General features: G+C 42.5%; 2 protein-coding genes across 3 annotated transcripts; one reads left to right on the top strand and one right to left on the bottom strand.

Annotated features, from left to right (window-relative positions):
• The first annotated feature begins 12,274 nt into the window (after positions 1-12,274).
• On the top strand, positions 12,275-19,130 carry CHST7 (carbohydrate sulfotransferase 7). The gene has a single exon (XM_072849598.1). The coding sequence runs from the start codon at positions 12,492-12,494 to the stop codon at positions 13,896-13,898; it is 1,407 nt and encodes a 468-aa protein (XP_072705699.1). The 5' UTR covers positions 12,275-12,491; the 3' UTR covers positions 13,899-19,130.
• A 14,277-nt stretch (positions 19,131-33,407) lies between these two features.
• SLC9A7 (solute carrier family 9 member A7) lies at positions 33,408-112,207 on the bottom strand. 2 transcript variants are annotated; one of them, XM_072849596.1, is made up of 17 exons: positions 111,876-112,207; positions 75,308-75,507; positions 73,886-73,963; positions 73,096-73,172; positions 71,980-72,092; positions 70,508-70,613; positions 70,078-70,219; positions 65,938-66,043; positions 65,497-65,585; positions 65,265-65,378; positions 62,707-62,818; positions 61,168-61,321; positions 54,003-54,062; positions 49,006-49,069; positions 46,373-46,455; positions 42,891-42,996; positions 33,409-37,057 (listed from the first exon to the last, which is right to left on the bottom strand). In XM_072849596.1, exons 1-17 carry the CDS (start codon positions 112,135-112,137, stop codon positions 36,809-36,811), a joined length of 2,115 nt encoding a protein of 704 aa, XP_072705697.1. In that variant the 5' UTR covers positions 112,138-112,207; the 3' UTR covers positions 33,409-36,808. The 2 variants fall into 2 exon arrangements, with proteins under 2 accessions (XP_072705698.1, XP_072705697.1); XM_072849597.1 differs by lacking the exon at positions 54,003-54,062 and having other exon boundaries at positions 33,408-37,057.
• Between the last annotated feature and the right edge of the window lie 10,435 nt (positions 112,208-122,642).

Genomic DNA, 122,642 nt, shown 5'->3' with positions numbered 1-122,642 from the left:
AGGCACAGGCTTATGAGGAGAGAAAAGCTGGCCTAGGAATAGGTTTATATGTCAAATGGTTTCCTTTTGGTAAGCTTTCACGCAATTTTCCTCTATCAAGATTTCAGAAATGAGTCAGGTGACTCATGACCCAGTTTTAAACAGGAAAGTTACCCCACCTACCCCACCAAGAGCAAGGATAATCATCTGGTTTTAGGTAATACTAAGGAAAAGCAGTAGTTCTTAGTTGTATTTTTCCAATGAATTGATGTTTGAGCAGCTGGCTTTGTTGTGTAAGAGGTTTTTTTTTTCTAATCGTAATTTCTGTAGTGACTTCTACTAAAATAATGGCAACGTGTTTTTAAGACCATTCAGTGTGATAAGGCTGTGTTGAGAATTTAAAGCCCTGTTTGTATCTGTCATACTATTTTTCTGGAGGAAGACACCAGAACAACAGAGTCTGTAACATGGAGAATGGTGAGCACTTTTTCAGTTGCTTGCTTAAAAATAACTGCATTTTTAGTGACCTGCTTCAAATTAAAGTGGCCGTGAGTCTCATACCTGATTGACCTGTACATCTTGGAGGCTGGAGTGTGTAAAATTCCTTGAAAAAAGAATCGAGTGAGTCTGAGATGTTTGATATTTGAGGAAAGACTGACTTTCCAAACTCTCCAAAACAGATAACCGTGGGAAAAACCATCCTGATGTCAACAGCTAAGCCTCCCAGATGCTCTCCAGTTCCCCTCAAACCAGCAAGAAGCACTGTGCCAAAAAATGTCATTTTATGTGAGAAGCTCCTTGCCTGCAGTGCCAGGCAAGGAGCTTGTCTCATTTTCTCTCATTTCTCTCATTATTGCCAAAGGGGCATCCATCCCCGTGTTCTTTTTTTTTTAATGTTGCGACAAGGGAAGTGACAGCTTTGTGCATGCCACATGGAAGGGGCACACATCTACACACAGCCCAGCTAACGTCAGCAGCCAAAGAGACACAGCCAAAGAGACTAGCGGTAAGACCACAAAGTCTCAGCATCTTTCAGACATGTCAAATTTCCTGCGAATACACAGATCAGCTGGGCTCCTGCAATCAGTCTGCGTATGTCCAGCAAGTGTTAGTCCAACTAACCATTTTAAGTTTGTCCAGGATGCCTGGACAGGCAATGGTGTGGGCCACCAGAAATTCAAAGAGTGCAGAAGCTCAGAGTACATCATCAGGGCATCAGCCAGAGCTGCAGGGAGGTCCTGAACTGCATAGAGTGATTTTTAGAGCTGAAGGCTGTACGGTTGGGCAGAAAAAAAAAAAAGCTGTCAGTAAGGCCAATGATAGCAGACTGTAGGTGAGAAAAATTTCCCCAGATTTAACGTGATCCTAAATATTTTCTTAAAGAGAGTCTCTGAACTATTCTATGCACCTAAAATAACCTAGAGATTTGAGTCTGTCATCAGCTCTTGTTTAATTAAGGGTTGTTAAGAGTCCTGCTGAAACTATTCTGCTAATGTTTGTATTATAAAGGCTCTGTGACAGTAACGTGAGAATAACAGGAATAATCCTGTCATCAGAACAAAAACTAAAGGGAGCTCTGTAACTGGTTCTGACTTCGTGATGCAAAAAAGAATAGTTCTGCTTTTCTGTTCAGATACATTTTATGTTTATTCAGTAAAATTCTCTAGTCTAGACTTCTTGATCAAACTCAAAGTCATTTTTAGAGTTTATATAAGGAAAGGTAATCTCGGTATTAACAGAATGATTTTGGTATTGAATTTACTGTACTGAGCATAGCATAGTAAAAAAAAATAATCAAGACCCGACTTTAATTTCACTTATGCTTTAATTGGTTTTATTGCAACTTAGTATTATAATACGTAGTGTAGCTTTGGTGACATCTTTTCTTGATTTAATTTTAATGTATTTCAACCTCTAAATACAGTTTTCTACATCAGAAATGCATAATAAATCACTTTTCTGTCAACAGGTAACATGGGTAACATGAGTACACCACTCTGCCAAACTGAAACTATAGCTGTTTCATGTTGATAAGCTTATGATTCTTGCAGCCGCATCCAGAGAGTTGCCTTCCGAGGATGCTGCTTCTGGACTGATGCAGGCTGACGCAGAGAGAGATAATGTGAAGAGCAGACAGAGTTAATACGAGCAGGAGAACTGCAAGATGCAGACAGGAAATACCCTTTCTGGTTTTGTAATAGGTAATTTGTTTTAGTCTGTTGCAAAAGCTATGTTATTCAAAGACAGACTGAGAAAATGAATTATTTTTTATTCCTGAACTGCAAAATTACACATCTTAAAATGATAATAGAAAGACAGCAGTCCAGTTTGATTGGCAAATTAATTGAGATTGAAATATTAGCCATGTGCTGTTTCATTTGGTCTGGGTTTTTCCCAAACTGAAATAGATAAACCTATTTTGAATTTTAAAATCCTTTCACACTTTTAATTTCCTGTAAATACTGTTTAAGGTGTTTTGGATTACAGTGGAAGCCTGTGTATTTTTTCAGCTGAGAAGCTATCTCCTTACCTGCTGATTGCTGATGAGGGTACTGATGACTGACAAACATCCATCATTTGAAAACTTGAGACATATCGCTATAATCTATTAAACCTATCAAATTGTTTTAATTTTCTTGATTATCTTTTCATTCAATGGCAGCAGAAATTGAGACAGACAGCATTCAGCAAAGCCACACAGTTGGTGTTGATGCCAGTTTTACTTTCATCATGAGTCAATTGGAGGCATCACTAATTAAATCAGAAAAGACGTTAAACGCTTTCTATTTGAGTGCATTATTGGGCAGAAGGACTTGTGGTCAAGGCAGTAAAACTCCATCCTGCAACATGTAGGGCTGGAACTCCGATCACAGGGAGCTCTTATTTGGGCCATGCAGGGAAGGAAAACAGGTCTCCTAACACAAACACAGATAATTTTAATTACTTTAATTGTTTTCACAGGAGCCCTTTAAAGAGAAACTAAATTTTTTGAGGACTCCCACAGGATAAAGATAAATTAACCAAGTAAATAGACACAGGGCATCTTAGATCCCAGACAAAACATTTAAGCAAACTGATCTATTTGACTTCCTTGCCAAATAACCATCAGGCTTCCCCAGAGGAAGAGGGATGGCAATGAGCAATCCCGAGCAATCCCTACGCATCATCTGAACCCTTGAAGTCAGTAAAGCCAAACTACTGTGAAAAGCGGTGATTTCGATTTCCCTATGAAACCTTTTTGTCAGTACCATAAGGTGTGGTACATCAAAGCCCAAGATACTCTTGCATGGAGGCAGTTCATGCTGTAAATTAGAAAAAAAAAAAGAGTTTTATAAGAAGAGCAACAAACAGAATGGATCAAGAATGAGGGAACTGAGATTAAAGAGTTTCCCAAAGTACCAGGCATGGCTGGATTGACTGATAACCTTGATGATGCTCTGTAAGTCAGGACGCCAGGGCCCAGGACAGCTGGAAGAGGGCCATGTACTCCTGAGTGGGTCTGTGTATTCAAGAGGTGTTTCTCAGGAGATGACACAAACCAGAGCCTCAAAGAAGGTCCTTAGTGTTCATCAATTGAAAGTCTGCTATGGCTGAGTTACTCAAGAGGCGAGGTGATACCACTGCTAAGAAATGCCTTTATTTCAAGTCATTCTGTAGACTGTGAGCTTGGGTGAAACCCATTTGGAAGCCCTATCACCAAAACCAAATAGATAAATCCCAAAATAGCTGAAATGTAAAGGGGCTGTTTAGCTACCTGGTTCTGCTCAGTTTGGAAGCAGGCGTGACTCTTCACGGTGAAGAAGTTACTTGACTCAGTCCCAATACTCAAGAGGACACCCCACCCCCTTTGCAAAACAGCTGTGTGTGCATCAAGGAGACTCAGAGAAGATATACCCTTGCCATGTTTGTGTTATGCTTACTCTGGGGATATACAGACAATAACTCACTAGTATGTTTCTATTCTTTTAGCAATTATTAGTGAGTACAGGTGGGAGAGCCTGGTACTTGCAGCAGCGAGTCAGCTCAGATGTAGGTGGGTGTCCAGCACATCCCTCAAAGTGACTCTTGGCAGAAATGGAAGCCAAGGGTGCAGAAAATTGTCAGTTACAAAGTCCCGGGCCCCTAAGGTCACCCACTGTCCCTGCTCAGCCCCACCAGGCTCCCTCCACCCTCCCATGGCCCAGGACCCCATTTCAGCCCAGCCCGGAGCAATCAGTCAGGAAAGGTCCCGATCAGAGTTACCTTGCTTGAGGTAACTTATCTTCATCAGAACTCAGATGGAGGCAGCTGTGGCAACAATTTCAAATACTTAAAATATTTAAGTATTTACCAGTAGTTTTTTGTTTTACCAGTAGTCTGGCAGTGGGGTGTTTCCCAACGGCAGGCTGAAGGGGAAATCACAAAAAAAAATCCCCGAACAGTAAAACCACAAAGTATGGCAATTTGTCAAAACAAGATGTAAAATAGGGGCTTCCTTCCATTTCACCCCAGTACCAAAACAAATGTGAACAGCTCTCTGTAGCTCCTGCCTGGGCAGCTGCTTCAGCCTCAGGTGGGTCAATGCTCTTTCCTGGAGGCTGGGTGACCGGACCATCCAGCAAGAGGATAAACAAAAAAAGACCATAGGTAAGAGGACTGAGGACAGTGAAGGAAGGACAAAAGAAAAACCAAACAACAACAACAACAACAACAAAATACAGCAAAGGAAACTACAATATAAAGTTTCCTGTAAGCAGAGCAGAGGCGTAGGGAGTTCAAATACACGCTCCAACCTTGGCTGATGAACCTCATGGCCAGCAAGCTGGAGCAGCCTGATTTGACCCATTCAGTCCTACCACCAGTAATGCCTACATGCTCTTCTCCGTACAATCAAGTCCAGCAGCTAACAAATGATGCGGCAAGCCTGCCTGGACAGAGGATAACTCCAGGAGGTGCAGAGATCAGGTTTTCCCAGAACATTTCTATAGTCAGTCTGAAGGCAATAGGTGGAATGGGCAGGAATTTCTTCTGGGAGGAGAATGTGAGGAGTATTGCAGAAACTGTGCTGAGATCATCTTGCAGTTTTCAGGCTGCATTTAAATAGTTTCTGTTTGAGCTGCATGGTTGAAATAAATTTGCACAGCAGCTCTGCAATTGCATGTAACATTTTGTTGTTGTTCAGCTAGAACATTAGTTCTCTCTCATTTGTAAATCAGCCGCTATATCCTGTAATGACCTTTTACTGTGTGGTTTTCTTCTGTTCACCTGCTTGTTTAATCAGTTGGGTTTGTGGGTTTTCTCTTCATTTTTCTAATAGATATTGTAAGAGTGAAATACTGTGAGAGCAGAAGAGCAGATGATTTCCATGCTAAAGCTTTAGTAAATTTTGTGAGACAATTTTCACAGTCATATAAAACCTAAAATTGCATTCAATTGTCTACATAGCTAAAGCAGCAAAGAGCCTGACAATTAACATCTGCATACCAAAAACTGCCCCGAGTAAATTTAAGCAGTCCCCCCTTCGCAGAAAACTTGTGTCAGCATTTTGCCCTAATCACTTTTTTTTCTGCCAGGGCTCTGATACCTAATGCATCCTTTGCTTCTTACTCCCACCTAAGCTCAGTCCCAACAATGAGACATGCAGGTAGCAGACACCTGTCCTGGGACTGCAAGACAGCCGCACCCTGTCCTTGTTCTGCAGCTTTAAGAAGCAAATCTCTCTTCCCTCTGACAACCACGAACTTGATAGAGTGAGTAGGAGTAAAATATCCGTGATAGCTGATGTGCATGTCAATGCAGTTGTCTCTGTTTGTTACAGGGATTCTCAGACGTGCATGAGTCTGCACACATGTGGGCAGGCGTGGGGGTCCTACCAGGAAATCTTCCGTTGTCCTCACAAATAACACAGCTTATCGCTTCCAGTTTTTAGTATAATAAACTATATGTAGTCAAAGCTTATTTTAAACCTTAACCATGAAGATTTCCTTTTAAAACTATTGATAGCTAGCAGCTTATGATCAGCTCAGTTGGGCTCAGCTTCGGCTGGACATGCCTGTACTCACAAAGACCTCTGTTCAGGAGCCACGAAATGAAATGGTGGCACTGGAAACTTAAGCAGGGTTGTCCTGCAGAGCCTGAGGAAGTGTGGTTAGCCAGTGTGCAAGTTCTTTGTTGATAAAGGTCCCAGTCAAACCAAAATGGTTTTCATATAGTGTTTTAAGCATATGGATGCATCACTAAATAAATGGTGTGCTGCAGCTGCATAGTTATGCTGTGATCCCTTTGGCCAGGTTTTGTAAAGCTTGTAGTGAAGGCCCAAAGCAAGAGACTACCACCAATTTTTAAATCTGTTGCACTCATTTGCCAGCTGACTGCTGATGGACTGCTGATACCATTCAAGTTGGGAAACCCCAATTAACAGCATGACAAACCAAGGGAAGACTTCCTCATTCATAACCAGTAATGACAGCCAGGGAGCTAAACTGGTTCCCAGAGGTTCCATGAACCCAGGAGTTTCCCAGAATCACTACCTTTTTGCCCACTAACATTCTCCTCAAAAGTTAGATCATCTGGCACAAGCATATACAAGAATAAATTTCAAGTGAATTATACATTCTGGCATTTGTCTTTCTCCCATACAGGCACGGTAATGTCTCCTGGAAATAATTTCCATCTGAAATTCTGAATTTACAAAATGATCTTTAGAAAACTTTATGGGACAAATTTATAAAGTAGGTGCAATGATTGAGCCCTCAGCATTTTCATTTGCACATGCCAGTATGGATTTGAGCATAAGACTGAAATGAATAAAAAGGCAGATAGATTCTCGGTCCAAAAATTGTATTCTGTGCATGAAAGTGTCGCCTTATGAAGGCACGGGAGAGCTGTAAGTGTTTTGTTACAATGGCTGTTGGGGGGGGGGGGGTGGGAAAAAAAAAATCCCTGGTCAAAAATAGGTCTCAAATTTTCTAGTTCATTTCTTTGCTTGACTGAACTGTAAAAGATTTAGTTCCCCAATTGTACCGACACAATGGCTTAACTTGTTGAGTTGCGAAAGCTTGCTGTTATTCTTAATCATCATCTCTAATTCAGCAATAGTAAGTCTGTGACAATGAGAGAAAACAGACAAGGATTCACGGTTTCTACCATTAAAAATAATTATTTCCCATGCATTTTAGTGTTGAGGCACTTCTTGTACTCGAAGCTGTGAGACCCCAAACACATTACCGTTGGAATAATTTTTCTTTGGAGCTACTGTAAATTGCCAGGCAGCGGGAGGCTTGCCAGTGGTGCTGGCTATGCGTGTAGCATAAGCCAGTTTCTGGGTTGTGAGATGACTGTCTCACTGTTAATGGGATAACAGAGCACACTCTGCAGGGGAAAGGCTTAAAGACTTCAGATTGGAGTCATCCTTGGCATAACTTAGAAATACTCAGATTACATTAGCATTGAGTTGGATCGCGGAATAGATGTTTTTGTCTTTCATTGTTACCAATTTATCTGAATTTCCACTGTTATAAATAACAATAGATTTTTCTTTTGGAACTTCCTCTTGAGCCTCAACAAATTCATACACTTGCTTTGCTCTGCCTTCCACCTCCTGCCTTTTCTTGTTGCATTTCCTGGTAGCATTTTCTATCACCTTCAATGCGGGCATTATCTTCTTTTCTTAGAGGAAGTTAGAGGCGCTCACAAGATCACTGATGACATAAAAGGGACCATGATTTAAATTTATAAAAACCCCTGCTTTCAATTCTCTTTTTTTTCACCATTTCAATAGCTGGATCTCACATTCTTGGAAAAGCCACGTCTTGGAAAACCAGAGAAGCCAGCTAAGACCACAGACAATCCCCACTCTGACACTTATTAGTAATAGGTGCATCTTTAAAAATCAGAAGTGGAAATGAAATGTAGCTCTTCTCTCGGGCACAGAAGAGCTCCCCTAGCTGGGTACCCGTCAGGCTGCTGCAACCGGTTCAGGGATGCTGGACTGTGCTATCAAGCATCGCTTAGCCCAAAAGCAGGCTGCGGTGCTGGTTTTCACTTCCTCAGAACGCTTTCTCAGCTCACAGCTCTGTGCCCAGCTCTTACGGCAGGCAGCGGAGAGCAGCAGCGCACCTAACTTTACAGTTAACTTTACCAGTTCTCAGTTAGGAGTAACTGGAGAAATTTGGGAGAGAGGAGTGAGGAATATGCCTCCTCCCTTCCAACTCCACACGGTCCCCACTCTCAACCGCCAGCTCCCCTCAGTCTGGAGGGGCACTGAGGGGTCTCGTACCTTGCCGCTGCCCTTGCTCTTTTGCAGAGAACCATTGGGTGGCATGACTCGCACGGTGACTACTTGATTATATTAACCAAAACCTGAAGCTGTACACCTGCCTTCTCTCAAATCAGCCCACAAACTCAGAGGTCTGAACTTGTTCCAGTTTAACTAGCAGAAGGAATACACAGACCAAGACAGTCATGAACACCAGTTTTCCTGCCCCATCTCCTCGTCTTTCTTGCAGGTACTGAAGAGTAACCTCAGAGGTATGTGCAGAGAGCAGAAGACCACCTGCATGTGGCTTTGCATCTGAAGTCCCTTCCGCCCAGCTGCTCACCAGCCCCTGAGTTAGAAATCTCCTCTCCTTTTGTCCAACTTTCCACTTTCTTCATATCCTCTAAATGTCTACTGAGTGTCTTAAAACTTCTGTTATATTTTTGACCTTTTTCAGGCCCTCAATCTCTGTTCCGATTTGAGGGAAACTCCACTACGAAAAATCCCTTCTGCGCCAGCCACCTTGTGTGGACCAGCTTCTCCATCCTGCTATTCGCAACATGTCCCTTCTGAAATATGAGCTGCTAAGACTGGTCTCATATGTGAAACATGTGGGATGACATGTTGAAACATCTGATGACAAAGCAACTTCAAAACCAAAAATATTGTCCTAGTTTGTCAGCTTCTTGAAGCTTTTTAAGCTGCCATTAACCACGGACTTCCTTTTGGCTGAGGCCTGTGAGTGACAGTATGTGCAAGCAGAGCACTCATTAATAGCCAGGATGTTTGAGGGTGGTGCTCCCTGTGCCAAGCATATTTAATTTTATCAGCTAATCAAGCTATTTTTAATCACAAAGAGCTCTTTGAAAATGACAAGAGCATGCGAGAGCTGAAAGATGGCTAGATATAGAGGCAACTATTTCTATTTTGAAACCCCGGCTGAGAAGATAAAAATTATTCTGAGGCTGAAACACAGCATTCCTGCATTTGCTGTCTCTCTTGTCAGTAGAAGTACCGTGGGAGATGGAAGAGCAAAAATTAAGTTAGAGAGATAATACACAGGAAGCCAATGTTATGTTAGATTAAAAACAGCCAGTACTTTCAGTGACAAGCTTGGAAACTAGAAAGGAAATATTGCTATACTAAACTATGCAGAACACGTTATGCCTATATTCTTTTTTTTCCCCCTTTATAAAATAAGATAAAGCACAGAATTATCACGAAGAAATGTCAGGAGCTAGATGCCAAATGGGCAGCCTGCTTCGCAGATCAATCAAGAAGAAGAACCTGGCTGCCTCTCTCGGGTACTGAACTGTCCTGCTCTCAGAAGGAGGTGCAGAAGATCATCTGTATATGTAAATGGTGTCTTTATGGTTCATAGAAAAAGCGTAAATGGGGGAAAATCATCACCCTTATCTGTGCTGAAGAGAGAACAAATTAATACAGAATTGAAAAGCGAGAAAAGCGAAAGCTGATCTCTTCCCAGCTCTATTTGGACCAGCAATCCCCTTCCCAACGCTGAAACTGGGTACTTCACGTGACCCCTCAGGAAGGCTAGAGCTCGGTGATTTCAAGCCTAGCTCAGGCACCTGCTGGGGGGCAGAATGAATACTGGCTTTGCTGCAATCTCCCCATGCCAAAAAAGCCCTAACCCAAAACAGCCGAAGTAAACACTTACCGGCTAATCCTCTTTCAGCAGAGGAACAGATGTGAAGGTGCAGAACAAAACATTTACTGTAATTCTTTTTTTGTTTGATAATCTTTTAACAACTGACTATGTTTTTATCTTAGTAAAGATGTAGCCTGTGGTAAAGTGATTTGCGTCTTTCACTTTTTCCAGAACAGTTGCCACAGAAGTTCGTACCCTCCATTGTCTGAAAAAAAATCAGTGTAACACGTACGTAGTTTTATTTCTACCGTTTCTCACTTGTCTGGCAGGCCGTCTTACTCTGTGAGATGTTTCATTCCTCTCAAGACAGTTTTACTTCAGTTAGGTGGTTTTAAGACCTTGATTTTGATTTTAGACAAGTATGTGTCATAGAAACCAATGCAAAATTAGTTTAAGGTAACACGTATTACGCTGTGGCTCCTTTGTCAGCAATGGTGCTGATGCTACTGCCATCTCAGTATTTTGTCTTACAAAGGGGAAACCCTGGCAGCTCAGAGTTATCCATCCTCATCCGCACTTCTCAGGATCCCATCTTGGCAGATCTTCCAAAATTACTATTTTGCACGATGCCACAGAAGTCAACTACACTGGAGATACCTCTCAAAATACTAGATATGCATGTTCTTTGGATAGGGGAAGTTTTTTGGTAAGACTGTGACCTCATTTTGGCAAGTGTGTTTTTATTCTGTTGTCCTCCTTTAGTTGCTTGAGGGTCTGGATGAAATCCTGGCCTTTACAGAGTTGGAGCTGAAACTCACACTGCTGTGTCTTGCTGTTTAAAAAGCCCAAAGCCATGATGAATATAAGCAGTGAAATGTATGTTGGGGCAGAATTTCCTTTCCAATGCCATCATTTCTACATTCTTCTGCTCAGGAGTCTACAAGTCTTGTTTGGCACCATCTACTCACTCAGCACGCCATAAACTGCAGGAAGCCCAGTCTTTAACACTTACTTAACAGAGGTCAAGTAAAGTGTTAGCAGGCAGACTGCTGGCTCGCCACCTGGACAGAAGAGAAGCACGCTTTTTCTCTCGTATTGCTTTGCGCTCCTCGTGTATTTTACCCGATAAATTTGAAATAAGATTATTCTTTAATAGCTAGATATTCAGACTATGTGCAGTAGCTGCAGACTCTGTATTTATGTATCTATACTACAGCAGGAGCATTCTTAGAACCTATGTAACTAGTGGGTCATTTCTGCACCCTGTTGTATGTGATATCATTGACTAAGGTTGTGTCATGTGCCTTACCACAGGTGCATACATACCGCATAGACTATTCTGGCAGTCAAAGCATCACACACCGAGGGTGACAACTGTGTTATCCTTGCTGAGTTTCACTCTGCACACCATGCTTAAATATTAGTAGTGTTTTACAGAGGATGCCATCCATTGCCTAGAGGTTAGGACAGTCAGCAGGACAGGGACATCGCTTTCCTGCCAGGTGGATGCCTTAATCAGGAACACGGGATCGTGGTCCATCTCTTTCCATGAGTGTCTTTCAAGGTCAGGCAGAGGCTGGGCTGGAGATTTTGAGACTATACATTCGAATTTAAACACCTGAAGTCAACCTCTTGTTGACTCTCCATCCCACAGGAGATTTATTTAAGCTAATCTTAGATGTCTAAAACCACTAGAAGTCTAAGTCTGAGCTGGTAACGTTATGCTCCCACTGTAGTTTTATTAACTACAGAGAAGGGTTATCAGAAGGCTATCAGACAGCCAAGACAGGTTGAATGTCCCTCTGTGGGTGCCCGTTTCTTCCTACCAACTGCAAAGGGTGACCAGCTCAGACAGACATAAAACTTTGAGATGCATAAACTGGAGCAATGAGTCACGATCGAGATGTCCGTATCCCTTCAGCACGCACACGTAGACAAAAGCGTGGCTGAGAAATCCCGCAGCTCTCTACAGCGCCGAACTGCAGTATTTCTGAAACCCGCTGCAGATTTTAATAGCTGTCATCCACCCTAAAAATACATTTGCACCTTTTTGCGTTACTGTAGCGTGTTCTTTCTCTGGAGACCTGGTAGGTAACGGGACCAAACGCTCCTCCTCAGGTCAGCCGCAGCTGCTCGGTACCTGTCCTGGCTAACGTACCTCCTTCGCGGTGCGCCCTTTCCCGGGCGGGGGTGGCTCCCGAGGTGCCGAGCCCGCCCCTCCGGCCCTGCCCGGGGGCAGCGAGGGGGGAGGCCGGGCGGCCCGGACTCCCGCGCAGCGGGAGCAGCAGCAGCCCACGCCCCGCCGGCGGCGGCTCCTCAGGCGGCGGCGGGGGCAGGTGCAGGCGCTTCCGCGTCGCGCTGCGAGGAGGAGGAGGAGGAGGAGGAGGAGGAGGAGGAGGAGGAGGAGAAGGAGGAGAAGGAGGAGAAGGAGGAGAAGGAGGAGAAGGAGGAGAAGGAGGAGGAGAAGGAGGAGAAGGAGGCGGCGGCGGGACCGGCGGCCCCGAGCCTGGCCGGCGTGCCCGTGGGCGTGCTCCCCGGCGGGGCGGGCCGCCCGCAGCCCACACCCCCCGCCGCCGCTAACTTTGCCTCTTCGCGAAGAGCCGGCCTCCGGCAGGCAGAGGGTCGGCGGAGCCCCGGCGGTCCGGAGCCGCCCCCCCCCGCCCCGCGATGAAGGGCCGCCGGCGGTGGCGGGGCGAGCACCGCCGCTTCGCCGCGGTGCTGGTGCTGTACACGCTGCTGCTGCTCCTGCTGGTGCCCTACGCGCTGGACTACGGGGCCAGGCGGGGGCGGGAGGACGAGGAGCCGCTGCTACGGCGCTGCCCCAGCCTGGAGGAGGCGCTGAGCGAGTGGGGCTGGGAGCAGCGGCAGCCGCCGCTGGACGAGGAGGAGGAGGAGGAGGGCGCCGGCACGGCCGGGGCGGCGGGTAACGGCAGCGCGGCGGCGGGGAAGCGGCACATCTACCTGCACGCCACCTGGCGCACGGGCTCCTCCTTCCTGGGGGAGCTCTTCAACCAGCACCCCGACGTCTTCTACCTCTACGAGCCCATGTGGCACCTGTGGCAGGCCCTCTACCCGGGCGACGCGCTGAGCCTGCAGGGCGCCCTCCGCGACATGCTGCGCGCCCTCTTCCGATGCGACTTCTCCGTCCTGCGCCTCTACGCCGCCCCGCCCGGCCCCCGCGACCCGCTGGCCCCCGCCCCGCCCGCCGCCGCCAACCTCACCACGGCCGGCATCTTCGGCTGGCGGACCAACAAGGTGATCTGCTCGCCGCCGCTCTGCCCCGCCGCCCCGCGGCCCCGCCGGGAGATCGGCCTCGTCGACGGCGCCGCCTGCGAGGAGACGTGCCCGCCGCGGGCGCTGCGGGAGCTGGAGGCCGAGTGCCGCAAGTACCCGGTGGTGGTCATCAAGGACGTGCGGCTGCTGGAGCTGGGCGCCCTGCTGCCGCTGCTGCGGGAGCCCGGCCTCAACCTGCGGGTGGTGCAGCTCTTCCGCGACCCCCGCGCCGTCCACAACTCCCGCCTGAAGGCCCGGCAGGCGCTGCTGCGGGAGAGCATCCAGGTGCTGCGCAGCCGCCACCGCGCCGAGCCGCGGGGGCCGCCCCGCCAGCAGCAGCAGCAGCAGCTCCTGCTGCCGTCCGGCCTGCTGGGCGGCGGGCGGGCTCCGCAGCCGCAGCACCGCGCCGAGTTCTTCCTCGGCGGCGCCCTGGAGGTGATCTGCCAGGCCTGGCTCCGCGACCTCCTCCTGGCCCGCCGCGCCCCGGCCTGGCTGCGCCGCCGCTACACGCAGCTGCGCTACGAGGACCTGGTGCGGGAGCCCCGCGCCCAGCTGCGCCGCCTGCTGCGCTTCGCCGGGCTGCCGGTGCCGCCCGCCCTGGAGGCCTTCGTGCTCAACATGACCCGCGGCGCCGCCTACTCCTCCGACCGGCCCTTCCTCATCTCCGCCCGCGACGCGCGGGAGGCCATCCGCGCCTGGCGGGAGCGCCTCAGCCGCCAGCAGGTGCGGCAGGTGGAGGCCGCCTGCGGCGAGGCCATGAGCCTCCTCGCCTACCCCCTCAGCGGCGGCGACGCCCGGTAGCGCCCCGGCCCCGCGGCCGGCGGGGAGAGCCCGCCGCCGGCTGAGGGCCGGGACCGGCGGAGGCGGCGCGGGGCCGGGCGGGGAGCTGTGCCTGGGACGGGCCCCAGGGCGGGCGCTGGGCTCCGGCTCTGCCCTGGCGGGAGGACGGGCGCCGTCGGGCAGAGCTGAGCGCGGGAATCCACAGCTGGCATGGCGGCGGCCGCTCGCCTCACGGGCCGGTCGCTCCCGCGGAGGGCAGCCCCGGCGGGCGCAAAGCCGCCTCGCCTCAGGTACAGGCAACGCAGCAGGGTCCAGACCCCCCCTTCCCGCCGTTGCCTTCGGTGGGGTTGTGTTTCCTCTGGGACCCGCGGCCATCCCGCGCTGGGGCGTGTGGAGAGGACACCGGGGATGGTTTATTTAAGAGAAAGGTTTGGTCAGAGGTGTCCTCTGGGGACGGCATCAGTCTCGGAGCCCTTTTAACGTGAAACCACAACCACGCGCAATGCACGGGTGTTTTTCAAAAAAACTGCACCGCAACTGAAAAATCCTCCAAGTGAAGACTCTCAGCAAGGAACTGGAGGGCTCGAGAGGTGTTGCTGTGAGAGCATCGCCTTTCCTGAGCGCTGAAGCACGCTCGGCCCTGTCGTATCGCTACTGAAACACGTACAAGGGGCTTCTGTGAAGCTCACTGCAGAGGCCGGTGCAGGCCTGGACGGCCAGGAGGGTGCCTGCCATGGGGGAGGACTCGGCTCTCCTGCCGCTGGCCGGGGGCCTGCGAGGCTGGGCTCTGCCCGTACGGGTTGCTGATGCTCTGGAGAGGGGGGCACTGGCCGAGGGAAGGGGAACCGTGTCCAACTCCATCCATCGTTCAGAGCAGCAGCTAAGCGGTTGTGTGGAGGGGGTAAGCATTCATCTGCTTACGTGTTTGAAAGATGATTGTGGCAGGAATCTTTGCTTTTCTAAAGAAATATGTAAATCTTTTTAAAGTAGGATTTTTTTTTTAATATATTGATACAGTTAGGTGGCAATACTCAGATACAGGTGACTAACATGTTTCTTGGGGACACGTGTAGAGGTGACTGTAACTGGAAGGCACACACCCTGTATTTCCATTTTGTTTTCTCAACCAGATGAGAGAATCACTTTTCTTCCCTCCCTTCCGGGCTGGCACATTGTGCCGTGCACAAGGTCCTCCTGGTCACATCCCTTCCGAACAATAACATCCTCTCAGCTGACAACTCCTGGACAAAAGCAAACGTTTCCTAATGAGGCTAAGACAAATCAATCGTGAAATTCCCCAATAAAAGCTTGTATTTAAAAAAAAAAAAAAAAAGAAAAACTTAAGTTTCTTTTTGGATTTTAAAATGACATTTTCCTGTAGGCATCCTGCAACTTGTATGAGTACGGTGTGCATGTGTGTGTGTATGTGTGAGCACCTTTTTGTCTTTGTTTCTTAATTTGGGGATAGAAGGTTCAGTTGTAATTTAGGGACGCTGTATTGTAACTTCTTAGAGGCTGCTTTTGAGTCCCTTACAGCCTGGCAGCGTTTAAACGGCCCCACAAGAGTATACAGGGTTATAGGGATGTTTACGTGCAGTCCTCAAATACAAACTGAGAACATGAACTTTGAATTGAGGATAATCCAGGATCAGGAAGAAAGCTATGTTTATATACAGTGCTGGAAATAAAGGCAGTTCAAAGATGTTAGTTATCTTGGAGGAAATGTTTGAATTGCATTGTAGGTTTTCGTGCTCTGAATATTATGCTGTAAAACATGTCGGTGAGTTAGGATGAACCTTCATTTATTTTAGCTCTTTTTCTTCCTTGACCCTCCTGGCTATTGGTAGAAGCAGCAGGTTTCTTTCATTATCTGACAGGAAAATGTAGTCATAAAAATGTTTTTGAGTAAATCTATCCATTTCACGGTAGCCTGCTTCATAAAATTCTGCATCCTTTGGCTTGGGCTTGAAGTAAAAATTGTTTTGTGCTAGAACAACCTTTCATCTTATCTAAGGGATGTTTCTGTATTCTCTCACAGGCACCATGAGAGCAAAATTTGTCTCTGGGTGTTCTAGTGGTGTTTAATAATGGTATTTATATAGATGGACAATACCTGTGTTAATGCCTTGATAACCTGTGTTGGGTTACCTAATTTAGAAAGCTTTTCTGAGAATACACTCAGCCTGGCTTGTATTGGCAGGTTTGGGAAGAAAATAAGATTTTCTTGCATGCCAAAAGACGATACGGTACTTATTTTCTTACGTCGGATGGGAGATTAAAATGCAGTATATCTTGTTGATTTGTTTTTAGCAAGTTGTAGTCACAGATTTGTATGGCACGGCTGTTAAGCATTTGCTTCACCTCGACAGGGAATCTCTTCTTGCTGTTTCAGGTGGTAAATGTCTTTCATAAGAAGTTCTTAGAAATCCACACTTAGTTTCACTTACACCGGTTCATCATGATGAAGAAAGAAGTGTAGCCATCTAGCTTAACTTGATGCTTATAGCTGGAAGAAATCCACTAACTGCAAATTATTCAGTATTTTCTGAAGCAGTTTCCATGTTTGACATAGATGCATTTTGTGTATCAAGACTTACTTCTCTCAAAGGAAGTTGGTCAGTAACACAATTGCTCTTTAGTAGTGATTCAATTTTTTTCTCACCCCAAGCTGTTCTTGTAGGGTTTTTTGCATACTGTGAAAGGGCTCTGTTTAGCAAAGCATACAAAATACAGCAAGTGCAATTCCTGCGTTGCATTCAGGTTGCCGGAGTTCATTAGAAGACTCTAAAACAATCTACAGGGAATATCCAAAACTGAAAAACGAGTGAGTAGCCCAGCGGGATCTTTGAGCAGGACATACAAGAGCATCACAGACTGGATGACAGTTGGTTAATGACTAATGTTGCGACGTGCATGCTTCAGTCCCTAGAAGGCTTTCTGAAACTACCCCATCTTAAGGAGGACAACTAAGGTTCACCAAGAAATGCATCCCATTTTTCTCTTTAAGGTGTTTTGATGGTGTCAGAAAGCATCGTTTGGGATGCTTACAGCATATCCTTGCTGGCCTTGTAACCCATACCTTGAAGAAAAAAAAATGTACTGTCAAATGACATTGTTGGTACTCATCTGAAAAGACAGAAACAGGTCTGATGAGGATGACCAGCATGGAGTTTCACTGGCAGAGGTCTTTAGAAGTAAGTAGAACCTGCTAAAAGCAGGACACCCATGCTTAAACTGCATTTTGAGAGCAGCTGGACGTTTATGGCTCGGTCACCAGCTTTTTTACTGTTACTGGGCTCAACTGAGATTTTGAACTGAAGTCCCAGTTCTACTGAATGATGCAGAAAACCGAACTGTAACTGCATCTTTCAGGGCAGAGGATGGCATGATAAGCAAGGGAACAATAAACACATTTTATAGCCAAGCTGAACTTGGCAGGCTTAGAATCAGAGAGCAGGACTGAGCCATGGAGTTTTAGTAGTTCAGACTGAGATTTGGGAAAAATACCTACTTGTGCTACGTTACATATAATGAATTAACAACTTATTAACAAGTTACATTAAAAAGTCAGAGTGGGAAATGGGAACAAAACTGACAAATGCTCGCAAGACTTATTTTTATCATCTGTTTTTACTTAACTTCTGGTCATCATGTGTTTGCCTTAAAGGGGGTAGAAACTTGAATACCATAATTGTACATAAAAGGCTGTGATATTTCCACGCCACAATTGTTAATTGCTCCCTTACAACATTTTATCTGTATTTAAATTGTTGCTTTTGGTGAGACAACTGTAGGGACATACTTGTGAGAAGTGCTTAAACTCCAGGGTCAAGAAATGCTTAGCCCCTGCGTTACTTGCACTCCCTGGAACGTTACTGGTGGAGCCCTTGTAGGTACCCACGGTAGGTACTCACATACTTCAGATGCAATAGAAATAGTTTAGTAGCTCTCTCTCCCAGTTGCAGTATCCTCTGAGAAGTGTTAAACGGTGGTGAAGTTACTTATTTAACAACTTCAGTATTGCACCGGTCATTTTAGTTTCCCCTCTGCCCCATCAGTCTGTGCATCAAGAAAAGTCCTGAGTTTCTACATTAAGTTCTCAATATCGCCACTTTCAGTAAGCCCGATGATAAAAAAACAGTGCAGAATTTCTGGGTTTATTATGGTAATGCAATTAAACAACATTTCAGTGAAGAACTGAGCTCCCGAAAGACTGTGAGTGCCAGCGGGCCTGACAGCACATTCTGTTCCTTTCTTGAACACGAAGAGTTGCCACTGGGACTCTCTGGTGTCTGGAGTACGGGGACAGTAAGTACGGTGCATGCCGCTTCTCAGAATCACCCTGCGATCCATGCAGCACTGGGACTGTCTCAGATGTTATTTTGCCATTCCTGTTTAACTTGATATGGCACCTACTGCCATGGAGAAGGATATGGGAAAAACAAGATTGTCAAAGCAAATCTTGCACTACTAGAAGTTTTCAACGCCTTGCTGGCTACGTGTGCGTGAGTGAGGGGCCAGGGGCTGGATTGTCCTTCTCTTGACTGCGATTTAGAGATGAATGTTCAATCCAGACTTGTTAAGGTGGTGGTTTTCAGTGACTGAGGGACCTGTTCCTTGCTGCTGAGGCGTACCTTTGGCATTCTCAGTGCCGGGTGAACGGCTGGAAGCTGATTAACATTTTAGTACTTAGAGCGTAGCTGAGTATTGGGTCCTGGGAAATTCTTGTTTCCAGCACTGAGGCATTAAGCTCTGCTGCTGACCTACAGCACCTGCAGCGCCATTTCTTGGTGCTGGTAAATGGGAATTGGGTCTTTCCCTGGCGCTTCCAAATTTGTCACCCTGTTTCCAATTGTCCAACTTTCCCAAACTCCAACTGTATGTAGGCTGAAACTTTTCATCTTGGGCTTAAGGTTTAAGTCTCTTTGGGAAACTTCGGTCAAAACAGTGCATGTTCTTTTGAACCCAGGGTTAGGATGTGGTGGGGTTTTGCCTATGTTCAAATACTCTCGAAGATGTTTCTTTGAAATCATTTGTCACTTCAGTGCTTTGGGACAGGAACTCCAATTCGGGTAGGGGAAATGACCTCTGGGTAGAGGATGCCCGCCATGTTTTGTTTTTACCTCTGCCTTCTATTCTGATTTGGCCAAATATATTCATGTTTGTAAAAAATGGATAGCATGTGCTCAGTAAAAGTGGTTTTGGTATGTGTGTGTATCTTTATTTAATACCAAATAAAATCTGCATTGGTTTTATCTTCAGTGAGCTTGCTCAAACCTCTTTCTTTCCCATAGAAAAGCTCAGTGTGGTATAGGACATAGAGCAGTGGGAATCAAAGCCCTGTAACTATGGCTGGGGCTGAGCAGGGAGGGGTCTGCCATTCCTGCGCTCCCACCGGTGCCTTCTCCTCTAGCCCCTCTTTCCCTGTTGCTGGCAGTCCTAAGGAAGACTCCCAAATCCAGCATTCAGCTTTCCAGGGCTTAATGATGGAAAGGACTAGAGGTGAGAGGGAGAAGACATTGATGACGGATGGGGTAAACACGAGGGGACAGGGGAAAGGAGTTGCCTTTGAGTTGTAGAGAGTGGGGTTTGTTGGGCAAAGGGCTTGGATGTGAGAGGGATGAGGGACTGGGATTTGATGAGGAGGGGCAGCTGGGAGCTGTGGCTGGCTTAATTGGAAAAGGCATCTAGGAGCACGTGGGAGGGAAGGAAGGGACATGGAGAGAGCAAGCTGAGAGAAGTAGGGCCCAAGAGCTGGGCTGCCGTGAGGTGCTGGGAATTGCCCTGAGAGCATTGTTCGGAGGAGGTGGAGGGGGAGAGCTCAGGGGGATGGAGAGCAGGGTGAGGCTGAATCCGAATTGTAGAGGGAAAACGACTAGCTCTTCAAAGTCAGGTCCTCCTGCTTCTCTGTTCAAATGGCTGTGCAGGCAGCTGGCGGTGGACCAGCCCCTCCGGCAGAGTACTGGTCCACACAGCAACAGCAGCTTGCCTTCTGCTATCTCTTTCTCAGCCCGTACAAACACATTTCTCCTGCAAACCAGACTCCTCTCTTTCCCTTTGCATAAGGAATTTATTAACTGCCCCACAGCTCTCCTAGCAGCATCGGGGTGGGAGGCATGGGAAGAAGTGCTCTCCTGCAAAATTGAAGTTGTAAAGCTTAAGCTTGTAAAAATAGAGTCTTCCCCCGCCTCCCGATACTGTCAGGCTCAGCTTGTGAGTACGAGGGATGACGTGAGAGCTGTCTCATCCAGCTGCCTTTGCCTGAGGTGTGTTTGGGAGTGCCTTTGTGGTCCCTTCTGCAGTGGGCATTACCACCAGCTGCCAGAACAGAGGGGTCTGGAGGAGGTCCTTGTCCATGTCCTTGGTTCAAGTGACAGATGTTTGCACGCTGGATTTAAAAGTCCCAGTTGTAGCAGTGACTCACATGTATATCACTGACATCTATTGTTTTCAGTATGAGCTTTTTAAAAAATGCCAGGAAACCTTGTATGCACACACTGTTACAGAAACGTTCAATGTCTGTGCTGCAAAGTCAAGGACTGAAGGAAATCTGCTGCCTCCCCTTTCATGCTCCTTGACAGCCATCTATCACAGGTGGTTGGTTTTTTTTCTTCTACAGCACTTGGTCACCGCACAAGGTTAGACCCTTCTGGGGCAGGAATGGATCACGCAACACGTCTGGCACCATGAGCATTGCCTGGTCTGTGGCAGAAGTCAGAAAGCGCGCAGGAATCCGGTAGGAGACTGGAGGAGGAGAAAGGATGGGGGCAGTGTCTCATGGTTGAGGTATTCAAAAGCTCTCGGAGGAACTGGCCTCAGTCCCTGGCGCCAGACTATCTGTGAGATGTTAGACAAATAAGTTAGCTTGTCTGAAGAGGCCAAGTCCGTATCGGGCTGCCAGACGCTGAGTGACACATTTGGTATGCTGGAGTTGGCTTTGCAGAACTGCTGTAGCAGCCGTCAGCGTGTGGGTGTGCCTGGTTGGGGAGCACCGGTGGCTCACGGGGGGGACTCTGAGCCCCTGAGCGAGCTACTTGTGAAAAGGGCAAATGTACGGTAGCATTAACATGTTCTTTCTCCTAGTCGCCCAAGTCCCAAGGGGATGAATTCAGACTTTTAATAGATACAGAGAAATGTCAAGTGAAATAACAGGCCTCTGTCTTGGAGAAGACTGAGCTGTGTGGTTTATTTAGCCTCAAAGTGAAGGTTGAAAGAGGACAGCGGTGCACAGCAGCGTGAGCAGCAGTGTGGGAGAGAGGTAATCAAGCCATGGACAATACTGGCATAGGAACAGATGTCTGTACATGAGCAATGAATCACTTCAACCTGGAAGTTGGGAGAAGTTTTTTTTTTTTAACCTTGAGAACAGCGTGGCTCTGGAGCAGGAAGGGAGGGAAAAAAGACAACTCATTTTAAGAGACAACCTCATTAATTTAGAGATAGAAAGGAACCGATATGGTAGACAACCATGTTATGGTAAGAGATGAAGCTGTGTGATCTGGGGGCCCTGTGGTCTGTGGAAAGTTCTGTACAGAGTGCTGAAGTCTTCTGAAAAATCAGCTTTACTGTACAAAAAGACCCGAGCCCCAGGTTTAAAGATGCTTTGTACATGTTGTTTGTGCTCTGTGGAAAGGAGGCAATGCTGACCTTCACGGAAATGTTGTAAAATAGTTTCTTCTGGAGTACTCTGCAATAGGTTAATGTCTCATAACATTTCCTAGGAGGAAATCTGGTAATTTTGTCTTTGCCAGGATTTGAATAAAATATTAGTGCTGTACAATAAAACAAGAGGAGAACAAACCCCACACCATTAACTCAGTAATTTTTGTCCTTTTTTTTTTGGGAAGTCAGGAGCTGAGGGGAAGGGAAAGGCGGAATGTGTTTGTGTAAGCAAGAGCTGTGTGGTTGTTCACTTGCAATGGGTAGAAATCCCAGCTGTGTAGGCAAGTGTAGGGTGTGTGCCCAGGCTTACGCTAGCTGTGGCTGAGCTGTCTTTAATGTTTTGCCATAGATCTGTGAAATGATCAGTCCCTTGTTTATTTATGTACACGCACAAAACACTAGTTTCAGGAGTGCTCTGGGTAGCGTTTAAAGTGCAGCAAAGATGTGAGTGCGCTGGTTAAAATAATGGCAAAGGGCTGCAGGAGATCAGCTTAAGTACAGCAGAGGCCTCTCTGATGGAAGTTTTGGAAATCTTTCCTCGGCTTTTCACAATCATTTCAGCTGCTGCTTGAGTAGGGGTGACTTGGGTGAATTGTCGTGTTCCTCCCCCCCTTTTTTTCTAAAACCAGTTTAAGAACAATTAGTGATACCTAGCTTTCTCTCAAATGGATTTAAAGACGATAGGATGGGATATTTGTCACCTGTCCCAAGTTGTTCTTAAAATCATTAAGGATGGAGACTTCCTATCCTCCAGCAGTCCATTAGGTCAGTACCTCCACTGTTAAAAACTGCTCTCAAGCATCTATTTGAATCATTCTTGATTCAGTTTAAGCCTGTTACTTCTCTTACTGGATGTGGAAAACAGCCTGCTGCCATTTCTCTGTGCTAACTGTCTTATCACAAGCATGTAATTACATGTTTCTTTTTTACATAACAACAACAAACCCCAACTAATTGGCTTTCAAGCCTATTAGTTTCCAATTCAGGTCTCATTTTTACAATTCTTGTTTTGATAAAGCGCTTTGCTTCGTTCATCCTTTCATATTGAGCAACTTCCATAGTCTGCCTGACTCAAGCCCCAGTTCTGCTTTAATGCCACCAGATCAGATAACCAGATAAATATTTCCGTCATTTATATAACCTCAATTTCTTGTATGAAAAGAGGTGCTTTTGCTTACCTGAAACTTGGTCTTGGCTGTTCACAAAGGTTTTTTATGGCTAAAATGTGGAAACTGATAGAAAGCAGGACCCAGCCTCGAGCTGCTTTCTGATCGAGTGAGTGGCTGCTGGTTATACTCTGCAGCAAATGAGGAGTCGCTTCAGTATGAATTTCATTTTGCACCTTAAATTGTAAATTGGAAACCATATCTTCCTATTGCTTCTCAGTAAATTCTTAGTAAAATATTTGTGTCAGGTGGCTCTTCTAAGAACTTACAATTAAAGCAGTTACATTCAGACTAGAGGTAACTAGCCAATATTTCTTAAACCTTGTTCCTTAATGGGAAAGGAGTTAAAATCTTGACAAGTGATACAGGTTATGTGTAGCTGCCTTGATACTTTCACTGGAAAATGGCCATCCTGCTGCTTTTGGCTCTCTGCTGTAGGTTAAACGTGTTGTTTGTAAACTGGTAATGCTAACCTTGAAGGAAATAGCTAGTAAGCGGTTTTAAGACTGAATAAACTGGGCCTATTTCTAAACTGAGTTTCAGGCTGCTCGGAGCTGTCAAAGCGTGTCCAGTCATGCCTGTACCTACAGCTCCACGGATTCCTGCCAGGAGGAATTCCAGCTCCGAGGCACGGGGCTCCCCAGGGCTGCCCCTGGAGCACTCCCAGCAGGTGGAGGCAGTGAAACCCCTTTGCTGGCTGCAGAGCAGGTGGGTGATGCCCCACCCTCACAGCAAAAATCCCACCCTTCTGAAGAGTTAGGCTGTGCCTTTAATAAAGTTTATTTTAAAAATCTTTACTATTGAATGGGAGCGGAAGGTCCAAGGATAAGTGGGAGAGAAGTCTCTTGTGATCTGTTACAAAACAGCTAGAATAATTTTGAGGGAGACGTTTAATTAATACAACCCCTTTTCATCTTCTAACGATGCTTCGATCTGGGGAATGCAGAAGCAGTATAGGGCCCTACAGAATAATTCCCGAGACTCATTTCTGGATGTCTGCAGGGCTTCATCACTGCTCTACCCATGAAACGTTCATTCCATATTGAGTGGTTTTAAACCAGTAAAGGTAAAAACTATCTAGGGAAGGTGATAGTTACTCCTTAAACTAAACCAGCTGTAGTACTAGAAGCATCTAACTGTGAGCAGTAATTTGAATACCTATAATGGCATAAGTGCAATTAATACAGAGCAAAGCTTACATCCTTTGGACAGTCAGGTTTTGGAGTAACTGCCAGAAGGTAAAATTACGTTGATTGTCGTATGTTTGATGTTTCATACATGCATAGTATTATTCTCCAAATAAAGTGTAAACTTCTACAAGAAAAAAAATGCACATCCATCTTTGCGAATTTTCTTGGATAAAGGCCCAGGACGGACCCCCTTCCTTTTTAGAAGCATTTTTTTTTCTTGCTGCTGCCTCTGCCCCACACAGCCATGGCACCTTTGTTGAAGCATGCAGCTAGTGGTAGCTTTAGTAACCTGAAGGTAGTTTTGTTTACATTTCCCTATAACATTGTAACAGCTCATTCCTTCCTAGTGAAGGGAGAACTACGTAAGTTTGATGGTATTCCCTTCTCCTTTTCTAAATGCCAATAGCCAGGGTAAATCCTGTTTTGTCCTGTTTATTTTTGCCGTAGGGTTTTACCAACATGCATGTTACTCATGCCTGAGGAGACTTTCTCCCATGGTCTATTAGGCAAAACTGCACCTACGTACCCCTGGGCTCTCCTCCCTTTCACTGCTTAAACCGCTCAACGCTGCCGCTTCTGTGGGGTCTAAACCCCAATTCCTACTGTTGGCTGAAAAGCCCGACCAACAGATACATACAGTTGAAATTCCACTCTTTGGATAGCCCAGCCAGCACTTGGTTTCTCAAGGTCTGGGTAGCGAGGGACCCGGGCGGGAGCAGGCGGCTGGAGCTCTGCGGCTGGAGCTCTGCGGCCGCATCCAACGCCGCAGCAGCCAGCTGGTCCGGTGCCCCGGGCGGAGGCTGCCTCCGGCACAGCGGAGCACACCAGGAAAGCTCGGCCTCCTACTGAGCGCAACTCCTGGCCGCCGTTTTAAAACCCACCATCGCCACGCAAGACAAACTCACGGGTATAATAGGACAGAAACAATTTTCTGTACAGGATGACTAGCGTACTGTGAGAGGTGGGGTGTGACTAAGCATCAAGACAAGCTCTATCCTCTTTTTAGTATGAAGACTACAAGCGCTGCCGGAAAGATGAGGTTGGAGTTTCTGTAGAAAGACAGGCACATTTCAGTACTGCGGTTGGTACTGAAAATTTCACACCATAAACCAAGCTTCCGTCTATAGCTGGGGCATGTGTTTAATTACTCATCCTTTCTAGAATAAAGCGTGTTTTCAAGATAGCTGTAGTCTTACCTCAGCTTATGTCTCCATTTTTCAGATTGTATATAATCATTTAGTATTTATATACTATTTCTTGTCCCATAACAAGAGAGCAGACTTGGTTTTGTTGAAGATTTTTTAATAGAGATGGATTTGGTAATTTTATTTCATTGATCAGATGCCTTAGAACACGTAGTGTATTTAGAAAAAGTCACATTTTCAAGCATTACACTACACAAAACAATGTAAGCTGTCAGGTTGTTTTCTTCTAAAAAAAAAAAAAAGAAAGAAAGAAAGAAAACATCTCCTAACTTCAAAAACACACATAGCTTATGTTGCAGAAATCACTTTGTCTTGGAGTGTGGATTAGTTTAACAGGAACAGTTTTAACTTCGTAAACCTACTCTTAGGTTAGGGAAAATAGGAGGTAAATGTATTAACAAAATTCATTTTCTTTGAGAATATTGAACTCGGTCATATCATAGGTGTGTTAATCTTGGAACGGAAGCTATGTTAGATTGATAAAAACAAACAACCTTTATTGATTAAATTTAAGAATACACAGAATGGCTGGGGTAAAGAAAGACAGTGTGCAGAACGTCTGTAGCTCTTCAGGCACAGTTTAATTCTGATCACCATCTCCTATCATTATTTCTACTCCTCCCTTGCTTGATCCAGCTGATGTTAGCATACTGAAAATTTACTGACTACCCTTAAAAAGCTTATTTTTAGAAGGAATTTCCCGCATATTTAAGGAAAAGATATTGCGAAAGCAAAAGAATAATAGTTTATTTGGATTGAAAAAAACCCAAAAGTTGAAAACAAGTAGCATTAAAAGCATCAGTTCTTGGGCCTCCCGAACAAAGGGGCTGTGTAGTTGTAAACAGGAAATAGCTGTAATTTTCTTAGATCTCAGTTTTCCAAGATAACACTTGGTAATGTTGAAGAGTTGTCCCTTTCTCATTAAATAACAGTTCTGAACTTCATAACTTACCTGATTACAAAGTTTCATGTCTTCCCACAGATGCTAAAACCTACTGATGACTGTAAAACCCGATAAGCTTCTCACTTGCAGCCTCACTGCAGAGCTTCCCTTCTCGACTGCAGGATGAACTTCAGTGCAGGGGGCAGTTTGCTCTCACGGAAAGCAGAGAGAGGTACCCCCACTGCCTTGTCAGCCAGCACACGCTTTGCGTGTACGGTATGATAGTGAACTAGTAAAGTCACGGTCCTAAATGTAGGGCACCCATCCACTTCAGCCAAACTTTCCATCTGGAAAGGATCAAGAGCTACTCCTTCCTAAAACAAGTTCCAGCCTCTTTAAAACCTCACTGTTGACCAGAACGGACAAGTACAGTCAAAATGAATGCAGCAACTCTTTAACGACTGGAGACAGTGCTTCCCACTATTTGTAAGGAAATGAGACAAGAATAGCGTAAGATGGGTTTCACCTCCTTCTACTGGAACTGTAATATTTCATGCTCAGATTTGCTGACTCTGTAGATCATACTGCCATCAAAAAATAAGTAAGTGACTCACTGCATGCAAAATACAGCAAAGCCCTCAGATTGCATCACTGGGAAGAGCAAGACCATCCCTGCTCAAAGAAGGTCACACTGTGAGCAGAAGCCTTGCCAGCGATTTCATAAGCTACCAAGAAACACCCATTTCTTCAGTGTTCTTACAGAAAAAGTGCAAGGTGTGAAGGAAATATTTATCCTGCGGTGTAAGTTCCTGTTTTCATTAAGCTGAAAAACAATCCCAGTGCTCACTGGTCACTACAGTAACAAATTCCTCAGTTTGTACACAGCTAGTGTGGTTTTGGTGTTAAATACATGATAAGATAATGCAAGATAAATAAGACTGTCCACTGGTATCTTACACCGGAATTACCATTCTGCCTAGGCTCCGCTTCGTGTCCTCTCTGAAGACAGGCAAAGCCACCCGACAGTACTAACAAGCAGCTTCTGCACCGGACTGTCAACTCCCCAGCCCGGGGTCTGTGCAGGTACAGCAGAGGGGCTAACACAAGGTGTCCATTTCCAGCATTCACCTCTCTTATTGCAAAACTCGGACTAGCTCACTGGGTGTGTGTGAGGAGAAAAACCTCACAGCAGCAGTACCTGACTCAGGCTAGCAGGACACGCTTCGGGGAAGCAATGCCACGGAATGCGTCCTTAGTCTTCCCCCAACTCCTCAGTTGTTTGGGGAGTGCCTAAGGCAGAGGCCAGGTTTGGAGCGTGTTGAATGACTATCGGTGCAACTGGTCCTGTTGGAAACGCTGACTTTTGAACCTGTTGATATGCTTTTGAATGCGCGGCCTGTGACAGCAAGTTTCACTATTTGCTTAGGGTAACAACATTGTCTTTGGTTTTGGTTTGCTGCTTCATGTCAGCAGGTACCCTCATTTGTTTTAGTAACAGGTGAGTTGCCATTCCCTGTTCTCCCTTGCCATACCATTTTTAATTTTACAAATATCAGATCTTCCTTTACCATCTCTTCTACCCAACTGAAACAACCCAAGTGTTTACTCATCACATGAAATTTGCACTGTACTTCTGGTTATCTTTTTGCCCTGCTCTGTACCTTTTCAGGTTTTTTTAATGTCCTTTCAAAGATGACCAAAGCTACACGGGATGCTGATAGCAGGGACACATGGGGGACTTATAGAGCAACAGGTTTTTGATTTTGACTTCAGATCCCAACATTGTTTGCCTTTTAAATCATTCCTGCTGTCTTCTGAACACTAACCAGAATGATTCCAAGCTCTTTCTTATGAGGAAACAGCTATTTTATAGGCCATTGCACTTGGATAGTTGGACGTGCTTTTCACTAAGCGCTACCCCACATTTTACAGTCAACCGTGTGTTCCGTAATCCTGTGTAACTGAGTATCCCACATATTTTTCCCTTTCCTACTCACTCCCTTCTCCAGGTCCAGCAGCACAAACCTCTGGACAACGTTGCTAGCAACTTCTCTCCATTGTGAAAACTGGTGAAAAGATAAGAAACAGACCAAGAATAAATAGTCACATACTGAGAGATTCCTCTTCCTACAGCAACTAAGACAGCATGAGCTAAGACTTTTTGCTAACAGACTTTCGAAATACCTTCTTATAAATGACGTATACCATCCTTTGTCTGCATGATCATTCACTCTAAGAACAGAGTTATAACTTCTGACTCCTCTTTATCACAGACATATTGACATAAATCTATGTTTTATTGCTGCATATAATAATGTTTACTTTCAGTCATAGCTTGCAGCCCTTCCTAAAATAAAAAGAATATCGGAGCAACTGTTGGGTGCTCCCAGGTGGGAATCATTAATTGTGTTTTAAGGAAGGGAGCTCCAAATCAATTCTGTACTGTGAGAAGAGGGTTGAGTTGCTAGCTTTGTTTTGAGGAATGACCTGCCAATATCAGCCCTTTTCACTTCTGAGCTGAAATACGGAGTATGTGTATGTGTCAAGCCACAGTAAGTTTTGCACTATTATTAATCAAATAAGAAGAGGTGACATATTTCTGACTTGACTACAGATGACAAATATGATCATTTGTTCTAGTACAGCTAACAGTATAACTCCACAAGAAACACTGAACTCCACAAAAGCTAACAAAACCGTGTTCCTCCACCTTCCCAGTGACTCCAAGGTCTATGCGAAGTAAGGGAGTACTAAGAAGAAACGGAAGGATGAAGTACTTTGCTGACCTAGGACGGTATCGCCATGCTCATACCTAACTGGAAACTTGTTGACAGAGCAGGAGCTCCAAGCAGCACTAGCATTTCTTCTCTTTAGAAAGGAGTGTGTGGATGAGGCCTTAATCAGCACGCTCAAACAAAGCCGCGATTACTGCAATATCTTGTCCACACAATTGCATGTTTAGCTAAGTATGTACACAAATCAGGCAGTGGCAGAAAGCCCAGCAGGTGTTTCTATTCCCCCTCCTCCACTACTACTATCCCCACAGCACAGAGAGCTTTCACAATATTTTGCTTTTTCTCTCTTCCCCACCCACTGTTGTAGTTAAACAATAATCCCTTGCCATTTAACCTCATTAGGATACTGAGCTCCAAACCAGGGCTCAGAGCACCTGCACGCCATCATTGCACTAATTGCTTAAGACCAAAAAACCAAGCCCTGAAACTGCAGAGAGTTGCTGTCCTCCCTAAATCCTCACAGCTTAAATGGTAAATATTGGAAAGGGTGTTGTTGCTGTAGCTATCAACACTATCAAGAAGATGTATCAGGGGATACGGTATTATATTCCAGTTCTACTGACCCTCTGCTTACAGTAATACTTCAGCATTGTTAAAGACATTTGGTGCAATAGCACCCCATTTCTTGCACACAAGAGATAAACACTATCTCTAGGGAGGACAGGACTTAATACACATTATGGCCCTCCCCAACACAGTGCTTGGCCCACGCCCAGCTTGAACCTATCATACCACGCAGGCTTTAGGTGCTTCAATAACAAGGGAACAGAAGTTACCAAAAGTCTTGGACAGAACACCTTCCACAGCAGTCTTAGTCAGGACAGCACGATGTGCTTTGGATACCTAGTGCGTTTTTACGTTTGAAGTAACCTTAAGACACCTCCTGCAGCCTTACTGATGCATTCGTATGTTAAATGACAAGAGGTTAAGAGTTCTGAGAATGGTAGACTGAGCAAAATCAGGTAAAACGCTGCTTCTGATTTTCTGCTTTATGAACAGACCAGAGCTAATAGAAAACCAGTAATGCGCCTCCTATAACTGCAAAGGAAAGGCACAGCAGCCTGTCTCCCTTAAAGGAAGGAAGCGAATTTGGGACATCCTTAGACGGCTTACGTTCTCCCTGCTCCACCGAAACCAGCTATGGGTCATATCCCTTTCTTTACTTCCGATATCCCAAACTAAAATCAGACAGACTTACCTCAAGTGACCCCTTGTGCTGGAAGTTGTTATTTCCCAACAACTATTACTAATCGGACGTTATGATCCAGAAGAATATCTTCTGGTATTCTGCTTTCTGGTATTAATCTGTGTCAACATCAAGGCATTCAGCCAGGCAATTTAGGACTGAAATTCAGAACCAGACAGTAGATGATAACCTCCTTGATTAAACTAAAATCTGGAAATAAAATTCATGAATATGTTATAACATGGAACTGCACGACCTACTTCTCCCTACTTCTCTGTAATAACAACTTTAGAGATTTCACTAGTTGAAAAATAAATCCAATCTATTTCTCATAGCCTAAAGTTAAGTATTTTAACATTGCAGCAAAACCCTTTTAAGTTGAGCATTCACTTTCCCTGAGGGAATGCAAATCTGTTTTTTTCCCAAATAAAAGTGGGAAAGTGACCTTTAACTGCAGTATTTCAAATTATTACTACCTAATTAACCAAATTTGCATAAGCTAGCAATGTAGCATAGCTTTGACAGTGTGCTCAGGCACAAAAATGAAGTCTGACTATTCTGCCCCCCCCCCCCCCCTTTCTTTTTTTAGAAATGCATATCAAATATGTTTATATGGGATGCTTTCAAGCTCCGAAAGGTTAAAAGAAATGCAGGAAACTTGGGGCATCAGAAAATTAAATGAGAAAGCATTATGTTAACGAAAGCTAGAACTAACCCAAACATTTTCAATTTCTGCAGAATGAAGATTGCTGCTCATTTGCACACACCAATATAAATCCCTTCTGGCTCTGTACTACAGTATATGAACCTTGGGGGGGCACTGGCTTTGTCCATACCAGCACAACCAGGTATTTAAAAAGCCAGGGCTTCTCTCCCTCCCTGCAGACACCTCTCTACACCACCAAGTTCCCTGATGTAGACAGTGCAGGCAACCTACAAAGTCCTTTATCCTGGTAGAAATTATTACCAGCTGTTCTTCCCAGTTAAGTTTCAGTCCCTAGATAAATCCTGAAACCCAATGGCATTTTGGAAGTCTACAAGTCCACGTAGGTTGGTGCGAAATAGATTATCATCAAGAAAGTAGTGTAGGACAAAGGTGTATTGGGTAAAGCATCCAAACCAGACAGATCATTTTATTACCTGAAAATGTGAACCGATTCTAGTACTTTATCACAACTGTTTAATTTCCATAGCGAAAGCTTGTATAAATTGCAGGTATCAAGTTCAGATATGGAATTTCATTTGAGTCTGCAACAGATTCAAATAGGATCGGCCAAACATTTACAGCTTGTTTGTCCATATGCACGTGTTGTAAGGCACCTCCACATTTATCAGACTACTGTTACCCTAGGACGACTTTCAAAATTACTAAGGGCTTTTTAGATTCAAGAAAACATAGTAATGATGTGAGGTTATTTTTTAAAAAATTGTTCAAAGTTACTTGCCTTGCTCTGGAGTAGAAGAAAGTCGGTGCTTCCCTGTGAAAGCCTTTGATTTTTTTGATCGATTAGGATGGGGGTAGTTTAATTACTTTTGCATTATCCCATTGCCTTTATTTTAGGCTAAGCTATGCAGAAGTCCACAAAACTCAGTGTTTAGGACTGCAAGATTAAGAGTACCAATTGTTTACAGTGCTGTTCCCACAGTAAAGCTGCCTGTTTAAGCCATTTCCTGGCTTTGTAATTCACTATTTCCTCCACACTTGCCTTCTCTTTCACTTTGCAGGCTTATTTCCACTGGAAGTTATTTTTCAGAAGGGCACTCCCAAAAATCCCAGGCCAAGAAGCATCCATGGTTTCTCATTGCGCAACATTAAACTCTCCTCCCCAGACTTGGGAAGCGAGACCCTCCCCCTGCACTGCAAATAAGGTTTGCATGAGCCGCTTCTTACAAAGAGGGTTTTTCAATATAGGGACATTTGAAATTGTTATTCTACGTGTTTTTCTCTTAGCAATGTGTTCATGCCACGAAGCAGCTCTGCCCTACTTTGTGACTCTGATTATGACCGAGATAGTATATACCCCAAACTGACTATGTATAGCCTGCTTTCCTTATGGATGGTCTCTGCCTCATGGTCATGGTTTATTCGCCCTTGCTTCTGAGTTTCAGTGGGTCATGAGTTCAGTATTTTGGAGAGGAACACTCCCTGCTGATGCATCTGTAAGTTCTCTGGTTTCTCCCTGAAAAAGGCCCTCCCCTCACCCGCATCTTAAAGAAAAGCACATGAAGTTGAGGCTTCTGGTTACTAAAATTCCATTCCCACACTTGTGCAGAGGCAGAGACCATCTCTGCCAAGGCTGAGGTCAAGCATGTTATTCCTGTGAGCTACTTCAGAGTTAAAAGAAACACTGAACCTTTCTTTGAAAAGTATGTGAAGCATATTAGTTCCCGAGGTTTTACTGTTATGAATTAGACTCAAAGAAGCTCCTCTGACCAGTACTGTCTGAAAAGAGACTGCAATTCAAGTTAAATTGAACTTATACAAGAAGGACCATGCTTCCCATGTCAATCTACAAATTGTCTCACAGCTTATAAAGATTAAAGTCACAGGATCTGGCCTCCTAGTTATTACAAGCTGCTCATGCTATCTGTTAAGGTTGCTAGACTTCCTACTATGAGGTCTTTCCCTCTCCCCAGGAGTAAAACAGAGTACCTGTCATAGGAGCAGTAGTAGATTACATCATTTTAACCTTTGCTATGTACTTGCTTCAGATCAGCTCTTTGGAAGTTCAGCCAAAAAAGCTTAGATTTTTTTTTTTCCCCTCCAGTTAAAATTTCTGCAGTCCTTTCCCCAAAGGCAACTTCTTCAGAGTAACAAAAAAAAAAATTTGGGTCCTTTTGTAGGCCAAAACACTTGCATCCTTGGAATAGGGCTAGACTTGGTCAAGTACCAAGTATGTGATACTTTACCCTTGTTCAGTCTTTATCAGACAAGGCAGCTTACGCTGTACCCTTCCTCTGCATAGCAGACATGTAACGTACAACATAAACACACTTGTCATAGCGTTCCTCCTTTCTGATAACTTGAGATCAGAGTATCAGAGCTCCTGCTGAAGCCAGTGTAAGCAGCACTTTGAACACCTCTCACAGAAAGCACCCTGAAAAAATCCAGGTGTTTGTAGTGAGGCTGCTACGGTACTGCTCGTAGCAGTCACAGGGTCTGCTCATAGCTACTCAACTTTAACTGATAAACTGCCTGTAGTGCCATGGAAGTTAAGAGAATTTGCTGTTTTGCACAAAGTGTGCAGCGTGGTACAGGTGTCTCAAAGCATGACCATTTCTCACACACACTGAATTAACTAGCAAGCAAAGCACAAAAATGCCAGTTTTCTAGATATTTTTTGTGTTCTTCCAAATTCTGTAAATGAAAATCTTTCTAATTCCCTGCCCCCAACCACCCCACAGACATTATAGATGAATACACACAAGGGTTTAGATAACTTTTTAGTCTGTTTAAATACAATGTTAGTGTACCGCTTGAGGACTGCTGTGGCCTTTAACACAAGTAAATCTGAAAGTTTTGTTTGCATGGGAGTTCAAGCAACCACAGAACAGGTCTTGCCTTACTGTCAGTATTAGCTTCTATGAAGCACTGAAATAAGATTAAGGACTTCATTTTGCCCTTCTCCAGGGACTGAAGTTAGCAGATTCCTTGGCAGCTTCAGGTGAAGATTTTCAGCAGTAAGTTGATAATGCAGCAAGCAAAAAACTACAAGGAGAAATCACTCAGTCCCAAGTACAAGGGCAGCCACGTAAGCTGCAACATCCTATGCTAGTATAGCAATACTTTTTTCAATGAAGGCCATCTTACAGGTTTTCTTTTTCAATTTGAAGAGGATACTAATATGTATTGATTGCTGTTCATTACAATCTTAAGCTGTGTTTTCTATTCATAACCTCACACCAAGTTTATAAGAAAATACACATCTGCTGGTATGGTTCAGTCAAGTTCTTGCCAGCTCAGGATCTTACTGGAAAGGAACTGAAAGTATTAAACTATTCTTTCAAAAGGACATACACAAGAAAAAAGGATTTATTAGAGAGCTGGTGAAATATGCAGCGTTTCAGGACAAGGAAGGTTTTTTTGGTTTTTTCCCCACTTTTTCAGTAAAGGAGTCCCTTGGGAACTTGGTACAAAGATCAGTGTCAGTAGTAAGAAGAGGCTAGATGTTTTAGCTTACCTTTTGTTGGCAGTGAAGTCCAACTTTGGAAGAAGACTTCAAATGAAAAATAGATAAAAATCAAGGAATAAAATTCATTGTTGTAATATATGAATAAAAGTCAAGCTTGTGTATATGGGCCTCTCCTTACCATGTCGGATAAGTGTTTTAAGTAATTTTTGAATGTGAAGTTACGACTATTACATTCCTCACCTCTCACCAATGATCCATCTATTTTGGCTGCTCTTTCACAATCACATTTTGGGCTTACCCGTGAACTTCATTCAATTGTATATTTTTGCTCATTATATAAATATATTTTGCTCATAAATTATATAAATATATCTGTTGTATATTTTGGGAATTAAAAACACAGACAGAGAAGCATCTGCACTGGGGTGGTTTATTGATGCTTTCAAGAGATTCAGTCTGAGGAAACTAATTAAACAGATTTTCTACTTCCAGAATCTGTACCTGATCTTTCTTCCAAAGAACAGATCTCTCTCTGCATAAGGCTCTGTTTTTCAGCCAAAGTGATTTGGTAAGCTTCAGCTTCAAGCTGCATGTAAAGATTCGTCTCACTGTATTAACTCCATTTATTATGGGTAAGTTTCCCTGTCTCAACCCAAAATTTAGTTCATATGACTTGGCTAATAACTCTAATTGTTGTAGAAGTCTCAAGTCCTCACTCAGCATTGACATGGGTCCCAAAGACTTGTCCAAAATGAATGCAATTGTTTTTGTAATTTAGGAGGAAACTACTTTTTCTACTGCCAGACCACTTCAAAAAAAACCAACAAAACCAAGCCATGTAAACAGTACAAATAGCATGGATCATTGCTATCTGCTTTGTCGTCCTTGAAAGCAGAGGAGAACTGAAAAGGAGTTGTTCTGCTCAGAGATCTTCATCAGGGTTTGTTACACTTCACCATTTAAGAACAGAGCTCAGACTGTATTGCTTTTCCAGTTTTTCCACAAAAAAGCTTCTGGTTTCCTCATGTCTCTTTTCTTAATAATGTCAGGCAGTCATTACAGATCAATGCCCTTTATGAATTTACCTTGGAGGGACAGACAAGGAGGTAGATCACTCATTAGAGAACACATTTGAAAGAAAGCAGACTAGACAATATGACTGCAATGTTTCTCTGCAGCAGTAAGTTATCGTACCAAAGTTAGCCTGTTAAATTTAATAGTTAAGGAAAAACAGAGTGGATATTTACTCACACACAATTTTATGAGAGGAACAACTGAAATGGCAGCAAGAAAAACACACTTTTTAGACAAATTGATATCACATCACATTGGTGGGCCACAGAACTTTAAAAAAATAAACCTTTTGAGACATGAGAATGAAGTCACATTTTAGCATGCTTTAAATAGCTGAACTGCTCTTCAAAGCATAAGTTTTCAGCTGTTGGCAAAAACAATGATATCTCCTCATCTGGAAATTAAAAAGCATTTAGCAATAAGTTAAAGCTAGCCTACATGTAAGTGGGCTAAGTACTAGGCAAAGATTTTTCCCTTTTCACATTTAAGATGATACTACACAGAAGTTCATCACTTCTGTAGCTTATATGTTGTTATGCAATGCCCCACTGAAGTTTCACATCTACTCTGCAAAAAAGAACAAGAGTAAACACCTTTCTTTTAGGATAGTCACAAATGGTAAAGCCAGTAGTATTTGTCCATTTAATTAGATGTTTGCTGTTTATCACACACAAGAACTGTAAGCAGAGTCCATGGATTCTTCTGAGCAATATGAAACCTCATGGTTCCATGCAAGTTCAATACTGCCTTTCTCTCTCTCTCTTTTTTCCCCCCCTCCTCTTATCTGCTGTTTTCCCCAGCCCAAGATACATTTCCAACTATCTTCATCTGATTTTAAGAACCTTAAGGGAGAGAAAGTTTTACCTCATGACTTCTACCCGAGAGCGCCTGGCTCTGGGCTTGTGTCGGGTCAGGTACGTCTTAGACCACAGGAAGCTGGATGTTTTTCTTTTGAGGCACTAGAAGTTAGGCTAAGAGTAATAGTCAAGTTGCCCAAAGCTAAAGGGACAAGTAGCTCTCATTGCCTTCCTATCTAAATACATGGCCAGTGAAGAAATCTTTTCCCTTTTTTCCCTGAAATACATTAAGTACAGCTTGCAGTAACAGATTCCCCACAGAGTCTTGCATTCATGCACCTGTAGTCCTAATGCACACTGTCCCGTTTTACTTTAGAGTTTCCTCAACCTCACGAGAGAAGTTAACAATGGATCTCTCTACATTGATATACACATATTCTTTTTTATCTCATAATAATTATCACGTTTATATTTCTTCCTCCACATTCCCAAGCTAAGCCAAAACAAGCTCAGTTCTATGACAATGTTTTCATGTACCTCCCTTCAGAGAGAGCTGCTGCAGCTGAACAAGACAATTGCAGCATGCTAGTTATACTTGGATTCAATATGCGGTTGAAAAGAGGAGAATGACCAGTTTTCTCATTTGTCTATTTTCAGACATTTAGAAAACCCCACTGTCAGCATCTTGAGTAAAAAATAGGTGACATCTTCAGACCCTAGTAAAACCACTTAACGCATGTTAACTTGTTTAAATAAACATCCCCACCTCAAGTGACACAGTGGCCTGCAGTCTTCCTTGATCCATCCACAGAGCAAGAGTTATTTTTACTGAGTCAGTAATCATGCATTGTCTTCCAGAGGAAATACTAGCCGGGTACCCCTGCTTGTAACTTCATGATCTGCTGCTCCCAAATCATGTTCCAGTGCTTCCTCTGAACTACTTTTTGTTCTCCTGCCATCAAGGCTAGTGGTAGCTGTATGGGGGCCAGAAGAACCATTTGCAGTTATTGTTGTATCACCATATGTCACAGTAAGGTCACCATCATTCAGAATAAAATCAGAATCCTCTTCTCTAAGCTGTTCTTGGTTCTGGAAAAAAGAAGAAAAATCTTTGTACAGTGCACAACATCCAGTCTTTGCCAAGAAGGTAACTGAACAGGAGAGTTTACCTAGATGTCAATACAGAAGCAGTAAGTGGTAAAGTTCCACCTTAAGAAATGTTAAAAATAACCTTGACCCCAGTGTTTTCAAATCAGCTTACTGCTCCTTGTATCACTACTGCTATTGTGGAGAGATGAGGGGGAGCTGAATCTAAGAACTAGATTATGAAACAGGTAACGAGGGATTTAATAGCACTGTAAGTTTCCCAAAAGTACAGGAGAGATGAGCAGTATACGCTGGTTTTTGCATGACAATTTAGAAGGCAGTACAGAAAAAATACTGGAGACCAAGCACAATTAAGTCACTCCAGATACAAAGTCAGAGTTGCATCTCTTGCTAATTAGTAAAAAAAAATTAGTAAAATTAGTAAGACTCATGCAAACTGGTAAGAACTCATTAGGCCCAAATTCTTTATATTCAAGGTTTCCTCAACAAATTTTTATTATAGACTGAAAACTAACCACACTCTTAAACTATCTGCTTACTCTTACCTAGTACTAAATAGAAAATTATTTGACCTAGTTCTTAGGAACGCTCCTGAGCCATAAAAGTACGAAAGACTGATACAAGAAAGTGCTTGCTTCATAGTTTTGTAACTAGTTCTGATATATTTTATTTTCAAAATCATTTAAGAAAGTGGCTCACAAACCCTGTGAATTTATTTTGGCAGAGATGGGATGAAATATATGGTCAGAGGCTAGAAATTGCTGAAGCGTAACAACACAATTTCTCTACACAGTGTAATACGACAGCAAGCAATTGTACCATGTTTCACTCCTTTTTAACATGGTCTTGGTAAAAGGCAAAATGGCTGAATTGGTCAGAAAATGGGGCTTCCTCATTTGAAGAAAATTCTGTCAGTACTATAAGCTTGCTTTCTTGCAACTGAAAGCAATTATTTCCCCACATGAATAGCTCCATACTGCTTAGCAAGAGCTGAAATGTAAGTGTGTGTATTGCTGTTCTCCTCAGTAGGCTGGACACCGATCAGGCTACATTCTCAAAATACACCATTTTCTTCCACTTCGGCAAACAAAGGAGGGCACAGGCTATGTGAGATAGGATGCCTGTGATCAGCCTGAGCCGAGAGCCCTACCTGTATTGCAGAACAGGAGTTCAGGGCACTTGAGATTGAAAATGCTGATTAACCTGTCCATGATGAAAAATGCAGTGCCTGGCTAAATAAAACTTCCTGGGAAAGCTTCCTGTCATTATTTGAGAATGATAATTAGCCAAAATAAAGCAGCAGAAGCCTCTAGATGATACAGAATATTTAACTAATGAGGTCTGGAAGAGGTGTCAGGAGTACCAAAACCAACGAAAGAAATGGTGCAGTCCAGTGTTGGGTGCAAGACAAGGCCTACTTAGAATAAATGCTAATTTCTCAGAACCTTTGTGGCATCCAAATTTATCATCGCTTATTAGAGACAGGGTTACTGCAATAGAGAGCACTGTTCTCAAAGAACAAAAACAGTTTAGGACACTTGCTTTCTTTGATTGCAAAGAAAACACTGAACTACTGTCGCTATCTTAAAAAGAAAAAAGGCAGAGATGAAAGGGTTCAGCTATAGTTGGCAGAAACAGCCTTTACAAGCTTTCCATTACAAAAAGTGAAAGTCTGAGGGACAAGACCAAGATGATTAGAAAAGGTACACAAAGTAATTAGCTGTTTAAGAAAATCTGATATCCCTATATATTCTGTTTTTGAAGAAGAGTCGTTCAAATAAAGATGAAAAGCAGAAAAATTAGTAAGAAGCAAGCAGTTTGTGACTGTTGACTGGTCATGTTTTAAGAAATCGAAGAAGCTGAGAAGCTCTATCACAAGTTGCCTTTCATGGTGTTTGGCCTTGGAGAAGCACCAAGGAGGGGAAGGCAGGGCCAACAGCACACCAGGAGGTATTGCGATACCAGGGCCACATGTGAAGCGGCTGCAGCGAGCTCCCAAAGCACCTCCTGCCTCCACAATGCTATTTAACAGCAAATCCTTGCAGCCACCTATCAGATAAGAAACTGGTGAACACACATTGCACTTGAGCTTCCCCAAAAGTCTGAAAAGCTTTTGGAAGCATGATACTGAAAGGAGAGTGCCACAGGCTTTATACTATATGGAAAGTCCTAACTCAGTCTTTGCTGGTTTGTCCCAGGCTATACTTACATGTATGTAAACATGATCAGTTCCAGAGAAAACACTGAGCTCTCTCTCAACATAGTGAACAAACATTGCCTTGTACAAGCCAAGTTCCACTTATTTATTTCACTTCTGAATAGCACTGCAAGCAGCAGGCAATTTATTTCATATATTTCCCCAGAGAACATCCATGAACAATCCCATGTAGTATATGGATTTGCTATGTTTGCATGCAAAGAGGATGGGTGAATAAACCTACTGTGCTTCATGCAGCATGAACAATTCTTTCAAGAAAGACAGGAAGTCTATCCAAGTAGATCCCTAGAGACTTGAAATTCTTCCAAGAATAACCCTAAACTGGCCTCTGCAATCCCCTACAGTTCCGTAGGAATAGCTTCAATTCACTCAAGAAACATAAGTCTGAACTTCACTACTTAAACTGACAAACTAGAATGGCTAAGTACCTAAATTCCAAACCCTACAAAATACTGAATTTCGCTTCAATGTGCTGACTATAGCCCTGAGGGACCTCACAGCATTCTGTCCTATTTGTGCTCCTAAGAATGTGTGCTGGAGATGTTAAGACGGGTAAAGCTTATTTAGAGTTACTGCTTACAAAGCCAGTCTTTATTGCCTCCTAAGGCAGTGCAAAAAGAAGCACATGCAATGTACACCGCACATACAAAGCGCTGGTAGCCAACACATACGCTGCTGGTGCTGAATACAACACAGGCATCATGGATGACAAGACTTGCATCAGAAGTTACTTATCTTGTGGCTCCAAAACAAAAGCATCAAGTAGTATGCATGCAAAGTATATTACAACTTAAATCTGATGCTCCGCTTAGAGTTTCTCTATTTCTCAGATGAGTTTAAATTCATCAAGGAAACTAAACAATTTTTGTTATGAAGCTAGAAGCGCTAAGAAAGGGGAGAGGGGAGGCATGGCTGAACAGTTTTCTTACCAATTTTAAGAGTTACCTCCTCCAAGACTTATATAGACTGCCAATGAAGTTTCTTTACTGGGTTTGCATATTTAGAAAAATAATTCAATTCCCTCTACTTTCATACCAAGTTGTCACACTGTGTATGGTGCAAGAACTAAACTTTCAAAAAAAAAAAAAGGGTGAAAGTGTGTGTAGGACAGAAAACACACCCCTGAACAAACAAGCAAAACAAAAAATCCCCAGGAGTCCTTGATCAGGAAGAGCAGGTGATAACACAAATGCTTTTTCCAAATGGCATAAATGGTTGATGAAACAGAGAATTACTAAAAGTTTCAAAGGACATGTCAAAGGGGGAGAAAGAAGTGACCTACATGAGTTTAGGATAAATTGGAAAGCCCTGCCAAATGGTCATACACTGAAGATAACAGTGAGAGAAAAACAGGAGTGCATTTTTGAAAATGATAATTTGAAACACTAACTACAGCAGTCTTTCATGCTTTTAAGTTCCAACTTGGATTCTGTTTGGGTGGGAAACACTTAATGGTGAGCCTAATGGCACAGTCTTAAAGCAGTGGGAGAACATCAGCAAGGAATAGTAACGACAGCTCTGGAAAAAATCCACTGTACCTCACCCCCTGCATGCTGAGTCAGAACCTTACACGTACACCATACAAATTCAAGCTTAGATGACACAATCTCATACTTAGGAATAGGTTGTAGGTGGCCTATATAATAAGATTATTTGACTTTCAGACTTTAAAACCCCCCATTGGCATCTAACTAAAAAGATGTACTCCCACTCATGGAAGTGAAAATGAATTCTAAATAAGGTTGTAATAAAGCCAGAGGAAAAAACCCCAACAAAAGCTGAAAACAATACACAAATATACAGTCAGTACGGCCACATACTTGTATGCTTTCTTCTCTTTTTTCTATATGTAGATGTCATAACTGCTCAGACATGCACCTGAATGAGATCTAGGATTTACTACGTCTTTTTGAAACACATTTTCCAGCTATGTTACATTCTGTTGAGTATTTACAGACTTTTTTTGTTTGTTTAATTCAAAGTCTTCAGTCTTTAATTCTCTCAGATGTACCATTCCATTTTCACGGAAATACCTCACAAAAGCACAACTATTCCAAGTAGTTTCTGTTCCCCTAGAGACACGGCCCTCTCAGTTGCTTCACCTGCACTTAATAGAAAGGCAAAAGATTCCACAGCTTTTTAGCCAGTAATAAAATGGTATAGTCACAATGCTGTAGCAAAGCCAGCCATGCAAAGAAACAAAAAGCAATAAAGCAGCTGCAGAGTTTGGAAATCTTGAAAAGAAACTAGACATAAAATCTCAAAATTATATTCTTTCCTAGGACTAATGCAGCAATGGACAGAAATAGGAACAAGAAGAGAGAATACAATGTGACAGTTCCACATTATACACCTTAAAGTATGCAGCCTTATAAGCATTTTTAATGATGAAGTTAACATCCCAAAACAGTGTGCGTGTGTGTCACAGAACCAATCCAATTAAAGAATAAGTTTCCATATGCCATAGTAGCCAAGAATGAGGAATAAAGAGAAAAAAAAGAGCCCAACTGTTAGCGAAAGTGAAAGCCAAAGCTTGCATGTGCATTCTGGTTAGATCCTCAGTTACTGGATAACTAATCTTATAAGATCATACGTAGATAGACACATGGGCAACACACAAGTAGGCTAATTGGTCTGATGGATGCCTTCCAGCCTAGATCTGTTTTAAGATCTCCAGTGGCATTGCAAAGATGGGAACAAGGCCAATTTCTTGCATTACTAATAGCTCCAAATAGGCAGCAGACATTTCAAATTTCTTTGAAATTTTACTATCAGGTAAGAGTAAGATGCTAATGATACCAGAAAGTAATGCAGGGAAGTATTGCAAAGTTAAAGTGGAATTCATAACTCTCTAGGAAAAGATTAATAGAAATCTAGTCCAAGACTACTTCAATATAGCAGAGATGTTACCATTCCAGAGAACCTGCAAATTTGAGTGATCCCACATAGTACTATGGTTTTATTTACAAGCGGTTCATAAAAAGTTGTAGATTTCAGAAGCACTGTACAGATAGGAATGACATGTATCAGGATCCTGCAAGAGTAATAGGAGAATGAAGCATTAATTATTGCAAGACATGGCTGTAAAGACAGTATAGTGACCTGCTAGACTGAGATAAGTAACTGATTAACAGTTTCTGAAATGCGATCTCAAATTTCACAGTGGAAACAATGAAGGGAAGCTCTGCCAGATTTCTTTCCAGCATGGGTAAATGTGTCAGTGTCTTCTCTGAAGGAGACCTCAATGCAGCCTCAGCAGTAACAGGAAAATAATCTTGTGCAAAAGTGTTGAGAAGGGACTGAGTATTTTGAAGTGATTCACTGAACTGGTTTATTGATTAGGCCTGTAATTTTCCAATATCCTTGAATGTTATTTTTTTAATGTAGTGTTTGAACAATAAGACCATCTCTGATTTCTTCTAACAGAAGCTGTTGCCTCAGGAGAGAGTATCTTAAATCTTTTCTGCCTAGGACAAACCAGCACTTTCTTGCAGTATGTGTATCATACCAACCTTTTGCCTAAAAAGAAAAAAACTGCTTTGCTGAAGTTCAATAAATAAAAATCAAAACACAGAAGTATTGAGTCATTCTACTTACATCATAAACCTGGGGACTTGTCAGACAGCGGGCTATCAGGCCACACCAGCTGGGTAGAGTTGTAGTTAACGGAGGGCCACTGTGAGTGAGAATTGGCTTTAAATAACTTAAGTCATTAAGGAAAACACATCAGTGCTCGAAAACCACTATTGAAAATAAAAAGACAATTGTACCTAAGTGTGGTTCTGCCTTCAATCTATGTGCTGCTCAATAATTGTATACAAAACTTCTATTAAAAAAAAATCTGCATTTGTAAACGAATAAATGAAAAACATCTCCCCCCGACATTTTTCCCTTGATCCTTTTAAGGGCAGTTTCTTTACCCACACATTTACTGCAAGGGGACCTAGCTACCTCTCTTCTTAAAGTTTCAAGCAGTTGCAATGTTTCCAGCTTTTGGGCTCTCTGGAGACAAAAGGAGCAAGCAGAAGTACAAGTGCTTTAATGTTAATAGGTCCAAGGGTGTTTCTGCTCTACAGATAGGAGCATGGTGTCGAGATTGCAAGCTAGAGGTAACAAGGTGACACACCTATGCGGCTCAACACAGAGAAATAAAGAAATACTGTCCATCCAACATCCTCAAAGCAATGCAGCCACCTGAACTGGTCCACTGCTAGCTGGTCACTGAGCCGCAGAGATGCAACCAGAGATCTTACTCTGGTAAGACTCAAAGATATCTCTGCAGTGCACATATACGTACCACACAGAGCCTCAGAAAGGCAAAGGGAAAACTGTATGACAAGAATCACATAAACACAGCGTGGAAGGAAAGCATCTGCCCAGGCATTGCTACCTAGATTACATTGAGGGGCATGGGGGTGGGAAAGGAAGGTGTCTTTAAACTTTTCCTCATAGGTCTGCCCCAGGTAAATCCATATTTGTTCACACTACTATGCCAGACTGATGATATGCCTGAGGAAATGCTCAGGAGCTAAAAAAGGTGTCCCTGCTACAGAGCAGCATGCTGATCTTGACTGGCACAAGAACAAAGCTCAAAGAAAGTGCTAAGACTTCCAAACATTGTCTGAAATCAGGACCAGAAAGGGTTTTTTTGTTTGGTTTTTAAGTCAGTCTGATTATTTTAAATGTAAATATATATTGCAGGTATCCTAGTTACTTTCTTAGGCCTCTAAGCACAGAGAGAATGAAGTCCACTTGTGAAATATAAACACGGTTTCCCTGATGCTCTCAACAGATCAGGTGCTTGGGGGGGAAGAAGGGGTTAAAAAAAGGGGCTGTTTTAGCAGAGATGTATCCCTTCCCTTTAGCAGAGCCTGGCATAGCATGTTTACTTGAGCACATAACAGCATGATTATGCCACTGCAGAGTTATATTTCCTCCTTCCCTCCCCCAGTAACAGTGTGGCTACACCCAGTCCTGGAAAGAAAGAAACTCTTCCCCCTTACACTAACCTACCAGCCTCTGCATTGCCCTGTGGCAGACAGGGACGCAGTGACTTGGTCGTAATAAAACAAACCCAGTAAAAGACATCTGGTACTTCAGAGTTGCAGTTTTCTTCATTTTTAACAATTGTGGGGGAACCCAGGGAACAGCCCATGACATTAAATGAACTCTGTGTTCCACAGAAATGAAGTTCCCAGTTATCCATCCACACAGAGCTCAGGCAATAGCCAGCATTGGAGCACACTTCCAAGTGCATTTTACTTGCATCTTTTTCAAATTAAGTTCCCTTGCAAAGAGTTTTGAGACAATCTGCCTTTCTACCCACAAACCAAGTGAATGCATCAGCAAAAAATATTTTGACATTTAGCCATGGGTATAGAGGTGGCAATTCTAAAGATCATCCCTTCTGTGCAATTTAAGCCCACCCAGCCAATGTTTATCTGAATGCCTCCTTGCAACAGAAGAGCAGAATTTTACCTCTAAGATACAGTAAGACAGTTCTGCCTCTGGATGTCAATTTCCTTGGCAAAAACTTCACAGAAACCTTCCCTAAAGATTGCTAGTCACCACTGAAAAAGCAAGTGCACTGCCAGCATCCTTTAAATTTCTGTGAAACAGATAATTAAGCTGTAATTTTCACCTAGCACTCCCCCTGCCCTTGCTGCAGCTGCTGGGGACTGCACTTGTGCTAGCGTCAGCCAAGGGAAAGTCAGCATTGCCACTACTCCCTTTTTCATTGGGCACATCCCTTTTGTAAAGGCAGGGGAAGAAGATAGCTCTGCTTCCTTCTTAAAAAGACAAAAAAGCAGCAGTCAGCCACAGCCAGGTCCTTCCGTGCTCTTACCACAGAAGTCTTTTTTTTTTTAAAAAACAAAAATTGACCTCAATACACTTTGACACCAGCCACTACATCAGGTTAACTTGAAATTACTAACATTTATGAATATTTAAACTAGCACATACACTCCCTTCTGGGCTTTGACCTAATACTACTGCATCTGAAAGCATCAGTCACAAACAGATTTTATCCTGAATGGGCCAGTGCTATTAGGATCTGAATGCTTTCAACACCATACCTGGGTTTCCCTGGGTGGGAAATCTTGATGCACAAGGCATGGAAAGAAACTACTGTGCTCCAACCAGGCCACCAATCTCTCATCAACCAATGGACAAGACCCCAGTGAAAAAACTCACTTCTCAGATGCAAGCTGCAACAAGATTAAGGCCCTGTCACAGGTATTTATGTATATTTAACCGCCCCAGAAATTGCTAGGAATCAAGAACTGAAACATCTTTGAATTTCTTGGTATGAGTGACTTGCCATGGCCACAAGATTATCTTTGCCATTTTCTACTAAGTGAGTGGAAGGAGGTGCACCTGTATGATATACTGATTGAGAATATGCGAAGTAGATTTTAAAAACCCACAAGCATGAAAGACAGGACAGCTACACAAAAATTGCTCAGAAGCTTAAACAAGGCTATCTAAATAGTATAATAGCAGCTTCAGAAAGGTTGTACAGTACTACATACACACAAGGACGCTCTCTGCTTTAACACCTATAGGAAGTTCTGGATATACTGAACGGAATAAGCTGGATCACACGTAGATTTTCAGTTCCAGAACTTCCCATATCAGCAACGGGTTTCCAAAGAGGACTTCATCACAAAAGCAGATGGCTCTTCAGAGCAATGAGTGGGGGCTTACAGATGTACAATGAACTGGAAAACTAGTTTGTGCTATGAGCATCAGTGAAGATGAGAACAGATTAATGGAACAAATCAGAGGATCTGAAATAGTTAATTGGCTGTCTTATTGTTTAGGAAGGAACTTCAGCTCCTAGAACTGACTGGTTTCTGGCCTCCAGCAAGTGTGACATACCACGCATTAGAGAAAGGAAAGGTCCGTCTTCTGAGTGAGCAAGTTCAAGCTTTAGTTCTGTGCCTTGAACCTGTCAAAAACTTGATCTTTCTTCTGTTTGACTATCTCAAGTGCTTAAGGCTACATACGGGTACATGGAAAGGAAAATAAGTGAACATTTCATGCCTTAAAGCTAAGCTCTGTTTTCAAAAGGATACTTATGGTCAAAGCTATACCATAGTCTGAAGAACCAAGCACTTTCCTGCTTTGTCCTGTTCCTTCTTTCAGAATCTGGGCCGTCCTAAAAATAAGATAAAAACATGGTCTATTATTTCAGGAAGAAAAAAAACCTAAATCATACATTCCAATCATTCATGTTATAATGTCCTGTCCAAAAAAGCTGAATTACTTCAATACTGTACTTGGACTGTAGAAGAAAGCTACTTAGAGACATGCTTATACTGAGAAGGTTACTTTTCCTAGAAAGACCAGAAATGACTGCAGAGAAGCAGTAAGCCCTCTTCATTACCCTCAAGTTACCTTAATGAGCCCTCTACCACCAAGTTCCCTTGAGTCTAAAACCTTATTGCACAGTTAATGCAGTAATGGATACAGAAATAAGTCCAAAACTGACAAATAAGTCTCACTGATGTCCCATCGCCATCCTCCTCCCCAAATAAACGAACTGGAATAATCCAAACTGATCCCTATTCATTGCTTGCTTGGCTTCCTTAACTCTAGGTCTATTTGATGCTCTTTCCTTAAGCCTATTGCTTCCTTGGAAGAACAAGGGAATTTACCATACCTGATGAACTCTCACAAACCTGATGAAAAATATCACACTTAAAAGAACATGCTTAACAGGGAATCCATATAAAATCACAATTGAGGAAGATCATGCAAATTTCATAAGTGCTCAGATCAAGTTCAGATATACCTAACACTGCTAACAGTGTTAAGTATAATCCCTTTACTAGCTGTGCTGCAAGTCATCACACCAGCTGGTCTGCAGCTGCATTTGTTTTTACTTTTGTTACTGTTTTAGGTTGGGGGTTTTTTTTGGCCAGAGGCCAGAGTTAAACACAGAAAAACAGATTAAGTGAGAACGCCTTGTATGAATCATCTTCCAAACTACTGGAAAAGAACAAGACGGGATTGCCCTGTGTACTTCTGATCTGAAAAAAATCCATGATCCACCAAGAGTTAAAGCTCAGTAAATTTTCACTCCCAAATGATATATTTTCTTTAACTGTGACATGCTGCTAATCTTGGCCTGGAGAAAGAAAGAGGAATCCAAAGGGAACTGACTAATGGAATCCACTAAATACAATGCACAGCTAAAGAAGGAAACAAATGGGTAAGTGCTCTACATTTACATGGGAAAAATGCAAACAAGTTATTTCCACCCAGACACTGAATGAGAACAGAATACCCATGCTCTCTTTCTTGTTAAAGTAATTCCTCAAATACTGACAAGCTCAGTCTGAACTGGCCAAAGCCATCTTACCACAATACCACTTCCTAACCTTGGTCTTATGCAATACCTGTGGCCTTCATTGTAGAAGGTGTTTTGAGGCCTGGCCTTCTGGTTGCTTCCAGATAGCTACAAAACCAAGTTCACCCTTTTTGGTACCCAGACCCTCCGTTTCAGAATCTATTTTGTGTGCTGGACACAGGTTTCTACAAAGAACAGAGAGATGCCTAATGCAGTTTCTGCAATGGAAGAGTTGCTTCCTGAGCAAGTAACTCTTATCTGTACAACCTGTGACAAAAAATTAAAAAAAAAAAGGCAAGGCGGGAGAAACCACCAATAAGAAAGCTGATCCCAAATACAGCAAGTATCTGATGCATGTATCTGTGAGCAGCCTGAACACCAGCATCATACAACCTGAGGTTTACAAAGCAGAGTTCGCACACTTGCACCCTATAGATCCTCTGGGTCCAAAGTCATCCATCTCCCCTGCCATTCAATTTCCTCTCGCAGGTTCCTACATAAGCAACCAGTTGTGCTACTGAACAATTAGTGTCAAGCAGTACTCTGGAGAGTGTAAACTAAGGTCTGGACAGAGGAAGCTCCCAGTTAAGCCTAGGAAATGTTGGGTTGTTTGGGTTTTTTTTTTCCCTCCAGACCTTTCACTCCTCCTGTGAATTCACTCAAGTTTAAAGATAAGGAAAACTCAAATTTCTGCTATGAACAACATTCTTTCGATAGTCTTGTTTGCTAATAGCATATTGCAGGGAAAAAAAGTAAACTCTTGGGTTGTTACTGATGTATAGAAAGCTGCACTAAAGATTCACAGCAACAGTTTGCTGAATATAACTGAAAATTTTCCAGTGCTCCTTTTGCCTTATACAGGTGGTAGGTACGTACAGGCAAGATCCAGCTGGCTTGTGGTACAGTATATAGGAGCTGAGATAGGATTAGCAAACTTAGTCTTTGATTCTAAGCAAGTCCAAGGGCCAAAATTTGATATCAATTATTGAACAGAAGCCACCAGGATCATCTCTGGGTCAGTCTTGGGAAGGACTGTTTATGCTGTAGCATGTTAAAAGCAAGCATGTGGGGGGAGAGAGAGGAAAGTGCATTGTTAAATAGAGTGTATTAGTAAATTTTGGAAAATTTTTGATGCCTTATATATACGTATGCACAAAAATTTGAACGCTGCAGCATTACAACCAACACCACAGAATGTTTTCTGGTGGGCATTACTTGAATATTAAAAAATAAAATGCATTACTGACTTGCCAGCTAGGAGAGAAAGGTTTTATCCATGCACATAGCTTTTGCAGTTTTTATCATCTTAGTTATAAAATAAGATCAGCCTAATAGAGAAGTTATGTAATTACTTACTCCTTGTAAGACTTGAAAGCTGTCATTAGTAGGTGGAGGATCCTGATCTGGGTCAACCCCAACCCTAAGAAACATTAGGAAAACAAAGCAAGTGGTGTTACTGAGGGTTGCAAATGCTGTAAGTTTGGCAGAATGCATTTTAAAAGCACTTTAAGCACCCAGCAAAGCTGCATTCAGAGAGGTTATAAGAATAGTTTGTGGAAGAGCTGTCCATTATTCCCCTGCAGTTACATAGCTACAAACAAGATACTTTTTCACTCAAGCAGCAACTACCTGTAGATAACAGCTTTAACTCCGTCTCGGCACCAACTTTCACTGCTTACCTTTGTTGTCAGTTCTTTTAGGACACTGGCAAATATTATTTTTGGCTTAAAAGGTGAACTGTGGGTGGCATCCTCTTCAGTGGAGAACATCTCGTGTCCAGCAGCAAGAAATCAGAGACTAAGGATAAGCCCAGGCTAAATATTTGACACAGAAAATAACATAGCTGCCAGATAGGCCTGAGAATGGCTCAAATATATGATTGAAAAAAGCCACACACACACACCAAGTTTTAGTGCACTGTGTGAAGCAACAAAAATACTTTATTAAAACTCATAATATTAATTTGCCGCAAGTTTCATTCACCTAACACAACACAACCACGGTGGATTAACAAGAGGTCTATCTAGTCCAGCCTCCCACCTGAGTGAGGGAGGGTCTGTATAATGAGATGGTGGATTACAGAATAATATGTTAATAAGAAACTGCCTACTTGCTTTTGCATAGTTAGCAAGCACCTTATTACTGAACCATCCTTTCACATAGTGCTCCTATCCAAGATAGGTATTTAATCCTTGTAATTATGTTCAGGTTTTTCTGGTCTGTTTTGGGGGTAGCTATTTGTTAAGATTAGACTTGTCTAGTTTTAAATCCTATTCATGCCTTAATCTCTGTGCTCTCTTTTAGAACCCAGACCTCCAACCTCAAATGGTAGGTAAGATTGTCAGTCTCAAACATGTTGTGTTTCAGTCCTACCATGTTGCATAACAAGTGTAGGAAAACGCATGCAATAACAAAAACATATTGTCTGAAATGGCTAACTTCTTAATTTCCCCTCTCTTGGAAGGGACTGAGCTGGTTTAGTGCAATTTCTTTGTTACCTAGACTTTGTGTCAGCTAATTCTAGTCACAGTGTTTATGCAACATCCCTGAGGATCACCAGACACCAACAGAACCTTTCTGGTAAGACCGTATCATTTGTGTGTCCCAGGGACACGTGCTTGCATAAGGCAAGCAGTGATCCAGACATGATTTACCTTCAGGCACAGAAGATGGCATGGATTAAACTAAAAGGCAACACCTTCAAATAACTTCCAGGGCAGCACTTTCTAATAGACCAATAGAAGAAGAAAAGTAGGCATCAAGCTAAAGTTTTAAGTCATCCTTGTGGACTCACGGCCAATCCAAGGCCTCACATGACTTAATGTAGTTCAGGGAAAATCCAGAAGGCCACTCTAAGACAGCCTGCAGCAGCCTCATATAGAGCTAGTGCTGACCCAGTCCTCCACTTGGATTTTTTCCTGAGTGTCTTGTCTTTTTCCTCATCACTTCCTTTTTCCACATACAGAGTCATCTTAACCCTTAGGCGCATTGGGCCTGGGAATTCATTGGCACTGACCAGCCTCCAGACTAAAAAGCTTCACTGGTTTATGGGAACACTGGACACACAGATTGGGTACTGGATTGTAACACATGCTAAAATAAAATGCCACACACAAGAGCTCTGAAAGATTACAAGGGCTTAGATGTTACTGCTTAGACTATCTCTAAGCAGCGAAGACAAGGCAAGAAGGGTTTTCTGCAGACAAACGAGTTACCTAATGAAGCCTCACGCAGAAAGCTGACAAGCAATGTCAGGAAACCTGCTCAGTATGGCAATATATAGAAGATTGTGCATTCCTTTATAAATACACATAAAAATAAAAGATTTGTGGCTTTCCAAACTCCAGCTGCGCGTTGGGGAGGTTCAACGCACTATGCACAGCAACGATGCTCATGTTAGCTGTGCAGCTGGCAACATGAACAGGGAGTTCAAGAAGCTCGTTCCAGAAGATGAACATAGCTTGCATTCCCTAAATAGTTTTAACTTACTAGGCTACCCATTCACTTCACAGTACATAAGAAAACCAAACAATTCAGAATGTCTCAGCTTTTACTTGACTTACAAGGTTGTGCATTTGTTTTGGGGATTTTAACTGCCCTTAGGCAGGGGAAGGGGGCTGAGTGGAGAACCAAAGCAGGATGACCATACTGTTCAGTGAAAAGTCATAGTACATCACAGGCCAGGTGTTTGGGTTCACTGTTTTGCTGAAGAGGAAAAGAGAGCTTTTCTATATTAAAATGGTTCAACTTTCAGAAAAAAAAAAATCTTACTACAGACGTTTCATTCCATATTGAAATAGTACATTGACACAGACTTGTCCATTTTAAATTTTTTTCAAAGTTATCCTTCAGGTGAATTTATATTTTGAGTATTTCTAATTAATTCTTTTCTATTAATCACTTTTTAAGTTCATGTTTCACAGTGTGTTCCTCAGTTCACAGATTAACACAAAATACATCACTATTTAGAATTCTCATAACTACTTTTTGTACCTTTCAACCAGCATACTGTGTCTCTTGTCCTCTACTCTAGCATTAATTGTATAGGAAGCTTTATTTTTTTTGTAGCAAGTCTGCCTGCTTAAGTTTCAAGGTATATACACCCTGGTCTCATGGCAAGCATCACATTTTTGCAGGCCCTGCCCCGAAATTTCTAAGAAAGTTTCATCTTTATCACCCGAAAAAAAACAATACCAAAAACCAGTCAAGTCTTCCAACCTCCTTTACAGTGAAGAGAAGCACAGAAAACATTTAGTTACTTCATCCTTACTTAACTACTTCCATAATTAAAAGTACAAGTAAAGCTGATGAATGTATGTCTTGAATATAATTTTTTTCTGGTGGTTAAAAGAAAAAAAAAATCCATCTCACATCCTTAAGTACATTTAAAAAGCTTCCCGTAATTTAAATGTGCTGTAAAGGCCAATATCAGTTCTCATTTAACTGTTTTTTAAATTAAGAAAAATTGTTACTGAATTGATTTACACAGATCCCCTCTCAGAGATCAGGGGCACAGAGAGGGCAGCCTTGATAATGACTGCGGTGTTTTGCTCAACCCCCTAGCAGAAAGGCAGGCGAGCAAGCAAGCTCTGGTTGAAAACAGTGTTTTGCTGAAGAGGCACAGACTGCATGAGGAGGACTAGGGGGCACGTCGGCTGCGGGACAGCCGAGGCCAGGGCAGTGCAGGTGCCAGCAAGCATCTTTGTTTTCCCCTCCACCCTTTCTGAAAGCCCATTGCAGCAGTTGTGTGTGGATTCCCCAAGGGTGTACAGTAGCAATTCAAATAAGTGACTCTTTAAGAGCAGATGTCAGATGAAGAATATGAGCAGTCTTTCAGCTGTAACAATGCATATATATCCCAAAACTGGTGAAAAATCCATCTATTTCCCCCATTGGCATAAATTCGGTATTTGATAGATACCTTAATACTTCAGTACAGACAGTTACTAGTACATAAAGTTCAGCCACCTTTATTTCTGCCTGGGGAAGTTTACTGGAATCTGTAGACAAGAATATGCTACAGTAAAAATCCAATTTAAGTATATTTCTTCACACCTCCCTAATTAAAATATTTTTGTTTTGAAGGCATAAAAGGCTTTTCACACTTTAAGAACCCCGTAATAGCAAAGGGACTACCATTGAGCTCCTAATGCCCAATGCCAAAGCACAGCGTTTCTGCTTTAACTGACCCCTGACCTTCTTCATCCTTATTCTACAGCTAGAACTCCAGCATTACATGTAGGAGAGCAGTTACTCAGATTTGATCCCTCAAACACTAAGCCTATGTATAATTCAGTAATTTAAGCAGTTTGGTAGAAAATGGCTGACACACAAAATGTGGAATGCAAAGTGGAAACTAAGTGTGTGGAAAGGAATGGTAAAAAAAGCAGACAGAACTACTTCAAGTTCTCTATGTCATTTTAAAATGAGTGGAACCATTTCTTCTGATACTTCAAAAACCTTTCCAAGGCCCTGCAACACATAGATGACAAGTTATCAAAATACCAGTCTTTATTACATTCTAGCATATATAATTACTGTGGCAACACCTAAGACTGACTGTAATAGATAAGAGTTCTCAAATTCTCTGTACAAGCTAACGTACTGCATCTCTGGCAAATTTAGTAGTTGGCTGGCAACCTTCAAGTGTGACAGCATACATGGAAAAAAAAACCAACTTACCGTTGCCCCATCCCAAAGAGTTTTTTTATATAAATATTCTGTATATTTATACATACACACATGTGCATACAAATGCACACTCTCCTATAGCTGCCAGTTACGGATTTTTTTTTCCTTCTTTCTCTATCCACGTCAGTTCTAGAAACCGTAAACTGGAGAAGACTAGGATTCTGGTTTATCTCCACTCTTATTAGCATCTTCCTATAAAACAATGTGATAAGCCTCAGTTTTTAAAATTCACCCTCAAAGAGGCTGGGCTAAATCATCTATGAAGTCCCTTCCAACCTGAACAGTTGTATGAAAGAATCCCAAGAAATACTTAAGAATACCTGTGTGATTAAGGATCATAGGATCGCATCCATGATTTACCAGCTTTCAAGTCTTCCCAGGCCAGAGACACTAATTTTGCTTCATTAATTACCCATACACAAGCATTAAAGGATGTGGTGTTTTGTGGGGTTTTTTTAAGCTAAAGACATGATGTGTGATCCACACTCTCCCAGCTCAGAAGAGAACAGACTCAGAATTGAGGAACATCTACGGCACTCTGCAGAAAAGGAGAAGCAGCAGCAGCATGCCATAGTATAGAAAAAGAGCACACACTTAGTGTTACAAAGATGAAGAAAGCCAAGCACCAGGTTAATTTGGTATAAAGGAAAGCACCATGTCACCTGAAATACAGCCAGCGGCTTTCACTCATCTCTTCCACCGATGGAACATGGTCATCAACTCTGGTACAGTACAAGAATGCAATGTGAGTAACAAAATGCTCATGAGATGGTAGCTTTACAGAGCTCCCTAGCAAAACAAAACAAACCAACAAAAACACCCTACCCAATCAAAAAAGACAAATCATACAAGAATAAGAATGGCAGAACAATGACAAAGTGACAAAAATATTAAAAGTTAACAACAGCAGGACTTTATGATTGAGATGTCCAGTAATATTCTTCATTCCTTCAGATGCAGGCTGGCAAAGCACCTGTATTCATGACAGGCTACCTCCCCCAGAAAATTAGATTCCGTAGGTCTCAAGAGAGCTGCTACACAGAGACAGAGCCAATCTAAGACAATTCCTACCACTTTGGACCTGCACATGGTCTAAAAGAGAAAAAGTCGTTAGAGAAAATCATGACGGAGGCCATCAATACTGCCTAGTTTCAGAGCAGTCCAATACAACTGGCAATATGTACTAAATCACTCGGTTTAACTAACAATTGACTAACAATCTTTGACATAATAAATCTCCAGTCATAGCAGAGTGTGCTTTTACTCCTTGCTTTGCCTTTTTCAGTTGTACTTAAAAAAAGAAAAACACAAGTGAAGTCATGTTTGGTCTCTAGTACTTTCCATGTAAATTCCTTAGCAGCTTGTGGGGCTTTTTTCCCCTCTTTTTCCATGAAGGTACACTACATGAACTATGTATTGCTTATGTGAAATAAAATCCCAGATGATCAGAAATCCACAGAGGCCTCACTTTACAAAGAGCAGGTGTACACAACCTGATTGCAGGCTCACATCTTGACAAACCAAATATTTAAGGCCATAGCTTGCACTATGAAGAGCATGCACTCATCTAATCCTTGAAGACAGAGGCAAATACCAGACTTTGGATAGATTTGTTTTGGATTTATGGTTCAATAGCTCTTCTCCCATACTGACATACATTCCAGGTCAGGGCACTCTGCTCCAAAAGGCCAACACTGAGACAGCTCTGCATATGCAGCAAAAACTAAAATTAAAAACTGCTCAATAACTTCCCTTCTAAGACTTCTTTCTCTTTGCTGTACCTTTGCCAAGTTAGTATACTGGAGTTTTCCCAGATGTCTATAATGAGTGCAGCATTTTTTAAAAATTTTAGCTATTTTAGAAGAGTTCAATTGTTTCTCAGAAGATGGCTGAGGAAGAAGATAATTCCCACCACCCTGTTTTAAAAAAAATAAAATCCGGTCAGTAAAAAAACCTGGAATCAGGAAAAGTTGTTTCAAGTTGGTTTTAGGGTGCCTTTGGGTATTCCTTTACTTCATCTAACCAAGATAAGGTCTCCTGAAACTGCCTGCTGAGGCTTGCCGGAGCTTGGCAGTTAAACTCGTATAACCCATCTACTCTAGATATGTCTCAACCCAGCACCTACAGGGTCTGGGCCTTCCCCACACTTTTTCTCTCTGGTGTGAATTGCTATGTTTCAGCACACAAGAACAGAGATAAGGAAGCATCTCCCATGCTTACTTCTAGACATCCAAAAGAGGAGGTAATCTCTTTCCTAACAAGGGAAAAACCCAGAGCAGTGAGGCTAGAGGTTCAGAGGCTGCACTACACCTCCATTAAGAGAAATTCAAGATTGGTGATGAGAAACTAGAGACTAGGAAAGAAGGAGGAAGATGGGAGAAACTAGGTAAGGAAAGACAACTGGAGAAAACAGCGCAGAAAAAGATACAGTGAAAGGAAAAAGCCCACAACAGAGGGCAAGGGACAGCGCCTGCGTATGTGCATCTGCCCTTCAGGGGCAGCAGAGAGCAGCTAGAAGGCAGTGAAGGATCCAAGTTGCAGAATAATGGAAACAGGCTGCAAAACAGAAGGATGTAACCTCCTATCAGACATCCCCCACTCCAGTCCAGAACGTAACACAAGGCTGGATCCCAGCATCAACACTCGCCTCCTGCCATCACAGCACACTGAGGCATGGTATTTAAGAAATGCACATTTTATCATTGGACCACCCTGGGCAAGACAAAACAGTATAACCTGAGACTGCCACCAAGCTGTCAGTTTTACCACCATCCCAGATAGGTAGGTAGTTCACATAGCAGCTATGTGAGAGTTAGTGTTTCCAGATTTCTTCTCCGGTTTGCTCATTTAAAGAAAAAGAAAAATTAAAAAAAAAATCACTAAATAGAAAGCTCTTAAAAAGACTGTATTTGCAACGTCAGACATACGGCAGTAAATATCTAAGTTGACATTGTCTGTGCAACCTGTAACTTTTATGGTAGAAAGATACCTAAAATACTTTAAATTGAAAGACATAATGCTTTAAGATTTAGAAAAAGGTTGCTAAATATAACTGAAATTACTTCATTAAAATAAACACAAACTTCCTCATTTGAAGCAGATTATGAAGGAGAGGAAGGCATTAATCTACATGTTGCTTCATTCAACATGAAAAGAACCAGGTCAATAACCTCCAATGAAAAGTGGAAGAAACATTATTTTGCAATACAAATGCTAGGAGTTCCCTTTTTTCCTGTGACAGATAAATAAATGGTAAGTCAGCTATTTTTCTGAAAAGAGGAACTTTGCCAGTGGTTTTGATTTACAGGGCTCTCAAGTTTGCTAAAATTGTTAAAACTCCAGGCAGGAAATTGTTTCTTTGTTTTAGTCTCAAAGGATGAGATTATATTTTTAATATCCAAGTCATGCTTTAGTTTCTACGAAAAAAAAAATCTACTGCTAGAAAAGTGTAACTGTTTACCACTCACATGCTTGGATATGTCTCACTGACAGACAGCCAAGAAATTCAAACACATGACATCATGGCTTTAACTCCAGTTTCTGGCGTTAATTTTTAACTTGCTTAGCATCAAGTGGCAGAAACCAAAAGCATCTAAAGATCCCATTATTTTTTACTCAGATTTTTGAGGTCATGACCTCACTTTCCCAACCAGTTAAGCAGTAAACTAAAGTTAAGTCTCTGCTACAAACCATATGTCCTCTGCTTAGCTGTGCATTTAAGCCTGACCAGTGGACCCTGGTATGCTGGTAACATATCCTATCTGGAAAGATACCTGCTCTTCTGATTACTTGAGACATTCAGAACAGAGCAAGGGGAGGCAGAGGGCATTTTTGCCTTTTTTCCTCCTTATACTGCTTTTTACTTTACCAAAACTTAATTTTCATGTTAGCCTCTCCATTCTTCACCTACTTTTAATACATTTCACATCATGGGAGAGAAGGGACCACCAGAAGCAAAGAACAAAGCATGCACCCCAATTGCTATGCAATTAATGGTGCGGTCAGAGGCATGTGCCTCTGCGTCTGAGCCACAGCAAAGCAATTCTGGATCCTTGTGTAGGCATTGCCCCATGTGTGCATGCAACTGCGTCCCCATAAATGTAGTGGTATCAAGCCAGTCAGAAAGTCTTGGTTGGAGTCAACGCTCTGGTACTGTTCTACTTAAATCGTGCAGGCACAACCTTAAAGATGACCCTTTGGTTTTGACATCTGTCTTAGCTCCTCTGACTTGCCCAGTACAACAGACATGGGCCCGCAGTTCCTAGGGAAGAAACTCAGCTCATCACAGCCCACAGGAACTATTGAAGGGGCCACCCAGAAACCCCACTGATGGGCAGACCAGTACCCACAGGATTACAGTAGTGCCACTCTGCCACACAATGACCAGGCAAGCTAAACCAGCCTAAAGGGTCAGTCAGCTTGGTTGACTCTTCATTAAAGCAGGCCCTTGTCTTCTCCTCACCTCCAGACTGCAGCAAGGCCAACTACTTCATGAGGACTTTGTAATGGCTGACTGGCTTTCCACCTTTCCTTCCACAAAGGCCAAAGTCAAACAGGATACAACTGGTGTGAAGTTCACACCAGAGCTGGACTTTTGGGAGTCCACACAAATCCTGACATTTAAGTCCAACACACAAACAGCATTAGTTTCCTATGTCCCTTCACTTAATCTAGGAAGCAAACCACCTTTTATCTTTTAACCTCTTCTCTGCTAAATAATCCTGTATGGGAGCACTACTTGTTTCCAGCCTCTTGCAATCTAACCTAATGGGCAAGTGCCAAGGCTTGTGCCAAGTGCCAAGAAAGGATCCCAGGCCACCCCAGGAACACGTTACGTACTGCACAGCCTCAGGACTGCATCAGTACTATAGACTGTGCTGCTGAGCAAGGCACTGGGACAGCATCTCATCTTCATCTCCTCCTGCCTACCTCTTCCACGGGGTACAGAGGGAGGGAAAAGAGAAAAGCACCATATTTCTAAAATTCAGCTGGAAATGAATTTGTCCCTTTCTTAAATCTGTAAGGTCAGGCAGGACGTCCTGCTTTCCAGGAGAAAGGGCTCTATCACAGAGGGTACTTTACCGGCACCAAGTGTCTAATTCTCGATCAGCTGCACACGGCTGCCACCTCCTGGCACAAATCTGATTTTAGGTAGTCTCAAAAAGTGCAGTCTCCATCATTAACAGAGCAGTGCCTATCAAGGCAGCTGTAGGCAGACACATGCAGTTCTCTCAAATACTTCCTATGTAGAGTTCCCTTGTTTACATGATATCCTTCCCTTAATAGAGAAGTTAACTATTTGTTTTCTGTCAACCATGACAAACAAGTGACAGTTAAAATTACTGCTTACTAGCAAGGGTGGGTAAATCTCCCCAAAAACTACAACTAAACACTCCAAACTATGGTTCAGCCAACTGCCTTCTAGCAGCTACTCCTCTAGGAATGGTATCATAGACTTTCCAGCTGTTCTGCCTTGTTGACCACATTAATGATTTTTGCAAGTATAGCCTACCCCAAGGGCAAGCCTGGAATGGATACAGTGTTAGCCCTTTCTCCCTTCAGGAGCAACTCATCAGCCAGGCTCATGGAGTCTCATTATGAACCAGATTAGTCCTGCTAAAGGAGTAAGTGCATATTCTTGGATGCTTCCACAAACTGCTTCCTAGGCTCGATGGGGGGGGAAGCTGCTACCTCAGATCTAGTTTCCAGTTGGCCAGGAGCTGGGCCACATGCTAGAATTCAGTCCTGTCCTACTGCTGACGACTGCAAGAGCCCCGTGGCAGAGGTAGTGGTTGACCGCACTCAGAAGCTGCCTTCTGATACAGGCAGACTGAACACAATTCCTCTTAGTTGTTCAGCAGCACAACCTGTCCCTTGCTGGATGACAAGGTTTGAAGGAAATACCCAGCTATGCTCCCTCAACAAGAGAGGTGCAGGCAGCAGGGCAGTAGGCTGAGGATGCCAGCACCTATGAGGAGAGCTGTTAGAGTTAGTTTTGTCGACCTGGTTGCAGCCATGCTTCAGAAGATGCTTTGGAATCCACTCAAGTGGAGATCAGGCAAGGGATATCCTCACATTGGCCATCACAGAGGCTGCAGGCAGATCTTGGCAGACTTTGCTCAGCCATTGCAAGCAGACTGCAAGCAACGTTCTTACCTGCATGCTGCTGGCCAGAACTGCTCCCTTGTATGCCACGCCTCGGAGAGTCTATGCACACTGCCGGTTACGCAGACACTGTGCCTGGCCTGCTTGCAGAGGTGTATTAGTACAGTTGTTCCTTATATATCACCATCAGACAGAAATCTCCTTCTGTTGTCAGAGGTGCCAAATGGAAAGCTGCACATGGCACCTACTCCAGGTACCTTTTTAAAGTCATTACACAGCTCTCACGTGGGAACAGAAACCAGTCAGGCTGGGCTTAGAAATATCGTCATGATGTGGTATCTCACGATCATTAATGACACAACTGCACTGGAATTGGTTTTCTTGTTGACTTCACACCAGGTGTTGCATTACCTGTTGTTAGCAACACGACTTTCAGAGAGCCTGACTACACGGAAGTGATGCTTCTTTCTGGTGTGCTAGCCAAACATCTGGAACTTGCATTTAAAGACAGTTTTAAAGGACAGAAATGGACTCATTTGGCACCAAAAAAAGGAAACCATGATTTCCCAATGTTTGCTGTTATCAGAGCTGAGATACTGTAAATCACTGCTGTAATGTCTGTCTCCAGCTGGAAGCATGCTACCTTCAATGAGAAGAGTTCACAAGCATTTCTGGGAGTCCTATCCATTTTTTTTTTGCCAACCTAGAAAGCACCTGCTACCTATTGCCACAAGCAGTTCACTTAAGTTTTCCAAAAGCAGCACCAGTCCCTAAGAATGATCAGTACTTCCAAAGACTGAAACTGGTTTTACCTAAGATTGACTTTTCCTTTCCTATCACTAGACAATGGGATACCAATTCTGGTTAGCACAATTAGAAAGCAAGACAAAGTAAGCTTTCAAGTGCCAAAGAGCACAAATAATTTACATATGAAAAACGCACTGAAGGATTTGTACAGCATGTATTGTTTTAATTCCACTCTATTTACCTTTGCCCCCCCAACTGCCAAAACTTTCACAGAATAACAACATATGTGGTCTTTAACAATGATTGATTCACAATTCTCTAGCACACAATTCTCTAGTTCATAAGTATCCTCAAACATGGATGTACCTGCAGCCTGAAAGTACTAAGTATTGGCCAGGATTTACAGACAAATGTCTATAATCATGCTACTTACCATTTTCACAGCTCAAAACAGGAGTAAACACGCCCAGAAGACTAGCAGGATCCCATTTATCCCAGTTGTTTAGGTAACACATCAGGTTTGTTTGGATAGATGTTTAAAGTGCACTCAGTTTAGCACCACCCACTAAAGACTCCATTTAACTTAAAAAGCATAGCAGGGCCATTACCAAGAGCCAAAAGACAGGGAAATGTCTTTTGGACATAGGAAGAGAACTTTATATGGGACTAGATGGATTAATTCTTTCTTTTCAATATAGGGGCTGCTGTATCAGGCAACACTATTCCATATCCTACTGGGCTGAGAAGGACCTAGATATCTACTTGCAGAGCATCAGAGAGCTTTAGGTTGAATCCCAGCAGCATCAGTACATTTTCTTCACCAGCCTGCACTAGCACCTTCCTCTATAAAACATAATGTTCTAAATACCTAGAACACCTCTAGCAAGCATCAAACAAGTTCTGTAGGACTATGCCTGATTAGCACAGTTGCCACTTGAAAAGTGAAGTTTCCCCAGCATGCAGTTGCATACTGACCTGATGTTCAGCCATGACAGCATGGGAGTTGTACCTCCACCGACAATCCACACAGTGAAAAAGACTATGAGGAGAGTTGTTGAGAACATCATTTGATGTGAGTAGGTAGCAGTATCTCGTATAGCCAGAGCAAACGCCATGGCTCCTCTGAGACCTATGCAAAAGAATGAAATAGCAGAGCTTCAGAAGCACAACTGCACTTATTTATAACACAGCATTTTTCCTTGCTCCCTCCCTGCCACACAGGCACAAAGTGACAGGCAGAAAGCACTGGGCTCCAGCAAGTTTTATTCCCTCAGTTTCCCTGATAAATTATGCCCTGGGATGATTTAAAACATCATTTGCCCTGGTAGTTTTCTGTAACTTATAGAATCCACAAGTGCTAAGAAAAGGTGTAAATGTTTCCAGAAACTAACAGGAAAGAAATGCAGAAACAACCTAGTTGTGGACAACAGCAAAATGTATTATGGAAATCAAGCAGCTCCCTGAATCCAAATGAAAATGCACACTTTTCCAGTTGATTCCATAACTGAAGCATGAGTTCTTGGTATGAAATTGTTATCAGCTGGAAAAATATTCTAGTTAATAACATGTTCACAGGCAGACTATATTCCTCCCCCTCCCCTGCCTCCAATTATGAAATTCCACTAGCAAGGACAAGCCATAGCATTTGGCCATCTGCAGACTTCTTTAGTAGGGGAATCACAGAATCACAGGATGGTTAAGGTTGGAAGGGACCTCTAGAGATCATCTGGTCCAACTCCCCCGCTCAAGCACGGTCACCTGGAGAGGGTTGCCCAGGACCACGTCCAGATGGCTTTTGAATATCTCCAAGGATGCCACAGCCTCTCTGGGCAACCTGTGCCACTGCTTGGACACAGTAAAAAGTGTTTCCTGACGTTTGGAGGGAAACTCCTGTGTTTCAGTTTGTGCCCATTGCCTCTGGGCACCACTGGAAATAGCCTGGCTCACTCTTCTTTACACCCTCTTGTGTACAGAGGCATCCCTGGCACTTCTTGAGGATGCACATGTTTAGACACACAGACACACACTCCATGATTTGCTTTAAATGACAAACTTAAACAGTTATCTGTGTGACAGAAATCATAAGGGAGTGTAAGTCAAATACCTTGCTTTCTCCAACTAAGTGGGAGAGGGCACCCACAAATACGCCTCTATTTTCTCAGCAGATATCTGTTTCTGCACAACACGTACATCATCTCAGCTAGAAATAACCTTCTGGAAGAGATATATCCCAATTCCCCCATCCCCTTCAGATGCACTTCAAATGAAAATACTTTATTCCCAACATGAGGTGGCTGCTTGCTGCCAGCAGCTGGCATTTCAAGATGTCACTCTTCCCAGACATGACACACTTTCTGTAAAGGTTGAATGATACATGATGGCATGCTGCAACAACCATTAAGTCTTCTACTCAGGATGCATGGATATGGATTATAAAAGCAGAAGGTAGTACTATAAATTGCTTATGAGTTAAAAATAAATATTTTTCGCTTGACCAAACATTTTTGCTTTTACCTGAAAACATCATCATGTGCTGAAAGTTCCAGCTGATCTTATGCCTTCTGCCCAGATTCAACAAGAAGGAGAGAGGGTAGATGTGTGCAGCTCTGCCCAAAAATATTGCAATCTGTTCACAGCTAATGGTTAAGGATTTCACTTTCCTGAGGTAGGCACTCTTGGGTACCTGGCTCTAACATGAAGCTTCTGTTTTAGTGAGAGGTTTACATCATGATATCAAGTGTTCTTGTTACCTCTGTCTATATAAAACAGACTTTCACCAATTATGTGCATATAGAACTCATTGCACGGAATGCAAATTTTAACCAATATAACCAAGTTTTTTAATGAACAGTGAAATTATACCTAGTATTAAAATTACCAGTCATACAAACAAAAACTTTACTTAAAAAAGTCACACTTTAAATAACTATCACCACCACCATTCGATTACATGTTTCAGACCAACAGAAATGCAGTCCTATGTACAGAAGGAAAACCAAAATAAGACCAGCAAGTGGCCACTCCATTACAGCTCCTGCAGAGGCAAAATCTCCTACTGGCTGGCAAGCACTTAAGAGTACAGAGTTACTAATATAAATCCAAAAGCCACTTGTCAGCACTAGAATGAAGTTCAAAAATAGTAGTAAAAGAGTATTGCAGAAATTCATGACAGTAGGCGGTAAGCTCCTTCCCTCCCTTACTGTGGTGTAAAACATCCAGTAGTTCCAGTGAAGAAGCAGAAGCTGAATACACCCTCCACCATCTAAGGAACACTTTGGGACAAACTAGAGTGATGCATTGAAATCCTATTAAATACCAACACAAACAGAAGCCCACCAAACACTGATCATTTGCTGCTAGGATAACAACATTAGAAGAATGAAACAGCTCTTTTATGGAAAAGAGATAGAACCACATAAGAGTTCTAGACACCACTGGGTTGTTGCCATAGCTAAAGTAAAGCAATACTGTCTGCAGGAAATTATGTCTCTAGGAAAATAAGATTTTGATTATTGCTTTATACAAAAAGCTTCATGTAATTATTCCAAACAACTTTTATAGCAGTCCTTTTGAGGACTGCAGAAATCAGACATCAGAAGCCATCATGACCAATGTACGTAGGGACAATGGCTAGGATTTTGTCAATGACACTGAGGCTTTAGCTCTGCCTTTGCAGTCCAACATTTCTCTTTCAACAGCTAATGATGCCTCTACATTTCACTCATGCAAGGTGTTAACTCAATGGGGACAGTAGCTGTTGAGGCAAAATGTGGGTACCAGTACTAGCTGCCCTCCTCACTAAGGTAGAAAAGCACTCAAGAGGCAACAGAGGTTAAGTGCAGTGTGAAAGTGTGGAAAAGGTAATAAAAGGTAGGTGGACAGGAAGAGAAAGGAACAAAATAAATACTGAAAACAAACCCAAGACAGATAGCATAACCTCAGACAGGACAGAAGGCCACAGCAAAGATGAAAAATTACAATGCTTAGTATACCAGATGCAACTATTCTGTTCATGTCTTTATCCTGGCTGCAGGGCTCTGGAGCATTTTTTAGGTCAGAAGAACAGACGTGATGAGACAAGGGAGAAAATTTATTACTGTTTCAGGAAAAAAGTAAATGGTCAAAGGAAAATAAAGACAAATGTGATAAATTTCTAGAAGCAGTACAGAGATAAGAAAACAGTGGAAAGAAGGAGAGAAGAAATACATTCTGGATTAGGCCATCTTTATATGTCCTTTCACTGGGTTTTATCTCATTGCTGATAGCACTACCCCTGCAGCAGGCAGAGAGAAATCAAGACTGGAAGACTAGTTCCTACTGCTTCATGCACACTTTTAATTGCTCTGAATTTTCAAGCAGCCAGGACTATAGTGAAGAAATAGGTACATAAGCTATTTAAACAGGGGCAAGGTGCAGAGAGGAATCTTAGTGATTCCCAGCTTACATAAGTATGACTACTACAAAAGTGTTCAGTTCTGGGGAATTCAAGAGCCAGGTACCAAGTCAGCCAGGGACAATGCAACCTGGATACCCACCTCCAACACCAGCACCTTTCAGCAGTGTGTACCTCTCATGTCATGGTCTGCACCACAGCTCAGTTTCTTCCTCCTCCCATCACCTGAGAACTTGACCTCTACCTTTGGGACATTGCTCAGAAATATTCTGTTCACCCACGATCCTCTTTATTTACTTTAAGTTTGTTTTCTTCAAGGGACCATTGGAAGTGAAAAGAAAAAAAATGAATCCTTTCTAGGCCCCCAAAGTTCAAATACAAGAGCAACACAAGCACTGCTGGCTTTCAATAGCCAAGTCACATAGTAAAGCATATTCATCTATTGAAATTATACAACTTCTAGCACTTGCTCAGGTGCAGAGCCAACAACTGTGTGGCACAGAGGCCTTAGGGATTTGATGTAAGGGGTAACCAAAAATTGTTCTCAAAATTCTTGTGCCTGCCAAGACACGAGGGAAACTCAGGTCAGATGCCATCCTCTATTTGGTAAAGCCAACAGACACCACAAGTTTTCAGGCATATAAGACAGAGAAGTCTCACACAAAGCAAAAAAGGATACAAAAGCTCCAATTATGAAAACTGGGCTGAATATATGTTTCTGGAAAGTAAACAGTGCCAAACCCATATAAGAAAATATGAAGTTCTCTGCCAGGAAGTGCAATACCTCAAAGAGCTAGGGAGAAAAAAAAGAGTCACACGTTAATGGCCAAGCAATAAAGCTGCTTTTCAAAAACAATAGTACACAGAACACTACAGCAATACAGTGCACAAACGGTGAAAGACAGTCTTGCCTGCTTAGTGCGACTTCTTGACTCAACTGACAAATTATTGTACGTATAATGCGCCTGCGTAATTCCACAGAAGAGGACAGCCACCACACCTGTGAACAGAATCACATGTAAAAATCAGCCTGTTTACTGTATGAGCTCAACACATTTACCCTTCTCATCTTCTATTAAATTTGTAGACCATCCTTGAGATTTTATGAACTTTATTTTCAACTGAGTTAGATTCTAGGTTGGAATCAGGGGGGAGTTAGGTGTGTGAACCAAACCAGTGCTTTTAAAAGCCACACAGTGAGCTGCACAGTCAATGGCACTGTACAGAACATATAAAAGCTTCAAGCACTAACATCTTGTTTCTCGTCGGAAGGTTTCAACGAGAAAGTGGAAAAAGGGCTGCCAAGACAGACAGGACTTCTGTCTCCATATGCTTGAATCCCAATAACTCACCAGTGAATCCACAAGCTTCTGCAAGCAAGAAAGTGCTCCAGGACATCAAGAAGAAGAGAGCCGTTTCCAGCAGGGGGAAGCAGTGCAACTTTGTAAACTTCGTCACGTTAAGTCATTTGTTAAGGGAGCAAAAATAAATCCTTTGGCTTCTCTGCACCCAGTATTTATGAAAAACACTTTTATGTGCTAATAACCAGTGCTAGTTCGAAAACAAAACACTTAGTCCTGAAAAACATCAATTCCATCACATCAAGACAAACTTCAGAATCAAAGTCTCCCCTTGCAACAGTCAGTTTTGGATATTTCTGCTGCATATCCATGGTATAACTGTGGCTCCACCTCTTTGAAGTAATATCTTACTCTATGCCACATTTCTCTGCAAAGTGCCAGCAGGGAAGGGATATATACCTGGCATTCCTTTTAGATTGTGTGTCTTGGTTTTTCAGGGTTTTTTTTGTTTTGGGTTTGGTGTCGTCCCCCCCCCCAGTAAAGATCCCCCCCATCTTTAAATAAAGCATAAGATACCTTCAGAAGCATTTAATTCACATGGCTGTTCTTTACTACAGTAACCCTAAGATGAAGTAGATTTATCAGAGGTTTTCTGCTCAGATTTGTTGACAAGTCCTTTCCAGCAAGCATGGCTACTTCTGTACTTTGGAGGCAAAACAGAAACCCTGCCTACAACAAAATGTATTTCCTCTCCTTGTGTTGATGTGTTATAGAGTAAAAGACAACTCAGAGCAGTGCAGTCTTTCAATGAGAAGAAAAAACAAGTTCATCTTCCAGAGGAGAGCAAAACTTGAGGAACATCAAACACACTGAATTAACAGTTCATACAGTTACTGAAGAAGTGGAACAGATTTCAGGAGTGTTAAATATAGCTGTTCACATACTACAAAAACGTTGTTCACATATTTTTAGAATTTTGGGGGTTTTTTTCCTCATCACTACTCTGGCAGCAGGTAAACACTGAACAGCTCACTGTACCAGAGGTGCACACAGCTATGCACAAGTCTACTAGAAGACACAGAAAGAAACCATGTGCTAACAGGGGTGGTAGAGAGATCCCTGGTCTTTCTGAAAGCTGACAACTAGCACAATCTTCTCTGAAATCCAAGTGGGAGGATAGCAAGAGCACAGCCAGGACACTTGAACCAGTAAGGTGGTAGGCACTCTCCCCTGTTTATATGAAGGCAACTGGTACCTCAATGGACACATCAAGGCTGCACCATCATCCACCATTGCTTTCCATGTGTAACACAGCTGCATCCTGGGCTCTCTGCAGCACTACACAATCGAAAACTAATGGCAGCACTGCTGCTTGGGGAGCCATGGCTCAATACGGGATAGGGATGTTAAAAGCAATGAGCAGCACCGCTTTTCACAAGGAAATTCACAGGTCCTGGGAGGTCTGGGGCTCACAGCACTCTTGAGCACTTCCTACCAGCAGCAGTCAGGCAGCCCGGAATACTCAGTGGAAACAGTCTCCTGTAGGCTTTATCACAGAATACAGCGTTCACAACAAGCCACAAGTGATTAACACCAGAGGCAAACAGCTGGCAGTGTTTCAATGGGAGTCTGGTTAGGATGAAGCAATCCTGAGGCCAGCCACCCGCTCCTCTCCCACACCTACTTCCTGTTGGCATTCTCTGCTAACTTGGAGGAGGGCAAGGGCTCTGGAACACAGACTCCAGACACACCTTCAGCTGCAACCCTGCTTTGTCAGAAGGCTGCACTCTAAACAAAAGCCCAAACCATCATTAAAAAAAATATATATATATATATATCTCCATGACAGTTGACATTACACCAAATATAAAACTCAGCAATTTTTTAAACAGCTGTTATCCTCCAGAGTCACTTCTCCATATAAACCATGTGTCTCAAACTTTTGATGTACTGTTGCACTAAGCTAATTTTTTCTTTCCCCCTCCTAAACAGACCCATTTTGTAACATCATGCTTCTGAAGCAGCAACATCCACCAGGGCAACAACTAGAACCTGTCTTCCCACAGAGCGCTTGGATAATTCCACCGTAGGTTTATCCCAGTGCCTGGCTCAAGAGGCATTCACGGATGCTTGGGAAACTGGATAGCCACAGTCACTCCATGGGAGAGAAAGAGGTTGAAACTTGTTCCCCTGAAGTTAGGCAAGAGCCCTTGTCAGAACAGATTCCTCATTTCCAGTCTTTTCTGGCAGCTTTGTGAACCAAGCTCTTTATTCCCCTTGCTATTATTGTAAGTAGCTGTACCAAAACATTTCATTAAATCTGAAATGAAAACCTCTGCTCATCATTCTGGTGGAAGAGGACAGTGAGAGAAAGGTAAGGAAAAAAATAATCTTATTATTTAACATAATAATTGACCAAATTGAAGTGTTAATTCAAATTAAATTATTATTTCTGTTTTCTTAACTTAAACATTAAAGCAAGGACAACAAACTTGCTTTATTCCTTAGTCATGGCCTTCTGCTTCACTTCATTTCAACCAGGCAGATTCTGCAATTTAGAAAGAAAAAACGAAGTGGTCAATACCTTAACTGTTATAAAAATAACCACAGACAGTCAGGCCAAGACAGCTTGCTGAAAGCCAGAACAAGTCCACATGTATTATCTGCATCATATTTGGAAACTAAGTATTCCGTCTGTTTTCAAAGGACAACGCATGACTGCATGAAACCCCTCACTTGTAGAGAGGTACAGTTGTAGGTACTTCACAGCTACAGGAATAACAGCCTCTTCACTTCATTCATGACACAAGCTATGGGTTCTAATCAGCTATGAAGAGTAAAATGCAAATCTACAGTTTGATTCTAAAGTATTGCATGGCATTAGGTATTTTTCCAAAAGAAAATAGTTAAAATTGTATAACTGAGCAACAATTTAAGGGGTTTTTTGTTTGTTTTGTTGTTTTCTTTAAAAAAAGAAAACAATCAACCCACAGAGGCTGTCTTCTGAACAGCCTCCCCACTCCCTGCTTCATGCACCCTCTGGAGCACAAACATTAGAAACAGCAAGAACCAATTGCTGCTTCAGAACCATGATTTTACAAAATGGATCTGAATGCATTTCAGCTGTAATTAGTTGCTAATCAGCAAGCCAAAAAACATAGCAACAGTATTTGACCAGCTAGAGCTATGGATGGCCAGTAGCCTAAAAGCCAGATGAAGAATCATGGTTCTGGGCCATATCGACTGCAGAACAGTGGAACTGGAAGACCAAATATTAAAGCATCATGGCACATCTTCCCCTTATACCTGAAGGGTTACCATTATGCAGACATATATCAGACAAATCTGCACGGTGTGTATATAACAAGACATGGTTGAGACATTATCACTTAAGAGGAAGAATCACAGGTTCATGATTATTCTATAAAATATCACATTCTACCCTTTTTAGATCAGTTTTCAGAAACCTAGGCAGATCAAAGCAATTTGGGATGTGTACAAATATACTAGCTAGTCTAAAAGCAAAGAATTTGAATTTTTTTTTCCTGAAGAAGCATCACAATTTCTAGAGCAGGTCAGGCTTAATAAGGTCCACTACCTAAACCTAAAACAAAACCCACACAGATCACTCACTGAGCACCTCAGAGCTCTAATCAAATAGCGGCAGTAAGCTTCAAAAGAGCAGGACAGGTCATGCAAAGCACATCATGTTATGATGTTAACTCTGGTAGAGATACAGTCTTATCCAAGACAGATGGCAGAAAGGTTAAATGCAGAACTCTGAAAGAACCCTGTGGGGTCAGAAATAGCTATTAATGATTTTGCTGACAACAGAATCAAACACCAGCTATCACATGAGATGTCTTTCAAGCCTAATAATAATATTTTTTTTAAATTTCCTATAAAGAAACTGAACATTAGGACATGTCCATTTAGGGCCTCCCCTCGGCTTGCAGCATGCAGCAACATCAGTAAAATTTATAGCGTGGCTACTGTTATATTCGAAAAAGGTGATTTCTGTGGGTACCTATATGTCTTTCTACAGGCAAAGGTTACATGAATACTGAACACATCTTCACACTCAGATTAAAACAAGCTAGTGTCAACATTGCTATAGTTGGAAACAGGTGAGCCCTGTTAGTACCTGAATGTAGCATCTAGTCTGGAAGAGCTAAACGTGAAAAAGGATATCAGAGCTGTCACAACCCCTGTCACTGCTCCCATCATGAAAGAACCACTGAATATTCCCAGGAAAACACCAACAGACTTGAAAAATGCTGCTGCATCAAAAGCATGGGTATTTTCACCTGTTGGCTGGTAGGCAACTATAGATCTAGAAAGAGAGTAACACAATGAGAAGTTAGAAGTGGCATCAGAAGATTTTTATTCCATAACAGCAACACCTGAGCAACAGAAGAGATAATCCCATACTGAAAGCAAATTTGCCTTTCTGGTTTATGTATGCATGAAGGATCTTGGCAAATGTTTGCAATGTCTATTCATTCAGTTCAAGACAATCCATTTAAATTCAAAATAACATTCCTCTGAAAAAGCATTTATTTTAGATAAATACCAAAAGCAATTAAGTAATTTCAGAGTAGAAATTCAGGTAGTTACTTACGAAGATAACACAATGGCAACAGCGTCATTCAACACGCTCTCCCCAAACAGAAGGGCATAGAGATCGACATCAGCATGCAGTTCATTAAATATTGCTAGCACGGTAACTACAGAAAGAAAAGAGAAAAAACACACTGGCTGACTTCCAGAACGACTGTATGAGCTGACGGAGCAGACTTTCCAGTTTGCCTAAAGCAACAAAACCCAGGAATTGAAGTACAGGATCAAAATTAAACTGGGAAACAGACTAGTCATGTTTATCTATAGGTAAGCAATTCCACCATCAGTTTTAGGGCAGCTCCATTAGGAGGTGGCTCTGTTGTCCTCCCATCTGCACAGTGTTTATAGGAAAGCCCCCATGATCAAGGGGCACGTGGCAGGCAAAGCACTTCTACCAAAGCCCTGATGTTCTTTGTAGAACTTGTTCCATATAAGATAATCAACAAAACCTCGTGCAGCTCTTGCTATTTTTAAAGGCTGTATGGATTGTTAACATCGCTTTACTATTTCAGCCATTGTAAAATAGTGCTAATAATCCTAAGTGTTCCCCAAAGCACATGCTATGCCACAGGAGCGTGCATTTGCACAGAATTTGAAAAGGGCAAGACTGCTAAATATTTATAACCATCCTTTCAAGAAACTTAAGTCTCAGATGAAAGACCGTGATCTTGAAGATGTTCCCATATATGAGCTTCAGAAAAATCACATGGTGATTTTTTGCATAAATTGTGTGCAACAGCCAGCTGTTCAGAGCTCAGCTCAATCACAGGAGATACTTCCCATTTTTGCACAAATCACCACGGAGCACCTCAAATAAGCTGTTTTAAATGTCAAGCTTCATACTTCACCACTTCCTACCCCGGCCCCTGACACACACCAGCTCTCCAGACTGACCTGTCAAGCAAGACACCCCTATGTGAGCCTGCTGGACTTTGAAGGATGACTAGATTATTTTGGCAAAAGCTCAAATTACTTTGCCAGAAGAGCATTGTTCTCCTTAAACTTGTAAAACATGAAGTTCATTTGAAGGAGAAAAAAAAAATTCCCCACACCTAAAAAGCCTAAAAGTCTCAAATACTGCTCATAAATTATCCAATGTCCCAAGCAAGGTAGCTAAAGAAGGAAGTCCTGCTATCCAGATGATGTAATAATTTAATCTATTTGCAGTCTTAAACTTGATGCACACTAACCAAAAAACCTACTGGGGGGAAAAAAAAATATTTAAAGTATTTGAACAGGAAAGTTACATTTTTCCCCCAAACATACCATCACATCATACCAGTCCAGCACCAAACAGACAGAGAACAGCTTTCACAACACTCATAATTTGCATGCATTTCAGAGAAAAGGATCAGAGATACTAGCATAACATAACTGAAAATAAAGTGCTGTTAATATCTTCATGCTATGCAGCCAACAATCCTAGTAATAGCATTATTTTGGAAGGTTATTAAAAAATGTTCAGCGAGCTACCTGGATCAGTGGCAGATATTATCGCTCCAAAGAGGAGGCAGTCTGTATAATAGAATTTATCAGAGAGCTGACCCACCAACTTCATTAGTTTCACAACCCCATACATGAGATTCCTGAAGAGAAAGAGGATAAAACAGTCCAAGTCAAACAAGTTGGTGCATTTCAGACAGGCAAAGGAAAAGCACAAGCAACAATATTTCAGGCGGGCTTGGTTATGCTACAGCTCTGTGGGACACTGCCACAGTTTAACACTAAGCTCTCAAAATTAATTTTCCTCTTTTCCCTATGAACTGAGTCAAGTGATATATGATCCAGAATATATAATTTAAAACCGGTAAGCAAAGCATGAAATCTATTCGCACAACTAGTACACAGAATCTACAGGTTGTTTCCTTTTTCCACCAAAGGGAACGTTTTCCCCGCTCAAAATTCCCCTCAGTACTGCTTCTCCCAACACAGTACATAAGCCAAAAGCTCTGAGCTAAGAATAGCCTTCAAAGTATTTCTCTAGAAATTCTTTGAGACACAAACCAAGGTCATCTATGCAATTCAGGATTTCTGTATTTCAGAATATCCATACACCAGACACAGTAATATTAGCAGCATAAGAGATAGTATGCAAGTAAACCAACGTGACTAGCTATCTTAAACTAAAGACATGTGTACGTATACACATAAAATGCTATATATACACATATGCAGAGAGAGAAAGAGAGCACGCGCACGCATGTGGGTAGTGAAAGGGACATCTCTAAAAGTTTGAAAGCTAAAATACTATTATGAGTAGTGTCCACAATTCAAGTTAAAGTCAATTCCAGTAAGGGTCTAACAAGGTTTTGTTTGGGACTGGACCATTACATCAAAAACTCAACATTGCTCTTTAGTACTGTGGACTTGTCAAGTGATTCAAACTTGACAATACCATTTCAAGGGACAGTATTGTTTAGAAGTGGGATGAATCTCAGCAGAAGTTACATTTGCATTTTGTCTGGAGGATACATGAATAAAATCCTGAAACAAACAAATTACAAAATTGAGGCAATCTGGAAAGCTCAACATACACTTTGTCAACTTAAACTTTAGTATAGAAAGGAACTGATATCAGAGTTCACTTACCCAATAATAAAACAAGAGACTGCTGTTCCTAAAAAGGCGTAAGCCAAAATGGACCCCAAATTCCTGAAAAAGTGTCTCTGCATAGGAAAGAGAGGTTTACATACTTAAAGCAAGTTATATCATGATGTTGTATGTTCAAAAACATACAACACACTTGCATTAAAACACAGAAACATCCCTCCATTTCAGAGAAATTCTTCCATTACTCCAATGTAAATTCTGTCCAACTTCAATAAATTGAATAAACCAAATCTGAACCATGTATTAAATCCTACATGGAGCTTATTGACAGGAAGCTTTCCACACAAATGTTTTCATAAGAGATGTAAGACTTAGCTGCAAAACCAAAAAACAGCACCAATTCATGTTATCTTCAAGCAAGAGCAGAATCTGGGCCCTTCTGCCATTCAGTGTCTGGCACATCCCCACTGGGATTCAGGTTTGGGTCCACTTCTCAGCATAATTTACTGCATTTAGGATAGTTGAGAAGGACCAAAACAATTCATATCAGGACACATTTTAATTTAAATGAAATGGATGTTAACCTCTGGCAAAGTTCAAAGGAAAACAAATCAGCAAGATTAAGTAGAGTTTAATGTGTTTATAGTAAAAAGTACCTGTATTTTCTCTTAAAACAATATGACTTAACCATCTATGGAAGACATGAGATTTTTCTTACTGCCATAAAAAAAAAAAAATGCTTGAAGTGGAGACTGTACTCCTGAACAAATCAGCAGTCTCACATTAAAAAAAAAAAAGGCTATTCTCCTCAGAAAATTATTACACTTACTTTCTTCAGGCTATAACCAGCATGAAAAATAATAGGAGGCAACAGAATGTTGAAAAAGACTTCTGGGTCAAATGTTACCTAAAAAATAAAATATGAAACTTCAATTAGAAAGAGACATACACAAATTGTTAGGTATTTTTCCTCTTTCATTTTCTGACAACTACTATTTTTGGATGTTGAAATAGCAAACAACTGGCTAAGCTGACCCTCCAAAATACTGGCCAGCTCTATACATATGCAGCAGCAAAAAGCAGCAGCTTTTCATGATAAACAACATCTAGAAAAACAGACATTACATCCACTGCCAGTGATAGTCTTGCAGCAGTCACAAACACAGTCCCCTCTTTAAATTAAAAAATTCTAATTGAAATTATGCTGGAGAAGATATCTCTTAGTGTGGTAAATGATATTCATGTATTTGCAGATGAGATGCTATTTAAGATTTATTTATTTAGTTAGTTAGTTATTTTTGGTGAGTCTAGCCCCTGCACAGCTGTTGTAAGCCAATCAGGTCAGATACAAAACTGGTTTTCAGGAATTGGGATCATCCATCACTTCCCTGTATTTCAGTGCAAGCTCCAGATATCCATGAAAGACTACACTAGAGTAAGGAACAAAACCTAACATTTAAAATCCAAGCAGAAGACCTGCACACATGTGAGACTAACGAGGCTGTCTTCACCCCTGTCTAAGCACAGGCTAGAAAACAAACACAAGTGTGCACTCCCAGAATAGGATTCATTTCAGCTAACTTTATACGTACCTGTCTGCTGCAGATATCTAAACAGCCACACAAGCTCTCTTCATAGTCAGCAGAAAGAAGCATTTTTACGTTACAAGCCTAAAGTCTCAATCCTATACTTCAAAGTTTAGGTTTGATACATGCAAAAGGTGGTTAATTCCTGACACTGAATAGAATATAGCAGATCAGAGTAACAGTTAATAGACGAATTTCACTTCCAATACCAGACTGTCTCATTTAGTGGATTATAGGAACATAAGCAGTAACTATTTCCTGACAATAAACAGATTAAAAAACCCCAGGAAAACCACCACTAAGAAACAATCACTTTTCACTAAGAAAATATCATTTTCTTTATATTGTATTATACAAGGCAGCATCAGGCTTTTTTTGTTCAGCCGGTGTTCATGAATTCTACAGATGTTAGAAACATACACTAAGTCTTCAAACAGCAATGAGGGCTTTGGGAAAGCACTACATACATGCAACAGAGCACAGTTTCACTGGCAGCGATATAATACAGAAGGTGCTTTTGAATTAAGCATTGAAGTGCTGTTACTATCAGGAATACAGACACTTGATACTACCCAACATTCAAATGGGATGGTGTGGGGAGGAGGTAGGGAAGCACAGATAAAGGAGAAACACTCAGCCAAGCACAAGAAATGGTCTACCCTCACCTTTCGCAACATGTCATTTTGCTCCACGTTGTGGATCTTCCCAGGGCTTATTTCCCCTTTGAGCGTATACTCAAAGAACTTCCCGCTGACGTTGACCAGCAGGGTTGTAAACGGCCTGTCCTCCTGCGAGCAGCTGAATGGCTTGTCATGGCCGCTGGTAGAGGGAGTCCCATATCTCAAGATCACTCCGACTATGAGACCTGGAAGAGAGTTAAAAATCCATGAGGCTACTCCTGTACCTAACCTTCTAGTTTCAAATAACATCCAAGGTATAATGCATGAGCCTTTCAAGCGTACATGCATCAAACGTTTTGCAGTGAGCCGTTACTATCAGTTTCCTGCAGAGGAAGAGAGGCCCTGAGCACATCAAAACTACCGATGAATTTATAAAATCTGGTATCTGCCTGAAGGGACAAACAAAATACTCTGTTTCATGTTTTGTTTTCCTCACCCTCATTCACACTTCTAATGTATAAACCCCGAGTTGTGCGAGAGGCTAAACACTAGGACGCATCAAACACATTTCACCTGCCTAAGGGCAGAACCGAGTAGATACACCATTGCCAGCAAATAAAGACTGCTGAAAACATGTGACCATAACTGAGCTGAAACAGTGATGTTTGCCATAATATTTTATGGCTGCAACAAGGATGCAGCTTTTTTGCCTGGCAATTCTAAGCAAGCAGACAACGCTTGTTGCCCAATCTCCTGGGTACTCTGCAAACTTTGCAACTAAAATTTGGATGACACGCACAAAGAAGCCAGCTACGTGCCTTTTGCAAGCATTTTCCACATCTCACAAAACCAAAAACAAAGTAAGGTAAAAAATGAGCAATCATTAAAGACCTGAGATTCAGGAATATAAGAAGAATTAGTCAGCCAGCCTAGATAAAATCCAACCAGAAAACACCATCAGTAAGGGATGCATCAAACACAATGACAAAAAAATAATTTGTAACCTAATGGAAGGGCCATGCCAGGAGGCTGGAGAAACACAAGGTTTTAACTGAGCACCATTCCTTTTACAGTGTACTAAGAAAAGAACAAGACTCCAGTTCTGCAGAGAGAATGTGTAAGAACAGTCAAAGTGGTTTTGGTCTGGTAAGTAAATAAATTGATACCCGTTTCCTAAAGGCTCCCCTGTCACCTTAACATGATCTGCAATTTAATCTTCGTTCCAGACAACTGCAAGATGAAGATGGATGTTTGATCCTTTTGTTGACAAGTCAGTAGTCCATGTTGGTTTTGCTCCCTGTGACCCTCACTTTGCATCCAAAGATCTGTTTTCCCAGATGGTAAAATGAAGTTGACAGGTAATAACCAGAGAATAAGTGAGCTATAACAAAGAAAAAAATCCTACCACACACCACAAAAAACCCCAAACAGACTTATCTTCATGGCATAGCGTAAAGAGTAACCAAACTGTACCCCAAAAAAGCCAAACAAAAGAACACACCTCATTCTCTTCAAGTTCAGAGTGGAAAAATAGTTTTAATGCAAGAGAAGGTGCAGCAGGTAGTAGCTGTGACACTAGCAGGCAGCTCGCCTCTGGCCTTCTTTCTCTACGATCAAGAGAACATAGCAGCAACAAGATCATTAAAAAGTAACCGGAAGATTAAGATGTATTTTATTTAGAAAAGAGAATTACATACTCAAAGAGAACACGGGAAGAAACGCCCTCAGCAAGATAAACCTACTTACTGAAATTTCAAATGCTGACAATTTAAATACAGAGGTTTATACAAGCATGCTCCTAACAACCCTGGAGCCTTTTATAGCTACGCATGACGGATGCAGCAGAAATGCAACTCTGCACAAAGTGACAGGTTAGGGCCAGTCACCTCCAAGCCACTTGTCCTACCATGGCTAGAGACATCTTCACCAACCCAGCCAGGCAAGCAGCCAAAGCTTTCTGCTGCTCTCACCCCCTCACACCTAGGAAGAGCTAGGCTCACAGAATACATCAGGAAGACTGTCTGTGTTAAAAACTGATCTAACCAGCATCAGCCAGAAATCCTGTAGTAAAGCAGAAGCCAGAATGAAAACTGTACAGATGAGCTTATGCATAGCAGTGGCACAAAGCCAGATCTATACTGCTACTAAGCTGAGAACAGAGAGGGGGACACCGATAGACGTAATAGCTTCTTAGGCTCAGAGACTGTCCTTCAGTGAATTAATTGCAAAAGCAGATGGGAAACCCCCGTTGCTATCGCATTAGCAAGATGCACTGGAGAGCAGGATGTGATTGCATTATACAACTGGATATAATCTACTCATATGTTTTCCTCCCATAATAAAATATACCAGTTATTTTAAAATAAGTTTGGAAGATACGCCAGTTATATCCATAATTGATACCCAGTGTTTGAAGTGAAACATCCTTTAACCCTCAGAGTCCCACGGCCCAGCTAACACAGCTACAGGGAAATATACTGTTTTCATATACCTTCTACTAATAAAATACCAAACTGGACAACTTTTGCACTGAGCACCGCACTGTTTGGGAACATCCGATCCCTGCTGCCAGGCTGCTGTCTCGCAGCAGGATGCAGCTGGGGCCAGGGTGGCCAGTGTCGAAGCAGGAAGCCAGCAGAAGCAGTGGCAGCTGGTCAAGGCAAGGTGCAGTCAACTGGCTAAAGCTACAGGGGGCTCAGTTGCGAAAATAGAAGGTGTGAAAATAGAAGGAGCCAAGGAAGCCACACAAATACCACAGACAGCTTTACTAGCAAAAAATACTAGGCACTTGGTAGTTCAAAAGATGAGTTAAGAGATGGTAAAGTTCCTCAACCTTACAAAGCTACAGGCATACTTCTGTATTTATCACACAGTCCCAAAATAACAGGTTTTGAACATGGAAGTGAAATGCATCAACTGGACACATTTGACAGACGTGAGCTGCAGAAATCCTGAAGTCATTAATGCTTTTTCTAAAAAATTTAAAGTCTTCATGGAAAACCGTGTGGAAGTATTTTCAGTTTTCCAATGAACTTCAAGTCTTCTACACACTAAGAAGTTACTGGACTTGTTAGATGATTTCTACATCCCATCTCACCCAATAAAACAACATTAACAAAGCTTATATATTTAATCGGCCCCCAAGGTCCCCCAAAAAAAAAACCCTAAAAACCCAAGCACTTTTCAGGCAGACCAAAGAGTCTGATTTACAGCTTCAGAAAGGATGCCCTTCTAAGATGCCTGCCATTAGGTATTACACGGAAGGCCAGGGCATCCTCTATAAATTCTCTCTGGATACTTGATTTCAACAATTTTAGGAGTGTCAGAGTTGCAGCTGCAGAACAAAAACAAAAAAGAAAGAGAGACCTAGAAGTGCTCAATGGACAAACCTAGTGGGATACTCTAGACTTACTTCTAGGCTGTTAACACAAGCATAAATTCAGTATAGCTCTGCTGCTTATTTGGAAGCAAGGGGAGGGATGGAGGCTGGAGGCTAGGAACAGATACAGCAGAATCAGTACACAAACTGTGTTACTTCTGCACAACAAGGTCTCACTGGTGAAGAGTTTATGGAGAACCTGGATCAACAGAGCAAATATTTATCTGACTGCTTAAGAACATTTTACCTCTTCAAAAAAGAAACCTCTAGGGCCACTAATCCAGCACTGTATTTTACTGCAAGGCTGTCACAAGAGAAAAAAAGCTAGAAATGGGCTACAAATACTTCAAAATCTGAGAAGAGCCTTACTTTCTAAGTTTGGGTTTGTGGTAACTGTTGCAAGGGCAAGTTTACAGCACTGCTCAAAGACTCTCAGGAAGGATGATCTCAAAAATTAATACTCGATGCCCTGTACGCACGACTTGATTCTCTTTCAACTTTTAAGAGGGAAAGCATTTATGCCGGTATCTTGCATGTACACTGCCAATCACGCAGCTAGTACACAAAGAACATCTTACTGGAAATGGAGCATTAAAAAGCTAGGAATATTTTCTCCCTTTTAAAACAAATCACTACTGATAATAAAAATCATTAGACTTCAGACATAGTCAACACCAATCTACACAATACACCATTTAAAATGGCGTATTTACTTCTGGTTTTGTTTGAACACAGAGCTCACTGAAGTGAGAATATGAATTCAGATAGGTAAGTGCAACTGCGAGCGCCTGTCCCTGGTCAGAGCCGAGCTCTGCGTAGTTTCCAGCCCAGGTCTCTGCTGAAGAGCCAGCCCTGAGGTTTCAGGGAGCTTCAGCAGGCAGCAGTCTGCAGGAACCGGACAGTTCACACAGTTCAATCAGTGAATTCAAACTGTGAATCAGTGGGCTGGATCAACCTGTGAACTCAAACCTGTTTAGATACCGTTTCTTTCATACGCTCCTGGTAAAGAGCCAGGCGCCAGATACTGAGGGTTCTTCCCTATGCAGTGCAGTTTGTATTAACCACATTTCAACTCAAAGGAGACTCAGCAGAGGTCTTATTGCTGTTTGCAGCTATCTACTGGGAACACAGAAAAGAGATGGACAAACTCTTCCTAAAAGTACATGGTGATTAAGACTAAAGGCAACAAACTTGTTGTAATGCAGGGAAAAAAAAAATTAGGTAAGGTTTGGTTTTATTTTTAAACAATGAAGTGGTTAAGCATCAGAATAGGCTTTCCAGAAAGGCTGTATGATCTCCATCCTTGCATATAGCCAAAACTCATGTGAATATGGCCCCATGACACAAGCTATGGGAGCCTGCTGTGAGCAGAGTGCTGGACAAGACTATGTCCAGAGGTCCTTTTCAGCCTAGATTATTCTGCAATTCATACTCTTTCCCATGAACATTTGGACCCCTCAGACAGGTACTTTAGGCTGCAAAGGTTTCTTTAAAAGCAACTTTGTTGCTTCCTGGGTCAGTCTCGGGGATTTCTGTTGTGTTGGAGTTGGGTTGGGTTTTTTTTGTTTAAATGACAGACTGCACTGCTGACTCTAAGTCAGGGGAATGGCAGAAGAAATGGCAATATAAGAGTCTGATCATAAAAGCCAAAGTGATCCAGCAGACCAGGAAGGGGATGCTTTTACTTCCTCAGTCGACCCTGACTAGCCCCCTGCCCTGGGCCACAACTCTCCCGATGGAAGGCAGGCAGAGGGGGTGACCAGGAGATGTTCAACTAATGTTAATACCAGATAAATACAGAAAAGCAGGTTCTGTGATACAGCAGAGAAAGCACTTGCTAGTAGACCTTCCTTTTTTTAAATGTAAAGGTAGCAAATTTTGATAGCAACACTACAGCAAACCATTGCCTGGTTTGTCAAGCTGGGCAGCCCTGTCAGTGGTGAGACCCAGTCTCACCTCGGCACACAGCCTGTCTTTCCTTAGTGCAGCCCACACAGAGGCAGAATAGTGTATTTCGGCTACTTGGACACCAGCTTCCTTGTGGTGCAAGGTGATGGCGAGTAAAATACCTGTTTGCTTTTGAAAAAAAAAAACAAAAAACAAAAAAAACCAAACAAAACACCACAAAAAACCCCACACATAAGGAATACATAAAAAGGATTTCTTACATTTGAAAGTCTAAATTTTTTTTCCTCCATAGTCCCAAACTAAACTTTTTACCAGCTTGAAGACAAAGAAACAAAAGATGAAGAAAAACTTGGCAAGAAGGATGAAAGCAAGCCCTGGAAGTATTTTCAAGGCAAAAGACTAATAATATTTATCACACAGCTTGTCTTACTGTAGGATGTTTGTGTGCACCAAGATATCACAGTTGGAAAGTTTTACTTTAAATAGTCGGAAACACCAACAGAGAATGTATTTTTCCTAATACAGGGTCAACCTTTGAACCTCACAGTCCACACGTTCAAATTTGACAGCGATTTATGAGGAAGTTTCAACACTTCTTACAAAGTAGCTCAAGCATTGTTTCTGATCCAGAACTGAGCTGGTAGTGTTGTACATTAAAAAAATCAGATCAAACATTACGTACCACCCCCAGAAGCGCTAACAACCCACTCTCTATACCATTTGCTTGCCATTCACTGTGCTATCACATACAGGAGTGCAGAGGAACCCTTGAGGAAGGGTTAAACAAGTGACTGCAGAGCTCCAGACCTCCGTTATGGTCTCGCACTCAGCTTGGCTAATCTATTAGCTACTTTCTTAATGGTGCAACGTTGCCAGCATGGCATTCATCAGCTTGTCACGTCACTGCAGAAGATGAGAGACTTGAAAAATGGGATGCCTGTTTTGAAATTAATCCTCATCTTTGGCAGTTTATGTTCAGCAGTGTAAACACAAGACAAGTCCTCATCGCATGTCAGTTAAAAAAAAAAAGGCATTTTTTTGACAGGGAATGGAGGCAGGTGATGCCAATTCTTGAAGTCTGAAGGAAATTTGGGGGCTATCCAAAACCTGAAATGCTGAATAACAGATTCAAGGTCATGCTTTGTCATTGCCTTACGGAGATTTTAGATACGGAAGTTAAAAGACAGTAAACAAGCTTATAATTCTTCCTTGTAGGCACACATAGCAATATGCTATCAAGGGCATCTTTGTAATAAGTGTTTTATTAACTTCTTAAATAAGCCAAACTAAGCATAGTTTTGAATTTAAATAAGCAGATTACTAAAAAAAAAAATGTTATTGGGACACTGGAGAACCAAATGTCAAATTAACTTGCTGGCTCTGCACTGCTGGACACATGCTCACCATGCACACCCTTGCCTTCTCACACCCAAGCCTTGCATTCCAAAAAACCCACAAGAGTGTCTGTGATGGTCAAAAATGCCTTCTGACTAACTGTTGCTTTGGTTTTTCCTAGGGGAACTAATTCTTTTTCAGGTCATGTCATGTTAGTGTGATCTACGTACTCATATGCATAGTGAAATGGTCAAAGAAAATTCATGAACTATGGAAGCAGACAGATATGCTTTATTCTTTACAGAATAAAGAAATATATGTTCTTAGTGATGATGGGGTTAAAGAACAGGTTTAAGATAGAAAAAAGTAATTTAAAAATACAACTATCGAGAGATTTAAGCAGAAGACTGCTTTGGAATTTCAGTAGTTAATTTCTGAAGAATCATTAAGTTTCACACATAGCTTCACATTTGCACAGGAGAGTTATAACTCCAGAAAAATTAGTTTGTTCCAAATAAGATGGCAACCACAGAAACATGATCATAAAAATGCAGCAAAATGATAACCAGTAAGAAAAATTGCTCCCCGTATTCTCCCCTAGAACCTAAAAATCCAGAAAACAGAGTTAAAAAAACAAAAACCCACAACAAACCACAACCCCATATCATATATTGAACAGCCTCAACTGAAGGCTCAGCCCTGGAAGAAACTGCTGTCCTGTGGTAAGAACATGTGGCCTCTGGTCCAAGCACAGGACTGTGAGTCAAGGCTCCTGACCCAATTCCCAGCTTTAGCAGTGACTCAGTGGAAGAGCTTAGACAGGCCACAGAAGACAATTTAAAGAGACACTCTCAACTTAGAAATAAGATACCACAGTTAGAAAAGGCACAGGTATTTGTCAGCAATTACAAAGAAGGACAGAGTTTGCAACTAATCTCAACTCTCCTTGTTCATGTGTTTTCAAGTTAATTTACAGCATAACCATTGTTTCAGGCAACACAGATTTAACAAAGCACTTGCTGTTAAATATTTTATACGTAACATTTAAAAAGACTCTTTGTACTTTCAGAAGCATAAGTATTCTTCCTTAGCTATAAACCCCAAAGCAGTTAAAGCCATACACATACTAATGCCACACACATTCCCCTGGAGCCATGAGCTGCAATGGGCAACCACAAAGACACTAACCTCTGCCACCCTGCGATTCCTTTCCCTTGCCCCGTACAGAAATAGCTCCCTAACAGGGCGTCAACTGCAACTGGGCCCAGTCCCCTGCGGCAGGAGCAGAGCTGAAGCATTTCTTGCAGCACAGATTTCTAAGCCAGATGAGGAAAAACCCCAAACACTGAGATGCTTTCCCCCAGGCACACTGGTGACTACACTGGCACCCGAGAAGAACAAACAGCAGGAACAGCAACTCTATGGTAGATAACAGAAAAATTCCTATTTAATCGTTGTGTTGTGTTACTGCTTTTCTCTCCATTTACATAGGCCAAGCGTTTCTAGCATGCATATCTCAAACAGGAGGCCACAAGCTCCTCAGAGTCCGAAAAAGAATAACATCAAGCCTCTTGTTACAAAAAGCTTTACACTAATATCACCTGGCTCAGGCATTAGCAAGAAATGAGGCTTCCCAGTTTAAAAGAAAAAAGCCCAGACAATAATTATTCCCCCCCTGAAACATGCTGTAAAGCTTCAGCAGAAGGAGTTATTAATCTGTCATTGCAAGCAGTCAGGCTTCAATCTGCAACCCCATTGAAACTCATTAAGCAGCAGCAATCTCTTTGCTGACACTCATTTAATTTTGAAGGTTTGACATAAGGAGAGGATGAAGGGGGAAGGGGCAGGAAATACATCCATCTCGGCATGGCTTTGGGTTCAAAGACCCCACAATAGCTACAAGGAGAGCTGTTAACTATAGATAAGCCTATTTTCTTGCTGTAAGGAGTTCTGCATCCCAGCCACAAGCCTTTGCTCATTTGAAGGATATTTAAGGTGATGGATGTATGTGGAGGCCTTCATCCTAAAAACCATTTCTGGGAGCTTCTGATTAGGACAGGGGCTCAAGAAAAGTCTTAGGAAGAAAAGAACAGGAAGAAGTTTGAGCAAGGTAAATGAACTAAAATCTGCATCAGAAAGGTTTTCAGTTGTCTCAGGGAGAACTTCCCAGTACTTCTGTGCTGGTTTTGGCTGGGGTAGAGTGAATTTTCTCCATAGTAACTAGTATGGGGCTATGTTTTGGATTTGTGCTGGAAACAGTATTGATAATACAGGGATGTTTTTGTTATTGCTGAGCAGTGCTTACACAGAGTCAAAGCCTCTTCTGCTTCTCACCCCACCCCACCAGCGAGGAGGCTGGGGGGTTCACAAAGAGTTGGGAGGGGACACAGCTGGGACAGCTGACCCCAGCTGACCAAAGGGCTATTCCATACCATATGGCATCATGTTCAGTATATAAAGCTGGGGGAAGAAGGAAGGGAGGGACATTCGGGGTGGTGGCATTTGTCTTCCCAAGTAACCATTACGCACGATGGAGCCCTGCTTTCCTGGAGATGGCTGAACACCTGCCTGCCCATGGGAAGCAGTGAATGAATTCCTTGTTTTGCTTTGCTTGTGTGTGCGTGGCTTTTGCTTTCCCTATTAAACTGTCTTTATCTCAACTCACGAGTTTTCTCAGTTTTGCTCTTCTGATTCTCTCCCCCATCCCACCAGGGGGGAGTGAGCAAGTGACTGTGTGGGGCTTAGTTGCTGGCTGGGATTAAACCACAACAGTTCTTTTAGGCGCCCAACATGGGGCTTGAAAGGTTTGAGATAGACAGGTTTAATTGGAATGTGCTAGATCAAATTTATAGCTGTTATTGCTGTTTAGCTTTTAATTGACAGGCTTCTGTGCTTGCCATGGGGCTCGCCTGCATTATTGTATATTAGAGTCTAGTGCTCGTTAGTGGTTGCTTTTTGCTTTCACTGCTTGTTATACTGCTTATCATCTTACCTTGCTGTGCCTGGGAACACATGTTCTGACAATAGCAATGGCCACGTGCCTGGGCTGGCAGATGGCCAGGGCATCGCTGCTGTTTCTGTGCTGCTGTACTGGACAGGCTGGAACTCCAGTACAAACTTGAGTTGAAGAGACTGTGACCTGTAGGTGAGTCCACACAGGAGCAGGACACCCAAAGCATCTGCAGCCATGGATAAACCCATGCCAGAGCAGGTACATCTCAAAGTGTCTGTGGCCATGGTTACATCTGTGCCACAGCAGGTACACCTCTGAAGGGATTGTGGCCCAAGGATAAGTCCACACTGGACAAGATACATCTCGAAGCATCTGTGGCTGTGCATGAGGCCATGCTGGAGCACCTCAAGCGTGTGGCCATGGATAAGCCCATGACAAAGCATGTACACCCGTGGAGGGACTGCAGCCATGGGTAAGGCCATGTTGGAGCAGGTTTACTTCTGAAGAGTCTGTGGCTGTGGGTAAGGCCACACTGGAACAGGTGCACCTCAAAGCAACTGTGGCTGTAGATAAGCCTATGCTGCAGCAGGTGTACCCCTGGAGAGACTGTGACTCATATATAAGGCTCCACTTGGAGCACATACACCTCTAAGGGACTGCAGTCTGTGGATAAGTCCAAGCTGGAGCAGGGGCAAGGGGAGGAGTTCACTGCAATGTTAAACCCTATGGTCTGGTCCAAAGGGACCAGGGGTAGACATTGTAATGGAAATACCTTTAAATTGTTGTAACCCATTATTTGAGTTGCATGTCATAGGAATTACTATAGCAGGAACCACCTGAACCAATGGAGGAGAAGCCTTACAAGAAGCAGTGCAAGTGCAGCAGTGACCCGACCTGAGCTGGCTTTGGTGCCCAGTAACTCCAGGCAATCCACCACCTCTCCTGTCCTGAGCGACCACCAAAAGAGACGGAGCCCAAAGTCATGGACTAAATGAACTCAGTGGACATTTGTGGACATTTCACAGACATTTCATAGAGGTGGTCTGTAGACTAAGGGAATGATATCTGTGTATTGTATCAAAGGATGGGAAGGGGGGTGGTGGGTAATGAGAATGTATTGGATGGTGTGGGGCACAAGCATGACATAAATGGTATTGAATAAGGGGTGGAGACTGTGCTGGTTGTGGCTGGGATAGAGTTAATTTTCTCCATAGTAGCTAGTATGGGGCTATATTTTGGAGTTGTGCTGGAAACAGTGTTGATAATACAGAGATGTTTTTGTTATTGCTGAGCAGTGCTTACACAGAGTCAAAGCCTATTCTGCTTCTCACACCACCTCCCCAAGTGAGTAGGCTGGGGGTTCACAAAGAGTTGGGAGGGGACACAGCTAGGACACCTGACCACAACTGACCAAAGGGACATCATGCTTAGTATATAAAGCTGGAGGAAGAAGAAGAAGAAAGGGGAGGATGTTTGGGGTGGTGGCGTTTTGTCTTCCTAAGTGACCTTTACACGTGATGGAGCCCTGCTTTCCTGGAGATGGCTGAACACCTGCCTGCCCATGGGAAGTAGTGAATGAATTCCTTGTTTTGCTTTGCTTGCATGTGTGGCTTTTGCTTTACCTCTGTTAAACTGTCTTTACCTCAATCCACAGATTTTCTCACTTTTATCCTTCCAATTCTCTCCCCCATCTCACCAGGGGGGGAGTGAGCAAGTGTGTGTGTAGTGCTTAGTTGCCAGCTGGGGTTAAACCACAACTTCTCTCTTCCCAAAGGTCTTGCTGCCCCAAGTCCCACCCATTTACTAACAACACAACCTCCTACCTGTAGAACAGACAAAGGTTTTGAGATGATCGAATTTTCAAGGAAGTCTTTTTTGCTGAGGCAAGCCCCACACTCTGTAGCTGTGGGCAGAAGACCAACCGTCACTTGTAAACAAGATGGTTGTGGCTTACAGGGAAACGCACCAACTCAAAAGACAGAAATAGCGGTAAGATGACAACTCTAGCTTTTTGTGATCATTATGCCTGACCATAGAAGTCTTGTTATTGCAACATAAAAATACACAGTCTTGACAGAAGAGCTACCCCATCTCATAGGGGCAACCTGCCACTTACAGACATCTCCCAAAGCAGAGCTGAGAAGCCTCATGTTCCCTCTGTTTCGCCTTTCTGGGCAACTGCTCTGAGCATGTGCACTTCAGTGGCCATGGCCTTCCCACAAACGCACCACAATTCTCAAGTCCACTCTACAGCTCTTTAACCCACTGACCCAGCTACTCTGACAATCATCCCACTTTACACACTAGGAACCAAAAAAAGCCAGAAAATACTGTTCTAGGACCTTATGAACAGGTGAACAGGGAATCAAAGAAATAAACTATTATTTGCCCAAGACTGCCTTTTCTGCTTTCATATATAGTGTAAAATTTAAGCAGTTGGTTTAGTACTAACTGCAGAAGGCAGGCAAATGACTGCTGCCGCAGCCTGAAATGCATGAGCAGTTTTATGACACTTCTGTCTTCCTGACTGATTCCCATGAGCTAGGGAGGAAGAAGAAAGATTACACTTCGAGCTGCAACAAGAAAAGCCAGCCAAAAGCTCAGCCTGCTCATGAGCAGCACATTGTCCAGAGGTCCCACAGCTGCAATTCCCAGCCTCCTACGCAACCTGTTACCACCCTCCTTCTTCCCTCCTAAACTGGTACAAGCTTTATCTTACACCAGCCAAAGTCACCCTACAGTTCCCAGTCACTAACTTCTTGCTCTGCTCCCACTATAGACTGATGCCTCCTTGCCTGCTCCTGACAGATCTCAGGTGCTGCTGTGGCCTGACATTTTTGCCATCCCTTCTAGCCTTTTTAGCATCAGTGGTGCCAGCATGGCGCCCAAGCAATCATATCCACTTCAGCTCTCCTCTGCATCCCACCTCAACTCTAACCCCAGCATGTCTCCCTAGTGGCACAAAGATGGTTGGGAACCTATGATTTCCTGTCTTCTCCGAGTCCAAAGATGCCAGCTGAGCACTAGTAAGATCAGATTTATTAGAGATAAAGAGCAGCCAGTCTCTGCTATGTGGAAAAATCTGACCCACTGACACCACAGGGGCTTGGTGCAAGACCCCTTGGCAGGACAGAAAGAGGTAAGAAGTAAAACATCCTTCCAAAGGCTGATCTCACATGAGCTGAACCACTGCACACCCCATGAACTTACTCTTATCCTAGCCATTTTAAGTGCATAAAGCTATTTATTTATGCTGTCTTTTGGCTATTCATTCCTCTCCTCTGCATATTCTCTCAAACAAATACAACCTCAAAAACAAACATAAGAGATTCTCAGATTGAACCAGCAGGTTCTCACACAAACTGTTTCAACACAACCACTCCCAGCTCCACACTAAAATCTTGGGTTTGGACATATGCAAAAATCATCACTATAAAGCAATTCTTGCATCCCAAGGTGGATTAATACCCTTTCAGGAAGATACTAAGCCAAAAGAAGGATCTTTATTTCATTCGCTTCACACCACTGCACTTTCAGGGCTGCTTCAGATTGATGTCACCAAAATATCCTCCAAACTTCCTTAAGTTGCTTCTCGTGGCATGATTTTTATCAATACAAGGTGTTAACTATGTCTAACTAGTTCAGTCAGAAAATTGCTTAAGTCAACACACTTTTAAAAGCATTAACTGCATACAGTATGTATAAAAACCCGGGAACTTGCACATTTACCATCAGAAGCATGAACAACTCCCAATTCCCATAAAACTAGAGGACAAGGGACAGACACACCCACACACGACACGGGAGGTAGTGCAGAGAGTAAGCATGAAACCTTGGCCACGAAACCAAGCACTGCTGCTCACCATGCATGTCCTTTACCATTTTTGCATACACGAGTTTAAGCAACCAGCCACATTACTGCTCAGATGTAACCTTCATGGCCTTTTTTTTACTTTTCCATTTAGATTTTTCAAGTGAAATACAGCATCAGCTAATTCTGGCTTGCTTCACTTCACTTTCACTTCTCCAAAGACACTCTTTTCTTAGACTAAGAAAATGCTTGACAGAATAATACAAGTGCCAGTGATAACAACAAGCAATACGATATAATGCATTTTGTCTAGCTTACAACTGCCATCCCAAATCACAAAAAAGTACCCACAAAAAAGTACCTCATTTAATAGCGATGTGGCTGTTAGGGCTCTGGTATCAGATAAATAGTTTAAACTAACACAAAAAAAACCCCAAAACATTGGTTTGTGTAGATAACCAGTTACACCACCCTGCACTTAAGTGCTGAAACAATCTGCATCTGTCAACATCGCTCATCGAGTGCGCTACCCTTGGAGAACATGGAAGTCTTTACAACAAGCTTTTTATTTTTAAAAGTTACATGCTAGTACTATTGCTTTTGGACGATGTAGTTAAGAGACGGATTATTATCTAGACATTTGGAAAAACACCTCTTGAAACTTTAAGAAGTACTTACTCCAAATTTGTTACCATATGAATTTGCAGATTAAATGGCAGTATATGTACACTTATTAATACCCTCACAGCACACCAGCTGGATTGGTAGCTAATACACAGACTGCAGATTTACTTCAGTAGAGGTAAATTATGTAGGGCAACTCATTACAAGCTTCTATTTTGCCTCCATCGAGCTTAGTTTTGGTACCACCACTCTGCATACCTTGACATTTAGAGAAGCCACTAGGATAAGTGAATGGCTCTTGCCCAGAACCGGCAGGAAACACAGCTGTCATCTTGTCCCCTTCCATGCAGCCAAGCTTACAAGCTAAGAAGAGAAACCAGTCAGAGCCTAGACTTGCCTGTTCCTCCATTACTGCTCCAAGCTCCAAGCCAGAAAATAAATAACTTTTCCTTTCATCCCACTGCTTGAGGCTTCCAGCCCAACAAAGCATTTTCAGCCCAACATGATACTTCCTACATAGCAAAAGCTACCTTTTAATCTTTTAATATGTCTCAAAGTACTAGCGTTGAGTTCATTTACACTCCACAGGCAGACACGGGATCTCCTTTGTGCAACTCATGTTAAAAAAGCCACAGAAGTGCTATAAATTAAGTTCATTTTTTGCAGATACTGAAAGTCCCTGGTGCACTTGAAGAAGAGAGTTCTGATTTAACAATTTGCCTTTTAAAAGCCATTAGCAGTTTGCAAGAGCTCCAACACATTTATCTTTCAGGTTGTTCATCAAGATGGGTGGGGAAAAAAAGAACAGTAATTAACTGCAAACAAAACAAATTACAGTGTTGAAGTATAAGCACCAACTTTAGTATTAGATTTGTTTGTCAGACTTAAGTTCAAGCTCAAGTTCAAAATCTAAATCCATACTGGGAGAAAAGTGAGATGTTCTTACAAAGCATTTGCAACTTGCATACATAACTGAAGAGAAAAAGAAATGATCAAAATTTGACTCAAGCCTCCGGGGCAAAAAGAAAAAAAAAAAAGAGAATTTTTTTTCTCCTTTAGATGTCTGCTCAAAAAGTTACTTGCTAAAACCACTTTGAGACCTAAAATAAAGCCACTTCTGTGGGTTTAAAAACTGAAAAGTTTTTTGGAAGAGTTCTAGAAAACTCCCAAAACACATAACTTAGAGCACTGCTTTTCAATTTCAGCTATGCAGCTTCTTACACCAAAATAATTCAAAGCATTATCATGTTTAGCATGGATTTCCTTGGTGAGGTATGCCAATGTAATGACAAATACTTTTAATAATTTGTGTGTGACTTCCTACTGGCTAAGGGTTTGCAGAAAGAAGGAAGTCAGATTCTTTGCTTAGGCTGCCCGAAAACCAGAAAAGGTAGCTGTTTCAACAGCAGCCTCCAACTCGAGCTAGCAAAGGTGGGATATGAGATGCAGAGAATGAACACTTTCCGCTACCATAAATAAGCCTAAATGGTGGGAACCTGCAGACAGTTAGCAATCCTGAAAATTGACTCCTGTGTATCCAAAGACAAAACCAGAGCTCAAATGAGAAGTTTAGAAAGGAAAGAGCCTTTACGTTCACAGATGCTCCCTAAACCAGTTTACTTAGACTGTATTTCCCCTGAGATTCCCCATGGCTTTTGGCAGAAGACAAAAAGAAAAAGTTTGTCTTCATGGAGCAGCCCCAGTTGCTCTTTTCTAGCACATCAGCAGACCTTTATCTGTGGCTTCAACTGGTGCCATTTCACCAATGGATGCGAGTTGCACCTCCTGCACATTCGACGACCAGCTCCCTCTGGAAAAGTCTAGGTCCCAGTGAGCCACTCAGCATCCAATGGACAACCAGAACATGCAGGCTGTAGTGCTGCCTGGACAAGCAGCCTCTGCCAAGTCACTTACCTCTTAATACTCACCCTCCTGAAAAGGCAACCTGAGACTTGCAGTAGTTCCCACTGATCAGGAGCAAAACCAAGGTCCTGCTGTGCTATATTAAAGTATTCTTTCTGCAAACTGCTTAAAAAGTTTAATACAACAAGAGTATGGAGCCATAAAATTGATGATTATTGCTTTACCCTCCAGACACGGCGTTGCAAGCACACCTCTGAATTTAAAGAGCCTGTTGAGAACTCCAGCAAAGGCACAAGGCAGTTTTTAAAAGAACTGCTCTTACGCTGCAGTCTCCGGAGTATCAGGCTTATTAAATATTAAGGCCAGACAAATTGCAGAGATGTCAACAAGACTCAAGACTTTGCAGTCCAACACTGACAGACTGAGTGGTCTCTGTGCTATCCTCACCTAATATTGCTGCAGATTTTGCAAAAGGTGTGCTTGCATGAAAAGTAACTTGATTTTTTTCCAGACAAGGAGTAGAAAATATTTCCGTCAGAACAACGACATTTCACAGTTCCAGTTTCTGAGGAAATGTCTCATAAAAGCAAGGCAGGTTCTGTCAAATAAAATTTGTATGGGTTATTTTGCTAGGCTTAAGCCCTATCCTTATTAATGCCTGTGCTTTAAAATAAATGTGCTGCAAAAGATTAACTAAAGACCTCCATAGAAGTTTTTTAAAAGGGGATTCAAAAAAGAAAGTCAAGACTTCTGGAAAAAGAGTGACAATAGTGAGAAAAGACTCTGTATTGTAGCTGTTAAGACAATCACTTACTACACTAGAAAGAAAAATCCTAATTAGCTTATGAGTATCTACAAGGAGACTTCCATCACAGTTCTGACATTGGTTATGAAAGATTAGAAACAGTTCTGGGTATCTACCTAGGCTTCCACCTTTACCTTGATCAAAACTACAGCACAAACTCATGGGACACCAGAAAACGCACAGATGCTGGAGCAGGGAGGACACCATGACATAGCTCAGAGAGGGAGGAAGAAGGCTGAGTGACGACAGGTTGCAGAAACAAAGACAAAAATGGTCACCAAGAAGCAAAGTGCAAAGAAGCTGTAACCAAAACTGCCTGGAGCTGCATCCCCTGACTTGTCTCTTCCCTCCATTATTGCTGCTGTTACTTTATCTTAACTCCAATAGCACAGTTTCGTGCAGGACATAATTTTCTAAAGCAAACTGAAGTGTCCCACTCTGCACATGCAGCACAATAAACTTCACTGTAGTTTGCTTTAGAAAATTGCTCTCCACTCCCAGAAATCAGCAGGCAGAACATGAGAATGTTGCACTGGATTAGACAGCTCAAACATGAAATCCAGCCTCATTCCAACACACATCTTGGATTTACTCTAAGATTGGACTTGTTACAACTCATAGGAGGCTGCTGTGCACTAGGACCACGTCAGGTATGTTAAAATTTGGAAAGGTTATCAGCAAGGTGGGTCTCTTCCAAGAGTGACAAAGCCTTAAAGCAAAGCCATGCTGTCTGCAGAGCTGGATTCCAGGCTTGAGTCTATAAGAGCTTCTGTTTGATGCAAACAACCACAAGCCACTTTTCACAAAGGGGCATGACTTGGCATTCTTGAACAAGTACTTAGAGGTCTGGTTTGCCAGAGTAGTGGGCTTTCCAAGCCTCACTGATGCATAAAGAGAAGAAAATCCCTATTGCAGGCATCAAAGAAGAACAACTAAAAGAGATTCAGTGAATGCTTTTGATCTTGTTCTTTGCCACAACTCCTTACCTGCAAGGTGGAGTAATAGCACTCCCCTGCAAACACATCACAGGATTTAACAGTTGTGTGAACCCCCAGAAAGTAGCAGTCATATTCCTAAAGAATAAGAGAAGGAAGGAAGAAAACTTTACAGAGACACGTTACATGATAACAGCTCCATATACCACATACAAGCTCTATTCCACAAGCTAAGAAGAGACAACACTGTGAGTAAAGTAGACCTTTCAAGTCAACTGTAGGAGGTCATGTGCTGTTTTGGACACCCTCTGTCTCCAACGATATCTAGGAACTGACCTTCATCACTGCTAGAAACACAGTATCCTTGAGCCCAAGGTAAAGCACAAGTTGGGCTAGTGCAGCTAAAGCTGAAGCATGGGTGAGGTACACTGACACGAAGACGATGATGAATTTTCTTAGAGTGGACACAAGCAGAGCACAGGTTGGTCTAGTACACTTCCGGAGTGTGACAGTCACTGCTTTTTCAGTTTCCAAAAGACCTGGTGAAATATCCTAGGAGTCCACATGACCATGGGATATAGTAATATTGGACACTGTTATCCGATTTTCTGTGCCAGCAGTAGCATGGAAACTGGTTCATACATACATACTACACAGGCCAGTTCCTTCAGTGTGAGCTACCAAAATTATCAAATAGGAATGTGAAAAAAAAAAAATCTGTGACATGACTATAGCAATGCAAATCCAGCCTGACAGATAACAGCTGGGCAACTGATGCCTATAGAAGTGCAAATATTTAATTAACAACTTCTATCAGCAATAATCACAGATGTCCTGATGTCAGGAAATGCAGTCACACCAATTCTTGTCAAACCAGGGAACGCACATACATTAGCAGAGATCTGCAAAAAAGCACATCACTGTGTGCTCAAGTCTACTACTAGCAAAGATCCTAAAGATGGCAACTGCGTGCAAAGTAATTTCACTGAAAGTCTGAAGAAAACAATATTCAAAATACATGCCTAGATGGCTTATATAGCACTACATCTTCATCAAGGGAAAAATCTCTTTCCCCTTGCTTCCCTCCCTCTAAATATATATATCTCTCTCTCTCAAATAGCGGCTGTTTTGAAGCTCTTGGTTTGCTATTCAAAGGCTCTTTATGCAAGACTTTTCATTAGTAACGAACTGTCACTAGCAAAATACTGTTCAGGAAAGGTTCACTCTTTAACCTTTTGATGTCTTCAAAAAGCACCACTAACATCTGCATTACTTCAGTAGCTGTATGAAAGTCCCCAGGTTTGCTTGTTGACTCAACCAAAACAGATTCCATTGTGAAAATTCAAAGGCAAGAAAACCTTCTTCAGACCAGAATATTAATACTGCGTGCAATAAATAACACTCACATAAGGGTTTGTTGTTTTTTTTTTTTTTAACACAATATTAAGAGGTGTTATATTTAGTTTGTGGTACTAGCTGTGGTACTATATTTGGTTTGTGGTACAGAAGCCCCAGTCAGTCACAAGAGACATGTCCATTCTGATCTGCAGAGTCAGTGCCAGGCACGTTTGGTACCCATACCCTTCAAGATGCTTTACCAAGCAATTTCATTCTAATTCTTCATTTTAAATGACATTGCATTAGCTTTCTAATGTTTTACCTATTTAAAGTATTGGTCGTAGTTGAACCAGATTACCAGTTTGCTCTTGATAGAACAATGTGAGATGTTATTTAGTTGCTCTGGTACTGGAGCATTGCAAAGTGCCGTGTGCTACGTAAGAGTACAGCAATTGCCCGGTGACCATTTACTCTTGATTAACACTCTATTTAGAAGAGACTAGTATCACTGAGGATAGAACCACTGAAGTGCTTTATCAGAACACCATGGAAAAAACTTGCATTTACTACCACCTACCATGACAGGGGCAAAGTGGGATGTGAAGGCACGCAACTCTTGGTTACAGTACTATTTATATTTGCAAACACAGGGAACATTTCAGACTCCGGAACCAACTCTGATCTTCAGCCAGTACAGCAGGGTCTTCCTTCTTCAGTGCTCCTGGCATAACACAATGCAGCATCCCACTCGAAATTGCGAGTACCTTTTTGATAAGACTTGTCTGATAAGACAAACGCAGCTAGCGATGGAAAGTAGAATTAAAACTTAAAGTTACAAGATTTTAGTGAGAAATAAATAAATCAACCACACTTAAGAAGAAAGTTACACTAGTACATTACATACGGTCTTAGAACACACTTTCGCCAAGTACTCTACTGTGCTTTTAATAAAACGAGTATGTTACCCAAAGCTAACGTTTATTTGCCAGCCCAAATACTTCACAATATACTGACAACTGAACAAACGCCCAGGACAATCCGTCCATTCATGACCACTGGAGTTCATCATTCCTACTTATTCTTCATCCTTCGCAGATGCAGTAATCCTTATGAATGCGGGCTTTCTTTAAATTGTAAAGAACGGCAATACAGCCATAATGAAAATCCATCCAAAGAAAATCCAAGCTTTCAGAGCATGCACTGAAGGTTTGCTGATCTGTACAATGGTCAGCTAGAAAACGTACACACTCTTCAAAACAGAACAGGAAAATGGTGGAAATTGAGTCAAAAAGGGTTTATGAAGCACTACATCATTCAGATGCTGTATTTCAAAAGCTGCAGAGTGCTTCTGTATAAATAAAGTTGTTTCGCAGCACCCTCCCTCCCAGATACACAGAAAGATTACCTTCCCCACTCCTTTGTGTCTAGGGATCAATAACTCAAAGAAGGAATGACAAAAATAAAACAAGATTATGGATATGCTGAAATGCCGTTGCAGGCACCGTGGAGCATTCTGCTGCTTCTGTACAAAAAGTATGTTCATGTCGGCTCCTGACAATGATACGCTCTGAAGCTGTAGCAATTAAAGTAGTTCTTGAGAAAAGAAAAATTACTGCTGCAATGCCTATTCATGCCTAAGACCTCGAGAGAGTTATTGCTTCAGCAAGCCTTCCCTCAATAGCAGGCAAACCAGCTGCACCATGCTTTTGCTATAACCCAATGTGAATAAAAAATTGTCTCCTGCCAAATTCTAAAAATAGATTGCACAATAGATAATGCAACCCAGTAAATACACATTCATTGTATTTTTTTTCAAAGCTTTTAACAAGCTGTATCAATTTAAGCAAGAGGGCTTGTTATGAAATATGATCTTCCATTTAGTGTTGCTTAACCTGCTCAAATTGGATAACTGCTCCTTACAATAAAGTCTTACCTAGCTATTAGACCCATGGGTATACAGAATCAGTTCTGGGATTGGAGCTAATTGTCATAAGGAAGACTATTTAGCCTATCATTGTCTTCTGGCATAAATAACTAATATTTCAGAAGGAACAGCAGAACTTTTAGGATGAGTACAGCACTATCATTGTTACCATAACTTTCAGGTTACGAGATCCAGATGGGTGCAGAAGAAAGTGTCATCTTCTGGATTGTTATAATAGCAAAGCATAGACAAAAGGTGTACCCAGTTACTCATGCTAAATGCTGACAGACTGAATTGGCAAATCATTGGGAAAACACTCAGGCTGCAGTCAGCCAAGTTTTAGACCACAAACGTAACAAAAAAAATTGGCAGATAATACCATTAAATGTATAAAATCTACATATTCAGAAAACAGCATAATGACTGAGCACTACTAAAACATTTGCTTTGAGCACTGGGTTCAGCTTTGGTTACTCTCTGAGCAAGAGATCACCTTTTCCAGCAGTCTAAGTGGAAGATTTATCATCAAATTCAACTGAAAGTTAACAAAGTGTGCCACAATTCTCCTGTCACAACAGGAACTAAAAATCTTGCACCAAATCAAACAGAAATAAAGGACTGAGTGGATCTTATGAGATGAGTAATGCACACAGTGCCCAATACTAAGACACTCATGGCAAATACCAAAAACCCCACAAAAAGCCCAGGAAATGCTCCTGTTAACTATTTTACCAATACTCAGACACCCATTAAAAAAAAAAATCAGCTCTCCTTACTCTCCTTATAACTGTTGGCTAGAAAAAAAGGCACAAGAAGTCACTCACACGCCTCTGTGCCAGGTTAAGACTCAGCAACGGGGAAGGGGCTTCCAGCACCTGCACACTCTCTAGCACTCGCACTTCTCCCGTAAGGGACACGGCAGCCTGCCTGCTTTGCACAGCTGCTATAAAGCAAAAATCATGGACATGTTACAGGCACAGTTAAGATATGCAAAGTCAGATCGTGTTTAGCTGGGGCCCTGTATGATCATCACGGGAGCAAAGAGCATGCACAGCATTGACTGCTGCAGAGTGGAGGGTTCTGCTTTTCCCTGAACAGAAAAGATGACACTAGTGGAAATCACTGAGTAAGGACAGAATCACAACTCATGATCCAAATTCAGCAGTGAGTTTCCTGAGCAGCCTTGAGCAAACCTTTCCTGTTGCGTACTCCAGATCCAGTACTATTTTCCATCTTTCAGAGGCAAAAAGTATTAAGGCTTTACAATGCTTGGATGCTAATATGGTATTTCATGGATCTGTAAATACATACACACATTTTTTTTTCATCTCACAAACAGTATAAAGTGTTGTGAGGAGAATTGGATCCTAGCTTTAGGCTGATGAGCAGCAGTAGCCCAACCATTCCCCTGCTCCCTGCTATCACACCATCTCGTCAGGTGTGCTAGGTGTGCCAAGCAAGTAGGAGTAGGAAGAAAAAAGCAGCAGCATAAACAAGTGACTAAAAACATTTTGACAGGCTGAGCAATATAGTTGTGGTGGTTCAGAGAGAGATGGTGCAACTCGCATTGACTTCTGAGAACGTATACCACATAGCTCAACAGCTTAACCCCAGACGCAGCCAGAAGCTCCCTCCCCAGTTAAGTTCCTGAGGGAAAGTGTTCTTTTTCAGGATTTCCTGTTTATCACCTCAAAGACTTGAGGTTACTGGACTGTGACCCACAGACTACGTAGAAAAGTCTGCCAAATAGCACAGGAATATAGCCATGAAAAGCCTAGACCAGTGATCAGAATATTTTTCTTCCTTGCAGAAAAGTTTCTACTTTTTCCAGCCATTTTGTTGTCGCTCCTAAAAAAATTCTTATCCCTCCAGAATACCTCTGTCTTCCCATAGTCAGTCTCTCAGCCCATATCAATAAGCCTAACTGAATCTGATGCCTTCTCCTTGGTTAAATCTCCCTCTGCAGATAAAGTTCAGCCAAGTGTTTCTCCTTAGGGTACCTGTTGCACCAGCAATTTGTTCTGCAACTTCTTCCAGACAGGGTAGGTGACTTCTTCAGTACTGGCTGATCTCCTGCTCACTGAAGCTTACAACAAAACTGCTTGATCCTCAAGCACATCAAACCTTAAGTCATAGACAAATTTTCCTGGTCAATACAGCCACTTGTCTAGCAGAACATGTCCTGCAAATGTGACATCCCAGTAGTAACCCCAAGCCCATGGAACTTGGTTAGTTTAAGTTACAGTACAAAAGTGAGCTTTTTTCAGACATTTCAAAAATAGGGTATTGTTTTCAATTTTATGTTCCTTAACTTTGAAGCCCAGCATTACAGAATGGACCTCTGGCAAACAGGTGCTAACAGGAATCAGTGAGATCTTCCTAATCCTTTTTACCAGCCCCAGAACACCCTCCTGGTCACATCAGCCTAGCACCTCCAAACCACGTAAAACCCCTGCCTGCTCAGGTACTCCCATAAATCTGTATTTGTAAACAAGCTGCTGTTTCAAGTTTCTCAACCAATAAGGCAAATACAATGTAGCAGGTAAATCACCTATAGTAAGAATTGTCAAATTTAGGAGTATACCTAATGATTATTTAAGGTGCATCAGATTGCCATTGATCATATATTTATTTCAATATATGATTCATAGACCTTTTATGTTCTCCATACGATTGATATACACTCAGTTTATGTTTCAGGACAATAGAAAGAGGGCACCTAAGTTTTAGCTGACAAGTTTTTCTGGTGTCGTTAGAAGAACATACCATCTCCACATGTAAAATGGTATATTTTCTATACTAAATCAAATGCAAAGAAATAGTTTCCAATTAAGTGAAGCATCAGAAAGCTGTCTCCGTGTTCAGATAGAGAGTATTATACAAGAACAGGCTATTCTGGAAAGCAAGTAATTCAACTCTGAGGCGCGCATGTTGTATGTGGGTGCACACACATGGGTCAGAAATGTGACCAGTTCAAAGATCAAGTTGTCCAGAAGACACCATGCAGATATTGCATCATTTGGACTCTGGCACTTTGTCATCACTGTAAAAGCTGCCAACTTTTGTTCTTAAGTATTGCCCTTTTCTGCAATTAAGGGTTCTGAAGATCTCAGAAGATTAGATTCACTGAAAGACTATTCTTTATAAATTCATTATTATCTAGTGTTACAAATTGAGTTAATTTCCTCACTCGCCATTCCAAGAAAATTCTATAACATAACCCTGGTCATAAATAGTCATCAGTAGTCCAAGTTTTCTTCTTATAGCTGAGCAATCTGTACTTTGCCCATGACTCAAACTTTAAGCCTTCTTTGGAAGTCCAAGGACTGAAAAGTAGGTCTTGCTTTTGACATAGCCTGTTAGCAAGTTAAATAATCTTAGCTTAATTCTTGTTATAATTAAATATTTCTAGAGACAGTGGCATCTTTCACTTTGCAAAAACACCTATTCATATAGCATTAATTTAAAAAATCTAAAAATACCCACAGAACCAGGAGGACAGCTGAGAACACAGCAACAGGAATCCAGGTTGTCAGCATTAAGATAAGCTATTGGATGCGCCTTGGGGAGAAGCAGAGAAGGGACAAAAAGAGTTTTAGGTGATTCCCACAAAAAAGCAGGCAGGCAGAATAAGTATAGTACTTCCTTCAGGAGAGCTAAAAGACAAGACCAGAAAAGAATAGTCAAACTCACAGGAACCATTGGAAGGCGAGATTTATCTGTATCTGTGTCAGCACTTCGCATATGAAGAAAGAAGAGGGAAAGGAAGCTACCAAAATTCATATAGACATCATCCTCCAAATGTTTGGGAGTCCCTAGTTTCTCTTGGAGCTGTGGTAGAGGTAGCACCTCATGCAGAAGAACAGCTTGTGGCCTGGTAACAGAGAAAAGAGAACCTATGACTTTAGCCAGTGAGTGTAGCAAACCAAATGCTTCAGAGGCAGTTTTTGGTTTTGTTTGTCTGTTTTTGTTTTTAAGAACAAAACTGCAAGTTCAAGCAGTACCTAAAAGACTAAGGCCCTGATGGGGCCTTCAACATGCTAAGAAGAAAGCGTTCATAAACACGAAGCAGACTGTGCTTACACCTCCTGCCCCCACCTTCCAGTCTTTATGAGAGGAGCTCTGTCATACATACACACAACATGTAATGCAAAGTTTTCTCTATCCCTAATTAGGGCTGAAAAAACACTTATGTATCTGACATCATCAGCATCTGATGCAATGAGAAGATGAGGTATTTGTGTCTGAAGTACATAGAACAAGAAATATAACTGTCTTATGTTTTACATTTTGGAAGAGATCCCAGAACCATTAGGGTCAAAAACTTAAAACATTGAAATAAATAGTCAAGCATCTGCCAGCAAGAGCAATAAACTCTTTTTATGGTTCTCTGAGGCTAATATATGGAGAAGGGGGACATAATCAAGTACTAGTTATCACCTAGATATCTATCTATCAGGCACACGTAAAAACTGAGTATGCTGCAATTACATTTAGTTACTGCAGCTTATTAAACTGGTCACCAGTAGAAAATCACTCACTAGCTCTTCAGTCATGCAGTGCTGAGGAAAAGATTAATTTTATGTCCATGAATATCTGTAAAAAAAATCATTAGGAGGATGGTCACCCACCCCAGATTTTTATGGAAGCTCCAGAAATCTGTGTGTGTTCTAAAGAGGCTGCTTCCCTCAGAGAAGGAGGTTTGGGAGCAGCAAACTCCCTCAGAACTTGGTAAGTCAGCACTTCAGAGAAAAAGTAAACCTGATACAGAAGCACAGTCTTTCCATTCAAGCTCCTGAAGGCTGAAGGATATGTCTCGGGCTGAGCAGATAAACACGTTGCTCTAACACATGTGAACATGGTTGAAAAAGTGTTAAAAGTTTCTAGAGATAAAAATCAACTTCATAAACAAAATATTTGCCAAGTTAGATATACTGCCACGAAGAGATGAAAAGCAAGAACGGTTAGGCTGAAACATTGTACTGGCACTCAGATGCCCATATGAAAATCTGTTCCAGAGTTAAGGCAAACACACCATTACGTCACCAAAATACTCCCCTCCTTCCAAGGACTATTCACTGCAAACAGTGTCTGGTGGGAATATGCTCCTTGAAAGACACTAGGATTGCAGATAGATATGACAAAACCATACCTTTTATGCTGTGCAGCAGTCACAACTGCCAAAGTATAAAGCTTCAAGACAAGCTAAACAAGCAGAAATGCCCGCTTCAATTCTGAGAGCCAGGAAATGATGCTACAGCCAACCTTGCCAGACATGTCTGTGGAAGGTCACATACAGTCACCTCCCTCTGCTCTTAATATACAACATTACATAATATTCAACTAGAATATCAAAGATAACCCAGGAGGAATGATCAGGTGGCACTTCCACAAGAGGAATACAAGTTTTCTTTACACAAGTTTTCTTCCTCCTTGCTTATTCCTGTATTTTTCAGCCATTGCAGAACTGCAGCGTAGCTGGTGATGCCAACTCCACGCACTGCTTCACATCTCCTGTGAATGCCACTTCCACCTCAGGCGGCATATCCCTCCCAACTAGCCAAGGAGATCCCTACATGTGCCAGTTCAAACTCCTCTATTGAGGCCAACTTCTAAAAGTTACTTAGGAAGAGTCAAATTACCTAACAAAGCTAAAAGCCAGCTGGAATAAGTTGGTATTTCAGGCCAAGAATAACAAATTTAAATATGGTATCTACTGGCAAACACAAATAAAGCATGAATTGTATTCTCTCTCTCTCAACCACTTCAGGTTATCAACCTCATTGCTCATACACAGACAAGCAAATACAATATCAATTAGGTAGAATCTAGCTAGGTCTTCGATAATTGCTGTTATATGAAAAAGCCAACCCAGATCACCTTCAAGCATGCCCAGATGAAGTCTCTACTCCTACAAACCTAAGTTGTTGGTTTTTTTTTTTAAATACTTCACAGTGTATAAAAGTAGAGTTTGTATTTCGCCTACAAAAAAACCAGCCAGATCTTAAGACTGCAAATAATGGTGCTGGGTATACAGGGAATGTAAATACATGATCTCCAGCCTCAGCAGAGTTTTGGATGGGGCAAGCGTCCAGCTCCATAGCAGGCGACTTGTATGTTCAGCAAAGGCTGTAAAGCAAGTTCTGTAGCTGCAGGAGAGGGTGGATTCTGGGGCTAAACACTGACAATTCACTCACTAAGAAGGCAATTTAAGGAAGAACAGTCAAGCTGTCTCACGGATAAGGAAACTATTCCGAGGAGAAAGGCCATTACATAATCAGTAAGCACAATGAAGACTGACATGAAGGAAAGAGCAAATAGGAAGGATCGTGCAGCAGTAAAACAACAGCAGAGAGGTATATGACACTTTAAACGCAGGTGCCCTTTCACTGCTGAAGGACTTGATATCAAGTGCTAAGGAGTAGGGGAAAAATAATAATTTCTCAGATTAGTGTGGAAACAGATAGTATCCGTTCCAATGGACTCAAAGAGTACAAATCAAAAGCTAGTCATATCCTTGTGGGACACTTGATATTTTTAAACTATCATCAGTTATAACATCTTTCTATTAGTATCTCATATTCAAAGCAATGGCAAAGGTTAACAGTGGCTTTCATATTTAATCCAATTCTTGAATTAATGGGATAGCATCCGAGCCTCAGAAGCAATGACTACACTCCCAGTGTGCTGGCACCAAGCATGGCCACAGCGTGCCCTGCTGCAGAGCCTACACAGGGAAGAACCTGACACATAGGGGACACTGAGCCACACGAGCAGCTTTCTCTTCAGCTAGCTACTGATGGTAAGAGTCACAGGTTCATCCACACACAGCCAGCACATTGAAGACTGTCATCTTATGCACAGACAAGTTAATTGCATTTTAGAGCACATTTATACCACGGTCCTTTGTTTCCACCCTTTTTTTTTGTTAACAATAGTCCCCCAACTTCATAACGAAAGAGCAGAAAAAGTAAAGAGCAGCCCCTAAAATAAAAGAAATCTCCTCAGTACTAATTATTTTTTTAAGCGTAAGTGCGAAGTGAAGACAACTATGGAAAGGCATGGCATTCAGAATAAGGATACCACTGTATTTAAACATTTCCACAAAGCCACACCACCAAAGTGTCCAGCAGACCCACAGGTCTGCTGTTCAAACTGCCCCCTCCAAGGGGCTTACAAGGTAACAGAGGAGGAACTAGTAATACGCTCATTACATGCACTTAAAGTTTGCCCTAGGTATTTCAGTGGTTCCCAGCTGCCTTTAAAAGATATTTCAGCAGGGTGGGGGTATTTTGAAAACCCTGCAAGCAGAGAAAATGGCAGCTATGGAGAAGCAGCCCAGACTACAGCAGACCTGCAAGCCCCGCCAGCATGGCTTTACAGGCAGGACCCTCCAGCAGCGGCAGAGCTACCCCATTGCTGGACCATCCAGGGTAGCAGCGCAGGTAAGCCCACAAACACCTTCTGGCAGCAGTGCTGCACTACAAGAGCTTTGTCAGGACAGACCTACTGGGTAGGGGTGTGATCTTTTTCCATGCATGGCTCACATACAGCTTTATCAGGAGAAATGCAGAGCTTAAACCCAGCCTTTGAAACTGAACATGAAATACTGAAGCCAGGAAGAAAGCAGAGAAACCACACACCTCCCCTGGCTAAGAGCACAGTTCATCTCTACTCTAATTGAGGGGGAGCCTTCAGCTATCTCTCCCTGATAAAAAAACTCAGCTTCTTCCACCATAGGTTTCAAGGCCCTTTAGGCACTTCTAAAGGGAAGTGAATTGTCTGATTTCAGGGCATGAAAAAAAAAAAGCAGTTTTATACCATTTCTCTTTTCTCCCTTCACAGTCAGTTAATTGCAGACTGAAGTGCTTTTTAATAGGGAGAAAAAAAAAAAAGCAGTGCATTTGAGCTAAATTACCCATCTTTAGTAGACACAGAAAAGATCTGATCTGCTGAGAAAAACTGTGTATTTTTTTTTTACAACACTAGTAAAAACCCCTTCAAGATAAATACCCTTCTAAAAAAATAATTGCTTGTATCACATCCTTTCAATATAGACAACACTTAGCCTAAAGCAGGGGGAGAAAGGCTATATTCAGTATTAAATGGGGATAAAGCACTAATCCTGAGTCACAAAAAAGGACTGTGATTGAAAAAAAAAAAGTCTACAAGCTGGTATTTCTGGCTGTCAGAGCGGAAACAACAGCCTTGAGTTAAATATTGAGGCTGTCTCCTGAACACACAGGGACAGCTCAGCAGCTCAGTGCCAGGCATACAGCAGTCAGCACGTGAGCAAGGAAAGAGCATCCATGGTATGCAGCACCTTTTAAAGGGCAAGATAGGAACTGCAAAATACTTTTACTTCTGGCCCCTGACAGGCCAAGATACATACTTCTGCACTGCAGATGATGTCCTATAATACACCATAGCTCTGAGGCTTATCTTTTCTTCTTTTTTAAATGATAGCTGACCTAGGGTTCCTGCTTCAGATTTCTGGTTTCTAGATCAGTAGGGGGGATGGATCCTGCCACCTCTACCTAATAGAGAAAACAGTTGTTCAGATAGCAGGGGATGGGGGTGGAACTATCGTGTCCCTACCAGAAGCAAGGGAAAGGTTTCACCCAACTCTAAGATGTTGTCTTGAACTACTCTGTAGAGTAGGTTAGTAAGGGGAGGCCAACTTTCCAACTTTCAGAAGAAAGGATGGGGAAAAAGGGCTACTATGCACCCTCAAAGGGAGGTTCATGGGGACAGATAACACAAGGGGGAGCATAACTAGCTGAACGATGTCACTTTTCTGTCACAGGGAATCGAGCCTTCCCATCATCGCTTCCAGAGCTATGTGTGCGCACTCTGGGAAACCATCCCAGCTTGGAAGCAAGGCCAGTTCCCTGAGAAGGGAGAGTTTGAGCTCCAGCGAGTCAGAGGCAAGGCTTATGCCTGTTTCCATTGTACCAACTTTGCTGACAGTAGGAGCTGGGAGCACACACACAGAAGAAGTCTTTAGAGTTTCCACCTCTGTTAGTGAGCCCAGGACATGCAGTAGTTTAGAAAGGCTTTCACAGGTTGCAGTCGTGCACCTGAATGCTGCACAGAACTGGTTGTACAGATGAACCAGAAGCACTTCTGAAAGCACTCTGCTGTGTGGCTAATTGCTTGGGGTGAAGGGGACTTCAGTGTTAAGATGCTCTAGTCTTTCTAGAGCACAGAAAGCAAGAAAGGTGTGTAAAAGACACAAGGGAAGGCACAGCTCAAATCACTTCAGTCCAACACAACTTTTTTTAAAGTAAATATTGGAAAGAACAATGCTTGAATTGTTCATTTTGTTTTGCATAAGGCATAAGTCAATGAAGTATTGTGAAACCCAGAAATAAGATTACACACTAGTTACTACATAGATTTTTGTTAACATAGCCAAGGAAACACTCCCTATTACCCTTTCTGTGATCATCCATAAAACAAAGGCCTAACTTACCAAAGGGAAAGGAGACAGCTGAAAACCAAGACTTGATCTGTCCCATCCACCTTCTTCCCAAAACATACAGAGCCCCAATTACTAAGCAGAGCAGCACTGAGGTGGGGACACCATCAGCACCTGAGAAGCAGCTTTGGGTATCTTGTAGGATTTGACAGCTTTTATGCGCTTCTTCACCATCCCCTTTTCAGTCTTCTCACCTGTATCAAGAGCAGAAGCTACTGGAATAGCAGCAGATGCTCTCCATCTACAGAGGAGCTGAGTCCTTGTGTTGTTTTAGGGAGATTCCTTGGAGGACCTGTTTAGAGTCATATTTCTATTGCAAGGTAGCAAAGAAAAATTGGAAATGGTTGCAAAAAAAAAATCTTCTGAAGTGGACTAAGGAAAACCTCAGACTCCTACAGGGCCCAGACAAGAGCAACAGTAACCTGTAACACGCTGCAGAACCACCTCACCATCTGACAACAAGTTTGTGCACCAGCCATCAGGTTACCTACCCGCAGTTCAACACGCTCCTACCAACACAACCAGCCACTGAGCAGGCACACAGGAGCAGAAGGCAGGCACACGTGTGAGCTCTGCAATATTACAGAACTCGCATCTGTTTGCAATAACTTTCTAATTCAGATGAGAATTACAGTATATGCATACAGTATATATATATTTCCCTTCAGCCTCCAGCTGGTTCCTACAGCTGTGTGCTGTTGTTGGGTAGTACTAGCTTTAACAGTCAGTAATGTCACCAAAGGCTTCCTCACATAGAGAAAATCCAGAGTTGCCATTTCTCTCTTTTTTGGCTCATGCCAGTGATCAGAAGGGTATTCTGGTGCTGCTTTGATAGAACATCTCATTAAGCTGAAGTTAACAAACATAAAAATGAACTGATTTATCTTAACTGCTATTAAAATCACTGCCCTCCCTCAAAAAAACCCAACCAAACAAAAAAACCCCACCACACAAAATCACTGCCCTGAGGACTACAGCTGAATTGTATTCCAAAGACATTTCAGAAACATTAGCAATTTATAAGCTATCCAACTACCCCACCTGAAGAGCAAATCTGAAATCCAGGTAGGTTAATAACAGAGATATAGCATTTCTTCCAAAAATCTCTCACAAGACAAAATAAGTTCCATCCAGTCACAGGCCACAAAGCAAGCTTACAGACAAGATTTGCAATACAGTTAAAATGATCCTAAGCAGCCAAACAAACTGAGCAAGACTCACTTTGAAAGCCTGTAACCAAGTGATTTAAAAGAATATCCAGGAAGAACAAGCAGGTTGCCAGAGAAAGGATAACGTTCTCAAAACTGGGTGCTCAGAGTTATGCTCCTAAATCTAGTATTAGAAGGCTTATGTGAAAGTGGCTTATTAAATACCAACACTGCCATTATTTTGATGGCCGTGGAGATGTGTTAGGTCATCTCTAATATGTGTAGAGACTAGAACTGTAATAGAGCACTGCAGCCAGATGAGCTAAAAATAGGCCTTTTCTGTATCTACTCTGTGGATACAGAAATTTAGTCTGATACAGAGTATTTCAGAACAAATCTGATATTTTTATCCTGAACATGTACCTCTTATCTCTCATTTCTGATCCACAAAAGGTAATATAAGTTTCATATGCCTCTTGATATATTGTTTTTCTTTCTCTGTACCCAAGTCCAGTTTTGCTTTTACTTTTACCTGCAGCAGTAGCACATGTGGCTTCCAGAACAACCCCATGGTTGAGAAGGTGCCTGGTAGGACAGACACCTGTGCTGATGTGGGATGCCAGTTACCCAAATTATCACTTATGAAAAGGGACAAACTAATTGCCTAATGGGAGTGATACCACTGGGACACATCAACATATCCAGATAGCTGCTTCCTAAAGAGCAGGGTGCTGGGGAGCCACCATCACTTCCCATCCTTAAGCTCTCCCCTGAGCTCTCAAGGTGCACGGTCCACATCCTGTGGCTCCCTACCACATGGCAATGCTCCTCAGCACAGAGTGAAGAAACCTGCCAAAGACAAGTTGCCATGCACAGTTGAACCTCTTCAGGAAAAACGCAGCTCAGAACACTTTACCCTTGGGACTCAGACCAGCACAAAGAAAAGCCAGCATCATGATCACTATCACAAGTTGGAATATGTGTGTCAGCAAAGTCTCAATTCCTTAATTGCTCTGTTTGGTTTTTTTAATTGCTCCATAATGACTTGCATTAGTAATACTGTTGCTGGAGCAGCTGCAGAACATTTGTCCCATGCAAGTATTTAACTTCCACAGAGCAACACCCTTGTTACAGTTTCAAGATCAGAATTCAATGTATTTGGCACTTCATAAGCCAAAAGCATCTTGCGGAATGCCCTGTGGATAATGACAGTGTGATGGCATGGTGCATAATCAATTCAAATCAGCATTGTGCCTGAACCTGTAGCCTTAGGTGTAAAGTATTTTATGACATTCGAAAAAATTAGGTCCCTTCCTCTTTCATGTACACAATTGTCAGATCTAGCACATACAGCTGAGGTCTGTAACTTTCACATTGCTTCATCAAAAATAAGATTTTAAGTTGCACATCAGGAAAAAAGCAGCACTGTAAGTCACTAAACATTCATGTAAACTTCATGTTATTTCACATCTTAACAGATGTTTCCAGAGAAAGATATTTAACACATCAGAATAATACAGACAGAGAAGCAGCAATTGTCTGTTGAAGGGACAGGGACAACACAGGAAATAAGAAACATGGGAAGACTACAGAATGATTTTAACGACTTTGTAATCTTCAACTGAAGCAGCTAGCACAATGAAGTTATATAAAACACAGCAAATCTGAACGCGGCAGTAGCCTTTGTTCTGTTGAAGACTGGATAATTAGACTACCACACTGAAACTGTCAGGCATGACAGATGCCTCTCATTCAATCAGCAGCAGAAAACATGCTACTCAAAGTCTGGAAGAAATGCAAACTTTGGCAGCACCAACAGTACTTGGGTCACAGGTCTTTTTAGAGGGGTAAAACACATGCTGTCTTTAACAGAAGTGTGATCAAATCAACAGCAGAAACATCATGAAAGTAGAACAGGATGTGCTCGTGTCTGGATTCTCAGAAAAGATAAGTGAGAAGTGTTGGTTAAAGCTCTGGCTGGAGACAGCTTCTCCACTCACTGTTTCAAGCCAATGTCGTGACATCTGATTCCTACTGTGCTCAGGGAAAGAGGTCTCATTGCACACTACTGTAAATTAACATGGCTAGATAAGAAAAAAAGGAATCCAGCTCCATCACCTCTTCTTAAAGAACAAAGGAAGCAAGCAACCATCAAGACCTGCAGTTCTAACTAGCTCAGGTCAAATGTGTATTTGATCTAATACAATCATCCAAAGATTTATCACTGTGAAACCAACAGTTTTGGAGGGTTTTTAGGTGCAACAAGCCAGTTTTTCCTAGGTCATTGCCTCCACAATAAAAATTAATCAGCACTGAAGTGCTAGCTTACTTCTGTAAATGAAAGCCACTTACTCAGGTAGCATTGAAGACTGCTGCAATAGAAACACTTTGCTTTTTCTGTTAGAAAAATTGAACACAGATGTTACAAGTGCTATAGACTTGACCATAAAACCATGTGAGTTACCTAGCGTGCAGACTTTGGAGCCTACATCAACAACATACTATGAAATACATACTTACGGGAGCACCTAGACCCCCAGAACTGTTTCATTCTACATACTTGTGGTTTTAGGACTACAAAATCTTTGGTTGAAATATTGCCATGTAATTTTGTGTTTAAGTCAGGCTTATCAAATATATGCATTTTAAATACATACCTAGTTTGAAGAACATGCATTTCTCAGATACCAAGTTATCAGCAAAATAGAAACTCATCTCTCAGTTTAACCACTATCCTTTAAGTGACAAAGAAGGAAGAGAAGAAACTCCTATTTGAAGAGTAAAGTCTGGTTATCAGAAGTAAAATAGACAGTTACTATGACACTTGCTATGGGTTTTTTCTTTGCTCTAAAGGAAGTCTGCAAAATACTTAAGTGAAGCCAGGCCTCAGCAGAGCTTTACTGGCATGAAGGCTAACAGTGTTAGAAAGGAACTGAACTCACTAAACGTGTTTCCTCTGATGTTTGCCACAACGTGGCAAGAGTCAGTTTGCTTGGGAGGGAATTTGTATTTTGGTATACTAAAGGGGTGCATTTAGAAGGCGAGTGTGCTGAGGAATGATCTATGAAACAAAATTATTTAAACAAGGGCACACCAAGAACATGCAATGGCTTGAGCCAATCATTCTTTCAGCAGTGCTGCCTCTGGTGCAGAAAGGGCTATAGTGTAGTGCCTTTCCTAATACAGGATACCAGCACTTGTACATCGAATTGGGATTCTAGCATCCATTTCATGGATCAGGAACTGGATGTTGGAGTAAACTAGTTTGAGTTTAACGAGAGGCAGAAGTTCTCCAGTTGAATAATTTCTTGTTTCGCACACGGCTGATTAAAATGCATACCCAAATGCCCTTGATGCCCTGGTACTTGTAGTGCATACATTAGCACTCCCACATACACAAGATTTCCACCATAAAGTAAACCACCTAAATCACTGAAATGGTCTTAAAACATAAATGAGCTTTCTGAAGGTGACAACACCAGGGTAATATCTAAATGTCTTCAACACAGCCTTACCCTGTCTCTTCCAATCAGCACATATACAGTTATTCTACCATCTCCTGAGCACTATTCAGCTGCTAAGCATTATCATGCTAGTGCATAACTTATTTATATGCCCAGTCCTTAATTTGTCAGTTTTCAGCAACAAGCATATGTGAAATACACAGCAATGCAGCAGAGAGATCGGTGACTAAGAGCAAATTGGGATGGTTTGAGAGAAGCATCAGCAGAGGAAAATTCCACTGCTTTGCAAGCAATCATGTAGCTCTCGAGCAGTAGTACTCATCAGGGAGGAAACGGTTCACTTTCCCCCTCCCCTTGAGTGCCGAATTTCTCATCTGTGGTTATCCTCAATATACTTATCCCAACCAACATTGGGTAGGTGCTTCACACCATTCAGCAGGAACTGATTCAGCTCACGAAGGAGAAGAAGTGCCCCTGGCGCTACGGCAGTAGCCAATCACCGGCAGACAAATCATTTTTTAGATGGATGGCTGCTCCTCATCACAATTGTTTATGCTCTGCATAGCAAACTGCGCACGAAATACAATTGTGCGAGTTCACAGCAGAGTACTCTGTGCCGCGGGTTCAGGCTCACCTGCAGACCTCTGCGCCAGCCATTAACTGTACCAGCACAGAGCCCAGCTCCTCTGAATCATCCGCCCCACAAACGCAGGGGAGAACACATCTTCTGCCAAGGGATTTATTTTCCCTTTGCTCCCATTCACTGGTGGAGAGGGGGGCTGGAGACGACAAACTCAACTCAGTACAGCGCTTATTCCACCAGGTGGGCTCAAGATGAGCTGTGGGTGCTGTCTAGGGTGTCTGCTCTCACTGCAGTCTGTCAGTAACCGGCAAACTCAGGCCGCCCCTGACAGCGGCACGCCAACAGTCAGTGAGCAAACCCCAGAGCATCAAAGTTTAAACGCGTTCCTTTTCACACGCTGTGTGCCACAGCACGGCGGGGGCATTTAGATAGCGCTTTCCAAAATCATTACTGCGATGACCTGCATGGCCCGGTACTGCAAATTGCTAGAAGCACCCCCGGCAAGCTCGCTTTCTACAGCAGGAAGGGTTACTAAAACGCTGCGCCCTGCCAGCACAGCCACTCCAAGGCCAGGGGACGGTGGCAGAGCGCACCTTGGCGCAGGACACGGCTCTGCTGCCGCACGGGAGGCAGCGGGCCGTGTCCCCCCCTCTCCTTCTGCCCCCCGCCCCAGGAAAGGCGCCGGCGAGGGGAGGGGATCCAGGAGCACCGACACCGACGGGCTTTGCCGCGGCAGGGCTCCCTCTCCCCCCGGGGTGCGGCCTACCCTGCGCTGCCGCCCGCCAGCCATGAGGGGGGCGCGAGGCCGCAGCGCCGCCGCCGCACGCCCGCACCTCGCCTCACCTCAGGCAGCGGGGGCGCGGCGACACGGCGGGGCGCAGCCGAGCACCGGGGCCCGCCGCCGCCTCCGGGCCGCCCCCCGCCCCTCCCGGCACCTGCCGGGGGTGACACCGGCCCTCAGAGGGCCGCCTGCCCGGGGAGGAGCGGGGGCAACCGGGCTGAGGAGCGAGCGGGCGGGCGGCGCTGGCCGAGACGCGGTGCCGGGGCCCCGGCGGGACTCACCGTAGATCATGGCCAGGCCGGTCTCGTGGAGGAAGCGGACGCGGCGGTGCTTGAAAAGCCAGATGGTGAGGATGGTGAGGGTGAGGAGCAGGATGAAGGTGAGGAGGCTCACGCTGTCCTGCCGGTGGCTCTCCTCCGCCTCCTTCTCGGTGGCGAGCTCCTCCATGGCGCTGCTGCTGCTCCGCTCCGCCGCCCGCAGCCCGCCGGCTGCCAGCAGGAGAAGCGGGAGCACCGGCAGCCGGCGGCGCAGGGACAGAGCCATGGCTGCGGGCAGGCTGCCGCGGCTCCCCGTCCCACACCCGCGGCGGCGGCCCGCGGGCACTGCCCACCGCCCGGCCGGCGGGGGAGGGAAGGAGGGACGGCGGGAGGGAGCGGCCCTGGCGCGCAGGAGCCCGCCCGCCACCGCCGTCTCTCCCGGCCCCTTAAAGGCGCAGCCCCGCCGGCGGCGGCCTCGGCCGGGGAGCGTAGGGTCGTCCGCCGTGAGGCCGCAGTGTCCTCCCTCCTCCGTGAAGATGGGAGGTGAAGCGGCGGGAGCGCCGGGGTGGGTGAGAGCCGCCCCACCCCGCCGCGGGGCCGGTTTTGCTGCGGGAACCCCAGGTGCCGCCTCGGCGGCGCGGGCAGCGCTGCGGGGTCTGTCCGGGTCCCGATCCCGGTCCCGCTCTCCCGGCGTCGCACAGCAAGGCGGTGGGCAGCTGTTACACGGGTGCGGCATTGGAAATCATCACCCTGGAGCCCGCTCTGCCCTTGGTCGGGACCGAGCTGGGCCAGGAGCTTGATGGACTCCGTGAGACCTGGAAGGGAATAAACGCAGGCACTGGGCCTCTGGGTCTCTATGAATTTGCACAAGTTCTCCCAAAAGAGTGAGAATGTACTGACTCGAGTCACTCGAGTGTTTTCCCACGTGGGGTGTTTTCTTTTCTTTTCTTTTTTTTTTTTTTTCCCCCACATACAGGAAAACTTACTAAACGCAAATTGTTAACTTGGGATTTTCCATTCGAATACATCCTACTGGAGATTTGCTTCTAGAAAGCAAAGCAATTGTAGGAAATTAATAGAGCTCATCAGTATTTTTCATTTGAAATTTCTTTGCTGAAAAAAAAAAGAGCATATACCTACTGTTTTAAAATCATCTCGAGTTGAGGGTGGGAAAGAAAAGTCACTTTTTGTTTTTTGCAAACAAGCCAAAATCAGAACTTTCTCTTTTAGCTTTTTTCTTTAATGAATCGCAAACCTTTTCTTTTTAAAAAAAAAAAAAAGAAAAAACAGGGTAATTCCGAGTAATTAAAATGTTTGGTTTTAAAGAAATACAAATGGCTGTAAAACTCGGGTTTGTGGGTTTTTTTGTTTTTGTCAGCTTCAGCAGGAAGCTTCAGCAGGAAGCTTCAGCTTTGCCTTTGGCTACCAGAGGAATTCCCTCCCAGTTTGCAGTGGTGGGGTGAGCAGTGCTGACATTTCTCCTGTGACATTTCTCCCAGAATTATTATTTTCAGTCACAACTTCTAACACGTATTTTAGCCATTATTTTGCATAAAAAGAAAGCAGAATACTTTTGGCCACATGTTTAATTAGTTGTATGGAAGATCCTATATCCTTTAGTGCTGTCCTCTTTCTTAACATTGCTGCCTGGCCGTTTCTGAGGGTATTTATTGGGGTGCTCTAGTTACAAGAGTCTCTCTCTTCCAAACTTTCCTCCTCCTTTCCTCTTGGATCTGGAATTGTCTCTTGTCATATTTACTTTTGTTTAGGAGGCTCCTTTCTAAAAACATTTTCAAGATGACAGCTATGTAAATTGACATTTTTGTTTATATGTAGTCCTTTTAAACATAGTATTTATGCAAACTCCTCAACAAACTTCAAAATCCAGTATAATTATGTGCAATTACCTTTAAATATTTGATTGTGCAGGGCTGAAAGTTTACATTGATAGTGCCATCATTTGTAAACCTCTTAGAGATGAAAAGCATTAATTTGCCCTGAAGACCTAGCTCTTAAACCTACTGCCTCAAGACTGCCTTACATTAAATCTCACATTCAGAATTAACATTTCTGGTATAATGAGAGCATTATAGCGCTAAATCTTTATTGTGTATCTTTAGGATATACAACCTACATACAATAGAATGTATATCTTTAGGATATAACAAGCTACAGGCCTCACGGCAGACTACAGGTATGCAGCACAAAGATAAATATTTGTAATGCTGATAAAGTTGTAAAATAAAAAGCTGAATGGCAATAACAGGCTCTCTTCTGTTTTGGTTTTTTTTAATTGGGTGCTGCATAGTGCTGGGTAAAGGCTGTCACTAAGTGTATGGTGGCTCTTTTTAAGAAGACAATTTCTCTGTATATTGTAAATTCATCTACCTCTCAGCTGAGCTGCAGTCAGGGTCTTAAGTTAGTTTCTGCAAAGTCTTCCACCGGTAACCTGTGTTTTATCCTTTAACATTCGCACAGTTCACTATGCACTATGCCTCTTGGTCCCCAGGCAACAATGAGAAATATCCAGGCAATTCTTTCAATAGTTAAGCATAATAGACCAGTTTTACTTTTTTTTTTCAGCTGAACTCCTTTGTTTGTGAAGGAAAGCATTCACCCATAGTTTGGTGTGTCAGTGCTACAATCAGCACAAGCTTTAAACCTCCACATTCACATTTACGGGTGTTTTCACTGCTGCCTTGCCCCTGTAGCCTCTGCACAGGTATCACCTTATCCTAGGACACCTCCACTGAAATCAATACATCAGTAGGTACTGCCCCAAAAGATTTTTACTGAATTAAAAAAATTATGTTCACCACAGTTGTGCACAAAATCGGGCACAACTCATCTTTACTCTGAACTATGTGGCTGTAACTAAATCCCATACACAAACTGGTGATGGGATTATGACTGTTTCTGTCCGTTTAGGGCATCAAAGTTTAATAGTGATGTAATTAAGTTGTCCTTAACTCAGTGTTCTGTCTAGTATATTGTTGCCAAGGAATTTGATATGCACAGTATATTTGGTTCCTACAGGCCAAAGTTTGCTGTCTCTTTACACTCATGGATTGGTATCATGGTGCATTAATAGTTTAACTCATTTAAACAGGATCTTCTGGAGTGTATGATATCAAATAAGAAAAAAGGTATCAAGCCAAGCTTGTCTATACATCACTGTAAACCAGGCTGCATCCTTGGAAGACAGCTGTGTTCATACAGCTCAGTGTCTTACAGCGGTGTAGTTAGCAGATTGCTGTGGTGTTTTCAGTCCATTAAGAACATCAGTAATCTCACCTCAAGGGGTAGCTCCGTCACTGTAATAACCCTGCGGTTACAGTTTGTGCTCCAAACTTTTTCTGGAAGGCCTCCACCTGCCTTCCCAAGCTGTTCCGCACTAAACCTCCTTCGTGTTCTCTGCAGGTGGGACCTGGATGTTACCTCTGTCTGGCGGCCACCATGTATGTTGCAGAAGTCAGCCTGCCTGCTTAGCAAAACAATCATTTTGTTCTATTCCTGCTTTCTTCCCATTTGTTACTTTTTATCTGGTCCCAGGCTGAGGTCTTTGGTCTGCTTGCTGTTTGAGAGGCCACGCCTGAGGCAGAAACAATGATGCGTGTTTAGGGAGATGGAAGGCAATGGCCAAATGGGATCACAACAGGGGTATCAAAGGCTTAAAACTAAAGCTATGAGATGGCACTGAAATAGAGCGAAGGACAAAATCCAGCCATTCAACAGAGTTCAGCCATACCTGGAGGGAAGCAGGAGGATTTTGGTATTAAATGCTAGTAAATATGTGCATTTGCACATAGTTGACAATTGACTCACAGGATTGATTCACATGAGTGACCAAAACACCATACAGATAGATATGGATCAGCCCACCCCATTCCTTTTGCCTACCAGTCTTCTCTTATTAAAATGTTCATCCTGCCAGAAGTACCATCAAACAGTCCATTCAGCATTTTTATAATTTCCTTTGTTATGAAAGTCATTGTTATCACATGAACTGTTACACACTTTGGGTTTATTCTTATTCCCAGAGTTGAATAATGTCATGTGAGGCAAATGCGAGGTCCTATTTTCAAGCCCTGCTCTCTCTCTGAGCTATTGGCAGTACCAGTGTCCACTCCTTGTCAGTAACACTGAAGAGCTCGCAATCTATCAAGACCTTTTCTGTATTACGCAAGTCTGTTGATGCTGGCCCTTTGTGCCGATGAAAGCAGCACTTTGAGAGTTTCCCTGATCTAACATGCTGTTGTAGGACTGGTTCTGATAGAGAAAGGCCTCAGTTGCTTGCACTTATAAGAAACTGGAAAATCAAACAAATCCTTATCTTAATATGTGGCACGTTTATGCAACTTCCCTTGCACGCTCAGATTTTCTAGCACATTAATCCAGAAGAGCAGGCAGGTCAACCTTGCAGAGCAGCTAGTATGTCAACCACTTGCCTTAACACCTCCCTTTCTTTCTCCTTTCTTCCCATTTAATCCAAAACCTCCCATCACTGTGCTTTCAAATGGCAATCCATTTTGAACTTATTGCCAACTTCTGGCAATAGTTGGATTGCCAGAAGCTACCCTCCTGTGTCCGTGTAAGAGATCCCCCCATCCTGGGGTCCCATAAAACATGCCTTATTGCAGACATGAGTTTAAAGCCAACTAATTGTTCTGCAATTAAATCCTGAAGAACATGTCATGTTTTGACTCGAGAAGGAACCTCCAGTTTGTTGGAAGTGTTAACAATTGTGACACGTCTGTTAGTACCAGTTCTGCAGAGGTGTCATATATCTGAGAAAATGTCAGAACTGCCATTTTTCCATCAGTGCAAATGCAGAAATCAACATTAGCCTTTCCAGTAGACAAAAGTCTAGCTAGAGTAAAAGCTGTTCTGTGCTATTTGCAAGGTGCAAAAGCCACTCACTATGCAGCCACATCTCACAGCTTTTATGTCATGGTAAACTTTCAAAGTGTTTGAGAGAGATATGACTAGAAATTTTATCTACAGAAAGTGCTCTGCCATCTTCCTCATACCCAAACAGATTGCTTTCCCCTTCTAGCTGTACGTGATATCAGGAAGTGTCAAGAAATTTTATCTGCAGAAGGTGCTCTGACATCTTCTTCGTACCCAAACAGATTGCTTTCCCCTTCTAGCTGTATGTGATATCAGGAAGTGTCATCCTACTAGGGACAAAGCAGGTTTTCTCTTATTCCTCAGAAGAAGGCAGTTCATTACCCTTAGCAGGTGCAAATAATGGTTATGACTTTCAGTGTTACAATTGCTTGAAAAAGCAGCTAAGTGATCACTGTTCTCAACACTCCCCACCACATTCCATAAATATTTAAACAAGTGAATGTCCTAGTGCCATGGCTCAACTTGTGTCAGAAGAGTCTGAAAAAGTTCTGGAAAAGAGCAAGTGAGCCTCTGTGGAGGCACATGAATTATAATTTGACCTCCTCCTGCACAAAATCAATCTTGTCTAGCCCTATGAGGAGTTATGTGAACATCATTTGAAACTGCAAGCACACACATGGATGCTCTGTTACTGTCAGCTGTCAGTTGGCCACTACAAGAAACAGTGCCTACAGAATGTTTCCTCAAACGCAGTTCTAAAGTGCAAAGGAGGAAAGATTGGGAAAAATGTGGGTACAGTGTTGTGGCATTCAAATTTGTTATAAAATATTTCTATTCTATATTTGTACAATTATACTAAATCTTTTGACAAAGCTCTCCTGGAAAATCCCACTGGTCTGTTCTTGATAGAGAAACAGAAAGTCAAAATTATGTTTGATTAAATCTTGATTACGCTCAATATGCTATGCCTGTAGGCATTGCATAGGCTAGAAAGTGAATCTTTGTAAGTAAAGTTATGCTAAGTATCTTGGCTTCATCTGAACTAGGCAGCCCAGAGGCATGGCTAGACATATGAAAGAAAAAGGTTAGATCTATCTTGAGAAGTTATGTCTGAAGGTACTAATTTTTGCTCTTGTTCTGGAACAAATCAGGAAACTTTAGTCTCTTCTACAGGAAAACAAGCTCTCCTATAAATATTACATCCTAAAATATCCATGGAGAAGCATGCTTGAGTGATAAATGGCTTCCATCATGCTGGACACCATGCTCTGCAGTTTTGGAAGAAGCCTACTAGTTTGGTAAGAAGGTATAGCTTGCCTGCCATATTTCCATAGGCTCTTTTTCTGCTGAAAGGGATGAATTATTAACAATACAGTAATACAGTCAATTTGTATAATCTAAACTAATACAGTCAATTTGTATAATCTAAACAATCTCCTACATAGATAATAAATAAGAGAGTGACAGAATGTCAGTTAACTAGCTAGTAATCACATGATGGCTGAGGTTGGAAGGGACCTCTGGAGGTCATCTGGGCCAACCCCCGTGATGAAGCAGGGCCACCTAGAGCCAGCTGCTCAGAACCACGTCCATACTGCTTTTAAACATCTCCAAGGATGGAGACTCCACAGCCTCCTTGGGCAACCTGTGCCAGTGCTCGGTCACCCTCACAGTGGAAAAGTGTTTCATGATGGTCAGAGGGAACCTCCTGTGTTTCAGTTTGTGCTCGCTGCCTCTGGTCCTGCCACTGGGCACCACTGAGAAGAGCCTGGCTCTGTCCTCTTTGCACCCTCTCTTCAGGTACTTATATACATTGATGAGATTGTCAATGTACGATAAAATGAGATGAGATTATCAACAATGAGATTATGAATGTAATATCTAGTTTAGTAACAATACTTATCTCCAGAGTTTCCCAGACCGGCAAAAGTCTAAGAGAATGGCGCTTCAAAAGGATGAAAACAATTTCATGTAGATTTTTATTACTGTGGAAACTAAACAACTGATTGACTATTACTGATCTCCTTTTACAGAGTCTGACAAATTGTGTAGGCAATTTGGAGACATGTTTTTTGAAAGACTACACAGGCAGACAGTTCTCCACAACTTGGGAGAACCCTGAGTCAGGGAGGCAGAAGGGGCTGTCTAGCCGAAAGGTGAGGATCGGAACAAACTCAGGCAGGTGAGGGCAGTGCCATTGGGCAAGTTTTAGTTCCTGACGGACCCTGGCTAATACCAATGGCAAGCTCTAAGGGAAAACATGCTGGCTCCAACAGTTGAGCCCTCTCACAACAGATCTGCACCTACTGGAAAAATTATGATAGTGGGGTTGGGCCAAGTTGTGACAGAATGTGAAGTCTGACAGCTCCCTAAAAGCATGTCTATTTGAGGTGCAGCTGGATGTGGATGATACGGATAGCGGTTTTTGTTATTTGGTTGACTGCTAGGTTGCTGGCCAAAGTCAAAGAGCAGAAAGACACCAAAAGGCTTTAAATCAAAAGACAGAGAGCAGTTGTCAGCTGCTTCAAGATGCAATCAATATTATCTCAAGCTGTACCCCCAAGATAGGAAAAGTCCAAGGCAGATATATTAGCGGAATCAGCATCACAGTAGTCAGGTCAGACACAAGCCACTACTTGTGCTATTGTAATGAAGGATTTGATGTTACACGGCACTGTCTTTCCCTGTTTATTCCTTATTTTAGTGGATAGGATATTTCATTCTAGAAAGAAAGCTTTTCATATTAATATTATTTGCATATTCCCAATTCCTCATCCTTCCCCAGTTGTGTGCTATTTGAGATAAATTCCAAGTTTGGACAATATAATAGATGGGGTGACTTATTGTGGTGTGGTTATTACGTGCATACAAAGCAGGGACATCTAGAGGCCAAAGCAGTGTCTGTAAATACAGTCAGTACAAATACATCTACTAGATGTGCAGTATTAGAGCGTTTTTCAAAAGCAGCTTAGATAATAAGTACATTGCATGACCTCTAGTGGTATTAAGCCGAAGGCACTGTCAAAGTCACTCGTGGCAGTCTAATACAGTTGGGGAAAAGCCAAGGTTACAGAGGCATTATTGCATACATGCTAGTTCTATCCTGCTGTACCCCGCCTTATTGCCAGCTTTATGCCGGCCCAAATTTTGTCCCACTGCCAGGATAAGATTGAGAAAAGTTTTTTATTCAGCAGAAATTCCAAACACTCAGCACAGCAAATGTCTTGCAGCGATGCTTTCATTGTCAACTAAGCACACATGGTCATTAATCTTCCCTGCTATTGTCATCCTGTAGAGGAATAAGGAACCTGGCAACACCAGTGCCAGAAGGAATGACAATGAGAACTGGGAGGTGAAATCTGCAGTGTCTTCTCTGCAGTGACTCAGAAAGTTAAAGAGGAGTAACATTTTCTTTTAACATCATCAGAAGAATAATGTTCTGTTTCGCTGTTTTTGTGGATCCTGTCAGGGTCTTATCCCCTCAAAGAGGAGAAGCCATCATTGCTGACATCCCCTTAGAGGGTCCGGAGTCCCCACAGAAAGAGAAGGAAGCTAGGAAGGACCTGCTGCCTGGGATACGGACTTTGGCAGCAGGGAGAGGTAGGACCAACACTGCCAGAAAGAAGCTGTTGGTGCAAAGATGAGGTGGAAATGGCAACAAACGTGGCAACAGAAAACAGTAAACATGACTGTGTGATTAGGAAACCAGACTGTTCCACAAGACTGCTAGGAGACCAGTGTTCTCACACGGAGCTGCTGGCGCAGCCCCTTGGCAGGACAGCCAGCAGGTTGCAGGGCACCCTGAGACAGACAACTTACATTCTTTAGTGTTACGGGGCCTGTTCCCATGGTTTCCCTTCTCATCCATCATATTCTGCGGCCTCTGAGACACACTGAGTGTGCAATGAGTCAGTCCACAACAGCCCGTCTGTGGAAAGTATTTCAGTGCTCTGCCGCAACTGAGAGAGATGCATAGACGTTTTGACAAAGTGCACTTGCTCGTTATGGAAGACATATTTTGTTTTATTTGCACTTAAGTTGGGTTTCACTCACATTCTGGGGTTTGGGGTCTTTCTCTAGTGCACTTCGTTGACATTCATGGCAGCTGGCTGTATTTTTGATGTTTTCTAATTATTTGCTTCTTGTTTGCTATTATTTGCTGTTTAGCTCTTTGGTGTGTAAATAGCTGCAAAACAGAGAGAGGAACTTCAAAGCAAATTATTTTGAAAGGAAATAATTTCAAATAAGCAATAAGGAAATTGACCACAAACCAGTTTAATCCAGGAAATTAACATTGTGTTTGTTTTATCTTACAAAACTATTTAAAGTGGAACCTCTTTTTGTATGCCTGGATTAGACTTTTAATGGATTTGTTTCAAGGTATAATCCAGGGTTATTTAGTCAGTGTATTTATCTAAATAGATACATCACCTTCACAGTTAACAAGTGAGTATAGTTTAGCCAGTTGTTTGAAAGTGAGTTGTTATAGCAGGTACCTCTTTAATGTGTGTGTGAGCTGATTTGGCTTAGCTGCTTTCCAGGTGTAAGCCCTTTCTGGCATGGACTGTAGTTTCATTTACGTATAGCATTTATAACATACAGAGAATTGCTAGAAATAATCAGTGATAAACAGTTCCACATAAAAAGTGTGATTTACCTAAAACAGCTTTGGAAGGTCAGCTTTAGACATCTAAAGTTTTGATGTCTAAGTCTGTGTTCATCACCCTTGGTTGACTTTATAATTAACAAAGAAAAACAGACAGTTGAGATAGGTCAGGTTAGCTACCCTCCGAACGCGCTTATCTGAGATGAATTACCATCCCAAAGTTTTTCTCCACTGCCTACAAAGAGATTGCTTTAGGTGACAAACTCAGAGTTACATATCTAACTAGCAGACCTCCTCTGCTAGGGCTAAGCAAACCTACCCACAAAAATAGTTTGTTGGCAGCAGTGGATCCCAGTAAGTACTGCAATCTCCAAAAGAAAGGCGCTTTTTGATAGTTTGCCTGTACTGAAGATGTGCCGTAACTTACAGAAGTAAAGCAGACACAGATTTTTCCTCATCTATTTAAATCCGAGACAATTAATAGACTGTTTTGTGGGGACATAGATCCTGCTGAATAGGTCTGAAACAGAGTAAAGTATGATTCCCAAAGAGAGCCCTCCTTATTGGACTTTGGTTCTTTTTTTTATTTGGCTTTGTCCTGATGCCTCTCTCGCTGAAAACTTTTTACAGAGGTTACTGCAGTTTGAATAATTCTTGAACTCCTGCAAAAAGAGGGACTGAAATTCATCAAAACAGCACAGGGCTGAATGAGAAGAGACTTCATTTGCCTTAACTCAAAGACATTCTCCATTTTCCCATTGCTCATCAGCCACCTCTGCACCAGGTTCTCATGACATGGCTGTGCTTCCCTTCTTTTGACCTTTAAGTGAAGATCAATTTGCCTAAACTATATGTAGGTTACATGGAGTGTACTTGCCCCTGTATATGATCATAGAATTCCTTTGGAATTTCACCTTACAATATTAAAATCTGTATTTCTGCCTATCAGGACTGAGAGGAAGGTCTTTCCACATGTCAGATTTCTCTAATTTGTACCTCTCTCCAGTGAATGGGTCTATTTTGCAAGAGAACATACCTTTCATTCCACCCCAGTTCCTCTCAGTTTGACCATTTTAATTTATTGATTTCTGTACTGAATATTTTTGTTCCATCAGTGCAAATTACATTATTTGAAAACTGGTCTTAGTGCAACAAGTCTTCCTAATGTGCAAGCAAGCTTTAGAGTTTAAACTCTTCCAAATAATAATTACTTCAGTATTTTCTTTCCATCTGCTGTCTCTGCAAAATCCCTTGCTATTTTGTGTTATCAACAGTTTAACTAATTTATTCCTCAGAGTCTTACAGTGACGTAGCAGTATTTCCAAAAACAGTGC

This window comes from Ciconia boyciana, chromosome 1, assembly GCF_034638445.1.
Source record: "Ciconia boyciana chromosome 1, ASM3463844v1, whole genome shotgun sequence".
Lineage (NCBI taxonomy): Eukaryota > Metazoa > Chordata > Aves > Ciconiiformes > Ciconiidae > Ciconia > Ciconia boyciana.
This window is presented reverse-complemented; position numbering and strand designations above follow the sequence as displayed.

Excerpts from the sequence above, each read along its gene's own strand:
- CHST7 (XM_072849598.1), top strand. The coding sequence starts at position 12,492 with ATGAAGGGCCGCCGGCGGTGGCGGGGCGAGCACCGCCGCTTCGCCGCG.
- SLC9A7 (XM_072849596.1), bottom strand. The coding sequence starts at position 112,137 with ATGGCTCTGTCCCTGCGCCGCCGGCTGCCGGTGCTCCCGCTTCTCCTG. Across the intron at positions 65,586-65,937 it reads AGAAGCTTGTGGATTCACTG|GTGTGGTGGCTGTCCTCTTC; the intron begins GTGAGTTATTGG and ends TTCTGTTCACAG. Across the intron at positions 65,379-65,496 it reads CAAGAAGTCGCACTAAGCAG|CTCTTTGAGGTATTGCACTT; the intron begins GCAAGACTGTCT and ends TTTTCTCCCTAG.